The following is a 103002-nucleotide window of genomic DNA, read 5'->3' as shown; positions in this document are numbered from 1 at the left end:
GTTGCTCTTTTAAGACTTCTGAAAGCATGCTCCACACCTGGTCCCTCTCAGATTTTGGAAGACACTTCAGTTTCTTAAACCTTGGGTCGAGAGCTGTAGCTATTTTTAGAAATCTCACAATGTTACCTTTTTTGCGTTTTGTCAAATCTGCAGTGACAGTGTTGGGAAATCAAACAACATGTGCTGGGTCATCATCTGGGACTGCTACAGCATGAAATATATGGCAGAATGTGGGTAAAACAGAGCAGAGGACATACAATTCTGCCCCAAGGAGTTCAGTCACAAATTTAATTAACACACTATTTTTTAATGAACATCATCAGCATGGAAGCATGTCCTCCGGAATGGTGGCCGAAGCATAAAGGGGCATATGAATGTTTAGCATATCTGGCACATAAATACCTTGCAATGCCAGCTACAAAAGTGCCATGTGAATGCCTGTTCTCACTTTCAGGTGACATTGTAAATAAGAGGTGGGCAGCATTATCTCCCGTAAATGTAAACAAACTTGTTTGTCTTAGCAATTAGCAGAACAAAAAGTAGGACTGAGTGGACTTGTAGGCTCCAAAGTTTTACATTGTTTTGTTTTTGTGTGCAGTTATGTAACAAAAAAAATCTACATTTGTAAGTTACACAATAGAGATTGCACTACAGTATTTCTATGAGGTGAATTGAAAAATACTATTTCTTTTGTTTATCATTTTTACAGTGCAAATATTTGTAATAAAAACTAATATAAAGTAAGTACTGTACACTTTGTATTCTGTGTTTAATAGAAATCAATATATTTGAAAATGTAGAAAAACATCTAAAATATGTAATACATTTCAATTGGTATTCTATTGTTTAACAGTGTGATTAATCACGATTAATTTTTTTAATTTCAGTTAATTTTTTTGAGTTAATCGTTTGAGTTAACTGCAATTAATCAACAGCCTTAAAAACACTAGCCTTAAAAAATATAAAACATGCAGAAATTACATTTTCCATACAAAATTATTTTTTTATGAGGAACGGGAGAATTATTGGAAAAAAATTAAAACACTGGTGAACCTCCAATAACCTTTAAAAAAAACCTACTTGGTACAAAATATGTACAAGTTTTCTGTCCCATTTTGGTTTCTTGAAATGCATTTTAATCAGAGCTGGGCAACGGTTTTTAGTTGACTAGTTTGTTTGCCAAAAATGTGGTTTCAAGTCGACTGAAACTATTCACAAATTCAGGTCAAATTTGCTGAATAGTTACAGCCAAAACATTATTTTTTTAAAAAGGTCTAAATATTTCATTTTTAACATGTTGAAAACGAAATGTTCTGACTTTTCATTTAGTAATGATATTTTGTTTAGAAATCCATGTAGATTTATTTAAACAAACAAACAAAACAAAAATAAAATAACCTAAAACTAAATAAAATAATGAAACATAAAAAATTAATTTCAGGTCACATTAAAAGGATTTTTTTGTTTAATTTTTTTGGTTTCGTCACCAAACTGAAAAAACAATTATCCACTCAGCGTTAATTATAGTGTGACCAACTTACAAGAACAAAATAATGGAATAGTACTGTTTCAAGCAAACCTGCTCACTATTCTATTTCTAATAAACTTAAATTGTAATTTGTATTTTATTTCTTCAGGCATGAAAAGGATCAACATTTTCTTTACTTACCTTTGCAGGTATTTCAGTGCAAAGCCTCTTTTGTTCTCCAGGACCTATGTGATGTAGTCCAATATTCATTTATTTATCGTACCTGCATAAACATCCCTGCTTCCTATGCAACAAAATACAGCAACAAAGAACATGCAGTCGTTAAAAGCATTAAAAAAATGTCACTTACTATATCACAAAATAACATGTGTAATAATCTTTCAGAATTTGTTGACAATAGATGATGGAACAGAACCTTTGTTGTTTAAGTTCTGAATATGCTACTTACGCAAAACTTTGAATATGAAGCCAAAGTATAACAACTCGGGCTTAGTTTTAAGCAAACATCTCATATATATATATATGTTTCTATATTATCTCAGATTATCTCATTTATCATAATTATCTAAATCTATTATCTCAGATTTTATCATACAATTGGACTGATAATAACTTGCTTAGTGTTCAAAGATGAAAAGTAAAACACTGAAATCTAACTATATCCTAAAGACAAGGAGACACTGTAAGAAAATGAATATATTTACATTCAAGAGAATGTCACGCTTCCTTCCTTGATTCTTCAAGAGCACCGTATACACAGGGGAAAGAAAAGCCTAATAACCCAATGCTCCTGCCCATTCATGCTAATCTCGTCATTGTAAAAAAATTAGAGAATACTAATGGGGAATAGACATCTTAGAGGAGAGGTAATGGGATTTAGGTCTTGATCCTACAAGCATTCCTTTGAGGTGCCCAGTTCTCACAACTCCTGCTGATTTAAATGAAAGGTAAGTGGACTCAGCACTTAACAGAATTGAGCCCTCATAGCCTTTCACTTCTAGACTCCAGGTTAGAATGAAGTCAAGACCAGGCATGACCAAAATATTTTACTATTTGATGGGGCTGTGAAGCGAAAACCCAGTTGGATGACTTGATCCATTTGTCACTGAACATGTGTCTCCACCACAAAATTGGTGTTGATTGTCACCCATGTAGAGATTTTTAGAAAGGAACTGGAAGAGAATGGACATGGAGGTCTCTCTCCACTCTAATGCTGGTCCTATATCAAATCTGAGGTTCACTGGCAAAGCAGAGTAGGGAAGCTTGCCAATTTCCTTTCTCCGATTCACATCGTCTGTGGATGGGGGACATCACACTCTAGAGTTGCTAAGTAGACACTTTAAATTAATACTAAATTCACATGTAAAAATCGTAAAAAACAATGAAAGGGGAATGTGTGTTCAGGTTTTTCTCTATGAAAGGCAACAAATGAGGAGTTATGGAAGAACCACAGTCAACCTGAAAATCCTGGATGAGATTTCCAAACGTGCTTATTAGTGACCTTTCTTTCTTCCCATTAAAGGCAATGGTAAAACTCTCATTGACTTCAATGGGAGCAGTGTTAGGTCAACACAAACCATGCTTCTGAAAATCTCACCCAGTGTTGCAGAGACTCTCAATATTATGCTGAATCTTGTGATATTTGGCATTTTTCTCAAACACGCAGCTCCTGGAGTCAAGTGATTACATGAGAATCTAAGCTGTCATTATTATTTGTAAATAGATAATCTCTTAGCCCTCATGATTGCAAAGAAATGTTTGAAAACATGACCCGAGTGCACCCCAAAGGCTCAGACCACCAGAAGGCAAATACATTTTGTGTTGTTTTTGTTATGTTTTTAAAATTTCATCGCAAATTTTTTTTGAGGCTTGACTCACGATTTGGGTTTAGCGATGCTCTGTAGCGATTACTGACATGAGTGGCCTCTGTGATTATTGCAAGTGAAACAATATTTTCTCTATTTTTCCAGCTTGTTTACTTTGACATATGGTTGAGCATTGGCCTGCTAAACCCAGGGTTGTGAGTTCAATCCTTGAGGGGGGCACTTAGGGATCTGGGGCAAAAATTGGTCCTGCTAGTGAAGGCAGGGGGCTGGACTCGATGACTTTTCAAGGTCCCTTCCAGTTCTAGGAGATTGGTATATCTCCAATTATTACCATGGCCACTGCTCTCTTGTTGCTGCTCACCCCTCAAGTCACAAGTGCCCCCAACAGGGCACTTACCAGTAAGGGCAGCAGCAAAGCTGAAAAGGAAACCGAAACTAAGGGGACAACATACAGGTGTTTGCAGAGGGAAAGAGGGAGTAGGGTGAAGTGGATCTGAGCATTTTGGTGTTGCTCTTGGGCCCACCCAAGACGCTTCTAGTTCTAAACATCTACCCGGAGCAGAAAGAAAGAAAAGAAGAAAACCATACACATTAAAGAGATTTTTAAATATTCCAGGACATACTAATTAACGTGGGATCTGTCAGAAAACCACATTTCAAAAACTTCAGGTTAACAATGTCCCTTTAAACTCGGGGTTTTCAGAGAGGTTAAGCTATGACCATTATTGTATAGAATGGTACATTTCTCAATGGCAATAGCCATTAGAATATTCCCCCCGCCCCACTGTACTTGTCAAACATTAGTGTAAAACCAGTAATGAGTCATCTTCCCATCATTTTTCACACACCTGTGTTAAATCCTGAAGGGATTTGTTCCAATCGGCGTTGTGTTCTACTGGGATGTCTGAATAGTTTCCCTGCAGCCATTCTGCACTAAGTGGACTCACTACAAAAGGGTCGATGGATTGTTCAATAAGCCTGTAGTATCTGTGGAATGAAAATGCACTGTGAGAGAAAGATGATTTCTGGTAACTTTGCTGCTCTGTCAGCAAATCCTGAGAGAGAGAAAGCATAAAGGTTGTTTTCTGCAATTTATGTGACATCCTACTTTGAAATGGCACCGCTCATGTTATTCTGTGACAATCCCTGTATTAAGACATGACGGATATAAACCCATAAGAACAGCTATCCTGCCAAATACAGATCCACAGATTAATAGATTCCAAGGCCAGAAGGGACCTCTGTGATAATGTCACCTGACCTCCTGTATAACATAGGCCATCGAATTTCCCCAAAATAATTCCTAGAGCAGATCTTTAAGAAAAACATTCAATCTTGATTTAAAAATTGTCAGTGATGGAAAATCCATCATGATGCTTGGTAAATTATTCCAATGATTAATTACTCTCACCATTAAAAATTTACACCTTATTTCCGGTCTGAATTTGTGTAGTTTAAGTGTCCAGCCATTGGACTGTTATATGCTTCTTTACTAGACTGAAGTGCCCATTATTAAATATGTGTTCCCCATGTAGGTATTTACAGACTGTAATCAGTCCTTCTCTTTGTTAAACTAAATAGATTGAGCTCTTGCGTCCCTCACTGGAAGACATGTTTTCTAATCTGTTATTCATTCTCATAGCTCTTGTCTGAATCCTCTCCAATTTATCAACATTCTTCTTGAGTTGTGGGCATCAGAACTGGACATAGTATTCCAGCAGCAGTCACAGGAATGCCAAATAGATAAAATAACCTCTCTACTCCTACCTGAGATTCCCCTGTTTATGCATCCAAGGATCTCATTAGCCCTTTTGGCTACAGCATCACAATGGGAGCTCACGTTCAGCCGATTATCCCCCATGACTCCGATCTCTTTTTGAGTCACGGTTTCACACAATAGATTCTCCCATCTTGTAAGTATCACATACATTTTTTGTTCCTAGATGTATACATTTAGATTTAGGTGTATTAAAATGCATATTATTTGCAAGCACCCAGTTTACCATGCGATTTAAGTTACTCTGTATTAGCAACCTGTCCTCTTAAATATTTACTACATCCCCAATTTCTGTGTCATCCACTAACTTTATCAGTGATGATTTCATGTTTTTTTCCACGTCACTGATAAAAATGTTAAATAGCATAGGGCCAAGAACAGATCCCTGCAGGACCCCAGAAGAAATACATCCACTCAACAATGATTACCAGTTTACAATTATATTTTGAGACCTATCAGTTAGCCAGCTTGTCAACCATTTAATGTGTGCCATTTTAATTTTTATATTGTGAGCTGAGCTCATGATAAAGCTTTGATGTCATATTTTCTTGCTTAACTGTTGCCAGAGTGAGTGCTTCATTTCAAATTATAAATTAAGTTAAATTGATGATAAAGTGAAGAATAAGTCTTGAACACTCTACAACAAGGCTCCCCAATGCGGTGCCTGCGGGTGCCATAGTGCCCGTGGGGGCATCTAAATGCGCCCACGTCCTGGCTGGCGGTGAAGCATCTGCCGAAATGCCGCCGAAATTCGGCTGCATTTTGGCGGATGCTCCACCGCCGCCACGGTCCTTCGTCTGGTGCCCACCAGACAAAAAGGTTGGGGACCGCTGCTCTACAAGTTTCAAAATGCTAAGCAGTTTATCTTATGATGAAACTCTGCAGAAACATTTTGATGTAATCATAAGAGTCACAACTATGAAAGAATATTAGTTAACTGTAACTGTTGTTTTCTGAGAAAATGCATCATAAAAGATCACCCACTCCTGCCTCCACATCCCTACGACAAGGCCAAGGTGGGAACTCCATAAGCTCAACATTCTGAAGCTCTGGTCCCACAAGGGGCATGCTTTGCCAGCCACTGGAATGGAAGGCAAGCACTCCCTCGTGCTTTAGTCATCAGTTCCTTTTAAAGCAAGATGTGAAGTTACTCACACAGGTGGCAAAGGGAGTTGAATGATAAAGATAGAACAGGTTATCAAAGCATCAGCTCTCTTCTGGAAGGAGTGGTGGAATGCTGATCTGTTATGATGTTCAGAGGAGAATTATTATAGGTGACTCATCCTTCCTTACAAATACTCTATAAAATAGATTCATACTCCTGCAGACTTAAGGCCGCTGGGAATGAGTATGAACGAAATGCCAGCAAAAGGCGGTGGAAGGTAAAATCATGTGAACACTGCTTTTTTTTTCATCTTTTTATAAATTTTAAGAGTTGTTGCTCTTTAAACAGTTCCCACAACAGCCAGAAAAAAATAAACACAGAGAAACAACCTAAAAAGAGAGAGAGTTTGTGTAACCTTGGTCCTGGACCCTGTATGGAAAGAGGTTCTGTGATACACCAAACCTCGATTCCTATCTCCATAAACAGCATGGCTAAGGGGTAAGCTTCACTTCCCATCCGATTTATATTCTTCAATTTTCTGTTTTGAGGAGCAGGGCTAAAAGATTTAACTCCCTTTAGATCCATGAGAGGTTTCCACCACCACAAATTGACAATTTGTTGGAGCACCTAGAAAAGACAGAAGATTTCCAGGCCACAGATGGGGAAAAAGGAGATTGTAACCACAGCTCCTAGCCTAGGTGTAATGTCTAAATTGACTGGGAGAGCTGTCGTGTCGTTGTACTTCAATGTTAGGATACCAAATAGTTTGTGAACCTTCTCCCAGCTACACAAGGCAGAAAAGTTCATAGCTTGGGTCAATCAGACCCCCAACTTCCTAAAGCGCTTATCAATATAGGAGGTGCTAAGGAGGGAAATTAGTACTGAGCTATCCTACATTCTAGACAGGGTAGTCACTGCCTCCGTGATCCATCCTCTCTCCTCTACCTCAGACCCAGAGAAGTTATCCCTGACAGGGGCACACTCAGGAAACTTTTTTTGGACAGGATAGCACAATTTGTTTAGAAATGTATGTAGATTTATTTAAACAAACAAACAAAACAAAAAAGGGTAAAAATAACCCAAAATGAAATAAAATAAAGAAACAAAAAAAAATAATTTCAGGTCAAATTAAAAGAATTTTTTTATCCTGGGGAGAAGGGGAGAGAGAATTATTGTGGTATCTAACTGTGTCTCTTGATAGTTCTATAGACCCACCTTGTCAGTAGATGCTGGAGCCCTACAGAGAAATGCTAACTGAGTCTATTGACTCACTGTGGCAGGTGTAGCTACTTGCACCCCTGGCTATAAGGGAAGGAGCAGAGGAATGTAGGGTCTGGGACTAAGCAATCTTCGCGGAGGAACAGTAGGAACAGCCAAGTATAGGGACATGGCTGGGGCTGGAGTTTACATTGTTAATAAAAGCCAACTGCCAGGAAGGGGTTGAGTTTTGAACATGGGTGCTTTGGAGCAGAGCATGGGGTGAAAGGCACCTGATCACAAAGTCACTGGTATTTCCATTTCCTTAAATGTTGATCATCGTCTTAGATTTGATTAATGCTCATAATGTCTCATTCATACAGCATCTTTCATGCTGAAGGATCACAAAGCACCATATAAACTATAGCATATAGGAATCACTTGAATGCTGAAATGCAACCATGTTTGGGGTGGTTGATGGCAGCCAGCTGGCTAGCTTGCAAACATATTATGCAAGAAGTAGAAGTTTGGCCAAAGGGAAACTTCTACTGTTTTGAAAAGAGCTATGGGGTTCTTTCATGTCCACAAATACCAGCCAGGACCGTGGTTTACAAAGGCCTTACCCAGATGCCCATCACAAAGAAAATTTAATAGAGCTCATATTACACTCCATTGGAGGATGAAAGAGTGAATGGTCCCTTCTGGGATTCAAACTCACAGGGAATTTAGGTAGTTCAAAAGTAATGCTTAGACCACTAAGCATTCCCCTCCAATATTAACTGATGAATAATCAATGTTATGCTGAAATGCCAGTATCCTAGCAGCTACTTCTAAAGAAATGTACTCACTGGAATAAACTATAAAAGAATTTTAAGAATCATTATACACTAAATATAGAACAGATATTATGTAAATAAAGCACAGAATATTCAATCAATTTTAAAATAATTAGCACTTATACATCTTAGCTTTATATCTTCAAAGTGCTATATAAACATTAGCTAATTAATCCTCACAACACCCCTGTGAGCTGGGAAGCTATTACTATCTACATCTTACAGAGAGGTAACTGACTTGCCCAATGTCACAGAGTGAGCAAGTAACAGAACCTAGATTTTTAACTCAAGAGCTCCTAATGCCCAGTCCTCTTCTCATTCTTCTAAATATTTCTATTGGGATCTTATTGTTCTATGAAAACAATGAGATTATCAGAAGAATGATATTTACACTTAAAACAAACATGGTCAGAACTTATTCTGTCACACAATATGCATCAGCTTTAATACTAAAGTTTTTGACAAATGTGAACTACAAAGAAATTTATATCATTCTTTTATAACTGTGGAAATGGACGTTATAGGACACATATTATAATTTCTCAAGTTCTGATGAGGTCTACTTGAAAAGGTAAAACAATATTTACTTTAGCTCATAAAATAGAGTTTTCAGATCTTACTGCCACATGCTTGCTAAGCTACTTCCATTTTACATATTTTTGAGTTACTGAAAATTAAGGCAAACACTGCAGAATCAAAAACAATTTTCAGTGCAGAAAATACAGTATTCAGAATAATGTATGTTCATAGGCTCGGAGCTCCCCAAAGTCCTCAAGAGAGTATAACAAATTCATAGGTATCTCTGAGACCTAAATTTTGCATTCCTATCTTTGATTCAGCTTACAAATGTTTAAAAATGCATGCAACCAGACAGCTCCCTTTTGGCTACATGTCTGAGTAGGCTCAAACAACTAAATTATTCTATCAAAGGTCAACTGTAACAGATACCCAAAACTGGTTTCAAATCCACCCGGGAAGAACTACGGAATACAAAGACCTTTGGTGTTTAAGCATTTTTCTCCATTTTTGACCAACACACATTTCTTTTAAGGGATCTGCTCCCACAGGTAAACACCAGTATTTTGAAGAATGGAGGAAACCTGGAAGTGTGTAAGACAAGCTTATATCTTATATGTTTTCAGAATAACATTCACTTAAAACCCATATCGCAAACAGATACACAATGCAGATATCATGGCAGAATTTCAACCTAAGCACCATATTGTGGTATTCAAGTCATAACAGTACTAGAATTTTTCAGGTCATAGGACGTAGATTACATCAAATACATTCATGTCTGAACACTGACATCAAAAATGAGGAAAATTACAGCCTTACTGGGCCTTTAAAAAAATCTCATAACTCTACCCCATTTAATATCACTAAAATACTTATGGCAGACCTCTGAGGAACAAGGGACAATCTCTATTCTGTTACACTGGTGCAATTCAAAAGTAATTCCATGAAATTCAACAGATTTCCTCTAAATTTCCACAAGTATAAACCAGAGCAGATTTTGGCCCAAATTCAACACTGGAGTAAGGAGGAATAACTCCGTTGACTTTAATGGAGTTGCACTCATTTACTGCTGAAATAATTTTTACTCAATACACGACTCCCAACATTGTGAACAACTCGTGACTTGAGGAAAGTTTTAACGTTCACACTCAAAAATAACCTCACACATAATATGAAAGGTTGCTCAAACTGAAAAATGGTGAATGGCATTTCATATGGTACCAAATCTGTTGACATAGGCACAATGCCAGGGTAAAGGAAGAGCCATGCAAACTCGGTAATTTTGTTTTTCAGGGATTCATGTGAATCATTATTTCAGTTTTGATGTATATACATTCACAACCCTTGAATTTACGATTTGCATGAACCTCAAAACCTGAAAGTAAACCTGGATTTATATTTATCTGAGTGTACAGTGCCCTAGCACTGTGCCAAAAGCAGAATTACCACTGATAAAAGGTAACATGAAATACAGTTCCCCAAACCTAAAATGATTATCATCCTGTGGTGAATATACCACATTTCAAAACTATTTAAATTGCTATCAAACATTTTAGGAAGATTGGAACATCTAAAAAAAAAGCAAATAAACCATCTGTTTTCTCCAGTATTGTTAATTAAACACACACACGCACACAAGATACTCTTTCCAATGTTACTGTAATGTGCTACATTCCTATTTAAATACGCTGGTAGAATGTAACATATTTCACTAGGGACGTATGATATAAGAATGGATGAAAGCACATTCATTTACTTGTTTTTATCTCAGTAAACTGAAGAGGTTAATCATATTTTGGCTCTATTATCAGTATAACTTAGTTGTAGCAGGTCTAAACTGGAGGATTTTTTCAGCCAACACATTACTACAAATGTTAGAATACCTGCACTAAGTACACTTTAATCATTTTTTTAAAGGATTAAAATGACTGCCATTGGCCAACAATTTACAGAACAAGTAAAGAATTTTATAAGAGGTGATTTCTGCTGGTTTGAGTATTTCTTCCAAAAATCTCTTAAAAAACAATATATTTTAAAAAAAAACCTTCCCCAAAAAATAATTTAAAATAAACTAACAACCACCTCTATTGTTCCATTCCTCCAAGTTGTTGTTATGACACAGATTCTTTTAGTGGTATCTTCTACCTCTATGGCAGAAAGCTAAGACAACTGTGATGAAAATGTAACAGTGTGAATCTACCAAGAGACTCAGACCCACATTTTTAAACATGAGTGCCTAAAGTTGGGCACCTAAATCTACAGTTTGGACCCATTACTGCATTGGTAACCTTCTAGCATGCCCCCCTAGGCCTGTGCAGAGTCCCAGTGACTTCTGTGGGACTCTGCACTGGCACAGAGGATCTACACTACCAGATCCCAGATGCTGTATCAAGGCTTTCAGCACATACGTAATTTTCAGAGGCACTGAGCATCCTGCAGCTCCCACTGCAGTCTGTGGGAGCTGCAGGATGCTCAGCACTTCTGAAAATCAGTATAAACTTAGGTCTATAAGGTGGACTGAGTACGTATGAAGTTAGTTGCACAAATGTAGTCATCTAGGTCTGAAAATAGTGGAATCTGATTCAGTTATATACATATTTCTGAAAGTAAGTGTCAGTGTGCAACCATAATGATTCTTCACTGGCTACTCAAAACAACTTTTGTTTTTCTTTTTCCAAATTAGACTAGTAATTAATTAGATTAGTAATTGTTTGAAGTTGTTTAATAAGTAGCAAATATCTAACCTAATACAGTATTTGATACACTCTGAGAAAATGAAGTAAAATCCACAATCTATTTACGGTAAAACTTTTTTTTGAGTCTTTCTGAGCAGATTTATAGACAAATAGGTTTTTGGAAAAAATTTTCTACATCAGATAAAAAAACCCATTGTCCTTTCTGAGAAAAAAAGACTAAGTACATTATTTGTACGCAATTAAGGAAAACAAACCAGCAGTTTAAGATTTGTTACTTTTTAAGGATTTAATCCACCATAAAAGATGAACAGACTATTCGGGCACATTAGATCTAGAAATCTGTCTATGCCACTTGTGGACCAGTCTGACCTATACAGGAGACAGACTGTGTAATGGCAAATAAATAAATCAAATCACACCATGACTGAGAGTTACAAAGTTGTTCTGGGAGTGAGCTCATATAAGGGATTCTGGCTCCATGATCACTGTTACTCCCCATTCAAATCTGCGCATTTTCTCCTCAAACAAACCACAAGAGGGGAAGACTGAGGAGACCTGGTCAGTTCTCTTGGCGTGTTATTTAAAAAAAAAACCATGCAGTTAGAGTGAAATGGAGACCTCCCATCACTGGAGCGAAGAACTGACCGGAGGCAGGAGGCCCTGTATACGGTGTCTTTGATGATGTGAGGAACTTGATGATCTTGTCCATTTCCTAGTTTGCCTCATTCCCCATTTCATCTATTGCCATAGATTCCCCATAGGTGGGGAATCAGCTGCTTGATAGCTCCCCTCCCAAAGCCCCATGAAAGAGCTGTCAACTGAAGAATTTCTTTGGGCCATGGGGCTTTAATATTTTTTCTGACTTGACTGACAGATGTATTAGATATTACAATAAACAAATTAACTATAGAAACTGTAGATGTTGTAACTACTAATTATGTTTAATTACCTCACCAGTTATTTAGTTTTCCTGGTTTAAAATAATTCAGACATCTATCCTGCCCCAAGCTTAGTCTGAAGTGATACTGCCTCCTTAGAAACCAAGTATCCCCCCCACACACACCTTCCCCCATCAGGGAAAGAGTACAGAAAGAAACAAAGAAATTGACTGGAATGTTTAATTTATAAGGAAAGATTAAAAGTGGTAAATATGCATCATTTGTCTAAATGATGACTATGTGGACCATAACAGTCTGTAAATATTTGAAGGGATTCAGCACTAAAAAATTAGTGAAGAATTATTTAGGGTGGTACAGGGAGCTATAACTAGTAATAATGGGATGAAATGAAGAAAGGGAAAATTAAGGGGAAAATGTATTAGGAAAGCAGGTTCCATTAAGGTATGGAACCAGGTAAAAGGCCATGGTAAAAGCTCAATTTCTGGGGATATTAAAAACTAAATGCGAGAAAATGCATTAAAATGCATTGGCAACAGGAACTGGAATAGGCCACCTAATAGATTTGTTTCCATCTCCAACTCCAATGATTCTGTAATAAATAGCTGACTCTAGCCTTAGACAGCCACCTCAGCAGAGTTACAGAGTCTGACTGATTACCATACATATAGCACTGTATATGGCTCTCCAGCACAATAGAAATGATGTGGAAGGGTGTCTGGGATTTATCCTAGAACTCTACAAGACGTCTTCTCTCATTCACCATAACCATTGCCTCCCATGATGGCTAAGTTCCACTGGAAAAATGAAATGGTTGAGCAGGAGAGAGAGACTAAGATCCATGGAAGACAGAACTTTCACAGGAGCATAAGGAACCCACTCCTGGCTGAAATAAGAATGACCATTAGCCTTGTTGCATTCCAGAACTCATGCTTTTGCACTAACTGTACTGCAATAGCACTCTTATATGCTGACATTGCAACACTATCACACTTCATATATAAATACATTCGTTTTAAAACTACCCCTGCTGGAATGAGTCACACTAAGAAGAAATAAGAGATTGCAGTTTTGCTCAAGGGAGGTGCTCAGATATTATGGTGATGGGTGCTAATACAAAAAAACCCAAAACCCTAGAGAGGTATATAGATCCCCAGACCACATTGGTAAAGGTTTAGGTACTTCTACCAATCTCCCCTGACATTAGTCCCATCATTACCACTTTGCAGAAGCCTTAAAAGCAAACTGGGCAGAGTCAATGAGGTAACATTTTCAAAAGTGGCTAAGGGACTGAAGAATCTATGTCCCACTTTCAAAAGTGACAGCCACTAAGGCCCACTTGCTCAAAGGTATTTAGGTGCCTAATTTCACCAATGAGAATTAGACAACTAAATACCTTTGAGGATCTGGGCCTTAGGAGCCTAAGTCTCATTGAAAGAATCAGGAGGAAATGGTAGCTTTAAGTATTTTCACAGGGCCAGCTGCAGTTTTATGCAAACACTTCTGAGAAAGGAATAAAATATAAAAGAAAGTCCTTTTGTGGACAGTGCAAGGTGGCAGTTTTGGTAAAGATTATTTTAAAGCAGACAAATCATATGATTTTGAGGTGCGTTCACCTATTATAATAGCTATATTATCACTACACACTCGATGCTATTCAGAGTAGTCTACAATCATACCTGTGTGTATGCAAACACAGTACGCTATAGCAACTGATGTGTTATTTAGCAGCTAATGATGTTTATAGTTTTAGAAGCATTTCAACAGCTATAAGTACAATATTTCAAAAACTGCATGTCAAATTTTCCATGCCTCTGGGAGGACAAATCAGTATGTAGAACTGGAAGCACAGCAACAGCTAAATATATTATAATCAGCAGTAGGAAGGCAGAGTAAATCAAAGGTAAAAGTAAAGTTAATATAGTAAACAGAACTCAATTATTTCTTTTCTGAAAAATGCTTAAATTTAAACTGCACATTTATTTATGCTACACTTTTTTTCAAAAAATAAAAATTTAAATTATTATCTGTATCATTGGAGGTGTTGGTAGAGTCTCCATAGCAAAGGTTGCTTTGAAATTTGCACTGAAAATGGAACCAAAATCCCTTTGTTTCACACTTCAATGAATACACTGAAGATCTTTAAATTTGGCCCAATAACTCTTCAGAGGATAACTATATTTTCCATGTAAAATTTTAAGAAAAAACATTTACTAACTTGTGCTGAAGAAATATTTTTAAATGCCACTTTTTGAAATTTTGCTCCATTTTTCTCAAAATACTTTGCGTTCCTCTAATGAAACAACCAGAGTCCCCACCATCTCCAAACATTTCTCCCTCCCTCTCTGTCACATACACACACTCAGATATCATGTTAGATCAAAAGTACTTCTGACATTTTTTTAATTAGACACACACATTTATTCCTCTGAACCTGAGTTTGGCCAAGATAGCTGACAGAATTGTCAAGTTCCACTGGCTATTTTGAAAAACAAAACCTAAAATATTAATTTTCATGTCTGTCAACATTTTCTCACCAGTTTATTCTAGAAAGCTATGCTATGCAAATAACCCAGCAGGCTGGGAAGCAGAAGGTCTGAGAGTGGTCTCTGGAGAAGATACAGGCCTCAGCATGGCCACAGGTCGGGTGAGGAGGAATATATGTGTGTGACATGGGGAACAGGGAGAGTGGAAATTTGGGGAGGGAGCCCTCTGGCACATCAAGGCAGCAGATGAGGCTAGAGATAAATGGCTGATGTAAAGAAGGTAGTTGAGGCTGAGAAGCAAAACTGATGAGTAGCACAGACAAAATGTTGTATCACTCAGCTGCTTATTTCATTATGTTTTACGGTTTTCACTGGTGGATTCTGCAATAAGAACATAAGAACATAAGAAAGGCCGTACCGGGTCAGACCAAAGGTCCATCTAGCCCAGTATCTGTCTACCGACAGTGGCCAATGCCAGGTGCCCCTGAGGGAGTGAACCTAACAGGCAATGATCAAGTGATCTCTCTCCTGCCATCCATCTCCATCCTCTGACGAACAGAGGCTAGGGACTCCATTCTTACCCATCCTGGCTAATAGCCATTTATGGACTTAGCCACCATGAATTTATCCAGTCCCCTTTTAAACATTGTTATAGTCCTAGCCTTCACAACCTCCTCAGGTAAGGAGTTCCACAAGTTGACTGTGCGCTGCGTGAAGAAGAACTTCCTTTTATTTGTTTTAAACCTGCTGCCTATTAATTTCATTTGGTGACCCCTAGTTCTTGTATTATGGGAATAAGTAAATAACTTTTCCTTATCCACTTTCTCAACATCACTCATGATTTTATATACCTCTATCATGTCCCCCCTTAGTCTTCTCTTTTCCAAACTGAAGAGTCCTAGCCTCTTTAATCTTTCCTCATATGGGACCCTCTCTAAACCCCTAATCATTTTAGTTGCTCTTTTCTGAACCTTTTCTAGTGCTAGAATAATAACCTTAACACTAAGCTGCTGATATATTTTGTGTGGGGAGAGAAAGACAGCTTGCTCTTGCTCTCTCCCCCTGCCCACCCTCAAATGTCCTGATTTCTTTTGTTTCAAAATCTCTATTTAAGTGACTAAATTATGAAAGAAGGTTGACCATTAGGAAATTACATCATAATTCAATCCCAAGACCACATTCTAAAAGTAAATAAAAAATAGATTTAGCAGAACTCAACTAGCAAAATAATAACAGGAGCTATCTACCAAACTAGAAACAGTCCTACACTTAATTCAGCCCTGTCATATGCAAGTGCATAATTCTCATTGAACTAAATGGGTGCTGAATTTAATCTATAGTCGTTTTTTTAATTTTATACCGAAGATTTTACTATAGGCCCCCTCTGTAAAAATATCTTAAATAAAAAAATCAGAGCAATTAAATAAACAAAGGTTTAGTAATGAATTCTCTTTTTTATCAATACTTAGTGACCTTCACATGAGATATCACTTGAAAAACTCCAGAAAAATTAACTTGAAACATTATGAAACTGGGGCTAAGAGACCAAGACATGCTAATGCAGGGATGATATTAGCAAAGATGAAAAGGAATAAGACAAATTAAAAGGAATAACAAATTAACCATATTCTTTCTTTTCCACCCAGCCACATACACAGTTAAGAGCATGGATACATCTGGATTTCCTCTGAGAATATATGTTATATCTGTATCTATTTATAAAATGTCCATATTATACAAGAAGAGATTTCACAATCTGTGAAAAATATTCTGACCGTGCTGGTATCTGGTGTAACTTCATAGGTTGGTAAAAGCTAATATGCCATCCTTGAAGTCATTCCATTCAACAAAGGGGCAAAAATAGTAGGGGGAAAATACCTTTAAAATGCTTTTCACACTTTTTTTTCCTTCTGAAATTACAATTACTACACACTTTATGAGCCTGCAGCTGGTTTTAGCAAACTGGCATTTGCAGGTCTCGCATGACAGACAGCTGATGAAAGTGACAAGCAAGAGTTTTCATTCATTGCTGCTGGCAACCTACTGCCTTTCTGATCCCTTTCTATGGAAACAGAGATTGGATGTGGGGGAATAAGGTAAAGGGTTATTTTTAAAAGTCCATATTATCAAATCAGCATCCAGCAGCTGAGTCTGAGCTCTTGTTAGCTGCCTCAGCTGGCTCCCATCATCCCCTTCTGTTTCCATAGAAACCGTAGCAGCAGCATTCCCAGTCTCACCAGGACTGTTCTGGAGTTTGCACATTCGGTCATTTCCAAATCCGGTCTGGCCATACCCCTGGGGACGATGGCTGCTGCAGTCTGTTAACGTCTGCATTGCCGGCCTCCCCCCACAAGGGGAGGCTGTGCAGATAGGAGGTCAACTAATGATTCTTCCTCTCACTCTGTGAGCACAGTGGGACAGGATGGTGCTCAGAACAGGGGCCACCGCTTGAGTGGTTGGCACAGCAGCTGCGCCTTCCCTTCCACTGCTCCCCACTGAGCTGCAGCAACCAACTGGGGTGAGTGACAGAGAGGGAAGAGATGACACCTTTCTCTCCTCCAAAACTTACAGCACAGGGGACAGAAATGCAATATCTTGGTGGCCAGCACAATGAAGGCAGCTGTGCTGTGGCTCCTTAAATCAGAGCAGTAGGAAAAAGGGTTTTTTAAAAAAACTATTGATCCCAACCCCCTGAAGAAAACAATGATCAGTCATGGAAAGAGACATAGGGACATTTACCCACTGGAGAAATCTGATTGGCTGGCCATTCCTAAGTGCTTTGTAATAGCACTTTATTATTGTAAAACATCTTTCTAAAGCACTCATTACTGTAGTATCTAGCTGCTCTACATCAGTTACCCCTAGAAAGACACTCCAATTTAAGACACTTTTATGCAGTGAGCAGGTGCCAGTGGTCAATTTTCCAGAAGAATTGCTCTCTCAAAGAGGTTGGGGGGGGGGGGGAGAGTGCGTGTGCGGGGGGGAGAGGATTATACACAGATGTTCAATCTGCTGCATTCTCCACCAGCTGCCTTTAGAGTTGACCCAAAGATGAATATATTGTGAAAGTGGAATCTTGAGCTGACAAATATGAGTCACTGTCCTTAACTCAGCAACAGAGTGTGACTGCAGCACGGTAGCTAACAGTAAAAGAAGGCCTTATTTGCCACTTGTCCCTCCTGGGATTCCAGAAGCAGCAATGAGTACAGTAGGATGCAGAGACTGTATCCCTCTGATCAAACGGGAGCAGACACATTCAGTGAGGTCACTGTTTTAGCCAGTGCCTCAAAACGGTTTCCTCTGCCAACCAACATCACTTCCATCTTATGTAGATTAAACTTGAGCCAGTTACTCTTAGCACAGGTCTCATTTTCTCTCGGGCAGTCTGTCTTCAGGGGTTCTGCACTGTTTTTCTGTCGAAACAGAGACATTGAACGTCAAAGGGTATTGTCTGCCTACTGGCAGCAGTGGAGTCTGTACCGGTCACAATCCTTACTAGTGTTCTTACATACAGTCAATGTTAAATAAGAGGTGGCAAGAACCATCTTTGTGGGAATCCTCAGGGAAGAGGAGCAACTCCCCATCACTAATGTCTGGGAACTATTTAAAAGAAGTGAGTAAGTGATCTCTATTGCAGATTTTGCTGCTTTTGAGTGAAAAGTAAGGAGGATTTGTCTTGTCTTGGTAGCAGAAGAATCATACTTGGCCCATTCAAACAAATCATGATGCTACGAGAAGAGGGACTGCCAGCCTCTGAGCTGACAGACCATAGATCCTTCAATCTGTAATGTGCCAATCTTGCGGCTAAGAGCATGCAGATGTACTGCTGTGCCATGTGGAACACCACTGAAGTCAGTTGCAGAATGGAGGCCCAAGTCAGCAGCTTAGGACCCAAAGCTGTCACTACTTGATGGCTGTTTATAAATTAGTATCCTTTGCTAAAGTAATATATCTCAGGCTTGCTGAGCAGAGAGGTGTCTGCATCACAACTGGCATAAGTGGCACCCTGGTTTGAACATTTAGGATCAAATAGTATGCAGTCTTATTTCAGTTGTGGCTCCTTTGGGCCAGGTTTGAGGCATATTGTTCACACTGCTGCCTGTGTCACACCTGTTCTGTGACCAGAGGACCTCAATTTAGCACCTTTCACGAGTCCTAGAGAGGAAGGATGGTCTAGTAGTAAGGGTAAAATAGGGACAATAGTACTTCCCTACTTCAGAGGAGTGTTGTCAGGATAAATGGATTAAAGATTGTGGAGCGTTCAGATACTGCAGCAATGGGGGCTATATAAGTACCTAAGATAGACAGATCCTCTCTCTCGCTTTCTTTCAGAAAAACACGTGCATGTTTTACTGATACAGGATCTCCTCCCTTTGCTCTCAGAATAGGGCAATTTCTGAGAAGTAGATTCAAGCATTTAAAATGCCAAAAGGCATGAATAAAACTGAGAAAATTGATTTCTTTATATTCAAGTCTATGCCCTTAGCAGTGAGCACGCTGCTGCCATTTTCTGCTGCTGCAGGCCCAGAGGAAGATGGCAACTGCTATTGAAGATAAAGATTATTTTGTAGAAGTGCTTCAGGAATTACGAGTGAGAAATGAAAAACTGCAAACTTCTCTTACCTCTCTAGAGGAGAGGTTTGAAAGCAATGCAGCCATGATCAACACACATGATAAGAGAGCAAAAGAAGCTAAAGGAAATGTCTTGATGGCCTGGAGGAAAAACCACAAGTCGTTAAAAAGAAAGAGAGAGAGAGAGAGAGAGACTGGAAATTTCACCCAATCCATTTTACTAGTGTTTTCACAATTTGAATATAGAATGGCATATTGAATATGCAAATAACTGAATGCATATCTAGCACATCTATATATATTGGTTATGAACAGGGAGAGAAATTCTGATCCAAAAGACTGAATTGTGGATGGATCTACATTTTAATGTGATAAATGAACTCAGTACACTGTTTGGGGAGAAATCTGATCAGATCCTTTTCAAGATGGAAAACAGAAAGCGAGAGGAGGGGTTCTGTTGCTGCTGTCTGACACTAGGAGCACCAGGGGGTTTGAGGGCAGGCACCTGGGTATGCATAGGCTGAACTGCAGGCAACCCTTTATGCAGAGAGAGGTGAATTTCAGTCTTAGGGCATAAAGTATTGTAAGGAGTTAATTTAGTTTGCACATCATCTGTTACAGATACTTTAAGGCTAAGGAATCGTGGGCTAAGCACAGATGGATTCTGGAGCTGTTAAGATGAACATCTCTGGATCAAAGAACTTATAAACGCCAGAGGGCAAATATAGTTGGAATTATTTCTTCTTTTTCTTTTGTGGACACAACCTCAGAGCATGTGATGTTTGAATAGTCAGCAGTCATGCAACACTTGAGAAATCATCCAGCAGGTCACTAGCCAAAACATGTTTCCTACTCACCTCCAGCACATACTGAATAGGTGGGGAATGAGAGGAAAGATGCAGTACTGTTACACCGCTTTCCAATGGTGATTTTTGACTAATAAAATTATGTATGTATTCAATTTTAAATCACATGGACACTAATAAGTGCCCATCCAATCATTCTAGCAGCTTTTACACTTAACACCCTCCCCCCACAAAAAATACAAACATTAAGTGCGAGCAGGGATGCAGATTCACCAAGGATTGTTGCAATGTAATAATAATACCTAGCTCTTATATAGTACTTTTCATCAGTAGGGCTCAGAGCACTTTAAAAAGGAGGTTGGGGTCATTATTGCCATTCCAGAGATGGAGAAACTGAGGCACAGAGAGCCAAAGTGACCTGCCCAAACTCACCCAGCAGGCCAATGGCAGAATCAGCTGATGTTGGCCGGTGGCAGGGGGAAGGAGAGAATGGGGAATGAGAGGAATAAGATTTTACGTGCACAAAATTAATGATATTGAAAGCTATAATTCTCATGGAAACTGTAAATTGGCTTCAGTGTGTGGAGAGGTGTATAAAAACACACAAAAATGACATTAAAAGAATATTACCAAAGGAAGCCAAGCATTTGAGATAGGAAATGCCAGAATTCAGGTTGCCTGTGCAACCTTAGTTCTGCCCCCTTGTATGTATGCATTATGATACTTTCTTTACTGACACGATTACATACTGTATTTTCCAGAAGCCCATTACTACACTTAGTGCACAGGATAGACCTGTGCTAAAATGGTGGGGATACAGTAGGGCTATTGTACTAAAGGATATTTTAAACAGAAGACCTTGAGAGTAGGGCTTTGCTCTGGAGAATGGAGGAACAGAGTGATAGCAGTAGGCCTGGCTTGGAAGCCAAATCAAATCCAGCACCTGTGCTAGTGAAGGGGCAAGGATCTTCAGCAAGCAAGAAAAGAGGGGGATAGGAACCAGACTGGTGATGCTGTGGCCATACAGCCACCAAATGATAATAAATCTTTATCACCAACCTGTGCCAAGTTCAAGCATTTATCCACATGTGACATACCAATCACTTGAGCCACCCAATTCTCTGCAAAAATATCCTATTGCAGTGTAAAAGAATTCAGGCCAGAAATTACCATGTTCCAGTAAGTTTTAGGAGAAATTTGTTTCACACAATTTTTTTATTTTTCTTACAGATAAGTTAAGTTCCATCACAGAAAGTCACTCAGTTAAGGAGTCTAAAGAACATGCAATCACCCAATAGCACATGTATGTGTCATAGGATAAATATGAACTACACTATGCAACTGACAATTTTCAGTAAGATTATTTTGTTATGATTTCTATATTCTTAAATTTCTCTTCTAAAAATACAGACTCAGAGTCAAATTTTCAAAGCAGAGCACAATGGGTTTATCCAGAAAAATCCATGTGTCTAAGGTAAAGGTTACATACATTTGCAAGTGCCTACCTGTTTATATATACAACTAGATGATTTGAAAAAGTGCTACACACACATTTCCACAGTGCTACACACACATTTCAAAATCTGGCCCTTCATATACCAGTTAATCTAGTCAGAGAGAGAAAAGAACAATGATTAACTTTATTAACAGAGCAGCACTGATTTTATGAGGTTTTAAAAATATTTCCAATTTTCCTTCAACTATCTGCACCTTTGAAACATATCTTGATTACATTATATTTCCAAAGGAGAAAGTCAGTATATTGCTACAGATATTAAAACCATACACCAAATAAATATGACCTGGTTCATAAGCTCCAGGGAGCCCCAAGCCCAGAAATCAAGTCTCTCGTTATGGACCAGTGGAAGATGAGTCAGTGGTGAAAATGATGCACTCAGTCTCCAATGGGAGTGTGACAACTGAAACACTTAAACAGCATCTCCTCTGATTAATCAATACTGCTGTATTTGGCATCAGTTAAGTAAGAAGATAAAAGTGTAAAGTGGAGGAATTCTAAATAGAAATCTAGAATTTTGAAGCAGTGGTATCAATGAATACTTGTATTTAAATGACACTGGAGAATTACAGGTATAATAAACATTGCAGAATAAAAACGGTGGGGCGTGATGCTGCTACTCCTGTGAGTCATCGTTACCCATAAAAGGAGCCCAGTTGACACACAACTTGGTTTGGGTGTGGTCACAAATATACACCAGAAGCATTCAATGCAACTATTCTAATCTCTGTTAAATTGCTGTGGACACTGTGAAATACAAATTTTACATACAACTAATAAGCTGGGGAAAAGAATTATAAATACTTAATACAGTTTACATGGGTAAACTGTAAACTAGAAAGGATGATGTTCCCATTCCTGTTTTGAAGATGAGAATATTGCAGATTAGTTATTTAAACTATGTTTTTACATTACATTCTGCTTTTATTACATCTTAAGTGAAAGTCATCAAAATGTCATTAAGGCCTTTGTGCTTGGTACTGTTTGAATGTAAACATTTCACCAAGCTGGTTCTGAGCCAGGCAATACTGATTTTTACAGTTATAAACATCAAATAAATGAAAACCTGAGTGTTATGATTAGAACACTAAAAAAAGATTAACCAGTTTATTTTCTGTCTCCTGTCTTTTAGACTATCTTTAGCATTAACTACTAACACAGTATTACTCCTAGAAGCACTGAAGCAGTAGCCCCATTGTAAACTAACCCCAAGGAATGTCCTGCCAAATTCTACCCTCAATCCAATGCTGAAAAGCAGCTCAATGGTGCTGTAAAGCTCCACCTTACAAATTCAATTTCTTTGGGCATTGATTCTAGTGGCAATTATTACCTGCCTAATCTAATGAGAAACTTTCTGCCATTGCAGTGAATTCTTATTTGAAGCTCTGAGATTAGGAAGACTAAATAATAGTTCTATGTGTTCAAACAAAACACTAACCCCTGTTCTATTCTGTGACTGAAAGCTACATGAGAAAAACATACATCAGATCTTAGTAACGTGAAAAGATCAGCATGCAATACTTTGGTTTTAAAAACAATACTTTAAAGACAATAAACAGAAATTCTCAAATTGTTTGGGGAATTAATTTTGTTCTATCCAAGTAGGATCTGGGCCATCATCAGGACTGCTGAGATGAGGCGAAAGGGGGACAATTGTCACAGGGTCCCAAGCTTGCCCACCCAACACGTTTAACGTCTGTGTAATGGCAGGGCATGGAGCCCCAGCAACCCTGATGTACCGGGCCCCAAATTTCTCTCAACGGGCTGTGGTTTAGCCATTAAGCCAGGCTATTATGTTTTTCTTACACTTCTTATACAAGATGGATTTTTTAAAAAAGAGTAATGACTTTCTTCAGAAACTCCTATTTTGAGCTATTACATGAAGAGAAAGAGGAATAGCCTCAAACCCACTTTTGGCTTAAAAATGTGTAATTACCGATTAGGTTTCGCTTTCTTTAACAATGTCAACTACCAGGTACAACACTTGATTTGTTTAATTTCTCCCCTTCATAGTAGTAATCTAGGTAGCCAATTTAGTACAAAAATTAACAACTCTTTGAAGAAAAATACTATGAAGCATTATTCTGTATTTGAAATATGCTATAAACAGAAAACAATTTTGCCTCTGCTAATCTGGGATCATTATCACATTAGCCTAGCATGCATACTCCAAATGGCAAATCAAACCAGTAATTTTAATATAAGAAACATTTTACTATTCATCTCCTAAAACCCACTCTGCATTCAATAACCTCTTAATCACAGTAGTTTCTTTTGAAAGAGATTCTGTAATACATGAAGGTGCAAGCACAAGTATCACACAAGGAGAACATTTCTGGTAGTAACAAAAATCTGATAGTATTTGAATTCAAGGTACTTGCCTCAAACTGAAACTGGGAATTTCCCTGAGCTAAGTCCCAGTTTGTTTGACTGCATGTACTTTAAGAGTTAGTGATAATGAAGTGGCAGACAAACACTATCAGAGAAAGCACTTCTGACTTTTTACTATCCCTACAGAATAAATGCATTCAGAATCTATCCATTATATATTCAGATAGGGAAATGGAATGCTAGCCTTTCATTGTCAATCTACATAGAGTCTCATAATCAGATAGCACAAATGAAATGCTAATGTAAGAAGATGAATGCCAATTTCCTTCACTTTGCTCCAAGTTTCAGTGCTCTCTACAATAAAAGATAGCTGTTTGTGGAGACTGGCTTGTTCCATACCATTAACTCAGAACAAAACATATTTTTAGTGGGACAGCAGTGTTTACTTGTAAGAACTGATGAATTGTATGCCACCATTTATCACTTGCAGACAAAGACATTCGGGCTCAATTTTGGACATAAATCAAGGTACATGCTCCTAAATAAAAAAGGATTGCTTAAGTCCCTAAAACTGCATAGATTGAGGTCAGATTGGCCATAGCAACCACGAATGGTACTTAGGCCTCCAGTAGGACTTAGCAACCAATAAATGAGCTTAGATCTCTTTTCATCTCCACTGGTGTGAAAGCCAAAATTAAAAAGATTAGATCACCCTGCACCCATCACAATAGGCTTCACAATGAAAAAGTCATTTCTAGCCTTTGAATCACATCAAATAAATAACATTCATCCCTTCTGTAATGAACAACTTTCAAAGTAAATTGAATCTCCATAGTGCTGCTTTCCCTTGCTGCACCATATTTACATAACAATATATCACAGGAAGCTCAGAATCGGTCTTGTAAATGGGAGACTCTGAATAAAATGAATCTTTAGCACTGATTCCTGTATATTCAGCTTCAAACTGCCTTCCATTTTCCCTTCATTTAAACAACGTACTGTAGATTACAATCCATATAACCAATGCTTTAAAGCTTGCAATATGAAAGTTTGTTATTTCAATATGGGAATTGTACAGATTCCCCCCTCCTCCCCATTTGAGGATTAGTTCCAAATTCTACTTTTAAGTGCTGAAATACTATCTGGTTAATATTTGATTGAAGACAGTGGTACATTATTCCAGTTTATCACAACCGCCTTTCATGCTGTAGTTACTTCACTTTATTCTTTAAGTTATTCCATCCATTCTTTTAAACCCGCTACACAGTCTAGTATTTTAGTTTTCTATTTCAACAGGAAACATTGTTTTTTGTTTTTGTTCCAGTCTTTGGAACATTAGTTATTTGTAAACATTTAACAAGTGTACAATATCATTGATCGCAACTGTAATAATCTAAACCATTTTAATTAAAAACATTCTATCAAATGTTCTCGTCTTGTCATTACAGGAAAAGCATTTTTCTTATGCACAGCTTGTCCTTATTAAAATGGATTGTTATCCCCTTTTCATTGCAGAGTGTATAAACTACTGTTTAATGGAAAGTGTTCCAAAAGCAATATATTAAAGTCAGAAGGTTATACCTACATTAAAAATATGCTGGAATAATTTCATCCTTCTGCAGCAGCAGCTCACATAGATAATACTATTTGAACTCAGCAGGCAACCTCATTAATTTTTAAAACTCTCTGACCCCAGTACAGTTAACAGTGTAAAAATAATTACAAATTAGGGTTGAAGGAGCACTGTTTTAATATTGCATGGGTACTGCCAGCAACACACCATTTTATTGCATCCATGTATTTATTATGGCTAGATATAATTTTACCTTACCTGAAATGAAGCTTCATGGTGAATTTTAAAAAGGTGAACATTAGAAGAAACCTTCATTAAACACCAACTGTAATAGCTACTATGCCAGTGGAGAAACCTTGCCTATTTTCTCCAATCATTCTAGTAACACAAAGCACTGCAATTACTGGTTTATAGGCTAGTAACAGCCTGGATACAGCAGTAAAGTAAAATATTTTAATAACAAGGCACATTTTAAACGTAACAACTTCTAACTCCTCTAGAAGGATATAAAATACTTGAGTGATGTATAAATATTCTCTCTTACCTAAAACTTGTCAGAAGAAGAGATCCTTCTCATTGTTGTCACCTCCCGTGCCCCCTCTTGCCACCATGGAAATTGCTTCTGCTATGTTTATTGCTCTGTGCCTCAGTTACAGCTGTGACACTAATCTGCCTGCACAGACCAGCAAACGTACGTGTGTGTGTGTCAGAGAGAGAGAGAGAGAAAGAGCGAGAGAGAAGATAGCCTACTGTCTTCTAGGCTGAGAACCTAAACCTCAGGCCAAGTCAAGGCTGAATGACAATGATCAAAGCTCTGTCCTTCGTCAAGAGAGAAGACAGGATTTCTCCCCCGCCCCAAATGAAAAGTGGGACTGTCATTAAGGATTCTCACTAAGAAACCTCTAACAGAGACAGACCTTTTCCAGATTGCTAGTGCCTGCCCAGCAGTCCGTGCAGAATACAGGTAGCTATTGTTCCAGAGACAGATATGTAGCCAGCCACTCAGACTCTGACAGATCTCAACAAACCAGTGAGCCTGCCTTCACTTTAACTCTTTATTTACTAACGCTTTACTTTTGCTGAAATACAAAGATGTCTTTATATCCCCATGGGGAAAAATGAATTGTAAATAACTACATTTTGGTTAAGAAATGAGCTTGGTGTCTTATACATAAAAATGTTCCCATTTAAACTTAAAAAATACTACCTTCATTTCAGGCTCTCTTGTTCTGAAATCTGATTGAGCCCAATGTTAGACATGGTATAGCAATATTAGACTCCAGTAGTAATAAAGAATTCAAATTCTACCAGGTCAATAACTGATGCACTGTGCTTTATGGAATGTTCATAATTTAAGGCTAAATGAAACAGTTCTGGATAATCACCACCATGTTTTACAGATATTATGCAAATATTCTAGTTTTTAATAAAAGTGAATTGTCTAGTGACAATGTGACATAGTGCTACATGTGTTATCTTAAAAGTACAGAAATTTTCCATTGGAAGTCAGCACCCGGTTTTAATCTGGGGTGACTGTAGAAATCCCCAAAGGAAACAATGTTAGAAAGGGTTATCTAGCTAGTCAACAATTTCATTTCAGGGTAGAGGGATAACCATCCTAGTCCCCCTCCAGTTCTGTCATCTAGGTTTTCATACACAAGTTTTAGCAAAACAAGCTTCATACAACATAAGTTAAGAGTTTAATTGTAAAGACAAAAATCAAGAAAACTCACAAGCTCATAAATTAAGGATAATATTCTGGGTTTTATGCACCCACTTAGGCCTACGGTAGACAATACTATAATCTGTGAACAACTACTGATTCTACATACTGGGCACCCAGTGAGTGGGTTCAGGTCAGGTCAGTATTTTAGCCTTTAAACTCAATGTATTTTTCCTCTGTTTAAGCCAGTCTCAACTTTATTTTAAACATTGTATATGTGCACAAGCGAGTGAGTAAATACTTCGGGGGACGGGAGGGAGCTTGTTTGTTTTGTTTTTAAAAAAGGCAAAAGTTAAAAGATATAAAGGGCGGGGAGCAGAAAAGAAAATCTTTCAGACCAAGATAAAATATGAAATATAAGATGAATAATTTTTACCACTGATAATAAAAATGCAAATTAGAGATATCACTTGAAAAACATGGATTTTTAACAGGAGAGAATATTGGTTGTTACTGTCTGTGGCACAAGTACAGTTTTTTCTCATGTGTGCTCCATAAAAGTGCACTGCACAATCTTTATGAAATTTCTTTGAAAAACAGTCAGTGGTCATTTTTTAAAGGTGAAGAGTAATATTTTCTACTTGAGTGAGGATTTTATTGTGCTTCCCCATTAATGATAAGGGTCAAGTGGCCTTTTAAGATTACCCTTGTCCAGAAAGAAGGGAGGAGTGACTTTTTAATAGGAAATCAATGTCATTCATTGGAACTCACCCTGCAGGGCAGAAAATCCTCTGCAGTGCCGGATGCATTTTACATGGCCAGGACTGTGGATTCTCATGCTCTGCTGAAGGTTTACTCCTTGAATGTCTCATTCTAGTTTTTCAGAATATCAGTATAGAAAGAAAATGTTGAAAGAACTTATCTATGTCAACAACTGAAGTATTTGCAGTGGTATGTAAAGAATGTTTGACTGTATACATGTGTTAAAAGTGAATATTTTCCCCATGTTAAAAAGGACATTTTATTACCAATTTCGGAGAGTTTTAAGATGATTCCCCTTTCTATCTTATGCAAGTTTATAATAAACAAGAATTTGCTATTAAAAGGCAGAGGTGAAAAATGCTGGGGAAAAATAAAGGGCTGGCATCCCCATCTGGCATAAATCTGTGTAGCTCCATTGACTTCAGCAGAGCTACACTGATTTACATCCGCTGCAATTCCAAAGAACAGCTTGATTGTATGTACCATAATGTGGCAATTTCTTTTCTACGCAGAGTGAGTGCTACTTCTGGGAAAAGCAAAATGAAGACCACTAACTTTGTATTGTAAAAAGACTACGCTAAACTCCAGCTGTTGATCATATGATAAATGTCTGAGTGTGGTCACATTCGATGTCAACACTTGATTAGACCCTATCCAAGCACATTAGCTTTGAATATTTCATTTTGAACCAAGTCTACGATATTTCTTCCAATACTTTGGTCCTCAACAGAACAAGTCTTGCAGAATTGTTAGAGTATGTTTTAAACAATTGCATCTTAGCCTATGTAGACATACACGTCAAAAACATCATAACTTAAAGGATGCAGGAGGGATATGAAAAGAAAAATTTTCAATACTGAGATATCACTGTGCTGGGTGCATTATAGGAAGATAAACTAGACAGATCAGTCCACATTTCCTGCAAATGCATAATGGCCTTCCCATTATCCTTAATGATATTATAGGAAGAACTCTCCTCACCATGTCCATTAAGGAAAGAATATTCTTTATGGTATGAGTAAAAGGGGAGAGACGTTTCTTATGGAAGTTTTACTACACTTCCTTAAAGCCACCTTAGATACAAAGGAAGGCTCTTCATTCCAGCCAAGTCAATCACAAGCACCCAATAATATGCACTTTACTATAGATAAATAAACTCCACCTTTTCTATGTGACTTTTCATTGATACCCAAGAGTTTGTGTTTTATAGTAGTTTCCAATGAGAATCTTTTTTTGTAAAAGCACAAAATATGAGAAATTATGTTTAAAGTGTTGTATTTTTCTAAGGAGGGCATTTCCAATAATATACATAGGGAATTAAGTGCACAACTCCCATTAAAAAAATCAAGTGCTATACACTTATAATTCCCTAGGCACAATGTCAATTATTTACCCTCAAGTATCCACATGACTTGATATGAAATATTTGATTATATTCCCCCAAAGATGACTGTAAAGAAAACAGAACTCCTACTGTATATTACATAATAATCTAGTGTCTGAGAATTTTACCTGAGGACACACTGCTACAGTATTCTCTTTCAGCTAACTCAGAGTATTATACATTCAGACACAAAGCCACATACCAATATCAGGTATCCATTTCCCCTTAGGGATTCAATGTTTCAATGGTTTTGTAGTAAATAGCCATGTACTAAGAAATTATTCATATCAGATATAACAGAATAAAAAATTATATCAACTATATGTAAATGTTATATACTCAGAAATACATATAACATCTCAGAGCATATACCGTTAATTAACCTTTTGTCTCAGTATGTACAGAAATTATGTGTAAAAAAGTTAACTTTACCAGGGACATAAACACTTATGAATTTAACATTTGCTAGTAGATTGCTTTGCAAAATGAATGGAAAGTATTCCCAAATGATAGAATTTACATTTAACATAACGACTTTGATTTCTTAATACAAAGCAGAACTCTTACTTTTCACTTGTTTATTTTCCTTTTAAAGTTACTTGTTGCAAAACACACATATGTTTAAAGTATTGGTCTTTATTATTCCAGCAAATGTTTAAAATATAAATGCCAACTACAAAAATAAAACATGTAAATATTAGAGTGGAGCCAGTGCCTATTTTGCTTAGCATTTGGGCAAGTACAATGTGTAGTTTAGAAAAACTGATGAATAAAAATATGCTCAATTATATTTGTAAATTATGCTATAAAAACAGGTATTCAAAAAAAGTATAATTAAACTCTCCAAAGAGACACTTCTGATATGTTACTCAGTGAATAACTTTTATATATATATATATATATATATATATATAATATATATGTGTATATATATATATATATATATAAATATATATATATATATATATATATAATACAGGGTTGAAGATCACATAACATCATTCGTCTGAACTGTTTTCATAGAAACATAATTAGGGTACTGAATTATCAACTAGACTTTTTGTAAAAGCAAATGTCAAAGATTAGAACTCATCAAGACTATTACAAAGCTTCTACATAACAATGTAGCACACTAGTGTCGAAGATATATTTCATCAGTTCGTATTCCTATATCAACAAATTATATATTTGCTACCTGATATGTTGGTAAAAATTCTTTTTAGCTAGCCAGTTTTTAGGACTTGTGTCAGTGTACCCCATCTTCAAAAAAACAAAGCTTTTCTTTGCAAGGTTTAGAATTCTTTACTTGCAGAAAATATATTTTACATCTTGTTCTCAGCCACAGTAAAAAGCTTAATTTAAACACCTCATTCAGCATTGTGCCTAGAACTCATATACAGCTAAGTGTTACCACAAATAAATTGCTACAAGGAGGCTGTAGTTGCAGCTTTGCTGGGTAAATGAAACAGTTTCTTTTCCGTGCACTTGTATGTCAATTCTAGTCTTATTCATCTCAATAGTTAGTCAATAAATAAATTCATAACCCTAAACAGCACAAGAAAAAATAAAATTCTCAAAAAAATAATTCAAATGTGTTAAACATCAAAGGACAATATATCACTTCCCCCTTAAATACTGGATATACCGGTAGTATGTTTAAGCAGTATACTACACATTATAATTTGATGATTCATTTATTACTGTCATTGACTTCCAGCCAATTTTGACCTACCGCAGTAAGTGCTGTTCTATGGGAGTTGCTCATCTTGAAAGGCCATGTGTACAGTAGCTTGATGAAGGGGGAAAAAAACAAAACAGTCAGAGCTTCTCTTGTAGCTTCATTGTGCCGTATGCAGTTCACCTCCTCTGAATCTTTTGATAAAAGGCAGAATGCAACATGATTTATTAATGTAGCAAAGGCATTACAATTCACAGCTAAAAATATTATTGAACTTCTCCCTAGCTAGCGCTGTTTAAGGAAGTATTTTAAAAAGCAATTTAATTTAATTCTACCAAGTCAAATTTTCTCCACAGATAATTAGTTTTCATTATATGCATAAAAAGCTACAAAGAAGCCAATTTTTAGGATTTATTTTTATTAAAGATTTACCAGCTTTTGCAAAAAATGTTATTGTCAGTGTTTCCCCTTTGCTAATCTACAAAGCTTTACAGTTAATAGTATAATACTCCACAGTAGCATTCACCTTTGTACCTTAAAATCAGAAAATACTTGAGATTTTTTCTGTATTCTCCCACATCAATTATTTTTCTGTGAAATAATTTCAAATCATACCTGTTTAGCATCAATATTTTGAACTGAATCCATAGAAGTTAAAATACCCACCATGTGTTTTGAAGACTTGGAACAAGTGGTGTGACAAACATTTGTGCTTCTCTAGCCATTATCAGCATGTTTAATACTATGTTATTGAGATATACATATTAGGCTTAAATATATAATATGGGAACTAACACCAAACCTGTTTGCTTTCATTTAGTCAAGGAGAACTATTTGTTCATAAATGCCTCAAAACAGCAGGCTAGCAGTGTTTATAAAATGTCTAAAACAGCATGGGAACACACACACAACATGAAATACAATGGGCATTAATACTGGAAAAGCAAAAATTTACAGGAAATTTGCCATAATCTTAAAGGAAGAACACACTGTCCCCGTCTCCCCTGCCTTTCCCTACCAAAAAACTTAGTCTTACTTGCACTAGACACATAAGGCAGAAAAGTATCCATACAAGTTTACAGCAACAAATGTAATGGTAGAGATCTACTCACCAAGAGTCTCATCCTGCTTAGACTTCAGGGTATTTTCTGCGACATGAAGAGTTTTGGATTAGATTTACTGCTGTCCTCCTGTTCCTCTAGTTCTTCAGTTGCAGGTACAGAGAAAGCACGACTAGTACTGTTTTGAAATAAAGACAGTGGCCTGTGTAAGCCAAGATACTCTGCACTGCCTGAAGATCTCTGCAGTGCTCTTAAACTCCTCCATTGAGACAGGTATTTGTTGCTGTCTGGTGTCCAAACAGGTTCATAGTAGCAGTCACCTTCATTTTTCAGTCCTAGAGGCCCAGTGTGCTGAAAGAAGAGGGGGGGTCCTTTTCTTTAGTATTTATTTGCTTCTGGATTGGAGGAAGAAGGTCAGAGACTTTCAATATGAGATCAAAGACAGGCATGTAATGGAAATGAAACATAAGTTTTCTGAATTGCATCCAGCTCCCTCAGTTCCTGCATTACTAAAAACCTCACAGTGTTCCTGACTCTCTAAGCCTTGAGGTCTGTGTGATTTTTTTTTTAAAAAGCCACATTTTAAACAAATTAGTTTCCCTCCCTTGCAGCACTGCAGTCTTTCCATTGTTGAATAGTAACTATTTCTAAAAAGGAAGCTCTTAATAAAGCTAAGGTCAGGCTGCTTAGACTTGGCATTTGCTGTGATAACAAATCAGAAATGATAGCATCATACAGATTTATGAATTTTGTGCCCCCGCAGTCACAAACATCAGACATTTACTTTATAAAGAAAGCTTTTAGATTCTTCCTGCAGTTTCCATAGTGATTTCATTTTTTTCTCTTTTATCACAGATTGGCTGAAGAGCTGCTACTCTTTGTGCTTTAAAAGGCTTGTGCTACCAACTGTCGATATAAAGGTACTGTAGCTAAAGCACACATGGAATACATACCGTCAAAAATAATTGAAACGGATAAACCTTGGCAAAAAGGTTTCAGTAATTTCTCCCCCTGCTTCTGTAGAATAGTTTGGTAGAATATTACTTCATCTGAATAAATGTAATTAACTTGAGCTGTACTGCTCTATTTTACCATAAACTATGATACTTCTATTAAGGCACTCGTCATACAAAAAATAATCTCTTCACAAAAAGCTTTAATATAGCTTAGATCATGCAAAATGCCTGAGCTTGTTAGCCATAAATGAAAGCAATTTCACTTTAATTATTTTAGTCTCATCTACAGACAATGTTTATGTCAGTGATATTTTTTCTGCCTCTTTCGTAACAGTTTATTCTCTTTAAAAGTGTTCTGTAAAAAATAATTACATTGTTTTTGGCAAAGTATGTTATGCTCTGTACTGCAAAAAATAATAACCTTACCAAACAAACATGAAGAATAGTTTCTGTTTAACCCCTTGATGTAGATGTCTCCTTCACAACACTGATCCCAATTAAGTATACAATTTTATAGTTATCTGCCCTATTAAAATGGAGTTTTAGTTTATAAAATGCATATAAATATTTCACTACTTCTCTCTCAAATCTCATTTAATAGTAAGAGGATACATGGTTAATCCCAGTCATAGTTTGCTCTAATCCTATGAGAATTTGTGTTCTTCTGAGTCAAAGACTGTCTAACTTCTTAGAGATACTGAATTCATATCACGAAGTGATAAATGTATTGCAAATAAACTCTTAGCACTGAAAATAATTTTCTAGTTGGCTATAAAAATGAGATTGCCAACTCAGTATGAAAATAAGAAAAGTTAATGCAAAATTCATATGAACAAATATAAAAAAATCAAACATATAAAATGTAGTAACAGTAAAACAGATGTTCTAATTTAAAAAGGGAACTACAAGCAACTTTGTTTTGCATATGTTTCAGAAAATAAATGCAAACTCAATATATTATCTAGTGATGCACTATCAAACTCCTTATTTTTAATGTCATCTATTTATGAGGCAGATTGTGCATCTGGCTTTGGTTGATGGCTATTAAAACCTACTGGTGGGTATTCAAATCTATTAAGCAAGCAATAACTTTGAACATGAAGTATGTTAATACTTACTGCCAATACAGGTTGTTGGCACAAAGAGGGTTTTTACCACATGATAAGTGAAACATTACGTTTGAATAGTTTCCCAACACATATTTAGAATAGAAACAGACGATTAGTCAGATTCTGCACCCTTACTTACGTTGAGTAGTATCTTACTCTGCAAATGCTTACAAGGAAATAAATGGGGCTACTCACAGAGTAAGGCAGCACACACTGTGAGGAAGGTTGGCAGAATCTGCCCCTAACTTTATAATCATTTTCCCCAGCAACCTCCATGAGGGTCATTTTACTGACCACTGAAGTACTGTATGCAAATTAGTGTCAGGTGACTCTCTGATTCTCAATGTTTAGAACAACAATACTGCCATTGTTTAGGTTCCTCAGCCTCACCATGCCAACACAGGTGACTAGATTCCTGTCCTCCCCGTAAGGATTTCAATTTTTCAGTTTCATATGATTTAAAGAGTAGGACTATAAAAAACCCACATATCCACAAGCAAAATGTTGGTCCCTTTAATACAAGTTTGAATCATTTTATAGACAGCTTCCACATGTCTAAGAAAGAACTCTTGTTTAAAAATAAATCAGCAAAAAGAGCATTTGTAATGGCTTTGTCCAAAAACTGTAGGAATGAGCAAATTAACTGGGATAACACAAGAGCCAGCTGAAACTGAATATTTTTAAAGCTTCAGATAACTTTTTTAATTATAGTTCATTTTCACACACCTCTGTTCTTCCTCATTTGGCTATGATCAGAGATGAAAATCCTGATACACTTCAAGAAAGGCTGGTCTCATGGCTAGAGCCCTGTGTGGATACAACGATCTGCAAATATGGCCTGCGGATAGCCACAGATATAAAGTGGATATTTGAAGATTTGCAGGGCTTTTTTCATGGAAGCAACAAAATACCAGAATTCACAGAGAAATCAAGTTCCTATGAGATTTCCAGTCCAATTTTCCACAATTTAAGAAGGGTGGATAGTTTCATATAAGATTCACAAAAACATCTGACTTTCTGGGTGCTTATTCAAGGCTTTTGAAGTTTGTCCATTTCTTTTTTAAATCCAGGAAACTCTTATGAAATTAACATCATTAAAGGAAAATGCAAATCAAAAATTCTTGAGGCAGTAGGGAGCAAACAGGGCATTTAGAATAGATCCTTTACTAAAAGTCCAGTTCAAAAAGAATTTCGTGTTCTCTTCTACATATTCCTGCACACTTGCCTTACAGAAAACCTCAAACATCATGAAACTTACCAAATAATGAAATCCTTAGTTGCTATATGTTTGATTACATCTCTATCCATTAAAGTGACCTCTTCTGTCATGTAGTTGATGGTTGCTCAAAACAATCTTTCCTCCTCTTTTATCAAAACTGAAACTAGGGGTAACCCATGCCTACTCAGTGTGGCTCTCTGTTCTCTCTAGTGACTAGACCATATAGACATTTATGAGTCTGGCAGCCTTTGAGCTAACAGAACTGGGATTTTTAGCTCAGACAGGAAAGGCTTATTATGCTTTTAGATCCTGAGTTCCCAGGTCCGATCCTAGCTATCTGTTAGCCCAAGCAGCGATGGCTCATGCTTTTAGATCCAGAGGTCCCGAGTATCTGTTATTTATTAAAATATATTTTAAAGAAGATCATTTGCTGTACCAAATGATTCAGGTCCTTTCTGCAGCAGTTCACTAGCAAGCAGGGGAAAAAAGGAACACTTAATACATTGTAGGAACAATTCACTTCTTCACTTTATGAACCCCCCTGCAACAGAAATGAAAGACTCTTCAGATACTGGACCTCAATTCTTTCCCCTTTACTTTAATGCACATTCTGCTGAACTATCATAAAATAACTAAATTCTCCCCTGGGAGAAAGGGAAAATCTCTGTAAGAGGTAAGAAAATTCACTAGTTTCAACTCATGTAGTTTCCTCCTAATCATTCCATGATTCTGCCCTCTAAACAGTGGATTTCTTGAGATCCTCTTGGATCTTTGTGTAGTTTCCCAGGCTACTCTTTCCCCTCTGGAAGGAAGCCACTGCAGAAACCATGACATCTGGGCTGCAATTGCACTTATTCAAACTGAAAACTATTCTGAAAAGTAAACCATAATACTTTAAAAATGTTTAAAAGTTTAAGATCGTACCTCAATCAAATTTGCATAATCAACCAACATTTTACAGTTCCAAACAAAATCATAACTTCTATTTACCCATCAGTTTCAGGATTCAGGACTTTGTTTTTCTGCCAGTTGGCAACATCACTAACTATTCAAGCAGTTAAAGGAATGTAATTCCTTGCTTGAAGCATCATCAAAGTCAGTACCTCTAAATAGAAGAATCAAAGCCCACCACTAAGGTCTTGGAAGGTAAAAAACCTTTTAGATCAGCTTTAAGATCATGATGAAGGATATGCCTTTTCAGTTCTGCAGTAAGTGGAACTTATAAAGTAATAGTCTTACATTCAAACTGAAAAGAAAGCAACACAGTAAATACAGCAATGCAGATTACCACTAATATGGACTAATCATTGTGATCTTATTGGATCTTTATCACATCCTCCTAAAGAGTATGGTTAAACACATGCATTATTTGGGCCAGTGTTAGCACACATCAACTTTCTTTACTGCCTTGTTTCCGCTTTCATTCCATCTTGATAAAATATGGATATCTGAAATTGTGATATTTTATTTCTTGGAAACATTCATTAATGAATGAAAGCATCAGATGTGTTAAGAAATATGCCAGCTCTGATCCATGCTTGCCGTCTGTGCCAGTTGTATTTGTTGGAGGAGTGCACATATTAATTTTTAAAAACTGGAAGCTGATGGGGCACTGACTGGAATTTCATGACTGCATTATGTAGCAACTGTATTCACAATGCTCCTTACTTAATGAAAAGAGTATTTTCCTACAATATGAATTTCAGCTTGAAGGGAACTAACCAAAACTCCATCTAGGCATTTGTAATCTGCCCATCACCATAATATCTATGTGTCAATTCACAAGTTTACGTGGAAAGGTTTTTTTTCTACTGGGAGGAGGTGGAACCAGTAGCACAGAGTATACACTGACTGTCTAGAAGAAATCCAGAACAAATTACCAAGACACATTTTCAGTGAGTAGAGGTCCACTTGTTCACTGAAAAATGCATATATAGTTTCATGGTTACTTCTACACATGCATTTTCCATAACTGTGCCTGAAATTATCTACATTTACCACAACTGCATGCAAAAACAGGTAGACAAGTAAACCTATTTGCTTGCAAAATTGTGGTAAAGTGGCATGCATACACAAGTACTTGTTTGCTCAAGGGCCTCTTCCTTGGAAACATTACCCAGAGAAGCTGCTAAGTGATAGCATAGTGTCAATCGGAATTAATGGCTACCATGAAACTGTCCTGTTTCCCCACAAAATGGATAAAAACTTTGATTCTTTTAGGGTTCTGTTTTTGTTTTTAGTTTTGCATTTGAAGTCTCTGATTTTCAGCTACATCCACCTGCAGCTCAGTTATAATGGTGAAGGGTGGCTGCAGAGATCCAGACTCAGTACCCTGACTGCTCTAACTTAAACTTCTTACAATGCCACGTACCCCAGCAGAAGACTAGGTGTAGCAGACATAAGCTCCACCAGAGGCTCTTCTGTTCTATACAGGATCTAATACTATGCTCATCACCATAGTATCTGAGTGCCTTAGTTAATGTGACCAACATCTGTCACATGCTGTTTGTTCTCTCGCCCTACCCCCAGGGGAGAGGAATGTGAAGTGGCATGTTTTGTTTCAGTAGGTTTTTGGTTTAAAAAAATATTCCTAGCTAAGTATTTTGTTACAGAAGGCAAGGACAGAGCAATGTGCCTTGCACTTGGAACAGAAGATAGTGAAGTCTGTGATGGTTCTTAGTTACTGTGGGAGTTCATTCCACAGTCTTGAACCAGCCCATGAGAAAGTTCTGTCTCATGCAAAGATGAGCTTTGGCAGAGTATTCCATTCTGCCAGTGGAGCAAAGCTGGTGGCCATTATCTTCATCCTGGAGCTTTAGGTGTTCTATTAGCTGGGTCCAGGTGATGGAGTCCCTTGAAGATACAGACCTAGGCTTTGAACTTGATTCAACAGTCTGTGGGAAGCCACTGTAGAGAGCAGAGGACAGGTTTGATATGCTCACAATAACCTGTATTGCTGAGGAGATGCTGCAGCACGGTGAACAAGCTTACTGACCCTCTGAGCTGCATACGACAATCTTCAGAAGTTCGAGAGCTGTGCCTCATGGAGCTCAAGGCTTCAGCCCTGTCTTGGCGTGGTGGGACTAGGGGCTTCTGTTCTGTGTATGGGGGTGGGGATCTCATGGCTTCTGCCCCATGGGAGGCATCTGCTAGGGCTCAGGGACCAGCCTTGCAAGGAGGAGAGGTCTTGGGGCTTCAGCCCTGCGGAAGATGCCTGCCGGGGTTCATGGCTTCAGCCCTGCAGGGATGGGGTGGTGGGGCTCAAGCCCCAGCAGGCACCCCCTCCCTCTCCGTTCTGTGAGCCACACTTTAAATGTAAGAGAGTAGCATGCGGCTCACGAGCCACAGTTTGGCCACGTGCTGCTCTGTAGTATTCCATACTAGTTAGAGTTTCCTAGGCACTGAAGCCTTTATGCCCAGGTGTATTGCATAGTTGCAGTCCTGCCGAGAGGTGACAAAGGTGTGTATAACTTGAGACCAAGTCATCGTCCTCCAGGGTGGGACAGTCTCCTAGCCAACTAGAGATGGTAGAAAGTGTTACTCACAGATGCTGCTCTGTGAGAGCCTAGCATCAACAGGAATCCAGGAGTCTTAACTACAGACTGAATTGACCAGGTAGAGGGGTGTGTGTGTGTTGTCTTTTCAATCAAAAGAGACTGCACTGAGGCTGCAAACTCCTCAATATGCTTTTCTCTGCCCACCAGCTTCACACTTACAGCCCCAATATGGCTTTAGTCTACCCTCTGTATACCTATCTTCCATTGTAAGGGGAGGAAGAAAGCACTGTGCCAGCAAAATAATAATAATAATCATCATCATCTCTGGACAGGAGGAATTCTTCACTGCGAACCTCTAAATCAGGGGCTCTCAACCTTTCCAGACTACTCTATCCCTTTCAGGAGTCTGATTTGTCCTACGTACCCCAAGTTTCACCTCACTTAAAAACTACTTGCTTACAAAATCAGACATAAAAACACAAAAGTGTCACAGCACACTGTTACTGAAAAATTGCTGACTTTCTAATTTGTACCATATAATTATAAAATAAATCAATTGGAAAGCAACTAGTGTACTTACATTTCAGTGTATAGTATATGGAGCAGTATAAAGTCATTGTCTACATGAAATTATAGTTTGCACTGACTTCACCAGTGCTTTTTATGTAGCCTATTGTAAAACTAGGCAAATATCTAGATGAGTTGATGTACCCCTTAGAAGACATCTGTGTATGCCAGGGGTACATATAACCCTGGTTGAGAAACACTGCTCTGGATGGTTTAAGGCTACTTTGTGCTGTGCAGCATTGCAGCCCAATGTGGCCTTAAACAGAAAGGAGAATCTAGGCCTAAATTCTCAATGTTGTTTTCTTTTAAAAAAAGACAACAGACCCACCCCATCACTTCTTATAAAAGGCTGAAGACAATGGAAAAATTATCTGTAGCTGCTGGTCCAAGAAACCTCCCCGGGCTCCTGAACCTCGTACTCATAAAAGATATTCCTTATTTTAAAGGGGAATTGTACTTTTCTAGACACAATAGTCGATGGCCATCCTCTACCTCAGGGTGTAATTCTACAAGCTTGTCACTCTAGAATAAAAGCTAGAATATTTATTTATATTGTAAGCTCTTTGTTATGTGTTTATACAGTGCCTCACGCCATGGGGCCCTGATCCTCTAGGCACTATAGCAGCATGAATGCATGCATAAATAAATAAATGTTAGTCTTATATGGGAATCAAGCTAATGGCAATGACATCTGGAGTCTTGCATCCATATCAGGATTAGCATGTTCGCAATTTCTTTGTTTGATGAAAAGTCATGGAAGAGTTTTAAAGCAGATTCCTGGCCTTTTGAATTAAAGCTCCTGTCCATCAGGTAGAGAAGAAAAGCTCCTTGTGACTCTAGGATCAACCTCTACTGTCCACAAAAATCAGGTTTGTGGGTGAAAGGGTTTCATGTGGGAGACTGCCCTCCCAAGCTGCAGTTCAAGGATAGCAGAAGGATGGTGCCTCCTCTAGCAAATCAGAAACTGCAAAGAAACTGTTAGGTGCAGAAACCTTTCCCCTCCAATTCAACCAGAAAAAAAATAAAAAATAAAATTTAACCTTGGAGTTCAGGCCTGGAGTCAGTTCTTCATCTTTATGGAGATTAGAAAAGGGAACTACTCCATTCCCAAGGATACAAAACCCCTGTGGAGAGCAGGGCCGGCTCCAGGGGTTTTGCCGCCCCAAGCAGCGCGCGCAAAAAAAAAAACCAAAAAACCCCCCAAAAAAACCAACACCCCCCCCCCACGATCGCGATCTGCGGCAATTCAGCGGGAGGTCCTTCACTCCAACCGGGAGTGAGGGACCCTCCACCGAATTGCCGCCGAATACGTGGACCTGCCACCCCTCTCCACAGTGGCCGCCCCAAGCACCTGCTTGATAAGCTGGTGCCTGGAGCCGGCCCTGGTGGAGAGATGGATAGTGTCATGACCATGGAGGAAAACTTGCTCCATGTATCAATGGGTTACTTCTGACTCCAGCAGCAGGTTAACAAATTCTTTGGATAGCTGGCATATGGAGTCAGCGGAGGAGTTAGGGTCCTTGGTCCTCCACTGTTACCAAGGAGGACCAGGATGTGTTGCAGCGGGGAGTCTGATAAACATAGGACCTTCCTGGGGAGGGAGTTATCTAGTTGCTGCTTAAAGCATGGCTCTTTGTGTTTTTATCCTCACACCACATGGGATCAGAAGTGAGTGATTCTCTCTCTCTATAGGAGTAAAGGAAAGAAAAGAGACCCCTGAACTGCCAGAAGGGTGAGCAAGCGGTAGGGTAGCCAACGTTCTAATTGCACAAAACCAAACACCCTTTCCCCGCCCCCTGCCCTGCCCCTTCCCAACACCCCGCCCCGGCCCACTCCTTCTCGGAAGCTCTGCTCTCACTCACTCCATTCCCCCCTCCCTCTGTCATTCACTCTCCCCCACCCTCACTCACTTTCACTGGGCTAGGGTAGGGGTTTAGCGTGCGGGAGGGGATGAGGGGTCCAGCAGGGGGTGCAGACTCCAGAGTGGGGCCAGAAATGAGGGGTTCAGGGTGCGGGAGGGGGCTCTGGGCTCGGGTAGGGGGTTCAAGGTACAGGCTCCAGACAGGCAGTGCTTACCTCAGGTGGCTCCCAGTCGGTGATGAAGTGGGGCTAACGCAGGCTCCCTGCCTGCCCTGGCTCCGCGCGGCTGCCAGAAGCGGCCGGCCACGTCCCTGCAGCCCTTAGGTGGAGGGGCCAGTGGGCTCTGTGCGCTGCCCATGCCTGAAGGCACCTCCCCACAGCTCCCATTGGCCACAGTTCCCAGCCAATGGGAGCAGTGGAGGTGGAGCTCGCGGTGGGGATAGTGTGCGGTGCTTCCCTGATTACCCTTGCGGTAGGGGCTGCAGGGAAATGCCAGCTACTTCCATGAGCTGCACAGAGCCAGGGCAGGCAAGAAGCCTGCCTTAGCCTCATTGCACCACCAACTGGACTTTTAATGGCCCGGTCAGTGGTGCTCACTGGACCCGCTAGGGTCCCTTTTCAACTGGGCATTCTGATCGAATACTGAACGCCTGGCAATCCTAGCAAGCGGGGAAACTGGAAAGTCAGGGGGAGACTAGTGAAAGCAGCAGCATAAAGGAGGCTCAGTCCTGCCTCGGCACAGCAGTGGAATCCATAATACAAACAGCTCTGCAAGAAAAGTTGATTTTGGTAGTTCAGGCAGCTGGCATAGCTGGATCTGTAGATCTGAGTGATTCTGGATTAGGGTGGCCAGATGCCCAGTTTTCTGTTGCATGCATATCAAGAAGCCTCACAGAAAACAAGCAGCAGTATGCTCAAATGGAAAAGGAAACTCTAACAGTCACTTGGGCTTATGAATATTTCAGGGAATATCTGTTGGGCTTGAATTTTAACACAGACCACAGGGCCTTAGTGGCATTATTGAGTTCAGAATCACTAGATGACCTTCCATCTAGGATTCAAAGATTTCAACTAGAGCTGATGCTGTTTTCTTTCCACATTGAACACATACAAGGGAAAGCATTCATAGCAGAAAACACTATCTAGAGCCCTTATTAGGCAGCCACCAACAGAAGAAGAAGAAGCCAAAGCCTTTTTCTAGAAGCAATTCCAGCATCTAGTAGCCAACTTCAGCAAATTAGAGATGAATTACTAAAGGATGAGAACAGGAGTACTTGTGGCACCTTAAAGACTAACAAATTTATTTTAGCAAGAGCTTTCGTGAGCTGCAGCTCACTTCTTCGGATGAGACTTGCCAAAAACTGACTCAACTCTGCCAAAGAGGGTGGGCATAAAGGAGGCCACTTCCAACAAATCTGTTAGCATCTTGGAAGGACCAAAATGACCTTCACATGACTGATGGCCTGCTTCTAAAAAGATGGTGCATTCTTATCCTACGTTACCTCAGAAAGTGATGCTCTCCGAAATCCCTGAGGGACACCAGAGATATACAAGCGCAGGGCACAAGCATCAAAATCTGTATGGTGGCCTGGTAGGCAAATTCAGACCTTAGGAGAAGGCTGTGAGATATGTAACAAGGAAAAAAATTACCAGAATCTTTACTCTCTACAAAGCTACCTGACAGACCTTGGCAATGGGTAGCCACAGATTTATTTTCCTGGAAAGAACACACATACATTTTTGTAATTTATTACTTCTCCAGATATATTGATTTGACTATAGTTATGCAAACTTCATTGTCACAGGTCATCCAGAGATTAAAGTCACTATTTGCAAGACATGGAAGTCCTCATATCTGATAATGGGCCTTAATAAACCGCTGCACCATTCCTAGCATTTGCACAAGACTTTGATTTTGAACATTGTATTAGTAGCCCACTTTCATCTCCTTGTTGGTCTGGGGTTGAGAGAGTGTAAACTTTAAAAGGACTTCTTAAAAAATCAGTGGAACCATATAAAGCACTACTGGCATAGTAGTGCATCTTGCATCTGGACTATCGTCAGCAGAACTTCTCATGGGAAGACGACTAAGAACACCTTTATCTGTGACACCAATACAGTTTAAAACCAAATGGCCCAACATGAAGAAATTTCAAAAATGAGATGCTGAAATAAAAATTCAGCAGCAAAAAAACTTCAGTGTTTGGTACAGAACAAAATCACAAACTGAACTGAGACCAGATGACAAAGTTTGGCTCAAAAGCTCTCAGACATTTAGAACTGTTTGGAACTTGGCAGAAACTCCCAGATCCTACGGAATGGAGACTCCAAAAGAACTTCTCTGGAGGAGTCAGGTTCATCTTCAACACTTCCCAACATAACAAAAAGAAGATCTGGTATCTGCAGGTACTCTGTCAGAAAGTGAATGCCCTGGGAACTCCACGGGCAAACTCAACAGAGGTGAGAACAGGGTCTGAAAGACTGTTTAACTCCCCTCAGAGACTTGATCTTTAGAATACTGCTGTGGACTACAGGATGGGTTGCAGCAGGGAGTTTAATAAAATGTAAGAACTTCCTGGTAGGGAGTTCTCTAGTTACTGCTTAAAACATGGCTTTTGTGTTTATGTCTTCACACTACAGTCTTCTACAACTTTCAAAGCATGGAAGGTAGATGATATTTCAAAACAGTATGGCCACACAGTAAATGATAACAAACCAGCGACAGTAATTTTTTAGCTGTGTTTTAGTGCTTTAGGAATACAACCAAGGAACTCAAAGAAATCCATATATATGCACATGTTCAACTTGAAATCTAAACAGCTAAAAACATAGGTTAGTAGCAGTTTCAGGTTTTTCACCACCAACTGCATACCTCTATTTAGTTTACATATTTTTAATCGTGTGTCTTGTATTATATAAGTAATTTTTCTCTTTCCTGTTTCTCTGAGACTTGCAACAACAATAAGGGAAACTAAATAACTGAGTAACTAAGGCCCTGATTTCTCCAAAGAGCTTCATAAGGGGTACCCCACTACATGCATCTAGAGCACCATTGACTTCCAAACTTAATTCTTGAGCAGGCCAACTGCTCAAGAAAGGAGGAACCAGTGAAACTGATGATATACAAAGTGCTGTAAAATGTACAAAGTAGATAAAAAAAGAAAAAAAACGAATACAAAAACCTCTTCCGTTCCTTTCAGTTGTAGCAATCTTATGTGTTACTTGTAAAAATAATACTTAAAAGACTACCAAACAAGAGTATGATTTTAAATTTGATGCTGTTCCTTTAGTACAAAGTTATGGCTAAAATTAGAACTTGAAGGAAATAATTGAAGAAAATATACCATAAGAAATACATTTCACGTTTATTATTATAATAATAAGCATATATTCTTCAAGAGGGTAAGCCTGAACATTTGCATTTCAAAGGCAATGTCACTCAAGAAAATTTTGATTATGAACAAAGCTCCGTTACCTTTTTTTTGGCTTTTTTTTTTAAAGAAGAAAGAAATCTTTGAAAAAACAAAATTATTCCACAAGTGTTTCCTAGAGTAGTATTTCTGTTAAATCCCATATTAAATGTAGGTGATGCTTTGTGAATATCTAAAGTAATTAATATTAAACTTATCACATTAAGCTATGCGTTAAAATCTTAAACTTGATCTTTTTAGGATGCAATTGATCGTAGTAAAACTAGTACTTAGCACTTATTAGCTAAGTAATTAATCTTCAACACTCATTTTGCAGACAGGGAAACTCACAGTAGACAGAAGGGTTATATACATAGCCTACTCTAACTAGAAAGAAAAATTTCTTGGATGTGGAGTTCTTTGAGGAGATTGTCAACACATATCCACACCCTTGGGATGTGCCTGTATGTTCTGTACCAAACACGGATCCCACTAGAAACTCAGATCACTAGTATCTGTGCACTTAGTCTAAAAGCAAGGAACACTCCAGAGAAGATTATATAAAGAGAGACGTGGCTACCAACATGCTCTCAGTTCCTTATATTCCCTCAGAATTCAATACATACTCTGAAGGAGTGGTGATAGAGCTTAGGGGTCTGTAGTGACAATCTACAAATGCCTGGTCCATGTCAGGGGTTTCAACCGAATTCAGGACATTTTCTTTTTGATTTTCCTCGTCACATTGTAGGTCATAGATAGTGGAGGAAATGCCTCAAGATAATGTTTGAATCAATTCAGTAAGAAGACACTTGTTAGGAAACCAGAATTTGACCTCTTCTAAGCAAAACTGAAGGCACTTGATGTTCCCTTGGGTAACAAAGAGATCTACTTACGCACCTGCAAAAGAGTGACTTGACTACTAAGTCTTTCAATGTCCATTTGTGTTCAGTGTTGCTCTTCCTGCTTACTTCAGCCAGAAGTGCCATTTTCAACCTGGCATACATACATGCAGCTTTTAAAGGCAAATGACCTCCTGGCACAGAGGCTGAGCTGATGATGATTTATATAACATATTGCCCTGGTGTTGTGATAGGAAGGAAAGCTCTGAGTGCAAGTCTGAAAGCTCAGTTCCAGTTCATTTCTTCCTAACCTGATCTCCACAGCCTGTGGAAACAGTGAGAAGTTGAAGATGAGCATTCCAACGTCTTGGATGCATTGGTGGTAACTATGAGCATACACAGGAGAGGTTATTCACCTTGTGCAGTAACTAGAATTCTTTGAGATGTTTGTCCTTTATGGGTGCTCCACTTAAGGTGTACCTATGCCCGATGCACCTTAGATTGGTGATTTTCAGTGCGTCTTGTGCTCCAGACATCCCTGTGCACCGTACCAAGGATATACAGAGCTGTGTGTGCAAACCACCCCCAATTCCTTCTCTATTGTGAAGTCCCATAAGATAAAACTCTGAAGCAGTGGGTAAGGAAGGCAGGTAGTGGAGCACCTGTAGGGAGACATCTCAAAGAACTCCAGTTATTGAACAATGTGAGTAACCTCTCCATTTTCTTCAAGTAGTGTCCCTATGGTGCACCTCTTCAGGTAACTCCCAAGCAGAATCCCTGAAAGGAGAAGGGAGCTTCAGAGTTGGATCTAACACTGAATACAAGACTGTATTGCCAACAGCAGCAGCTGATCTGGAAGCATGAAGCAAGATATAGCAGCTTTACAAATCTCAGCAACTGGAACATCTTTCAATTGTGCCATAGAAGTAAACTGGGATCTTGTAGGATGGGCTAATCCCCTAGAAAGGAGGTTGAATGTTGGCAGTCTCCTAACATGAGATAATACATCCAGAGAGCCACCTTGTGATTTTTTGAGTGGAAAGTGGATTCTTTGGATCTGTCCAGAAATTAAACAAAAATTTCAAACTGAAAGACTTTTAAAATGGTTTGGTTCTTTCCAGATAGAAGGCTAATACCATTCTTCCATCCAAAGTAGGGAGGGGTAGCTTCCTGCCTGGTCCAGCGTGGCTTTGTGAAGAAGAAGAAAAAAAAGGAAGATCAATAACCTGATCAATATGGAATTCAGAAGATACTTTAGGTAAAATCTTAGGATGGGTTGCAATGAAACTTTTCCCCTGAAGGATACTGTAAAGAAAGGCTCTGCTATTAAAGCCCCCAATTCTCCAACTCTTTGAGTAGAAGTAATGGCCACTAAGAAAGCCATCTTCATAGATAGTTGAAGTATGGAACAGCTAGCTAGTGGTTCAAAGAGAGGTTTCATAAGGCAATCAAGGACGAAGTTTAAATCACACACAGGGGTTCAGGCACTTCAATCTGCAGAAAAGGATTAATGAGTCCCTTGATTCATCTTGCCATTGTGGGGTGGACAAACACTGAGAATCCCTCTACAGATGAATGAAAGGCTGTGACAGCCACCAAGTGAATGCTGATGGAACTCATGGAACAACCTGACTTTTTAATTCTAACGGGTAATCAATAACCATGGAGAGGGAAGAGCAAACACGCAAAATCTATTGATAGACACATCAGTGGTGAAATCTCTTCCATTTTTAAAGTAAGCGTTTTATTTAGGTACCTTTCTGCTATTTAATACCACCTATTGTACTGCTGCCAAACAGGAAGTATCTATCCCTTAGAACTATTGCAGAGCCAAGCCCTGAGTTGAAGACAGTTCAGATTCGGATGGAGAATCTGTCCGGAATTCTGGGATAGCAGATGAGGAATGGTTAAAAGGAGTAATACAAGGTAAGAAGCAAGACAAATCAGGTAAGGATACTGTACTTGTCTTGGCCAGGTTGGTGCAATTAGAATGAGTCTGGCCTTGTTCTGCTTAATCTTGTTCAGCACCTACAAGAAGAGAGGTGTGGGTTGATAAACACAAAAGAGGTGCTGTCTCCAAGGAATAAGAAATGGGTCCACCAGATACTGAGGACCCTGACCTCCCCTCAGACAAAATGTCTTATTCTTTGTGTTGGCGGTGCTTGCAAACAAGTCCCGTTCTGGGAACCTCCAAGTTAGAAATGTATCTGAGAGTCCAAGGGTCGAGTTCTCACTTGTAATCATTGGAGAAATGTTTAATCAAATTGTTGGCCATGGTGTCTGGATGTGTCTGAGAGAGGATGTGGCTGGCTATACACCAGTTCCAAAGCTTTATTGCTTTGGCACAGAGAGATGGGGATCTCACTCCCTGCTGGCAGTTTATATAAAACGTGCAGGCTACGTTGACCATCATAACATTTATAGATTGACTCTTGATGAATGAAAGAATATATAGACAGGCATTCCTGATTGCTCTTAATTCCATCAGGATGATATAGAGATGAGCCTCTTGGGCAGACCACTTGCCCTAAATGGTGTGTGTGTCTAGGTATACTCCCCACCCCAAAAGGGATGCATCTGAAGTTATGGTGACAGTCGGAGAAAGTTGGGTCTATACTGTGTTTGTTTGGGGGTATATACTGTTTTGAGCAGGGCCGACTCTGGCTTTTTTGCCGCCCCAAGCAAAAAAACACCTGTGGGCCGGCCGGAGCAGCGAAGGGGGGGAGGAACAAACAAACCTGCGGGCCAGCCAGAGCAGTGAAGGGTGGGGGACACAAACAAACCTGCGGGCTTGCCGGAGCAGCGAGGGGGGAACAAACAAACCTGTGGGCCGGCCAGAGCAGCAAAGGGAGAGGACAAACAAACCTGTGGGCCGTCTGGAGCAGCGAAGTGGGGGGACGACAAACAAACCTGCGGGCTGGCCGGAGCAGCGAAGCGGGGGAGGGGGGAAACAAACCTGTGGGCCGGCCAGAGCAGCAAAGAGGTGGGGACACAAACAAACCTGTGGGCCGGCTGGAGCAGCGAAGTAGGGGGCGGACAAACAAACCTGCAGGGTGGACGGAGCATGGGTGCAGGGGGGACTCCCAGCCCTGCAGATATGCCCCGGGCAGTGTGGGGCGGAGAGAGAAAGGGGGCAGCCAGGGCTTCCTTCAGTGGGGCGCTCGCCATGCTGCTTTCCAGGAGGGCTCTGCGCCGCTCCGGTGGGCGGGCAGGGAAGAACGCCGGCTGCCCTGCCACGCTTGCTACAGACCTGGCACCGCTCCCAGCAGGGCGCTCCTCTCCTCTGCACTGCTGCCCCCTACAGGGCGGCCGGAGCAGCGAACCAAAAAGAAAAAAGAAAAAAAACCTGTGGGGGCGGCCGAAGCAGCAAACGCCTCCCCTTGGAATCTGCTGCCCCAAGCACGAGCTTGCTTGGCTGGTGCCTGGAGCCGGCCCTGGTTTTGAGCCATCTCTGGTAGCAGCACAGGTGTGAACTGTCATGTTGAGTTTACAAAGCTACATGCTGCCACATGCCCTAGCAGCTGGAGACAGTTTGTTGTAGATGTCTGTGGAATTATCTGAATCTTCAAAATTAGGTTTTTCAACGTTATAAACCTGTCCAAAGGAAGGTAAGCCCTGGCAGTTATGGCATCCAGAGAGGCCCCTATAAAGTTCATCTGTTGAAATGGGACTAAAATGGACTTTTTGATATTGAGTTGAAGTCCTAACCTGTTGAATTGGGACATAACAGTCTTTACTGCAGAATGAACTTTATTGGAAGACTGGCCTTTGAAAAACAAATTGTTGAGGTATGGAAAGAGGATTACCCTGTGTCCACAAAATAGGTGGCTTCTACTGCCAGGATCTTTGAGAAAGCTGGGGGGCAGAGGAGATGTCAGAGGGAAGCACTTGATACTGAAAGTGATTCTGATCAACTGTCAAGCGAAGAAACATTTTGTGAGAGGGCTGAAATGTGACACAAAAGTATGTGTCCTGAAGCTCAAAAACCAATCCCAGGAATCTAGCAATGGAATTATAGATACAAGAGTCACCATCCTGAACTTCTGTGATTTCACAAATATGTTTAGGAGTCTGAGATCTAAAAATCAGGCTCCATCCCCTTGTTCTTTTTTGGAATCAGAAAATACTTGTAATAGAAACCCTTCCCCCTGTTCAGGACCATAATTTATTCTATGGCTCCCCGTGCTTAGGAGAATAATGACTTCCTGTCTCAGCAAAAGTTTGTGAGATTGGTCTCTGAAAAAAGACAGTAAAGGGGGGGTGAGATGAGATGGAGGTAAAACCAGTGGAGTTACCTGTTGTTATTACCTCCAAAACCCATTTATCAGGCATTGTTCCCATGGAGATCAAAAATGGGAAAGTTGATCTCTGAAGGGTGAGAGATGGGTAGGGTGCTGCAGTTGAAGATCCACAAAGTGGGGATGTTCCAGGCCCTGAACCAAACCATCAAAATTATTGCTTAGTCAAAACCTGAGTGTCTCGCTTTAATTTTTTAGTATGTTAGGATTCATCTGTGAATTCCAAAAAGAGTTTAAGACCATCAAAAGGGAGGTTCTTTATGGTATTTTGGACCTCACCAGGAAAACCAGAGAGCTGCAGACAAGATGCTTAGCTCACGACAACAGGGGTGGAGATTGACTGAGCCTCAATGTAGCCGCACCTAGGGAGGCTTTCAATGAGGTCATTGCTAAGAGCTGGCCTTCTGCTATGATGGGCTTGAAGTTTCTCAATGTTCCTGCAGAAGGTGTTGAAATTACCATTTATGGTAAATGGTGATTGTACTTTGCAATCCTGAATTGAAGGGTTGCTGAAGAGTAATTCTTGTGACTGAGTAGATCAAGTAGCTTTTGGTCCTTTGCATGGTGCATCTGCTATTGGTCTCCTCCACAATTAAAGAATTTGCTGGTGGATGGAAGAACAAAACTCTGAGTTCTTAGGTGCAATGTAATACTTTTTGTCTTCCCATTTACATGGAAAGGGTGCTGTGGGTCTGCCAGATTGTCTTGGCAGATTCCAACAGAGTCTCATTCACTGATTACACTATTCATGCTGTCAAGTGTAAGATATCTAAAAGTTTATGTTGCAACTCTTGGACCTTCTCTAAAGGAAGTCAGCAACACACTTTATCAGCTCCTGAAACTGCTTGAAGGTGACTGCCAAAGTAGGTGGTGGAGGCATTACAGCCTATCTAGTGATGACGATGAGATATTCATTTGAAGTGTCAACTCCTTATCCACTCTGGCTTCTTCCTCCTCAAAAGTTTCCTCCTGATGCTGAGGCTGTTGGGGAGGAAATGATGGAACAGAGGAGTGTCTTTCTGTATGCTCCCCATGGGAGTAGCTAGGAGCTTTCAACAACCGCTCGTGACAGACAATGACAATATGACAATTGAGGGTGACCACAGGGTAGAGGAGGGGGCATCCAACATTGGTCAAACCAATGAGGGGGCACAAGATTGTTTCTCCCTTGGAAATACCCTCTCAGGTGACTGGGGAGACGTCCGTTCTGTGGTACCCAGAAGATTCCTGGCCAGATCTGAAAAACATAGGCATCATCCTCACCATAGTCCAGAGGTGGGGGGGGGTAGTGAAGGTGAAGATGGTTACCAACCTTATGTGGGAGTTAACAGAGAAAGGTGAGGTTTCAATGACTCAGCAGATCTTGGTACCGACATTAGCAATGGGGACTCCAGCTTATCTGAAGCAAACAGGCCTCTGGAATATCTGAACTCTGGTGATACTGAATGTACCTAAGCTGAGGCTAAAGGCTCTGCAATCAACATTGGTACTGAGGGTGCTAACTGTTTCAGTGGAGCCTGTCTGGAAGATGGAGGTGGTAATGAGGACACTGATGCTTCAGTGGAATATCTGGTGGACAATGTCGGTTCTGAAAATATTGACAGCTTCTGGTGAACCAGTGTAGCAGTCTGGGATGCCAGTACAGTCATTGAAGGTAGCATGGAGGAATCCATGGATGTTACAGGTTTCTTTGGTGAAGAGTGCTTAGAATCTCTGCTGGACCAATCATATTTGATTGGAACTGAGGATGGTTTAGGTACTGAAGTATGCTTGATACCACAGCTTCTGGAAGAACAAGAAGTTCTGTTCTGTGGCTCGAGTCCACCTTAAAACATGCTGTTTATCATTACAGAAAGGTCTTGAGTCAGCAGAATTTCTACCTCCCTTATGATTATAGGATCTAGATTTCTGTCTGCCAAAACAACATGATTTCAAAGATGTCATTCTCTGTTGGTCTGGCATTGGAGAAGGTTGCTGTGACCTGAAAGTACTTTGTTTTCAAAAGATGGCTGATATATGCCAAAAGACATCATGTATACAGTGTATTTATGCCAGACCTGAAGAGGAGCTCTGTGTCTTGAAAGCCTGTCTCTCTCACCAACAGAAATTATAAAAGATATTACCTCACCCACCTTCTCTCTCTAAAAGACATTATTGTGATTCTAGAATTTCTCCTTCTCTAGCATGTCATCTGTGAGATCTGAACTAGGCCTTCAAAGGGTAGTTCTTCCACCTTTCTGTGTGTATCTGGGGAAAGACTAAAGGATTTCAGTCAAACTGCTGATTTGACGGTGACAGCTGTGGCTAAAGACAAAGAAGCTGTGTCTGAAGCATGATAGGGAACTTTTTGAGAATGCTTTGCCACCTCCTTTGACTTTTTGTCACTATCGCTCTTTTGCCCTGCTCTTGTATTTCTCAGGAGAGTGAGATAACTAGAAATTGTTTTTATTTCCAGGTACAGAAGTCAGTCATACCAAACCAAGAGAGCATGACAGTTTGCCGCTCCTGTCTACTAGAGGCAGATGACAATGATTTATGACCAAGAAGATCCATCTTTCTGGTATCCTTAACACTTCCAAGGGGAGGGGAAGGTTATGATACTTGCCTTGTCTTATGTTCTCGTTTGCAGCAAAGCCAAGCAAAGAAGATGGGTGTGGGAAGTGAAGAGTAATCAACACCTTGAAAGAGAACTTGATACAATTGGTCTGTCTGCTCAGAAGCCATGGAATACATGAAGATATCAACTATAAATCCATAAAATCTTGAGTGTAAGGTATCGGGATGACTGGCTAGGGACTTTTAATATGGCTCCCTCCCTGAGACAGAGAGAAGTGCATTTTCCCATTTAATTTCCCTCACAACCAGCTTAGAATATTAGAGATCAGCACTTGAGCTGAGAGAGGGAGGTTGAGAGAGGAGGTGCCTTCTCTTTCTCATCTCTTAGGAATGAGAAAATGGCATGGAACAGAGCCCAATCCCCAGCTGTGCCCTACTAGACTATTAAGACCCTCCTTGGCACATTGGATTATTTATTCGCACTGGACTTTAAGGTATCCTGAGGTTGGAATTTCAAAAAAGGGCCCAGAACCAGGTCTAACTCAATAGCTCCTGGCTTCCAGTCAACTGCATCATACCCATTTCTCAGCACGGATCATTATTTTAAATGATCTGTTCTTACTGTTTCAGGTTCAGAATGTGTAAATGGACTTACTGTCATTCTGTTTTGATACTTGTGTGTGCTAAACAAGATTGCTTTAGCTGTATATTGCATTTGCATTCTACATACTCCTTCCAGTCAAACAATACATTAAATAGTTAGCATATAATTTGGGTGCAAATGAGCAAAATGTTTATCATACTCTAAACATTGGCTTCTCCACATTAGCACTGTTGTTAGACTTTGAAAAGATTAACTACACAAGTGAAATACACTCATTAGCCTTAAAATGATCATAACAGACGGATACCACCATATCTTTAAATTGCTTTTCAAAGCTTGGTTTCTATTTTTATAATCAATTTTCTAACTAAACAACATTTGTCATTAAGAAAACAAATCATGTAAGTCATACACATATTTCTGTCTCCTTATGACAGACACTGATTGAGAAAGGAACGACTAGTTTCCACCTCCAGTAAACAGCTGGTATCCTTAGATAAGACAATCTCTGCACATGGCCAAGCTTCCAATATTGTGAAAAAATGATGCAGTAGGAGAAGGCAACAAAAAAACCAACTGCTTAGATGAGACAAGGTAATTTATAACCAACATCCATAACTTAACTTAATTATCACATTACTTTTTGTACTCTTTCATTAAATAGCAATCATTACCTCCTTTGGCATCAGTGCATTCATTGCTGGCAAAATACATCGCAACAGGAAAGAGCTGACTTTTTGTATGAGAGGATTAAGGGAGAACAGTTGAAGGGTAAACTTATGACATAATTAAGCCTTAATACATGACAGTTCATACTTTGTGACACATTCGCATGACTTGGGTAAGCTGAAGAGTCTGAAGCAAAGCTCAGTGCCCCCAACCATATAAGTGCATTACAATAGGGGGCTCACGTGTCCTATTGTTTTTTTAATGCAAATACTGTACAAGCAATTCAAATACATTCTACTGCTTAAAAAACCATTTGCAATATTTAATATTTCCATAGAAATATGCTCCTTTACTCAGCAAATGTCTCACTTCTTACATCAGAATAGGCAAATACATTTGACAAAGGCAAACATATATTAGAATATGACTGGGGATACTGATTGTTCAAAGCCATATTCTGATTGACTGATTGGGGCTTTTTGATGCCACCCCTATGAACTAATCGTCAATGGGTCACAGCTAGAATGCCATCATTGAAAAACAAAAACTCCCACAGCCTCTCTATCAAATTGAATGCTAATTGGTGGTGGTGGAGTCGGGTGAAGATAAAACTAGATGTAGCTTTAGGGTGAGGGATGAAGAAAGGAATCTGGAAAAGCAAAAGAAGGAAGAGCAGGAGAAGAAGTGACAGTTTTAAATGGCATCCTTTCTCTGGAGTGCCAAGCTGCACTTTTGGGCTGCAGTTTGTAGAGGTCTTGCCATTTCTGTCTTATTTTCTGTTGTAAACCCTAAACTGGAAATTGTTCAATATGCCAAACCCAGGACTAGACTGTAATAATCTTTACTGAGCAAGGGGTAGTGGGTAACTGTGCCACCTCAGAAGCTGAATCCTCATTCCCTCTCCGGTTCCTCTTTTGCGCCAGTAATCTATACCAGTAGCAGATTACCTACCCTCCCTCCCGCATGCTCGCTCAGCTTCACTGGGGAGGGTCAAAGCTCCACGATTGCACATTTGTCCTTCCCACCTGTGCAGAATGGGCAATAGCAACTCTGCAGCCCTTTCCCATGCAGTGGACAATTTGATGTATGCACCCCTGTATTCACACCCTACGCACCATTGTACATGGTACAAAATATGTACATGGTACAAAATATGCCTTGTGAAGTATCATTGTGACAGTAAGCCCTTGTGAGGTATCATTTGAAAACTAATAACTTGCTTGTCAATAATGGTGAAATGTATGTAGCTACATTATGTGAGCAAAGCCCACAAGTAAGTAGAGAACATGGAGACCTGGGAGATGAGTTGGAAATAGGAGGGAGCATGGACTATAATGGCAGAGAGAAAGGAGGGTCAGGGCAAAACTGGGAGGCAAGATCAAATCAGTGTCTTAGATGCCTATACACAAATGCGAGAAGTATGGGTAATAAGCATGAAGAACTTGAAGTGCTAATAAATAAATATAACTGTGACATTGTTGGCATCACCAAAACTTGGTGGAATAATACACATGATTGGAATGTTGGTGTGGATGGGTACAGCTTGCTCAGGAAGGACAGACAGGGGGAAAAAGGGAGGAGGTGTTGCCTTATATATTAAACATGTACACACTTGGACTGAGATGGAGATGGACATAGGAGACGGAAGTGTTGAGAGTCTCTGGGTTAGGCTAAAAGGGGTTAAATAACAAGGGTGATGTCATGCTAAGAGTCTACTACAGGCCGCCTAACCAGGTGGAAGAGGTGGAGGAGGCTTTTTTTAAACAACTAAGAAAATCATCCAAAGCCCAAGATTTGGTGGTGATGGGGGACTTCAACTATCCAGATATATGTTAGGAGAATAACACAGTGGTGCACAGACTATCCAATAAGTTCTTGGACAATGCAGCAGACAACTTTTTATTTCAGAAGGTTGAAAAAGCTACTGGGGGGAAGCTGTTCTAGATTTGATTTTAACAAATAGGGAGGAACTCGTTGAGAATTTGAAAGTAGAAGGCAGCTTGGGTGAAAGTGATCATGAAATCATAGAGTTCACAATTCTAAGGAAGGGAAGAAGGGAGTACAGCAAAATAGAGACAATGGATTTCACGAAGGAGGATTTTGGTAAGCTCAGAGAGCTGATAGGTAAGGTCCCATGGGAATCAAAACTGAGGGGAAAAACAACAACTGAGGAGAGTTGGCAGTTTTTCAAAGGGACACTATTAAGGGCCCAAAAGCAAGCTATTTCGCTCGCTAGGAAAGATAGAAAATGTGGCAAAAGACCACCTTGGCTTAACCAAGAGGTCTTGCATGATCTAAAAAATAAAAAGGAGTCATATAAAAAATGGAAACTAGGACAAATTACAAAGGATGAATATAGGCAAACAACACAGGAATGCAGGGGCAAGATTAGAAAGGCAAAGGCACAAAATGAGCTCAAACTAGCTACAGGAATAAAGGGAAACAAGAAGAATTTTTATCAATACATTAGAAGCAAGAGGAAGACCAAGGACAGGGTAGGCCCACTGCTCAATGAGGAGGGAGACACAGTAACAGGAAACTTGGTAATGGCAGAGATGACTTCTTTGTTTCGGTCTTCACCGAGAAGTCTGAAGGAACGCCTAACATAGTGAATGCTAATGGGAAGGGGGTAGGTTTAGAAGATAAAAGAAAAAAGAACAAGTTAAAAATTACTTAGAAAAATTAGATGCCTGCAAGTCACCAGGGCCTGATGAAATGCATCCTAGAATACTCAAGGAGCTAATAGAGGAGGTATCTGAGCCTCTAGCTATTATCTTTGGAAAATCATGGGAGACAGGAGAGATTCCAGAAGACTGGAAAAGGCAAATATAGTGCCCATCTATAAAAAGGGAACTAAAAACAACCCAGGAAACTACAGACCAGCTAGTTTAACTTCTGTGCCAGAGAAGATAATGGAGCAAGTAATTAAGGAAATCATCTGCAAACACTTGGAAGTGGTAAGGTGATAGGGAATAGCCAGCATGGATTTGTAAAGAACAAATCATGTCAAACCAATCTGATAGCTTTTTTTGCTAGGATAATGAGTCTTGTGGATAAGGGAGAAGCGGTGGATGTGGTATACCTAGACTTTAGTAAGGCATTTGATATGGTTTTGCATGATATTCTTATCAATAAACTAGGCAATTACAACTTAGATGGGGCTACTATAAGGTGGGTGCATAACTGGCTGGATAACCATACTCAGAGAGTAGTTATTAATGGTTCCCAATCCTGCTGGAAAGGTATAACAAGTGGGGTTCCACAGGGGTCTGTTTTGGGACCGGCTCTGTTCAATATCTTCATCAACGACTTAGATATTGGCATAGAAAGTACGCTTATTAAGTTTGCAGATGATACCAAAGTGGGAGAGATTGCAACTGCTTTGGAGGATAGGGTCATAATTCAAAATGATCTGGACAAATTGGAAAAATGGTCTGAGGTAAACAGTATGAAGTTTAATAAAGACAAATGCAAAGTGCTTCACTTAGGAAGGAACAATCAGTTTCACACATACAGAATGAGAAGAGACTGTCTAGGAAGGAGTATGGCGGAAAGGGATCTAGGGTTATAGTGGACCACAAGCTAAATATGAGTCAACAGTGTGATGCTGTTGCAAAAAAAGCAAACAAGATTCTGGAATGCATTAACGTGTGTTGTGAGCAAGACACAGGAAGTCATTCTTCCGCTCTACTCTGCGCTGGTTAGGCCTCAACTGGAGTATTGTGTCCAGTTCTGGGCACCACATTTCAAGAAAGATGTGGAGAAATTGGAGAGAGTCCAGAGAAGAGCAACAAGAATGATTAAAGGTCTAGAGAACATGACCTATGAAGGAAGGCTGAAAGAATTGGGTTTGTTTAGTTTGGAAAAGAGAAGACAGAGGGGACATGATAGCAGTTTTCAGGTATCTAAAAGGGTGTCATAAGGAGGAGGGAGAAAACTTGTTCATCTTAGCCTCTAGGGATAAAACAAGAAGCAGTGGGCTTAAACTGCAGCAAGGGAGGTTTAGGTTGGACAGTAGGAAAAAGTTCCTAACTGTCAGGGTGGTTAAACACTGGAATAAATTTCTTAGGAAGGTTGTGGAATCTCCATCTCTGGAGACATTTAAGAGTAGGTTAGATAAATGTCTATCCAGGATGGTCTAGACAGTATTTGGTCCTGCCATGAGGGCAGGGGACTGGACTCGATGACTCGATGACCTCTTGAGGTCCCTTCCAGTCCTAGAATCTATGAATCTATGAATATGTAAAGTTATGAACATAAGCTGAAATCATGACTGAAGTGTGTTTACCAGACAAGTCTGAGGAGTTGGTAAACCAGTTTCTCAAAAGACAAAGGACAAGCTGATGCCTCTAGCCAAGTGTCAAAGTTCATGGGCAATCACCTGTCAGGTGGCCATTCTTTGGCAAGGAAGGAGGCAGGAACAAACAGAGCTGTATCTTAGCAAACAACATCAGACTCCTTGCCTCCATCCTCAGAGAAGGAATGAAAATTATCTAGGGGTATTTCAAAGGGTGACTGAACTATAGAAGTGAGAGGCAAAAACACTCATGTTATTGCTTCCTATCCATCACTGAGCTCTTTCACCTAAGACGACAAAAGAAACTAGCCCATTTGGCTTTGGGAGAGATCTTGACCTGAAATTTGGTCAGCCCTGTTGCTGCGAGCATGTGGTAAGAATTTTATCTTGAACCAAGTCTAATTTGTTAAGTTTTAGCATTAGAAAACGTTTTACCTTCATTTCTCTTGTAACTATTTCTGCCTTTGATGCCTTGTGCTTCTACTCACTTAAAACTATCTCCTTGTAGTTAAATAAACTTGCTTTTTTCTTTATTTAAAATTAATCCAGTGTTGTCTTTAAACTGTGCTGTGTGGGTAACTCCATTTATGCTAGCAAACTGTTGTACACTGATCCCCTTAGAGGGGCAACAAACCTAATATATCTTGGCTGTCCGGGAGAAGGCTGGACAGTGTAGAACACTTGTTTTGGGGGAAAATCTGGAACTGGGAGTATTGGGGTTACTTTGCACATGTTAATCAAGGTTTGTGGAAGCCAGAATGTAACTGGAATGTTGCTGGCAGGCTGCAGCTATATATAGGCATCCAAGTTTGTTGGACGGGGTGACACCACCTCTCACTGGTCCTGATTGCATCCTGGAATGTCATACCAATGCTGCAGGTAGCCCACAGAGGAAGAAAAGAGGTGCCATATTTTCCCCCTATGCTGCTACTCATTGTTATATGAGCCAGTGATAATCTGGCCCTTAACATGTATAACAACAGCCAACTGAAAGTAACTGTGGAGTCATAAACTGCTGCTGAAAAGGCTGCTGAGTTAAGGGGGAAAAGAGGAAGGACAAAAAATCCAATAAATACAGCGAAGTTTTTTTGAAAATTAAGAAGAAAAATCCACACAGGTATTCAAAACTCCAGGGAACGGTATTTTTGCTCATTGCTCTTATCCATCTAAATTAATTTTATTTTAAAATGAGAAAGTGTGCACTGTGTAACCACCAACCACCAAATACTGTTCAAAGGTTTTAGTTATTGTGGTTTATTTTTTAGGGAAATTTAAAATGATTGAGCTGCATATTCCAAGAGCAATAAATCTCACCAGCATATGCTGCAGGAGACAACATTCAGCCATAATTCTGAACACATTCATTCATTATGCCATATCTCATATAATTCGCTAGGTGGTTTGTATTGAGATGTGAGAGTTAGGTATCAGATTCCTAATCAGTGGCTACAAGACAGGTTTTTCCTGTGATATTTATGAAAAGATCATTACAGCCAGAGTCTGTTTGTGGGGTGGGAACTGGGAGAGCAGGCCACACTGCCAGGTGGAGTCACTGAGCCTGCCAGCCAAAGGCAATCCTTCCTAATAAAGGGGAGGCTGCTATTGATTAATCACTGTTCTTATAGCAAGTATTAAAATTGTCCAGAAGGCACTTGCCCATATAAAGCAGTATCAAGCTCTCCTTCCACTGCAAAACAATACAAAACCCCCTCTCCTCTCTGTCCCTTACTTTGGGTTAATTATTAAAAGGGTATCAATTTCCTAACTGGTAAAACCAGATGAGGTTATGCATTGGCATAGCCAGGGGTGCATTTGCATTATCAGTGCAGCTGGTAAAAATGTCATTATTTTTCTCAGGAATTTTTTAAAAAATTAAAAGGAAAAAGAGTTTTGGATTAGCATGGCGATCCAAGCTCTCTTGTGCAGTTGTCTATATGGGCCTGTAGTCTCGGTTATGCCCCGGAATGGATGCTGGACAGGTAGGGCCTTGGATTTAAAAATAGGCTGAGGTTAGCCTGGGATGCATGGTAATACTCTGATTTGGGAATCAAAAGCGAGGAAAGATGACATCTCAGTCCAGCAGTTGCTTTCCCCCTTCAGCTGCTGCCAAGACAGGTTGCTTTGAGCAGTAATCTTATTTGAAGTTAAGAGTTTAATAAAGTCTAATTAAGAGTCTAATAAAATCTCACTGCCAGGCACAATGGGCGATTTATATTTTTAGCATGTGTTCTAAATGCAGCAATAATTTTAATGTAGAAATTACAGAACTGCAGTTTGTATGTGTGTGTTGGCGTATTATAATTATGGTCAAACTTCACATTGGTTGTTCAGGAGGGTGGAGATATGTGGGCAGTGGGTGGTGCAGGGGAGGTAGCAAAGGTTAAGAAGTGGAACTGAAGAGTGGAGTGCAGATAGGGTGCTGAATTACTTAACTACTTATTTCTTTGCTTTTTATGCTTTGCATTGTTGGGATTTGCAGTCTAGCACACTTCGCTCAAAGTTGATGGGTTTTTTTTAGTGTGTTACTGAATATTTAAATGGCAAAACTTACACTAATTTAACTTTAAGGTTACTGCTCCATACTCAACATTCAGAAGTCGGGAAGTGAAAATATGATTCTCATATTAATTTAAATTAGGTTGCACATCATATACTTTAATTATTCTTATATTATTATTATTACTATTTAGATTGTGATCGTGTCCAAAATGCACTAGTTACTTTGCAAGCACATAGAAAGACATAGTTCCCTGAAGAGCCCCAAAATGGTAACATAATAAGCATTTTTTAAAAATAACAAAAGAAACAAAAACTAGTACATATGTGCAAGTGCCTGAGTTAATATTACTATAAGAACCTTAACGTTTTCATTTCCCGACTTCTGAGTGACAGGAAAATGTACTTTTTATTAAAAAACTAATCCAAAAGATATGAACCGCACCGATTTTTCATTTTCTTCTCTGTGATGTAAACAAGCATTAACCACAGACTGGGTTGACAATACCTAACTTCTGACCTAAGCAACATTTAAATCCAGCTCTTTCCCTTGTTTTTCTTATATTTTTTCAAAAATAAAAATCAAGAGATGAATGGCAACCCATGAGAAGTCATCACCCTCCTGAATATTTTAATAAAAGGAGAAAGTCAAAAGTCACATTGTTGCAAATGGAACACATTGCTATTGGCATAATGGTCTAGTGCACTTATTGATCCAAGCTTCAGCTTATGATAGGTTACTAAAATGTTGAAGTGGTGACTTAAGAATTGCACATATTGCAATTATATATGCTACACTGGAGCTTTGCTGAGCCATCTTGGGAAATCTTCTAGGATCCATGAATAGAATACAGCCATTCTGGGGCACAACAACAACAACAACTTATTAGCAGGTAATAGATAAATCTGACAAAAGCCAACCTACCTAACTAGGTATTTATACCACATTCATCATAATAGTATCTGAGCGCCTCACAATTACAGTTAAACATTGGCTGATTCTCCTTTTTCATACCAAATGACAGGGAAGCATTCAGGTTTATGTTACAGTTTGTAGGGTTCTTTATTTATAACAATTGTTATTGTGGAAATCTCATGCATAGAGATGGGGTTTATTACATAAAAATAGGTAATGAATATTGAGCTTGCCATTTAAAAGTCAATGTGTACCAAACTGTGGTATTTAAGACACCACAGAATTTCCTTATACTTGAAATAGGAAATAACTACCCTGTGTCAGATATCATGGCTTGAATAAGTGTTGACTTTTTAATGGCTTCCCATTAAGCACAGAAAGTGTGTGTGTCTCATTTAAACAGAAGGGGAAATTTTTATTAGCTTATGTTTTCTCTCTCTTTGACCCCACCTTTGTCAAATACAAGCAGAAAGGGGAAACAGAGAGCAAAGATATAGCTTCTAAAGTATGTGACAATAAAAAAAAAGTCCTCGACTTAAGCTGTTGTATATATTACACTAAAGAATATACGAGACCACACCAGAATTATACAAATGCTGTACATTCTATAGCTAAAATAAAGAGGGAAGAATCAAATTATTCTGGTATAACAGTTCTCTGTGCCACGTAACCTGAGAAGTGAAAAATATCTTCTTTTCTTCTCACAATTTTATTTCAGAAACATTGTTGCCTTGGCCCCATAAGGGAGCATGAACATGTGACAGGTTGGATCACAGAAACCCCCTTGGGAACTGCCAACTGATGTGCCAAGACTACTTCTGCCTCTGCTTTCCTTGCCAGCTTTGACTCCAGCACCCTGTCTTGCTGAGCCAGACATTCCAGTCTGCTCCAACACAGACCCAGGGTCTAAACCATGTACCCCAAAGCTGCAGACTTAACTGAAAACAACTTGAGAAGTGTTCCTGTCTTTAACACTCAGATGCCCAACTCCCAATGGGGTCTAAACCACAAATAATCGTTTTACCCTGGACAAAGCTTACACAGGATAAACTCAATTTGTTCGCCCTCTATAACATTGATAGAGAGATATGCACAGCTGTTTTTCCCCCTCCCCCCAGGTATTAATGCATACTCTGGGTTAATTAATAAGTAAAAAGTGATTTTATTAAGCACAGAAAGTAGGATTTAAGTGGTTCCAAGTAATAGCGGACAGAACAAAGTGAATTACCAAGCAAAATAAAACAGAACATGCAAGTCTGAGTCTAATACAGTAAGAAAACTGAATACTGATAAAATCTCACTCTAAGAGGAATTCCAGTAAGCTCCCTTTACAGACTAGTCTCCTTCTAGTCTGAGTCCAGCAATCACTCACACCCCCTGTAGTTAGAAACTGATTTGTTCCAGTTTCTCTCAGGTATCCTTGGCAGTGGAGCCAAGCTGAAGACAAAATGGAGGGGTCTCCCAGGGGTTTAAATAGACTCTCTTGTAGGTGGAGACCCCCTCCTCTCTCCTATGCAAAGTTCAGCTGCAAGATGGAGTTTTGGAGTCACATGGGCAAGTTACATGTCCATGCATGACTCAGAATTTACAGCTAGCAGCCATGGTTCACATGCTGCCTCGAACGTCCTCAAGTAGACTTCTTATGTGGATTGGAGCCTTATAAGATCCATTGTCCGTTAAGTGCTTCTTGATTGAGCACTTAACTTGCACATTCCTTTCTCAGGAAGCTGACCAAATGCTTTACTAAGGCTACTTAGAAATCAAGCAAGTACACAGCCAATATTCATAACTTCGAACACAAAAATGATGCATGCATACAGATAGGAGGAATAGATTCAGTAGATCATAACCTCTACATAGATATGTTACATGGCATATGTAGCAAAAAACATATTCCAGTTATGCCATATATACATTCATAAGCATATTTCCACAAAACCTTATGGGGAGCACCGTCACAGAACATTTCATGTATTTCACTGTTATTACAGCGAGATGGAGTGGTGGAATGCTTTATTTATATAAATGCCCTAGGCTGAGGACTGAAGTCTGTCATTTCAATATTTTGACCCAGCAGAGCATTCAAAGTGGCCAAAATATTGGGTATACTCAGGATACACTTCACTGCACCTATGGTTAGGAATATCCTCATGAGGTATGACTACTACATTTATCCATTCAGAGAGCAGGATTTCCTGATCTTAGGTTATAACACCATTTACATTATATGTCAAGCAATCCTTTAAGAATCAATCAGGCACAATGTTGCTGTCCAAAAAAACGAACCTGACAGATTTTATGTAGGAACAAAATTTTCAACCTACTCTTGTTTTCTCTAGGCTACAAACACAAACATTTTAACAATTTACTATGAACTCTTTTAGAAAACAGTTTTTAGCCACTGGCAAAACAAAATTCAGATAAAACAGAAAAGGTATATAACATGCTGCCATAGGAAAATTTATGCAGAACTGTTTTTTGTACTAGAAGCAGGAGGGCAATGGGAAAGACAACCTGCAGTGCAGACACAATGTTTCCTTCAAGTTTATTAAAATCCTACAGTCAAATGTGCCTTTAAAGCATCCACAAGAACTTAATTTCTCAAGTGCGCTACTTTTATGAGTCATTCTACTTTATGGCCTTTTTTCTGGATGCTTCATATCACACTGCTCTTTATAATCACATTGCATATATTCCAGACAAAGGGAACAGAGCAGCAGTCAGGAAGCAAGTGGACCCATTGGTGTGAGAACTGGATGAGCAGCATACCTATACTAAGAAGTGCAAAGGAGGTAGAGAAAGAGAACCAGAAAACTAACCAGAAAGAGTAATTGGCCCTGGAAGAAGGGAGAAAGTATGTGAATCAAGTGGTTGGTGAGAGAGAAGGCAGGGAATAGTAAAAGTACACGAGAAAAGAAGAAAGCAGCAAGAGAGAAAACTGATATCCCATATTCATGGGTCAGTATTAAGGTTGGTTGAACATTTTCTGTTAAATTTTTTTTGATGGATAGAAGCATTGATGGATAGTTGGGTTTTCAACTAAACAAAATCTTTTGGTGAAAAATATCTAATTTCTATGGAATTTTTCAATTTTTGGTCAAAAAAACAAATTCCCCAATACCAAAATACGTCAGCTTAAAACCAAAATATTTCAATTTGGATTTCCTGCTGCAGTGCCTCATGGGATTTGTAAGTCAGTTTCCTCATGTCCCAATTCTGTATGAGAAGGACTTTCCAGCTGAACTACATCTCCTATGATGCACCATGGCCAGAGATTCCCATGATGCAACCACTTCCTCAGCCATGAGGGAAGACCATGTGGGAGTTATAGCCCAGCCAGGAAGCCTGGGCTGTATAGAAGAGAATGGGTACATGAAGTATCTGAACTATAGTTTTCATGAAGCACTACAGCAGCATTTCAGAATCAAAATATTTCAGTGTTTAGCTGAAATATTTTCGGGGTTGATTTTTCACTGAAAAGTAGAACTTTTCCATGGAAAATTCAGTGAAAACTTTTTTTTTTCATTTTCATCAACAAATTTTGTTTGACGGGGAGGGGCAGGGGAAAGAGGCAGAAAGCACATTTTTCAACCAACTGTAGTCAGTTCCCCACAACACCCTATAATCTGGAGATCTGTCTCTCATTACTGTTGTGCTAGGAAGGCAGGAACAAACTGAATTTTTAATATCTTTGTTCCCAGCCAAATTGTCAACCATTTCTGCAGCAAGTTAACCATTATTTTTTGTGGTATACAAGTTAAAAAAATGACTCAAGAATACAAGTGACCCTACTGAAATCAATAAACTCCTTTGACTTCAGTAGAACTAGTATTTCAACTGAAATATTTACTTTCAATTTATGCCATTAAAAAGTGATTTATTAGCTGCTTTTGCAGGCAGTGTAAATTTTTTTGACACAGCCTTACTGAAAATGATGTTACCTTAGAACTGAACCCTAAATCTTATCTACATTTGGAAAATGTGCTTGAAAACAACAATCTTAATCCCAACCAATGGGTTTTTATATTCTTTTATTAAAAAAAAACCCCAAAACCCCAAAACTTGATTTTGGAATCTAAATGTATTATTTTGAAAGATGCTGTTGGCCCTGATTCAGGAAAATACATCAAGCAGGTACTTAAACATGTGCTTGACTTTAAATTCATTAGCAGTTCCACTAAAATCAATGGACTTATTCATGTGCTTAGACACATGCTTAAGAAAGACTCTTCTGAATCATGGTCATTATCAATAATTATATTTATCAAGTGACAGTAAAATCTTTGAAAGTATTTACAATTGCTGTGTCTTAATAGAAAGACTGAACAACATTATGGATTGATGGTAAATTATATACGTATGTAAAAATTATCTAGGTATATGCATTAGTATTTGAGGTTGAGCAATGTTACTAATGTACATATATCTGAGTGTCTCTCTTTATGAGAAATTTTTTTTGTGTTTGGGATAAAATGTACTTTTTAAAAATAGGTATTAAAAAAGTAGTGCGCCAGATCCTCAGCTGATACTGAATGGGCTCATCCACCTTCCCTCTCATGGGCAGCTGAACCCTATGATTTTACTCAGGGTATGTCTACACTACCCGCTGGATCGGTGGGCAGCAATCGATCTAACGGGGATCGATTTATCGCGTCTAGTCTAGACGCGATAAATCAACCCCCAAGTCCTCTCCTGTCAACTCCTGTACTCCAGCAAGGTGAGAGGCACAAGCAGAGTCGATGGGGGAGTGGCAGCAGTCAACTCACCACGGTGAAGACACCATGGTAAGTCATTCTAAGTACATCAACTTCAGCTACGTTATTCACATAGCAGGAAATTCACATAGATGAAGTTGCGTAATTTAGATCGATCCTCCACAGTGTAGACCAGGGCTCAGTCCCTCTACCTTCAACCCCTCCCCCTCACTAGCTCTTAAATGCTACTTTTCCCAATTGTCAGTCAGCCCACACCTAGCCTCCCCTGTTGCCCTTGTTTAGAGGGCAAGGAACCTGACACTTTTACCAGACAGCAGATTTATATGTCTCAGACTTTAGGACACTAGGATTTTTCACAGCCTGCAGCAAGGACTCCTGATCTCTATCCATCACCATGAGAAAAATCAATCTACAAAACAAGACCTGTCTTTGTGCCATCAGACAGCCCACACCCCAACTATCAGTGGTCTAGGACTCAGAAGCATCAGGATAGTCAGAGTTGTTTTGCCATAGTCTTCTCCATAATCTCAACCAAAAAGGAAGATTAGACACTAGTTAACAGTTTGATAGCTTGTCTGTGTCAAGAGATGGAATTTTCAGCAGAGGCTGAAAATATGCTTCTTTTAGAGCTATCACATCCTGGCTTCTCAAAGAAGGTGTTTATAATCTCACTGGCAAAATACAAAGTACAAAATACAAAGTAGAGATGTGTGGGAAATCGCTTTCCAGTCCCATGAACATTTTAGAGATTTTCAAAATTTTCCCATAATGCATCAGGATGAAACTGAGAACTTTTGAAAATTCTGGACCCTCCCCCACAAAAACACCCACAGTGGACCCCCCCGCAAATACACATACCAGGTGCGTGCCCTAACCACTATGCACTGGCTATTCTGAGGTGGCTGGAGGTCTCTCTCTCTCTCTCTCTCTCTCTCTCCCCCCTCTCCATAAATTCCATCCTAGACCCAAGAACCCTCTCCTGACAAATATTTTGTCAAAACCAGTATGCATCTGTAAAAAAGATTCAGTTTTGCTGAATCAGCATATTTGGATGGCAAAACAATGTAGTTAAAAAAATCCCAATCTGTGCTAGTACCAAGCACTCTACCATGTCCCCATTCCTACCAAAAAGGGCCAGGGAGCCACAAATACATACTATGATATGAAATTCCCCCAATATAACCAGAAGGTCCAAAAGCAACAATGGCCAAAATACAAGTAAATGTACAGTATAGTAATCATACTTAGCAGGAAAGAAATTTAAAAAATTATGAATTACTGTGGAAACACAATAAATAATTTTAAAACATCAAAAATGCTGTCAAATGCTCAGATTTGTCTGTACATGAACTTTGGGGGTAGAATTTATCTAAATTATGTTAATCCCTGACAGCTTCCACGAAAGCATAACAAACTACATCACAGTGATTATCAGCAAATAAATTAGTAATGTTAAAATCCAGCAGAAACTCTAAAAGATTATGTCAGTTCCATAAAAAATTTAGATTATCAGATGCATCTTACTTTTTAAAGTCATTCACAAAACTGTCACCTGTTTCCTAGAAATACTCGACTATCAGTAAAAATTGTAAACTACAGTGCATATGGCACAAAGCCATGTGAAACAACCTGTACTGTTTTTGATTTCTAGATAGTGTATTACAATAATTGCAGTCATTTATCGGCAGTAAAATCTGAATATCTGAATAGCAATACTGTATGGTGCAGAGTATAAGTACAGTGTAAAAAAATATATAAAATTTAAAATACTACACAAACTTACCCTTGGAAAACACCCAGTGTCGATGGCATCCTGGCCAGGAACAGTGTAAGTTTGTTGGCCTTGAAGTGGTAAGAATCTGAAAGTATTAATTTATTAACAATTAAAAATAATGCAGTTGGAGACAGCTTGGATGCAGCCAGGATCAATGAAGTCACCCTTTTGGGATAGCGAGGGGTAATTCTGCTCTCAATGGATGAGGCGCTGTTCCACACGTCCCCTCATTCACTTCTGGCACATGGTAATTGCTGTGTCACCCCGTCCTACTTTCTCCCTTTCCCTTGTGTTGTGCTGTATGGCATGGATAAGTGAGGTAAAAAGGGGCTCCATGTCACAATCGGGTCCAGTCTCGGGGGTTTCTTCTGCCCAGTACTGCCACCATTGATCAGCAGGGATGCTGCTGGGCTGAGGGACTGGATCCAATACCATGGTGAGGATGGTAAAGAGGGCATTTCCTGGCTGTCAAAGCCATTGCAGCATCCCCAATTCAGCCCCACCCTTCTAAATTTATACTACTAGTATCCTGGATCTCCTAGAATACCAGGGGCTCAGTTGATTGCAAGTATTGGGGTCTGGAAAGCATTTGTCCCATGTGGCAAAATAATCAAACTGCAGTGTGGGTTTTTTCACCTTTCATTCAACATCCAGGTGGTCCGGTTTTGGAAGGTTTAAAATTAAAATTATTGCAACTTTGGTGGGTCTGAATGTGGTTGGTGGTTTTGTAAGGGTCCAAATGAGGTTTCTAAACCCATTGGATTGCTTGGGTATTGGTCCTGGGCACTCATGTGGCATGGTCACAAGGTGTGCCTCTATGGCCAGTGCATCTCTTCTACCTCCAGCAAGAAGGGGTGAGGGTTGGGAATTAACATACAGTCAGGATCCCTACTAGTGCCAATTGAGATCTGAACTGAAACAATATTGCCAGGCAATTCTGATTGGTTTATCCCAGTTAACTATTACCGGTACTTAAATAAAGTTATGGCCACATTTTGCCATATTATGTTATCTGTGTCTCACCATTTCCATTTCCATATAAAAGTGGTGTTAACTACCATTCCCGCAAGAAGGCCCAATGAACAGCAGAACAGATTGGAAAAAATTCCTAAACAAAATTTTCTGACAAAAAGTGGAGACTGACAATTTTTTATTTGCCTTTTTCCCTCTAACTTCTAAATAATTCTATATATTTTAATCAAATATTCCATGCTGAAATATCTTTGTGGAGGAAAACAAATACCAGCTTTTTGACCAGGCCTGATAATCAGTCCTGTCTTTGTGTATTAGTACATTTTCACAAATTCCTATTCCAATGTCAATCATTTATTGTTTCCATATTTTTAACTGCCAGTCAAATTAATTTAGGAGAATACATGTGGACGCATGCATGCATACACTTACCCATTATATGCCACATAAAGAGAGATAAATATTGAATATATGATGGTGTCATTGTACAAACACCTTATTGACAGTTTAGGATCCCCGTATGAGTGATGAAGATAAGGATGAGTTATACAGCTTATCTCAAATGAGTGCTGATAAAACCTGTATGTTACTGAACTCCATCATGTATTTTATTCCACACTTCAGATAAAGTTTATTTTGGATTTTTTTTAGTATTCTAAAACAGATTTATTGTTACTAACTTCTGTATCCCTTCATTACAAATTTGGATTGCCTTAGTTAACATGCAGAGGCCTCAAAATCACAAAAAAAATTAGAATAAATTTTAATATATATACACATGTGATCTAAAATAAAATGGCTTTTCCATATACCAGAGATTGAGTTTTAAACACAACACCTGACACACTACAAATTTGTGTTCTAAACTTGAGGGATTGCAAGAAATTGGACGTTAAAAATATTTCTACTCCCAGACCTTATTTTTTTGCATTTTTTAAAAATCTGTTTTTATCTCATCCACATTTTTACGTTGCTTCCCCTCTCCCTGCACCTTTCCTTTTCTTTTCAATAATAGCTCACTTCTTTAAAGCTGATCAGAGGTTTGGCTTGTTAGACAGATGTACTAGTGGACAGTATCATGATGTCAAAGGTGCAAAATTAATGCATTTTGTCACATGGCTGTAGAAATAAAAAAGAATTTACTCCACAGATCTTATGACCAGAACAAATGTTAAACTTAGAGTAATGCTCGCAAGATTTGCAGGCCTTAAATTAAACATTTGACTGTTGCCACATTTGGCAGCTTTTACCCCAGCTTTTACTGCTATTGTATTGTGAACAAACCAGCACACAGGAGATGTTAAATAGGAAAGTCCTTTTACAAGTTACTAATGTTTTAAAAAAATTTCAATGGCACTACAAGTTATGTGCAAACATAGAAGTCAAAGTACATTCTGAAATTCCTAATATATTGGTGAATGTGCAATGTTAAAAAAAACAGGTCACAGGGCATATTTCAATATAGCAAGATCATTTAAAAAAAAACCAACATTTTTATCTCTGTATGTTATGATTTATCAGTATGTATCATCATGTATAGAGTTTTTTAAAATATGTTTTTCATGGGTGCCTGGCAGGAATAAAAAGCTATAAACCATGAACTAATAAATATATAATGATAATATTAAAATTGTTTATTGCTAATATTGTTTGATTGTATGTAGTATCTTGCATACTTAAAGCGTTTTCTTTACAGAATAGTGCAATGAACTGGCTGGCATATATTTGTGCCACGGCACTCTGCTGAATAGTATCATAACTGCTCAGCTGAGTTTTCATGTGTAATTCTGTCTTGTGTGTGTGTGCAAATCTGGCCTTGCCCATGCTCCACTTGGAAATGTGTACTTGCAAAATTTAGGCCAGCATTTGTCCTGTCCCTTCAAGGTTAACATCATCTTACAGCATCCTAATAAGAACATTATATGAAGCAGAGTGGTTAGATTGCATTGTCTTGGTTCATTGTGCAAGTACACCATGCTACAGCTCAATCCTTCATTCTAACATACAGAAAACTGGGACTGACTTCCTTGTGCCCCAACAATCCCCACATCTCCTTTAATGGATCCTCTGGCTGCTAGTGCAGGGAGAACAGCCTAATACAGAACAGTCCCAAAACTGTGGAGTGCAAAATGCACTTGTGAATCCCCCGTTTACAATCCCCACTTCAGCTGCACCATGCACCCCTCAGCCACCACTGAGGATCTGGCCCTTTATATGTTAAAAAAAAAGGAAGGAAGGCAGGGGTGAGCCAGATTGGCTAAAATAAGGACTGGCACTAAGCCTTTGCAGCTCTTGTGAACCACACACAACCTAACCCAAACCTTTTATTTGAAACTCTTGGTAACATGGTAGCTTCCTCCATAATCTCTAAGTCAATGGTTCTCAAACTTTTTTTTTCGCGGAACACTTGAAAATTGCGGAGGGTCTCGGCAGACCACTTAATGATCTTTTCAAAGGTTGTTTGTACCTTTAGCTAACTATTGTAAAGTGCTTTGGATAAAACCACTATATAAAAAAAAACTTAGTAATAATTAACTTTTTTTGGTGCTACAAATAAAAGCACATAATTCATATTTTAATATCAGTAGTCTTATCTTTCTAATGCGATGGATGTGCCCTCTCTCCCAAGCCGAGGCAGCCTCTGAGCTGGGGCTGGGAAAAGTCACCTCTTTCTCTGGCCACCGCAGCCCTGCACATCCCAATTCCACCCACCCCCTCTTCTCACCCCTCTGGCCCCTCCCACCTACCCTCTATTCCCCCCAAGGCCCCTCACCTTACATGTGCGTCTTCTCCAGGGTCCAGGCACCTAATTAGTGGAGCCATGCTTGTGCAGCTCCACTAATTAGGTGGGTGGTCCTTCATTGTCTCATGTGCTGCTGCCCAAGCACGCACCTTAGAGGGAACTATCCGTGGACCACCTGAATGGAGCTCACAGACCACTGGTGGTGCGCAGACCACAGTTTGAGAACCTCTGCTCTAGGTGGAGAGACCTGGACCCATTAACACTGTTCTGTGGTGCTTCTCCAGTGGACTCCAGAAGAAACAGCATGCTTGGAAGGCCTCAAATCAGGTGTGATTTGTAGCTTCTCTTTCATCATGTCTGGATGTCTACCAGAGAGGAACAAAATTGAAAAGCAGACACAACAGTTTCAAGATTGCCGCCTCTGTTACTGAGAAAAAGGCTGAGAGTTACTCCCTCTCCTGATGCAACACAAAATTATGTATGTTGTAGGTGACTGAGGAGAGCCTCACAGATGGCAGGGGAGCTGCCAAACCTTCACCCAGGAGAGTTGCTGCCACCAGAAAAAAAAATAGTCAAGAGAACACAACAGAAGGGAGAGAGAGAAAGCAGGTCACAAAAGAGAAGTCCTCAAAAGACAGCATGGGTCCATTTAAGCAGGGAAACTGAAACAGATGCCCAAACCTTTTGAGAATGGAAGGAAGCCATAGGACAGCATGCTACGATAGTGTTCCTTGTATCAGTGCACAGGATGCACAGAATTAGATCCAGTGGGTTATAGTTCTGGGCCCATTTTGAGACTGAGAGAATACCTTTTATCTATATAAACTTTTACGAACTTCACTACCCTAAAATGAAATCTTTGCTTCTTCAAACAGGACTACATTAATATGAACTAGGAACGTTTAGTTAACACCCACAGCATCCACACAGGGGAGTTATAGCTCAGCACTTGGGGGCACACTGCTATTCACACTTCCATAATCAGAACTGTGGGGCAGTGTAGACAAGCCCTACATGCTTAAAATATCGGAAGTACCTGCAAGTCACCTCGTTTTATCGAAATCATGAAATAACTTACTTTATTAATTATGAAGATTTTCTTATAATACAAGTGTGTGGTAAGATGGTTTGGTTCATGTAACATAAGGATCTTAATTAGACTCTTTCCTAAATGATATACAAATTTACTAACGAATATATCTTGTGCAAACCATTCCAGCTTTTTCTTCAATTCCTGTCCGTTGCTGGAGGACTTATTCATGTTTGCAGCATGGGAGCTTACACTCATGTTGTTTAATTGCAAATGAAAAGAAAGAACAGTCAAAAGAAAATAGATTTTTAAAAATCATTTTAAATATCAAACTCACCTACATTTTAAATTAGTAAAAGGAAGTAAATTAATTTCATAAGTGAAGCTGACAATGTATTTTAGTGTTTTACAATTAAAACTGCCAAATTAATTTGCATCTCTGAATTAAGGGCCACCAGAGATATTTTGTTGTAAAAATCTGGAATTGTACTCCAAACTGGTAATTTACTATTCACAAAATAGCTCTTCCAAATAAATACTCTAATTCATGTTAAAGCATTGGCAAGTTTTTCCTGCCTTTCCTCCCTCCTGAAGTGTAAAAGACTGTAGTGATGACTAAGACTATGATTTAGTCATGGGTATTTTTAGTAAAAGTCATGGACAGGACACGGGCAATAAGCAAAAAGTCATAGCCCATGACCTATCTGTGACTTTTACTAAAAATGCCCCTAACTAAAACTTGCGGGGGGGAATCCCACAGACGCTGCTACTAGGAGGTGAGGGGGCATGCTCCGAAAGATGCCAGTGCTCCTGGGGGGGTGAGGCCAGGGCCTCACCACTGCTGGGGTGGGGTGGTTTGGGGCCCTGCTGATGCTGGGGGTGGGGGCGCCCAGGGCCCAGATACCACTGCTGCTGGGGAGGGGGACAGCCTGGGGCGCTGCTGCTGCTCCTGGACCACTGCTCCAGGACAGCGCCTGGGACCAGCTGCCTGGGGCCGCCCGAGGAGCAGCCGGTGCGGCTGGCCCCAGGGCCACCCCAGCTACTCAGGCAGCCCTAGGGTCAGCCGCACTGGCTGCTGCAGAAGTCATGGAGGTCCTGGAAAGTCACGGAATCCATGACTTCCATGACCTCCGTGAAAGACTCACAGCCTTAGTGATGACAACAGAATCCCTGATTGAGTTTGATGGATGTTATAGTCACTTATTGTGGATCCTGAGATGAGACCAAAGACCTATTTCAGACCTGCAGCCCTGTCTGCAAATGTCACAGGTGAAGACAATTGTAGATGAATGTGTGCTGCTTTAAGTGACGTATACCAAAGTCCATGATTTTCATCCTACCACACGCTCACCTCTAAAACACAGGTTGAATGTGTCAAAGGAACACAATCAGGTTAAAACAAAATCATATTTTTAAAAAATGTCTTCACATATGTTACAAATACCATCAGCTATTACAACATAAAGACAAAAGTGCAAGAGGCTGATTTTCAGATGGTGGGTGATCATGCTTTTTGAAAGCCAGGAAGAGCAGGGACCTGAACCTGAGTGTCCCATATCCTAGGGGAGCAGCCTAACCAACAACCTATTGGCTCTCTGCTCCGGGCACTCTCAATCTTGCTCGCTCTCACTCTCTCTCAGGTGTTTTTGTTTGTTTGTTTGTTTTGTTTGTTTGTTTCTTTTTATTCCAATATCGAACAAATACAAATGTTGAAACCTCAAAAAATTTTTGCAAATAGAATTCTTGTTTTCCAGCATCCCTACTAAACACTCTTTTATTATTTATACTGAATATTTGGCATGTCTCTCAACTTGGAAAATGATGAAAAACAAATATCATTTTCATAGTCATTTTCTAGTAACCTTTATTTCCAAGTTGTCATGTACCACAACAATGCTTCTATGTTTATGGTGCAAACTAGTAATGACATGTTGCAAACATGTAGGGGGATTTTTGTTTTAAAAATCCTGATTCTATAGTTTTGTTTTTCTTTTATTAAGTTGTAGCCCAACATCCAGTGTGCTGCTGCAGCAGCAATGGGAACTACAAGTTGTGGACTACAAACTGCAGCATGTTGGGAGAACTTCCTGATTCCTGCCAGGAAATACCCTCTGCCTTCCCAGCAAGAAGTTTCAGCACTATGGAAGCCGGGAGCATGAGGCAAACAAGCAGAGAGGAGGCTGCTGGACTATAATTCTGTAAAAAACCAGAACAGAATAAAACTTTGTTCCTGGTGGTCTGTCTGAGTGGGTCTGGTCTGAGGTGAACACACAACACAGAGAAGCCTGAGGCCCAGTTTCAAAAAGTTGTGTAAAAAGCCACAAGGCAGATTTACCCTGTCATGAGCAACCTCATACAGTATTGGGCCAAAGAACAGGAAGGGGGCTACAAAGTCATGAAAAAGTTGTGGGGAAAGTTATTAAGGAAATTTGAGCTGATCATGTTCCTTTTGCAAGTTTCACTGGGTTTGTTTGAGTTATTTTTGTTTTGTTTTCTTGGAAAGGTAAGAATTTGATGCAGTAGTTGAAACATTGATTCATGTTTGTACAACACTTACATTTATTTAAGTGTTAGGTATTATTATTAAATCCAGAAGGTGGATTTTAGAAGTATATAATAGCTACCATACCCTGCAAATGGATGTTTCCATTGCAAAATGTCTATCATCTCTCCTTGAAATGCAAAAACCTGCCAGAGCCCACCCACCAGGCCTCACAAGGAAACTGAATGTTGGTGCTTCCTACTAATTCCTTCTCTTCCCACCCACATTTACTGGTATTATTAATAGCAAGAAGAAATTACAGGATGTCTCTGTAGCCTGAGTCATGCAGATTACAGGGTCCTCTCTGGGTTTATATCAGTTGGTAGTTCCCTTGTACTTTCCTGCCAGGGAATACTGTAATCCTTTCTTCACCTCTACCCTTCTGCTGATTTCCTCAAGATCAGCTTCATGCTGAGAATCATATCCCAAAATAACATCAAATTGCAGAAGATACATTAAGTTGAGCTCTAAACTAGTAGCACCACAATGAGAAACCATGGTTTTTCCAACACAAATTTTTGTTGGTGGTTCAGACATGAATTCACCAAAGCTAATGCAGACATCACTTCTCTACAGCTTGATCTAGTCACTAGTATTAACTCCAATACTTCCAAACAGCAAATCACGGGAGATACCATTTATCTATCTAACAGAACGACCAGTAATGACATGCCATAAATTAAATAATCATAATTTATATAAATCAAGTAACCACGCACTACCAAATGACACCATCTAGACCAGCCAAAATTAAAAAAAAATAAACCCTTAAGTGATTCAGTCCCTTCAGTTGATGGCTTCTGCTTCCAAGAAAGATCAGATATCCACTCTATCAATATCACTTTCCGTGCTACCAAAACTCAGTACAGTTTTCAAGCACTAATACAAGAACTGGCAACCTACCTTACTTTATACTGTCATGATCCTGAAAAAAATACCCGATCATCTCCCAGAAATAAGGACAGCAGTATCTACAAAATGCAAGATACTTTATATCCTGCCACCATGTTCATGGTACTGAGTTTCTTTATGATAGTTGAGGTTAAGATTTTGCCACAGGTATTTTTAGTAAAAGTCACAGACAAGTTGCGGGCAATAAGCCAAAAGAGCCTGCGACCTGTCCTTGACTTTTACTAAAAATATCCGGGGTGGGGGGAGCAGTGGGCTGTCTCTGGACGCTGCTCCAGCCCCATTGCTCCTCCTGTAGTGTTGACCCAGCCTGGCTGCTGCTCCAGACCCGGGGGCTGCTCCAGACCCCATGCTGCTCCTACAGCGGGGGCTGACCGCCAGTCTCAGGGGGCTGCTCTTGCTCAGCCCAGCAGCCACTACTCCAGTGGTCTGGGGGCTGACCCAGCAGGGAGTGACCCAGAGGCCTCTGATCCTGTGATGAGAGATGACTGCCAGCTGCTACTCCTGCACCACCGCTCCTCCTGGGTGGGGGCTGACAGCTGCTCTAGCCCCGCCATTGCAGCAGGCTGAAGCTGAAGATGTCATAAAGGTTCATTGAAGTTACAGAATTTGTGAGAACCATGACAGAATTGGATCCTTAATAACAGTAAGCATGCACATACATACAGACAGGTTTTGAAGCACACAAGAATCCAGCACCTGGAGTAACTCCCAATATAAAACATGAGCAGACAGACAGTGTGACATATACACAGCCCACAAATCCCATGTAAAGCAGAGACGGCAAGTTTAGGCTTACTCATCTTGGCTCTGTCCCTTTAAAACATCTCTCTCAATTTGTGGAAGCCAGTGTTTTGTTGTCTATTCAAGAATCAACTATTTTCCCTCATCACCTTGAGGTACATCATATCACCGCTCATTTCTCGCAAACCATCCGTTGGCCTCAATTAGGCAGCATAGCACTGACCTCCTTTTCCTGACCCTCTTGATATATTGTAAACTCACTCTGGGTTCTCTCTAGATATCTCACTCTAGGCTACATGACGGCCTGGAAGGAATCTCTCCATTACAAACAAGAAAAAAAAAGACTAAAATGCTTTCAATCCATTTAAAGAAAAATAAGACAGAAAATGGGCACACTTTTTCTTTAATGAAAGGGTATTTTATATTTTTAATGAGCTTTAAAAATTGTGGTTTGCAATTGGCCAAAGCAGGCATGTGACACTGTGGCTAATTAACTGACAGATTCCCCTCTCTATCTCCTTTCCCTGATTCATTGCCCTCCACACTGTCCAGAATTCCTGTATAAGATGGTGACCTCATCAGAGCAATAGATTCAAATATGTATTTCCTTCCCCAAGACTAAATACACACCTAAAGTATATATTGATCAGCACCACCATAAAGATTGCTATGTCTTATTGAGATTACAAAATAGCTGTCTGAAAAGGTATACAGTAATTTGCAATATTTTATATTGTTTTAGAATTATTATTTCATATAGACTAGCATACAGAGTTTTTTAACATTAGGATTTAATTAAATGTATTAAAATATTTGTACTTTGGGATTCTTGGGGTGGGGGCGTTGATGGACTGTGAGAGGAAGTGGGGGGCGTGGAAGGGAGGTCGGCTGGCTGGCCGGAAGAAGAGGGCAATGCTTTCTGGCTTGGGGGAGAAGAGGAGATGTAAAACTGCTGTCAGACCCAGCTGCTGCCATATTTTTGGCTGATATAAAAGAGGGCATTGGGAGACATCTGGGAACCCGGCTGGGTGTGGGGAGGAGGCAGCCAAGCTAAAGGCTGGCGCCTCCTTGTGGCAGATGTTCAGTGTAGGTACTCCATAAATTAAGGCACAAAAGAACAGATAAATGGCTTGGAAAAGGAGTCAAGGAGAGGTTCTTGGAAATTAAGCAAGCTGAGGGCAGTTGCGGACTCCTCTGATTGGTACAGCAGGGAGCCAATCCCCCATCATTATAATCCACCTTAACCCCTCCTACGAGTGGAGGTTGTCAGTAAGGTCCTGGCAAGGGAATTGCTGGAGGGACCTGGATGAAAAGGGGGGGGGGAGAGCGGTGGAGGCCCCCCTTCAGAATTGGCTGGAATTGGAGGGTCCCGGCAGTGAATCTGCTAGAAGGACATAAACGGAAGGGGGGGGAGGCTGAAAAAAGCACACACATAGACCACCCCCAACACAATGTTCCCTCTAATTTTTGACAGGGGTGTGTGCAAAAAATTTCTTCTTGTCCCTGCCAGCAGGTAGGGGATCTTGGGGGACAATTACTGCACTGGTGGGGTGCAAAATAAACTTTATTAAGCAAATGCAAAAACAGAGAAAATTCAATAGTGGGGGGTATGGGGTTTGTTAAGGTAGACAATTGGGGAGGGGTTTCTTTTAGTAAATAGTATAGGGGGTTTCAATAGTGGGGTACAATACAGTGGGGTACAATACAGTTGGTAACCAATTAACACTGAAGTATAAAAGTAACAGGTAGCTAACAATTTCTATGTAAAAAGGTGTGTCACAGCAGCATATAACCAACTAACAGTTATGGAAAAATATGTTAAATAACAAACAATTTTAGGTAAAAATGTGTCACAGTGGTGTAAATGTACAATGTGAGGTGTATCAGAGAGGAAAAAGTAACCAATGGAGTTTTATGCTAGATTGGGATAGGGGAAGAGAAGCACATGGTGGAGCAGAGAGCAAAGACAGAGGTGCTGCAGAGGGAGATTTAAACTCAGGGAGACACAAAGAACAAGCAGACTGTAAGCGGCTGGGACAGCCTGGGGGGGGGGCTAACAGTGGGAAGACAGACTTAATTACAATTATACAGAACACAGCAAAATCTTATCTATGATCTAACTTAACCAAGACTACACAAATCAGCAAGTAACAAAACACAATGCAACAATTCTCTAAGCCTAACTTACAGAGTATAATGCTAAACCTAACTTAACCACAGCTATGCAAAACAAAACACAATGCAACAATTCTCTAAGCCTAACTTACAGAGTATAATGCTAAACCTAACTTAATGGGTGCACCTTATGCTGTGGGACAACTGCAAGTGGGCTGCCCAGGATAGAATCCAGGGAGGCACAGCTTAGCAGCAGCACAGGCTTATTTTAGCAGCACAGACCACGAAGTTAACTTAGGTCTGTCTGTTGGGGAAACAGAGCCAGCAGCTAGGACGGGGGGGGGGGGGGGTTCCAAGAGGGAGTTCTTACCAATCCCCAGGACAGCAGCAAAGGCAGAAGCAGGCACAGCAGCAGCATCAAAGGACGCAGAGAGGACTCAATTCGTTCACAATCAGGAGATCTCCAGGCAAAATTCGTTGTTCGTGGGAGGGGAGTTTAAAAACGGGGGTACGCTCAAAATTAAAATGAGAGCGGAGAAAGGACCCCCCAGAACTCCTGGCTGTTCAGACCAGGCAGCAATGCAGGAATCCTTTTCTAAGGTCTGATCAGAAAATGTCTGGTTATATAGGCAAACTTAGGCAGTTTCCCACCAGTAACTTTGATTGGTTCCCCTTCTTACAGGGGAGGAGAGAAGACTTCAGGTGAGCACAGACATGTCTGGGCAAGCTCTAAGTCACAGGCATGACTCACATGCTCAGCTATGTGGCCATATAAGGTCTTGCACATCTGGGCAGAGCACCTCTACACCGAGCCCAGGTCTAAACAAAGGAGCCAAAAGCCCCCCTCCCTAGGCAGAGCAATGGCTCCAGTTAGTCTGCACAAGTCATTTCCATGAACAGCAGGGCCAGGTTGTGACTTTTGTTAGCCCAAGGCCCGGGAGGGGCGGACACAGAACAACCAGAAAGGAGAGGGAAAAAAATGCAGCAAGGGGACAGCTGTAACAGACACTTCTGTGCAAATTGTTGTGCTTCTGTGCAAATTTTTGTGCACGCAGTGTTTCGCCGTGTGCGTGGGTTTAGGATCTGTGTGCGCACACACACCTTAGGGGGAACAGTGACCCTTGGTAAACTGTGTAGGGTTTCACTTGCACTGCATATTTTATCTACCGGGTTAGTCCCAGACATCTAATAATAAAGTTGTGGCCTGATTAAACCCATATCTAATGTCTCCTGTAATTCTTTCGGCATAGCCAGACAACATCCACACTGCTATTTTTAGCGCCCTACTTCAAGCCCCACTTTCATAAGCCTATGTACCCGTGCTGGGAGACTTGGTCCCAGCTGCAGTGTAGGCATATCTTCAGGGCTTCCAAGCTCCCTGCTTCAGAGCCAAGAACATAAATCCTGAAAGGCCCGGTTACAGCCTATCTCCCAGGGCCCCAGCTCTCTGACAGATTGTGAAAGCCGAGGCTCTCCAACCTTGGAGTAGTCTACAAGGGCCCTAGCCCCAGGGCAGAACAGTCAAGGAGCCGCCTAGAAAGGTCCACCTGACTTTGGGTGGTGCTGCAGCTGCGCTGCTGGTGCCCAGCGAGCTGCTGGGTGCGCTGCTGGGTGTGCTCTTCCAGCACGGCCAGGGCTTCCACATGCCTGCCCAGCTGCCTTTGCTGCTGCCAGTACCACCCCGTGCACAACTACAAGCCCTGTGGCGCCCTGGGCAATTTCCCCCTTTGCCCCCCTCCCCCCATCAGCGGGCCTGAACCTACATGATGGGGCTGCCCCACAGCCATGAACCCTAGAAAAACAGCTCCCCAGCTGCCTGTCAAGGGAGCTGGCATGGAACCAGGCTGGCAGGTTGGAAACCTGCCTGTGTTTCAGTGGAAGTTTGCAGAAATGTCTTGTTTTTAGCAAAATATTGCAGTTTTGATGAATCACCATTTTCTGACAAAAACCTGTTTTGTAGGGAAATTCCCGAACATTTCTACTCCTGTTAATTTTTTAGAAAGATCACTACGAGATAAACTAAGTCTCAGTGTTTCACAACACACCATTATGTCCTTCCTCAAGAAGACTTATCTGCAAATAGCAATGCAGAGGCATGATCTTGGTAAAGAAAGGAACATAGTCTAGTACAGTGATTCTCAACCTTTTGCTGCCCAGGGCAAATAGACAGTTTCTTGCTATGACCTATCCAGATCTCATGATTTTTTGCTGACAAGGTTTGTCCACCACAAATAAGATTATTTTTCAAGGCAAGAGTAACAAGTCCAACATATGGGTCAAATTAATACTGTAATTTGATGTAATGCAGTTCTTAAACATATAAACAAAAACTTGTAGAAATAGATTTTTCTAGAATTAGGCAATCATGAGAAAAATTTGTGAATTCAAGATTTATTCATATGAAATAGAATTCCATATGGAATTGTTTTATAATGGGTAAAGATGAATAAAGAATATGTTGAACTTTGAACATCTAATGAGAACTTAATCTCTTCTTCAATTTCCTCATCATATTAATTGCTTTTCTAGCATTTTCTTACTACAGCACCGATTTGTAATTATAGGAAATATGATTGCTTTTTGGATAAAATACAGTCTGTATTATATAGATGTCCATACTCTCTTGATATTCAAAAAGAACTAATTCCTGCAACACCAGAATAAAATGTCTTTGTTTATGAAATTGGCATCAGCAAACATATAAACCCCCCAATGAATCCAAAATTATATCCATTCTAAATGATTTTTTGAGAATAAGTGATGTTATTATAGAGAGACAGAGCATAAGCATGTGAACTTCTTATTGGTTATCTGCTATAAAAATAGAAAATTATCATATCTTCTATTAAAGGAATATGTATATATGACATGCACTTACCTTTGCTTGTGAATTCTATTTCTTCCTTCTCTTTCCATGGTAATTTTCAAATTCTGATGTAGACATTTTTGAAGCAATGCTCCACCTTGATCTCTTTGTTTCTTCTCATCAGATTATTAATGACAGGAAAATAGTTAAAATAATGAACCAAAAACAAAGAAACAAACAAATACAGATCTTCAATTAACCAGAAACAATCTATTAAAAATGTATCGTAACAAATTTGCCTTTAGTCTTCCAATATGGAATAAAATTTCAAACCTTTGCAGTCAGTGAAGCATGAAATAGCTTGTCAAAAATCTAGTCTAAAATATGAATCATACAGAAAATATAACCACACTGTGCTTGAAAATGCTGAAAATAAATCTCTTTATAAGAACCAAAATTGCTTTGGATCACAACTCTGATAAAGTTACTTACCCCCTTGTAGAAGTTTCTATAATGGCAAGTATCCTTCTCTTATGTGACTGTTTGAAAAGAAGAAACTTATTTTGTAAGATTTCTCTGAAAATAGTGCACATTTCCATGATAAGCCAACCACATAACAGGTAACACGTAACTGCTTTTATTATAAATTAATTAACAGCAAAATGTCAAATCTTTCTTCTTATTTAAGCTACCTTCTTAGGAGACTCAGAGTAACATCCATGGGCAGCAAAAAGTATATCGCCTGCTAAATTCTTACAAGTAGGCAAAAGTTACTGCCAAAAGGATCAAAATTCCTTTCCTACCCATAACTTACAACTGAAATGTAAACTCCATATATTCTATTGTACTTAGGGTACAACTTTATATGTAATTAGGGGGATGAGAAGTTAAATCATAATTTCTACTTGTAATAGTATCTGAAAACATCCCTTTCCCCACAAGCTATGTGAATTTAGGCCTGTTTAAATTCAGTTATTCCACATTCAAGAGGATGCAAATGAAAAGGGGGCTATTCTTCATGGGCAAGAATTCTCTTATCAGTGTTGCTGGATTGGGTTAGGAACTGATATCACTGTAGAGATGACTAATGGGGTTATTAAATAAGCAGTGCAGTGAAACATGGTGTACCACCATTAGTTGGCACAGCTAAGTTTGCTTTTGCTGCTTTTGTCTCATGATTGGCCCACTCCTTCCTTACTGGCTTCCTCTTGCTATCAACAGGTACCAGTATCAAAACAAAATACTGGAACAGATGTGTGAAGAATAAGAAGCAGAAGGGTAACAGATACATCTATCTAAAATGATGTAATCATTATTATAGGACCAAAACAAAACAAAAACAAACTTAAAAAGCCTAAGCTTTGGACAAAAAAGGTTCTCTCTTGTCTTCATAATCTGTAGAAGAAGTGCATATAAGTTCATCTGTTTAGAAGAACGTACTGAAAAAATATAATTTTATAAGTAGTGGTTGTTTTTAAAAAGTTACTAAAATCAGAAAATGGGTGAATATATTTGTAAAGATTTTTAATGAATCACAATTTAGTGAACTAACCAGAACTTCCATCCATATGGAAAAATAACATTAAGAATCTGACCATACCTGACAGACTCCAGCACATTTCCTTACTTTCCTAAACTTTCCTCACTTCTGAATCCTTTGCCTCAATTTTCCTTCAAGTAAAATGGGGTAGTGATGTGCTAGTAATATTTTAACAAAATGCTACCACAAAAATATACCCCCTTAGTCTGTAATAATCCACACTATGCCTGCCATACCTGCAAACAAAGCTGTTTTCACATAAACAAAACAAACCAATGAAGGTGGAAACACCAAATATAAACAAACAAACAAGTTAAGTGAACTTGAAGGACACATTTACTCTTTCTGGAACAATATACTGAGTATATTAACAGTTGAGTGCAGAATTCTATACTTGTGTTAAGTGAAGGAGAGGTTTGCTCTCCAAAAGTATTTTTTTTCTGGCCAAGAGATAAGGGATGATTTAGTAGTATCCACGGAGGGATAATGTATCTTAGTGCTAAAGAAATTGTCCCAACTTTCCTTTCACTTTAGTGGAAGCATTTAACATGGAGTTTCTATGTACCCTCTATAGCACATTAGCAGAACAATACATACGGGGTGTGGTAAGAATGAAGTAGCAAATGTCTGTAAAACGCTTTGATGATGAAAAACACTTTCTAAGTGGGATTACTTATTATCAGCAGTAAATTTTAAAAGTACCATATTATCTTGCCATTTGAATTCAAGATTTAATAAATATACTAGACGAGTAACTCTTTTGCTGTTGAGTTGTAGTTGTTCCAAAAGGAATCACTAGACTCATTAAAAAATGTTATAGATTAACAAAAACATTTAATTAAATTTTAAAGTTTGGAACCATGTTGCGATATATGAATTTGTCATACTGCATTTGGCCTCTGTAATATGATTCCGAAGACTATCTCAGTGAAAATGCACATGCTACTCCAGGAAGTTAGAGCTGAAGAATTTATCTCTGGCCCCAGCTCGACTGAGGTTAATTTTATTACAATTTTAAAAGTAAGCCCTTTGGGGCAGGGATTGTGTCTTCCTGTGTTTATACAACACCTACCACGAGAGGTCCCAGTATTGACTGGGGCCCTTTGGCACTACAACACCACAAATAACACATAATAATAATAAATAAATAATAATAATAATGGAGGAAATATTTTGGTCCTCCTGAGCAAGAATTATCTCTGTTTTTTGTAACATAATGCTTTTCCCCATCATTAATATTCACATGGTTTAGGCCAGAAGGGAGCATCCATTACAGTCATCTAGTCTGACCTTATTCATAACACAGGCCAATTACATAATTAAACATGGAGCGTTTGATATGTAGCTTGGAGGATATGACATGAGCTCAGGAACAAGGAGGCAGTTTTTGAGTTTTTTCCCAAGCTTTCAAGATGAAGCTAATGAGCAGACATAAGAGACTGTTTGAAAGAGCAACGATGGGCAGAAACACTCTTAAAATTAGTAGATGGAGCATTCCAAGAGAATCAAAGGTTCAGAGTTTAAGAACACCACAGTGTGCACTTTCTGCAAAAGATTTGTGTGCTAGATCTGTGGTTCCAAATGACTATGGCAGCTTATTTGGGGGTTCTGGGTGTGGTGCTGGGGCTCATGCATAGCAGAAGGACTATTGTTGGGGCAGGGGGTACTGAGTGCTGGTTGGGGGATGAGTGGCTGGTGTAGATTGGTGGTGCTGGTTGAGGGGGCTGGGTTTGGAGCTAATGGGGGTTAATACTACTTGCCTGGGAGTATTGGCTGCTGGGTGTGGGGACAGTGATGCAGGGGCTTGTTGGCACTTCTTGCAACCCTGAGAACTTTTCTGCAGCAGTGATACTTCAAGAGGCTGTAAACTGCTGGTGCAGAGAGGAAGAGGGATGAAATTAAGACTGCAGTGAGAATAATTAAGGATGGAGCAGAGTGAGGGAGGCGAGAACCAGTAAATTGCTTCTTTCCCCTGCTTCTCACATATCCACTGAGTGAGTCTTACTGACCTCAGGACTTTACTTATTGCCCCCTTTACTAGTGAGGAATGGTCCCCTTGCCAATCTTCTGTGGGGCAATCCCACCAGTTGAGAAGTCCTCAACACAGTGACCTGTGTTTCTAGAGCTGCAGGTCAAGGGTTCAACTTCCCAGTTTCCACCATGTGTGAATTAGGTACTAACTGGATCTGCTATAGACATGCATTTTTCTTCCAACTTACCCTCTATGTCTCAACTTCACTATCTGTAAAATGCAGGTAAGACATGGTCTGAGGTGGATAAATCTTTCAGCTCTGGCAAAATGAAACATACTAAATAGGTGATAAATATTATAGCTGCCCCTTTTCACTCTGAGTGGCTAGTCAAAGTTTGGGGCCCTGGTGATATTCCTGTTAAGAGCAGGAATCAGTGATAGGTATTTCTTAGATGCAGTTTTGTTTATTTACAAAGAACGTACATGAATGCAGGAGGAATCAATAACAAAAGGAGCAGTTTCTTAGCTTACAGCACCAAGCCTCTTTAGCCAACAGACCCAAAAGCGTGCTCGCTCGCTCTCTGTTTCTCTCTCTAGCTTTTTCCAGGGTCATGCTGTAATCCAAGGCCACTGCTCGACCTTCTTCCTTTTTGCCTCTCTTTCTTGCTCTGTTCGTCTGCTCCTGCGTGTTCTGCCTTCCTTCATCCTTCCCATGGTTACAATACTCAGTGGAACCCTCTGCCCACCTGGTGCTAGTTTCTGGGTAGACTGCACTAGGCCTTGTTTTAGATGAGGCCCCATAAGTGTTTCTTACCCGTATCTTAAGTGAAGAGTGAGTCACATCACTTTGAAAGAGGTTTTAAACTTACCCCATAACAAGGTTTCACCCAGCTCATAACATTACAATTAGCATATTACCTGCCACATAAACAATTTTGTTTATGCAATGCATATGTGTTTACTTCAAAACAATTTATTTATTCAGAGCCTTTAATAAGTAAGAATACCACCTAGCTTTTATATAGCATTTTTCGCCAGCAGATTTCAAATGCTTCACAATCTTTACTGCATTTATCTTGAATGCATTATCCATTCCTGTGAGGCAGGGAAATAACCAATGTTTTATATCAAAGTGTAAATCAACCGAGTTTGTTAAGGAATATTTTAAGCACACTTAATAACAGCCAGGTTCAGTGATCTTCTATTTCTAGCAGGAAGAGAGGAAAAGCACATAAACGGTTTGCATGATAAAAGCCTGACAGCATATCCTCCACGCATACCAAAGAAAATAACATGCCTATGACATCTACAACAGCAGCAATTTTCAACTTCTTATAGTACCGATGCAATGTGCTTTGCAGTCATCATTCTTGCATAAATCTGTGTCATTTTTTATGTTATAATTTTGCATTCCAACGGATCAGTTTGTATGCCCTATATCTGTAAATGAGCCAGATAATACAGAATGTGAAAAGTGATTTGTGCTATCAGTGACATCAGGAGTTTTGCTGCTGTAGTTATTAACAGATATTTTTTCATCCAGCAGCATAGACTAAAATCAATCCTTTTGATAACTAGGCATGGCATGAGCTGTCCGCACTGTCATTTCAATCTGATTAATCACACATACACAGACCTTTACCTTAAAGGAGCAATTGTTCACATTTAATCACAAAGAAACATTCAAGCATACTATCGTACATTACTAAATTTAACTGCAATTTATGTCTTATGTTTTAGCAAATACGTTTATGATAATATGGCTCTGGCATATAGATATATTGTTTTGCTCATTTTACAAACATTAAAATCTAAGCTAAGTAATTTATTGTATTGAATTTTGGATCATTTATCATATTAGATTTGCAGCTTTTGAAGTTTCCATTATAAACACATTCTTTATCTGAAGATTTATCCTAATAATTATGATACAGATGAATTATTAGGTATTATGTCTTCTTCGGTGGAATACCAAACATACCAGATAATAGATATTGTCTCAAGCAAGGAAGAAATTTGAGTACATTTTATCAAGATTTGTTGTACATTTTATTAATTAGTCCTGCTTTTGGTTTTGGGGTGGGGGGGGGAGAGGAGGGGAGGGGAGGCGTTAATCCTGAGAACATAGCACAGACGTTTACTTTACATGAGTGTTATGGAAGGGCAGGTCTCTTTTTATAGCTAGTAACATTAGTGTTCCTAAGGAAGCCTACAATTCTAAAAAATGACATCAGATCTATCCTATCTTAATCCCGATGAAAACTCTTTGAGAGCATTGTTTGGAGGGAGGTTGAGAGCTAGAGGGAGGTCAGCTGGAGTTTGGGTTTCAGCCTGTTAGGTTGGAGTTAGACCTCAACTCAGTGCATTTCAAATAAGCACTGAACTCGAGTTAAACAGTGTGTGCATGCATGTCTGTATAAGACATATGTGCACCCCACTTCAACAAAGTATGTATGTAACTTTAAGCATGGGAGTAGTTCCATTTACTTCAGTAAGACTAATCGCTTGCTTAAAGTTGCATGCACATCTAAGTATCTTACTGAATCAATCAGTCATAATAAATGCATCATGCACCTTTGACTTGGTCGCCTCTCTGCTTACTAATCCATATATATTAAAAACAGATATTAAAGTGGCTAAATATGGTATAAATCAAGTTCAACAAATTGACCATGATTAACTAGAACTCAGGCAAATAGGATTTTTTTCATAAAAATGAAATTAACAAGGGTAACAATATAATCATCTTGGCTCTGAGGTACAAAGACCCCACATTCAAAAACATTTCGCATCACCTTAATCTAAGACTCTTTATTTACACCGATAACTTTTAATTTGCCAGGGAAGAATAGCACTACTTCCACCCCTAATCTAGGATGCAGACCTTGCTATTGTGATCCATGCTTCTCTCTCCTCTAGATTGGAATACTGCAATGCACTCTACAGGTGGCTACATCTTAAATCCATTCAGAAGCAGCAGCTAATGAAATATATTGCAGCCCACTTATTAAGTGGAGTATCTTGCAGAAAGCACTGGACACCAGCACTCTGTGATTGACAATCTGGGATTGTCTGTTGAGTTCTGAAGAAGGACTATGGTTTTGATCCAGTCTATCTAGTCTAGTCTCCTGTTTCTGAAAGAAGCCCCCTATCATAGGAAAGTGCAAGAAACCATCAGTAAGCAAATAAGGGATAATATGCCTCCATGAAAGTCTTCTCCTCATCCCTAATAATTAAAGATTGCTTGAAGCTCCAAAGCATGAAGCTTTTTGCTCCTCCAAAACTTTTTTTAGCATTAACTATTATTTCTCTTGATATCCATAAACAGGTCCAATCCTTCAGTGAACCTTGCTAAATTCTTGGCCTCCATGATATCTGGCAGCACTGAGTTTCAGAGTTTAATTACACATTTTGAAAAAAAGTATTTCCTTTTATCCACTTTGAATTTGCCACCTTCCAATTTTAATGACTGTCTCCTTGTTCTTGTGTTATGAGGCAGGGAGAACAGAAGCTCCTGGTCCACTTTTTCTACCATTCGTTATTTTATATGCATTTCCCATTTCCTGTTTTTGTCTCTTTTCTAGGATAAACACTCCTAGTCCTTTAAATCTCTCTTCAAATGACTTTTCCAAACCAATCCTTCTCTGAATCCCCTCTAATTCTGTCAGAGCCTCTTTGAGATAGGGTGACCAATATTGCCCACCGTACTGCAAATGAGAGCTTACCATTGATTTACTATGGCATTATAATATATTCTGTTTTACTCCCCATCCCATTCCTTATGCATTCTCACATCTTGTTTGCTTTTTACACTGCAGCTGCATATTCAGGTGACCTCTTCATTGAACTGTCCACAACGATACCCAGGTCATCTTCCTGAGGAAAAGAGATTGGGATATGTGAAAGCTGACCTCTCTTGCACGCTCTCTATATGATACTGCACAAGTGCCGACAGAGGAGGTACTTGAGCTATCACTGCTTGTTTATACACAAGGGATCTCTGGATACTGTAGGACAGGCATGCAAATACTCCCAACTGAAGAGTGATTGAAGGGACTGTTTAGTTTATAGAGGAGATGAATAAGAGGTGAAAGAACAGGTATAAAAAATAATGCAAGATGCAGAGAAGGGTAAACAGGAGTGCCTGATTTACCTTTCGTCATATGAAAATGAGGGATCATACAATGAAATAGAAAGGCAACTCATTTAAAATGATTAAAAAATAAACGTTTTTGTTATACAATGCAACAGGGTATCATTGAAGCCAGAAGCTTAACAAGATTTTTTTAAAAAAAATATTTTTATGGCTTATCAGAACATTCATACTTACTTTAGATTGGATTTCAAAAAATTAGAAAGAATATCAAGTATCAGAGGGGTAGCTGTGTTAGTCTGGTTCTGTAGAAGCAGCAAAGAATCCTGTGGCACCTTATAGACTAACAGACGTTTTGCAGCATGAGCTTTCGTGGGTGAATACCCACTTCTTCGGATCCACGAAAGCTCATGCTGCAAAACGTCTGTTAGTCTATAAGGTGCCACAGGATTCTTTGCTGCTTCAGAAAGAATATCATGTCTCATGCTTCAAGATATAAGCCAACCACTAATTGCTTTAGGTTAGGAAGAACCTTCCCAGATGGGCAGATATTCTGTAATGGTTCAATAAAGAGTTACTTGTACCTCCCTATGCATAATCTAGTACCGGTTCATGTCAAAGACAGGATACTGACCAAGATGGACAAGTGGTCTGATGGAATATGGTAATTCCTATCTGCACTGTAAGGGCTCTTGATTTTGGAATACATTCTGTCTGAAAACCTTAAAATGAGTAGTCAAGTATCAGAGGGGTACCCGTGTTAGTCTGGATCTGTAAAAGCAGCAAAGAGTCTTGTGGCACCTTATAGACTAACAGACATTTTGGAGCATGAGCTTTCGTGGGTGAATACCCACTTCGTCAGATGCATGCTCCAAAACGTCTGTTAGGGTATAAGGTGCCACAAGACTCTTTGCTGCTTAAAATGAGTAAACTCACAAGGTCAGTGGCAAAGCACATTTCTCTTGAACAGATGTTTGGAGAGGTCTAAGGTGGCTGTGCTGTGGAGTTCCTTTCAGGGATGGAGGGATGTGACAATCTGGGCTAATATTTTTCTCTGGTAATATTTTATTTGGCAGCTGCTGTTTTATGTTGCATGGGATTTGCCACTGTTTTTGTTTTTATTCCTAAGAATTGTATTTTTAATTGAACACAGGGGCCGAGAGCCTGAAATAGGCATTTTTTGTTTAGTTTGGTTTTTGAAACTGAAATAAACAAATTAAAAGCCTCATATTTAGATCTTCTCAATTGTGCTGACCTTTTTAAAATCTTGAAACATATGAATGAGCTTCCCATGATAAACAACAGATTTCTTCTCCTCTCAGGAAACAAAAAATGACTAATAATTTAACTATCTATTGATATCACACATTTTGGTAAGAGGATACACTTTGTAGCAGTAGGGAAAATCTAAACTCTGAATGTTTAATATATCTGGTAAATTTGTAGAAAATTAAATCCTTCAGAACCATCACTAACTCAAATTCCTTTAAGTTTCCAACTTATTTTACTCTAAAATAATCACATACATTTTTTCAAATTTCAGAGTAAGGTAAACCTTTATGAATGTACTCAGCTTTACATATGTGAACAGACTCAGATGCAAAAAGCTAAGCAAAGTCTGCAAAGCTAAGCTGAGAAGTTTGCAGAATTAGGGCCTCAGTTTGCAATATCCCACGATGCATTATTCAAGATTGCATGTCTTTCTGAATACACACAATAACTTCCTCCACCTTAGCTATTATTGGAATTCTGGTATCCATTTTAACCCATTTTTAAAAAAATTAAGTTGATATAAGAAAATAAGTAAAGACATTTGGGTTTACATCAACCAAAATTGAAATTGCAGACACACCAACACAACATGAGCAACTAACTGGAGAGGGCCAGCTAGAGTTTGTTGTTTCTATCTCTTCTCTACTCCAATCCAGATTACAAATATAAATACAAGGGTCTCTGATGGCAGAGCTTCTATGCAGATTTTTCTTTCCAGGGGCCTTTTAGAAAGTTGAGCTTTTTCCTCTCTTTAAGGAAATTCCACTACAAGAAAACCCCATCAGATTTTTTTTTAAATCTATTAGTTACTCCCTAATTTCTTTTAAAATACTTTGCTCCAAAGGGTGATCTATCCTATGTATCTTCCTATACCACCTATTTCCACCAGAAATAAAAATAAACAAAGTTAGGCAGGAGAAGGCTCTGAACTCCAGAATCACACGCTCTAGTATCTTCAATTGAACACAAAGGAAAGAGGTTCTCTTAACTGAATATTGGAAGCCACTGGAAGAAAATAATTAATCAAGCCAGCAATATTTCCCCAATCTCAGAATCCACAATCAGTATTAATGTAACCATAAAAAAAGTACAGAACCAGGTCAACATTGTAAAATAAGTTATTTAGTTTTATCTGTTCATCATATCATTAATCTGATATAAGCAAACAAAAATTGTATACAGCCACAGGTCTTTTCAAGTGCTTTCAATTGCCACTTGGGATGTGTGCGGATGCTCAAATGAGCCTGTGAGTACAGACAGCTTTTTTTCCTATTATAATAGCCTTCATATTCCCTTCTTCATCAGTTCATTTAATACATCTGCAATTAGCTTGCTGCCCAAGTCTAACATGAAGAGTAATAAAACTGCTGATAGACTGTACATACAATTTGTAGAGAGAAACATGAGCGGGGCCAGGCCCCATGTGCCCTATGATTATGGTTATACAGCAATGTCACGGCCATAATTTATATTTTTGTCACGTTGCTGCATAAACCCGTCTGTGCTGCATAAATGCACAGAAATTCTGCTGTCTTTCACGGCTGCACTTCCCCACCTGCCATTTTGCTTTCCTGTTTTTTCATCCCTGTCTGTTCCTTTGTTCTGTGGTTTCACCATCAGTGGGAGTTCTGTGGTTTTCAGTGCCTGCCGACAAAAAAAAGGAGCTACAGTATTTGTGAACTATACAATATTTCTCAGCCATTTAGCAGAATTGCAACTGATTTCAAGATACAGCCCTTCATAATATATGGCCTTTACTCTCATTTCAAACATGAAACATGTTTTAAGTTACATTACTGCAGACATTCAAATAAAAAAACACGACTTACATTATGAAGTGACCAAACCTGTGATTTAAAACTACATCACTAATTCTGATACTATGTAATATTTAATCTGGTAAAGACCAGTGAAGTTAGTATTCAGGTCTATCCCTTTAAACTACACATGATCTGTAATCAGAGTTGAATATGGCAAAGCTATTCTCACACTATGCATTCTCAGTTCAAAATGACTTAATTTATATTCAGTTTTATATTCAAAACACTTTTCTTTATCTGACCTATACCAGCATAGTTCAAGTACTTATTCAAAGTTTTATTTGCATCACTATTCTGCAGAATTAATTTAAATAGACTGTGTTAAGAAACAGTGGTTTTATTTAGTTAGTTAGTATTTTAGATTGACAAATCTAAATTTTGTCATTCCAGCACTAAATATGTATGACATCCACTGTGTAAACAGGACTTTTGATGGAATGTTACTTATATAGCATTTACTAGAATACATTTTCCATAGCGCCTATTGTGCTATACATACCTAACCATTATCTTTTGACCAACAGCAATTGCTTATTTAATACAAAGGAATGATTCCAACAAAGAACTACTGCAAAATGTTGATACTAGAAAAGCAAACAGTGCTCTCCCAGTACTCTGCAAATACATGAAGACACAAGATCTCTTTAGTACTAATATTCACATCATTAGAATTATTATCATTACCTATCTGAGGCTTTCAATCAAAACATTTGCTCTTTATGGAAGAATCACTGACACCGTTTCTATTGGCTTTCTGAATCAGCACCATTTGCTGATTCCTTTTATGTTCTCACGTTTCTTAAATACTTAAAGAGGTAGAACTTATCTTTAGAACTGGTCGGGAATTGTTAGACAAAACAGGTTTTTGTCAAGATGCCAATTTGTTGAAATTGAATCTTTTCACAGGGAAGGGTCAGTTTCAGCAAAACTTTCATTGGGAACATTTCTCTGGTCAAAAGGGAATGGGGCTGGAGAGAGAAAGCGCGTGACCAGGGCAGGCCCTAGACCAAATGGCATCCCTCCCCACATTTGTTAAAGACATTTGTTGCCTGTTTCATGACTCTGATGCACGATTTGCATGCGTGATTTATTCCTGTCATATAAGATGATACATTTGCATGCTAGAATGTGTAATTCTGTATTTATTCATGCCATGTATAAGAAAATAAAAAAAATAGTTTCCTCTTAGGTTACAGAAATGTTTTAATTTTAAGAATAACTGAAATGTACTAACATCAAGAAATTGAACTGTGCATGTACACTGGGTGGACCAGTATTAAATGGTGTTACAGTAGTCAACAGCCTTAGAATGTTAACCCTAGTCCTTTAGTTCAAAAGGTCGCTTTTCTCGCCTTTGCCCTTGCTAATTGAAGCACAGCGTCAGAGAGATCCAAAGACTGGCCAATGGCATTTTCAAGTGATAAAATAGCAAGCAATGTCAGTCTCTAGTCGACTATCATCAATCAAAGATATGTTTTAATGAGCCTGAGCTTCGAAAAGCTGCACTCACCACTCGTAACTGTGACTGGCAGCATAAGCAGAATCCTCAAAGCTATCCATGACTTAGGAAAAGTGTCCTTCAGCTCTGCATAATGAATGAATTGCAGGTTTTGGAGTGGAGAGTGCTTCTCGTGTGGCAAAATGTGACAGACGTTGTCCAACTCGACATAGAAGTCTTTATCATTGATGTTCAAACATTCCCCATGTGTCAGCGTCCAGTGAAGGTCCATACAATTGTTCAAGAGTGTTTTCCTGTTTGCAAGCAGCTTATCAAGGTCTTACCACCCTCGTGCACCCACGTCTTTTCGTGGTGCTTCATTTGTCCAAACCTTTCTTCGATGGACACTCAAGCAGTGTCAACGAGTGAGGAAAAAAATCTCCCTTTTGAACTTTTCTTTTGAGTCTCCCATCACCTTATCTCTACTCTTGTAACCAAACGGTCTCTTCTTTGATGAATACAAGTTTCTTTGAAGACAGGCTCAACTCCTAAGTTTTCCACCATTTCTTTGGCAGCAGTATGGCATCTTCAAATCCGTTGTCTCTGTAGGCCACAACGAAATCAAGGCAGCTTCTCAAATTAGTAGTGATCATGATGTTCATCGACTGAGTTTATAATGTCTTGGTTATGTTTACTTGAAACAGGATATCATGCCAAACCACAATTGAGTCCAGAAATTTTAAGTCAGTGATCTGGTTTGCCAGGCTTTGCGCCTCCTGTCAGATTCCGGCCTCGGCTTTACTCAACTGCGCTAGTTCCATCAGGGCTTCGTAAACTTCAGTCACTTCATAGCTCACTGGCCTTACACTATCAATGTAGCTCTCCCAGCCACTGTCACTTAGTTGCTTCACAGTCAGATTTGTAACATTGTCCATTATCCTTTGAATAACTCCAAAAAGGGATACTGTATCTAAAGAAGATGACGCTGCATCTAACACAACCAAGTTGAGGGAATGGCAGCCACAAGGCACGAAGAAAGCTCTTGGATTCAGTGCTAGGATCCTTGCCTGGACGCTACTGTTTCTTCCCTTCATGTTCACGCTGTTGTCATAGCCTTGGCCACAGCAGTTCTGAAGCTTTATTTTATTCTTATTCCAAACATTTATAAACGGTTCTTTTAGGCCTTTTCCAGTAGAGTCATCCACAGACCAGAAACACATGAAGTGTTCCTTTACTTGGATACAGCCATCCTCGTAGTCAACAAATCTTATGTAAATGACATATTTTCACTGTACTAATGTCGGGAGTGCAGCCCCTTATTATGGCGTAATATTTCGCTTTGCCAAGCCACATCAAGCACCTTCCTTGCCATAAGGTCAATCAATTTGTTTTGAACTGTTTTGCTGCAGTAATGATCCATAGCTTCTTTATGAACTACTTGACGTAGGTGCTCACACATGACCTTGTCGTATTTCCCAAGGAGCTCTACCAAAAAGAGGAAATTACCATTATGTTCACTGAACAACCTATACAATGAGCCCTGGAAAGCCAAATTATTCTTTGCAAGCAAGAGGGTAACTGAGATCAGATGCTCAAGCATGTGCCTCAAATGCTGGGTTTCTACATTAATAATGCGCTGGTTTCCTGTGTCTGTGCATTTATTCAGCTTGAGCCTTGATTCAACCTCCATCCATTTAGAGTAGGCCATAAAATGTCCGAGTGACTTCTCGTGTTGCTTCAGTGCATTGGCTAAGTAATACTAGTAACTGTACCCAGAAAACGTAAGCAACAATTTGGCATTCTTGTCAAATATTTTGTAACAAAAACAGAACACTTTGTCAGTTGATTTTGAGTAAACTAGCCAACGTCGATTCAGTTTCTCACCATTCTCGAGCACTCTTTCGCAGTGTGACTTTGAGAAGTATTGCTTTCTGCTCATTTACTGGAAATGTCGTATCTTCAATTTTGCCCAGCCCTTCAAAATTGTATGATCAATATTGGCAGAGTTTAGGATTGCCAGTCATAAAGCAGGATCTGATGTACCGATTTGTGGTGTGCAATTTTTCTCACTGATGTTTCTGTCATCATGAAAGGCTGATTCTTCTTTATCATTTCTCTCCTTTTCATGTAAACCAGATTTTCTCTGTCATTACTCTCCTTTTCATGCAAGCCACTTTCTTCTTTATCATCACTCTCGTTTGTGTCACCAGGAAAACTGGACGATTCTCCATCACTTTCCTCAGATTTCTAGTCCTTATCTTCAGGTAAATCTGCTAATTCCTTAGTAATAGAATTTCCATCATTTACACTTTCTTCTGCACTGGGACGATCACTACTGCCTAAAGTACTGCCTACGTTGTTCTGCTTCAAATATTTTCCAATCAAATTTGCGCCTTGCTGCAAACTAGATTGCAATTCAGCTTTTTGCTTCCTATACTGAGCTCCTGAAGGCTTCTTCAGGGGCATCTTTTATTTTCTATGGGGAAAACAGACAGTATTAGGGAGAGCAAAAGTCGTTGTTCCACAGTCTTAGAATGTCACCAAACATTACATGTTAAGCATGGCAAAAGTAGTAACAGTATTTCTTGTATATTGTTGTGTAGATAGGGGTTCAATAAATATCTCTGGCTTCTCATTAAATATGCCCTTTATTAACCACTGCTTACATTGTTCAAGTTTTAAAACACAAGTACACTTTCATAATTACACAATAAAACAAGGTACACAATATTGCAGATGGGCTCTCACTTCAGTTCATTCCGATATCTCGCTGACTAACTGGCAACACCCGGCCCCTTATGTACCCATGAGGGCATGGTTGACAACATTCTAGGAAGTTCAAGGAAAATGTAGTTCTCAAAAATTCTGGAAGGTTCCAGGAGATTCTACAAAGATCCAGAATATTCAAGGAGGTTGGTGAAAAATGAATCCACATACAGAATATCTGAAATTAACTAAGTCTGCACAGAGCTCTCTATTGTTCCACACACACGTGCGCACAGCACTCCATTCTTCCACACATGCGCACCGCAATCTATTCTTCATGGGCACAGCACTGAAAGCTACGTTAATACTTAAAAGATCGCAGTTTGGGGGCATTTCCATGCCTTCCCTCAAAATGTGATTTACACAGGGCCCTACACATAAGTCAATGACAACACTCCTATTGACTTCAAAACACCCAGCATCAGAAAGAGAAGGCAGAATCTGCTTTGCATTTCTACTGTAAATTCAAGGTGGAATTCATTATGTCAAGCAGTCTTATTCCAAAGAGAATGGCGCTAACAAAATTTAAGGTATTTATGAATTTTAAACTTTTTTTTCCAAAGCATGTTTATAAGTGTTATACATTGATAAAAGTTCAAAATATGAATTTTGGATGATACCTTTATAGTGTTCCTCTTTACCTTTTATTAATTTTGTAGTGGTTTTTTGATACTTTTTCCTATGCTCTTTCTCCCTGTTCTCTGTGTCTCTCCCCGCTTCTGTGTGCATCTGCTGTGTCTCTTTCTCACTTGCTCTCCCCTCCTGCTGTGTACATTCCCTATTTCCCCCCTCACTCCCACATGCATGGTTGCCATATCTCTCTCTCTTCCTCCCCCCTCCACCCCTGTGGTTTGTACCTAACGTTTCACTCTCTCCTGTGAGATGTGCATCCACTCCTTCTCCACTCATGCTGTGCACATGCACCATTTATCTGCAGCCCTTACAGGCATCTACCACCGCCCTCCTTGTCTGCCTCTGTTTTCCCTCATGTCCTTTTCTTCCCAGCCTCTTCAGTCCCCCTGTCCTCTGGCCCTTAGCACTGCTTACCTTCAACCCTCACTTTCCCTTCTACCTTCCCCAGCTTTATGTTTCTTTCCTCCCTCGTCTGTGTCATTTTCCTTCCCTCAATCCCTTTTCCATTGTCTCTTCCCCCACTCCATTCTGGCTTCTGGGCCATAATAAAATATTTTGCTTGTATGTCAGAAACATCTTGTGGGTCAGTTTCACGGTTATCTCAGACCCATGCCACAGGCAGTGACAGCCTCCTTAATTTTCACAATACTCCTCACTCCCTGCAATATTTGCAGAGAAAGGCTCCCCGGTACACTGTACTTTCCTTTATTTCCATCTCCCCAAGCTGCCACTCCTCTCTGGGTATATCTGAGTAAACCACACTGGTCAGCATCTTGTATGCCCCATCTGGTCCTTATCCACAGCAAAGAAGGGTCTGTTACAGATCTGACCTGGCAAGCTAATTCTTGAACTCAAGCTGGAGAGACTCATGCTTTCTGCTCTGGATGTCCGCAGCTCAATCCCAAATGTCAGCCAACACCGTGGCCATCACCTCTGCAGCCCCCTGGGCCTCCAGTTGACAAACTGCTGCTGCCAAGTAAACCTCAATCACTTGAGTCAGCCGCTATTGCTGCCCCTAGCAAAGGACAGGTGGGAGGGTCCCTGCAGGCTCCAGACATCTCTGGAGATCCATAGTAGGAGGAAAGAAAGTTGAAGGGGCCACCAGCTCTCTGGGGAGGCAACTGTTCTGCCCACTCTGCTGGATCTCTTATTCCCCTCCTTCTCAAATAGGCTGATGATTCTGGTGACTGAGCCTAGTGTGTCATCCTCTCCCTGGGTGGTGCTTTACTCAGGCCAGAATGATGGACTTTCTGCTCCCCTTCTCTTCCAGTATCACTATATTTGAAATGTTATGTGCATCATTTGACAGGCAAAGGAGGTGTGATCCCTAAGACTGTCTTTGGTTGCAGCTTGCTTGAGTCAGCAAGCTTGAGTCAGCTCTCAGTTCACACATACAGCAGAGGCAATACATCTACACCAGGAACAATGGGGAAATGCCACCAAAGATGGCCTTTAGAAGGCACATAATACATGTTACGGACACAGACAGTAATCAGTACATCTTGAGTTTTCTATTCTACTTTTCAGATTACCATCTATCTAAACAGGTCAGAGATCTCACCATTCAGAATTGCTACAATATTCAAATTTGCCACTTCATGTCTTAAATGCTTGTGTAGTGTGGCTGTGTACTGCTAAACGGTTGCTGCATTCCACATCAGATTTGGCTTCATTTCAGTCATAAATGAAGTGATTCCATATGCAGTCCCAAGTACTCTGTAGCAAGCCTGACCTAAAATCTGCAGCCAGGCCCCTTGGTTTTGTGGCACCTTGGTGGAGCAGATTGGAAATTCTGCTGCAGTTTCAGCTAAAGTGTATTGAATAAAACATAACCCTTCTGCCAGGTGGAGCCAGCAGCAACAAGGGCCGGGTTCAGTATCTAGGGGTTCCTTTTCAACAATACAACACAAAACCGGCTCGAGCTCCCACCCAGTGACTTGGGACAATTACACACGACCCCCTGGGCACTTCTAAGAGGCAATACTTCCCTTCTCGCAAGCACAGAGTATGAGTGTAGCAAAGAAACTTTTAATAAAGGAAGGGAAGTAACCCGGCATTAAATTGGGAAAACACCACAAACAGGGTTCAAAAACATAAACTGTGAGCAAGACCCACCCCTAAGTAAGTTGGGCAGTGTCCTTTTCCCTCAGGATCTTAAGTCCAGCAAGCGAAAGTCCCTGTAACGTGCCCGGCCCTTCTCTGCACCCCACTCACAGTTGTTGTCCTTGGTCAGGGCAGACCCAGAGTTCAGAGGTGCATCTGCAGAATTCACCTCCCACCCTGAGTGGTGGTAAGGAGGGACCTTTCTCGCTCTGCTGCCCAGGCACTCGCTCACCACTCCTCTTTGCCGGCTGCCCTGTCTTCAGGTCTCCCCACTTAACACAGCAATTAGTGATTTCAATTGTTAGTGGGGGAGCCTCACTGCTGGTGCACACTGGGCAGTCTCTTGTATCAGAGACACTGTCCCAAAGCAGGTCTAATGCTTAGACCTAGGCATCAGTGATTTCAGCTCTGTGTTGTGGAACAAGACTCTCAATTGAGTCTTAATCAGCCCTGTTTAATCAGGGGAGAGAGGAAGGGTCAAATGGTCAGGGCCCACACCACCAGGTGTCCCCACCTTCTCTCAACTCACTGGGCTTTGGAATCCTTGTCCCCTGCCTAACGAGTGCCATTTAGCTGAGTGGTGAGTCCCTCAATCAGAGTATGCCAAGCACAGTTCTGCTGCCCTTGATTCACACAAGGATAACAACCCTCTATTACTCCTGCCCCAATAACAAATGGACTGGGGATCCAACACCAGCTAAAAGTGATCATTTGGGCAAGCAATCCCATCATGCTCAGCACCTAGGCAGGGTGGGTGTGCCCATGCAAACGAGATCAGCTCTTGAAGTCCTCTTCCACTGATCATCACTAGATGTCAGTGGAAAGCTCATTGAGACCCTGCTTACAAAAATATAAAAATTAATGATACAATTGTAGCGCATTTCTTGATATTACATGTAATGTATTTTCCTTCCCCCACACATAGCACTTTTTGTATTTAAAATGTATAATTGCACTTTACGTATATTTTCTATTCAATGTGAATTTTGTTTTAAAAATCTAGTCAACAATGTCATGGAGGCAGTTGGAAATTTTGGCAGCTGGATAGGGGAAAGTTAAGGGATTTGATTCCTGAAAATTAGGATTTAGGATTGTGGCATAAGCATTGTTACTACATGTTTCTGTTAAAATGATCAGCAGTAAAATGGATAACATTGCCACTTAAATTGTCATCATTAAGTTTAGGAGTTAGCACTCCACTGAGTTGATGGGGTGGTCAAACCCCTTCAGAGTTCTTGTTTTAGGCTGTCTACCATCTCAGGAAGATGTCACTGCATCAGTTAACACTTGGGTCATGTTTGGAAAATTTCCTTTACAAATGCAAGGATTAGAAACTATTTAAAAAAAATAAAGATTCTATTACACAATTCTGTGCCACTGAGTGAATTCTGCAGCCATGAATCACAGACGACATAGATCCCTGCCTATGTATTTATAAGGGGCTTTGGGATCTTTCAAATGAAAGGTGTCATACGGGCATAAGAGAACAGCTAGAAAAGATATAAGTAAATGTGTGATGTTCTTTAGCTTCGAAACATACCTCCAATATTTTTGTTATGTGAAGTAGAAATCTCCATTTGTACTTGAAAGAATAAGCCACCATGGTAACACAACTAAACTTCAGGAACATTATCTTGGTCATCTAAAATTAGGTCAAAGACGTTTTTTGAATTTCCTACCTCCTTTGCCAAATAAGACCTTCATACAGGAATAAATTTCTAAGCCCCAGCTGAATAAGCTGCTCACAGGAGAGCATTCTAACAAAAATGACTGAGGCTCAGGATATGAATGTAAAATTGATTGCTTGACCTGCTCTGTAACACAGTTCATATCATGCATATGCACCTGAGAAGCTATTATGATCTGCACATCTTCTATCTGAATGACTGTTATCCTCGCTATAATAACTTTACCAGTTAAATCACCATCTGTGTCTTAGACTTTCTAATGTTTATGTCTCCCCTCTCTGCCCTACAGAAAGAATAAAACCATTTTCCTCTATTGTAGGAGAGGAAGTGTCCCTACACTTTGCAGGAGAGCAGAGCTAAATTATCCACCTTAACCATCTTTGGGAAATCAAGTTATACAGAGCCAGATTGTAGAGTATGGGTGCAAAATGAAATCCAAAGGCCTGCTTCCTCTATAAAAGACCAGGGAACCTGGGGAAGGATTAACTGATTTTCCCCATCTGGAGGAACTACTTAAATGATAATGCAACAGGCAATAATAAAGGGAAGAAAGACAGATCCCTGATATGTGGTAATGGAAATAGCATAACATCTCTAAGCTACTATTTAGGTCCCTAGACAATGAAGCCCACAGAAGTTAAATGGGGCTCTCTCCTTGTTGAGCTCATTGGAAACTGTGGGATCTGTCATTTGTATAATAATCAATCAGAACTTAAATAGCCTCTGTGTTCAGTTCCTCTTCATTATAAAAAAAAATATTGAAGTAGATTGTGGCTTGTTTTGTGCAAGTACACAAAGGCAGAGGGCACAAACATCCCTACACAAGGCCAATCACATTCCTTACATTGTTGTTACACAATAACCACTGGCACACAATTACCAGTGGTGATTAACACCAACAGCAGTGAGAGATATCCCAAAGGTGGTGTTGCATGGTCAGAGTCAGGACAGTTAGCACTATGATGCCATCCATCGGGAAAGCAAGGAGGCAAAAGAATTGTGTAATCACATCCCCAATCTGTATAAGTGCCCAGTCAGTCCCCATTTCCCTCTTGACAGTGAGCTTCCAAAGATGCATGCAGAGAGAAAGACAGAGCAAAGAAAGCTCATACTAGGAACAGCTCCTTACATCAGAGTTGAGGTGGGCAGAATGCAGGATGAACAGAGAGGAGACTACCACTAACAGAATTACTGGTGAATAATGTTTCCCAAACAATGGCAGAGTATTCAGGGCAGTCAGTGGATGACTTGAGGAAATAGGTTTGCCTTATGGAAAAGCCTAGTAATCACTGACCATGAAATCAAACTCCAATAATAAAGAAGCATTTCACCAGCTCAAGGTAGGCTCCTCCAGCCTGGTCACAAGCTGTGTGGATACAAGTCTATATCCATTTAACAATGGGAGCCTTCTCTGCTATTTCACCTGTATTGCATCCGCTTCTTCTTTCGAATGCCAATAGAAGAACAGTGAAAGCACAGGCATGAATACAGTTGGATCTTAAGGTCTCTGACCAGTCCAGAGAAGAGAGGGTAGCTACGTGAATGGCTGAGACACATCCAGAATGAGCATAAATTGGGCAATCATCCATGATGTGTCTGACAGTTTGCACCATGCCACAGTCACAGTTCTGTGATTCCCTCACTTTCCATCTATGGAGTAAGTATGTGATTCTTCCATGTCAGGTGCAGATGCCCCCATTTAGAGCTGTCCATATGCCCCGTGGGGAGCAAAGCCAGCAATTGCACAGTTGGGTCATCGATTATATTTTTGTTTGGTACATCGGCAGCCACCCAGGCTTCAGACCATCTTCAGTGAACATCTTTATCTTCCACAAAGAGGGCTATGGCATGAGACCAGAAG

General features: G+C 39.7%; 1 long non-coding RNA gene across 1 annotated transcript; it reads right to left on the bottom strand.

Annotated features, from left to right (window-relative positions):
* Positions 1-1694: 1694 nt before the first annotated feature.
* On the bottom strand, positions 1695-68035 carry LOC123368527. Its single transcript, XR_006578810.1, has 5 exons — positions 67965-68035; positions 32225-32524; positions 31167-31223; positions 4164-4302; positions 1695-1772 (listed from the first exon to the last, which is right to left on the bottom strand). It is a non-coding gene; the product is annotated as an uncharacterized LOC123368527 (long non-coding RNA).
* Positions 68036-103002: the final 34967 nt, after the last annotated feature.

Source organism: Mauremys mutica, chromosome 1 (genome assembly GCF_020497125.1).
Source record: "Mauremys mutica isolate MM-2020 ecotype Southern chromosome 1, ASM2049712v1, whole genome shotgun sequence".
NCBI lineage: Eukaryota > Metazoa > Chordata > Testudines > Geoemydidae > Mauremys > Mauremys mutica.
This window is presented reverse-complemented; position numbering and strand designations above follow the sequence as displayed.